Source organism: Brassica napus, chromosome C8 (genome assembly GCF_020379485.1).
Source record: "Brassica napus cultivar Da-Ae chromosome C8, Da-Ae, whole genome shotgun sequence".
NCBI lineage: Eukaryota > Viridiplantae > Streptophyta > Magnoliopsida > Brassicales > Brassicaceae > Brassica > Brassica napus.
In genome coordinates, this window is record NC_063451.1 from 29,851 (window position 1) to 173,638 (window position 143,788).

General features: G+C 37.0%; 13 protein-coding genes, 2 long non-coding RNA genes and 4 pseudogenes across 24 annotated transcripts; 9 read left to right on the forward strand and 10 right to left on the reverse strand.

Annotated features, from left to right (window-relative positions):
- Positions 1-11,640: 11,640 nt before the first annotated feature.
- On the reverse strand, positions 11,641-19,923 carry LOC125591756 (protein CHUP1, chloroplastic-like). Of its 2 annotated transcripts, XR_007327869.1 has the most exons (3): positions 19,297-19,923; positions 18,889-19,191; positions 11,641-11,923 (listed from the first exon to the last, which is right to left on the reverse strand). XR_007327869.1 is itself a non-coding variant. In XM_048766583.1 (2 exons), exons 1-2 carry the CDS (start codon positions 19,831-19,833, stop codon positions 19,063-19,065), a joined length of 666 nt encoding a protein of 221 aa, XP_048622540.1. In that variant the 5' UTR covers positions 19,834-19,923; the 3' UTR covers positions 12,601-19,062. The 2 variants fall into 2 exon arrangements, 1 of the variants encoding a protein (XP_048622540.1); XM_048766583.1 differs by lacking the exon at positions 11,641-11,923 and having other exon boundaries at positions 12,601-19,191.
- Positions 19,924-22,306: 2,383 nt separating this feature from the next.
- LOC125591495 (CST complex subunit STN1-like) lies at positions 22,307-22,630 on the forward strand. The gene has a single exon (XM_048765843.1). The coding sequence runs from the start codon at positions 22,307-22,309 to the stop codon at positions 22,628-22,630; it is 324 nt and encodes a 107-aa protein (XP_048621800.1).
- A 7,457-nt stretch (positions 22,631-30,087) lies between these two features.
- Positions 30,088-31,837, reverse strand: LOC111199873. Its single transcript, XM_022690473.2, has one exon. It carries the CDS (start codon positions 30,652-30,654, stop codon positions 30,190-30,192), a length of 465 nt encoding a protein of 154 aa, XP_022546194.2. The 5' UTR covers positions 30,655-31,837; the 3' UTR covers positions 30,088-30,189.
- Positions 31,838-40,512: 8,675 nt separating this feature from the next.
- Positions 40,513-52,561, reverse strand: LOC111210397 (annotated as a pseudogene).
- Positions 40,919-43,214, forward strand: LOC125591496. Its single transcript, XM_048765844.1, has 9 exons — positions 40,919-41,074; positions 41,161-41,422; positions 41,506-41,559; positions 41,905-41,989; positions 42,073-42,205; positions 42,285-42,469; positions 42,543-42,666; positions 42,745-42,960; positions 43,053-43,214. Exons 1-9 carry the CDS (start codon positions 40,919-40,921, stop codon positions 43,212-43,214), a joined length of 1,377 nt encoding a protein of 458 aa, XP_048621801.1.
- Positions 45,554-49,920, forward strand: LOC111206909. Its single transcript, XM_048765845.1, has 8 exons — positions 45,554-45,756; positions 45,850-46,365; positions 46,462-46,796; positions 46,933-47,641; positions 47,853-48,358; positions 48,553-49,020; positions 49,126-49,629; positions 49,712-49,920. Exons 1-8 carry the CDS (start codon positions 45,554-45,556, stop codon positions 49,918-49,920), a joined length of 3,450 nt encoding a protein of 1,149 aa, XP_048621802.1.
- Positions 52,562-56,900: 4,339 nt separating the features above from the next.
- LOC125591499 lies at positions 56,901-57,824 on the forward strand. The gene is made up of 2 exons (XM_048765862.1): positions 56,901-57,325; positions 57,434-57,824. The coding sequence occupies exons 1-2, from the start codon at positions 56,901-56,903 to the stop codon at positions 57,822-57,824; spliced, it is 816 nt and encodes a 271-aa protein (XP_048621819.1).
- Positions 57,825-62,156: 4,332 nt separating this feature from the next.
- LOC125591762 lies at positions 62,157-64,934 on the forward strand. Of its 2 annotated transcripts, none has more exons than XR_007327874.1 (5): positions 62,157-63,609; positions 63,858-64,151; positions 64,242-64,385; positions 64,455-64,560; positions 64,703-64,934. It is a non-coding gene; the product is annotated as an uncharacterized LOC125591762 (long non-coding RNA). The 2 variants fall into 2 exon arrangements; XR_007327873.1 differs by having other exon boundaries at positions 64,242-64,379.
- Positions 64,935-79,534: 14,600 nt separating this feature from the next.
- Positions 79,535-87,714, reverse strand: LOC111208655 (protein CHUP1, chloroplastic-like). Of its 2 annotated transcripts, XR_007327872.1 has the most exons (3): positions 87,178-87,714; positions 86,770-87,072; positions 79,535-79,817 (listed from the first exon to the last, which is right to left on the reverse strand). XR_007327872.1 is itself a non-coding variant. In XM_022707924.2 (2 exons), exons 1-2 carry the CDS (start codon positions 87,712-87,714, stop codon positions 86,944-86,946), a joined length of 666 nt encoding a protein of 221 aa, XP_022563645.2. In that variant the 3' UTR covers positions 86,606-86,943. The 2 variants fall into 2 exon arrangements, 1 of the variants encoding a protein (XP_022563645.2); XM_022707924.2 differs by lacking the exon at positions 79,535-79,817 and having other exon boundaries at positions 86,606-87,072.
- LOC125591763 lies at positions 87,185-87,853 on the forward strand. Its single transcript, XR_007327875.1, has 2 exons — positions 87,185-87,423; positions 87,592-87,853. It is a non-coding gene; the product is annotated as an uncharacterized LOC125591763 (long non-coding RNA).
- A 432-nt stretch (positions 87,854-88,285) lies between these two features.
- LOC125591500 (CST complex subunit STN1-like) lies at positions 88,286-90,217 on the forward strand. Its single transcript, XM_048765863.1, has 2 exons — positions 88,286-88,347; positions 89,607-90,217. Exons 1-2 carry the CDS (start codon positions 88,286-88,288, stop codon positions 90,082-90,084), a joined length of 540 nt encoding a protein of 179 aa, XP_048621820.1. The 3' UTR covers positions 90,085-90,217.
- An 8,845-nt stretch (positions 90,218-99,062) lies between these two features.
- Positions 99,063-100,892, reverse strand: LOC125591760 (annotated as a pseudogene).
- Positions 100,893-101,516: 624 nt separating this feature from the next.
- Positions 101,517-103,324, reverse strand: LOC106362228 (ran-binding protein 1 homolog a-like). The gene is made up of 4 exons (XM_048766584.1): positions 103,090-103,324; positions 102,849-103,000; positions 102,619-102,744; positions 101,517-102,059 (listed from the first exon to the last, which is right to left on the reverse strand). Exons 1-4 carry the CDS (start codon positions 103,293-103,295, stop codon positions 101,818-101,820), a joined length of 726 nt encoding a protein of 241 aa, XP_048622541.1. The 5' UTR covers positions 103,296-103,324; the 3' UTR covers positions 101,517-101,817.
- Positions 103,313-106,156, forward strand: LOC125591761 (CST complex subunit STN1-like). Of its 7 annotated transcripts, none has more exons than XM_048766588.1 (5): positions 103,313-103,491; positions 103,629-103,682; positions 104,060-104,099; positions 105,252-105,328; positions 105,528-106,156. In XM_048766588.1, the coding sequence occupies exon 5, from the start codon at positions 105,530-105,532 to the stop codon at positions 106,004-106,006; it is 477 nt and encodes a 158-aa protein (XP_048622545.1). In that variant the 5' UTR covers positions 103,313-103,491; positions 103,629-103,682; positions 104,060-104,099; positions 105,252-105,328; positions 105,528-105,529; the 3' UTR covers positions 106,007-106,156. The 7 variants fall into 7 exon arrangements, with proteins under 7 accessions (XP_048622545.1, XP_048622548.1, XP_048622547.1 ...); XM_048766591.1 differs by having other exon boundaries at positions 105,252-105,311; XM_048766590.1 differs by having other exon boundaries at positions 105,252-105,285.
- A 10,427-nt stretch (positions 106,157-116,583) lies between these two features.
- LOC106362232 (glycine-rich protein 23-like) lies at positions 116,584-117,502 on the reverse strand. Its single transcript, XM_013802083.3, has one exon. It carries the CDS (start codon positions 117,329-117,331, stop codon positions 116,843-116,845), a length of 489 nt encoding a protein of 162 aa, XP_013657537.2. The 5' UTR covers positions 117,332-117,502; the 3' UTR covers positions 116,584-116,842.
- A 4,778-nt stretch (positions 117,503-122,280) lies between these two features.
- LOC125591765 lies at positions 122,281-124,020 on the reverse strand (annotated as a pseudogene).
- Positions 124,021-133,824: 9,804 nt separating this feature from the next.
- LOC125591501 lies at positions 133,825-134,157 on the reverse strand. The gene has a single exon (XM_048765864.1). The coding sequence runs from the start codon at positions 134,155-134,157 to the stop codon at positions 133,825-133,827; it is 333 nt and encodes a 110-aa protein (XP_048621821.1).
- Positions 134,158-136,871: 2,714 nt separating this feature from the next.
- On the forward strand, positions 136,872-137,705 carry LOC125591502. Its single transcript, XM_048765865.1, has one exon. The coding sequence runs from the start codon at positions 136,872-136,874 to the stop codon at positions 137,703-137,705; it is 834 nt and encodes a 277-aa protein (XP_048621822.1).
- Positions 137,706-142,368: 4,663 nt separating this feature from the next.
- The window catches only part of LOC125591503, a 9,389-nt pseudogene continuing 7,969 nt past the window's right edge, over positions 142,369-143,788 (reverse strand).

Consider the following 143,788-nt stretch of genomic DNA (forward strand, 5'->3'; position numbering starts at 1 on the left):
AGCATTGCGATTATTACAAGAGAATACAAGGGCTTTGGCTGCAGGGGCCGTCAGCGAGTTACCTAGTTCTAGCAACATAAAACCCTAATCCTAGTTGAGTCGCAGCTCGATAACAAAAGACGACAAAGATATCTAAAAGGCTTTGATTGATTTCGGACTGAACCTTATGAAAGGCTGCCCACGTACCCTTTTCGAGGATCAATCCGAACGTAGTTCAATTGGTAGAGCTGGACAAGAGATCGAACTGCCTAGGCGAGTTCGTCTAGCGATTGAGTGCCAGTCATAGAAACCGAACTTGTCGAGAAATAAGCCTAAGTTTCTAAGTGCAGAGAGTTCTGAGTCTAAAAGAGTTCCCCCTCATGCCTCTCGCCTAGGACCCCTTATATACTGGCTCCAAGGTCGGTTTACGCCTTTCCTCTTCTGGCCTTAAGCCGCCATAGCATAAAAATGGAGATATTCCATTTTTCCGATCTTCGTAATTATCTTCAAAATTTCGTATTTATCTGCGAAAACTTGACATTTATCTTTCCTTGCGGACCAAGCGTAAACCGACATGCGGTTTACGGGCTGTTGGTTAAGAAATCGTAAGTTGGGCCTCGAGTCGTGTCTTAGGTCCCTTTGGGCCGTCTTTCGACTCGAAGCGTTTATTACGGCTTCTTTCGATAAAGAATGAACTTTCCACGGTTTTTAAGGTAAAGTTTGATTGATAACCTAGAAATGGCGGGGAACGTGAGATGGGTTCGCTAAGGTATTCGGGAGATAGCATCGAAGGGTAGACGAGAATGCATGGACTGATGTCGTATCGACGTTTCGGAAGAGCTCGGTCACTACGTAGCGACCGAGCTTTGGCTCGAGCTCGGTCGCTACGTAGTGACCGAGCTTTGGCTCGAGCTCGGTCGCTACGTAACGACCGAGCTTTGGCTCGAGCTCGGTCGCTACGTAGCGACTGAGCTCCGGCTCGAGATCGGTCGCTACGTAGCGACCGAGCACGCTACGTAGCGACCGAGCACGCTACGTAGCGACCGAGCACGCTACGTAGCGACCGAGCACGCTACGTAGCGACCGAGCACGCTACGTAGCGACCGAGCACGCTACATAGCGACCGAGCTTTGGTGAGAGCTTGGTCGCTACGTAGCGACCAGCTTTTGCGCTGGTTGCTACGCGGCAACCTTGTTCGCGTCTTTCTCCGATTTTTCGTAAATGTGTTTTCTCCGCTAGATTCTTAAAATAGATCTTTTTCTAAGATTTATTTTTCGTAAAAACGTTCATGCCGATTTTTACGGATTTTCAGACATTGATTCCGTCGTGACCGATTTTGACCCCAACAGTTAGCCCCCCAGCTCGTTAGAACGATGAGCTTCTAGCGTGAGGTTTTAGCGAGTGGCTTGGCAAGTTAGGTGAGTTAGGCGGAATTAATGGTCGAAAAGGTTCGTGGTAAGTGGTCTTCTCGCTCTTCTAAGAGTAGAACGCGATAAGATTGGGTCTGCGCCTTATGACGGCTACCTACGTACCCTTGTTGAAGGGATAAAGCCTTTCGTAGTTCGTCTTGGAGTTAAGGTTCTTATGACTTGTTTTCCAGCGAGACCTTTACGGTCTAGTTTTTATGTAGCGGTTACCAGGCGTGTTGCTGCCGATGGCATTTTATATGGGTGTAGAAGGAAGATTACGAGTTGTCATCTCATAATCTAACTTTGTGTGAACTGTTATATCCGTGATCTGTTTCGAGAGTTTTCCGCAGTGTGTAAACTTGCGGGATTTCTGAAGACGCTCGAATATTGTCAAAGAGACAAATTTTGGGATCTCGTATCAAGGTTTTTGATACTATGCCTAGAGATGTTAGAGACCAGTGCGCTGGGTTTAGGGCAAGACCTAGGTTTACTCTTGGTTTTAGAGGGTGCGATGACTAATTCGACTTACGTATCCCGTTTCAGTTTCATCCTGATTCCATACCAATTTAAAGTCCGCGATAGGTTCTCGGCATATACGACTTGTATGGTTGGAACCGAGCATCTCTCCAAGGACAATTTTTAAGCCTCCTGGAAGTGCTGACCAAAAATTTTGGGTTTCTTTTATAGCGCTATTATCCTTGTATCGGATGTACGAGAGTCATCTCTACGAGATGGCTAAGTCTGTTTAGGATGTTAAGAGTTTGTTGTGATCAGCAACAAACTTAACGGTTAAAATTACCGTTTCGAGTCTTCCCGAAGGATATGTTTTGAGAAGATGTTAGTGCGTATGACTGCCAGGTCTTCCAAGAAAGTGTTTTTATCGAGGAAGGAAATTTCGTCGAAGAACGAATCTTCAGGCGTCTGCCACGTCTCGCGATGCTGAAGATTTGTTATTCTTTTGTATGCCGCGTTTCGCGCTTGAAATGTTCGCGGGATTGAAGATGTTTCGCGATGTTGCAAGGGATTAGTCTTATCCCTGCGTTTGGGAAACATTCTGGTTTGACTACGGATGTTTGCAGCCAGAATTGTTGTTCCTGTTTGGATTTGATTTGTGATCGAGGAGTTAGGACCAAGGGGGTCACGTAAATTTGTCCCTAGAAAGAGGCATCCTCCGATACCGTGCTTTGTGTGGTGTTGGCCTTCCGAGATTTCTTTCGTGTCTATTTGAGGATGTTCCGTATAGCTATAGGAGCTCTGTTACGAGTTTTCCTTACATGCCGCATTTTATGAGTAAAACACAGCGGGCTTAAAGTGAATCGTAGTATATGGAACTTGGTCGATTTTTGACAAGTGGAACCTTTCCACTAACTGTTTGGTTGTTTCCAGGTTGAAGACTTGGAATATGTCGGTTCCGAGAGAATTGCCAGAAACGAATCGAATTTAAGATGATGTTCATGTCTCTCGTTTTTTCTCTCCTTAGGAAGCGAGCTTGATATGCGTGGCGATCGTTTCTCGATTTTCGGAGAGTTTAGATCGGTTTGCAAGATCTGGACGAACAGTTATGGGACAATATATCGAGACAGGAAAAATCACCTAAGACTTAGTTCGCTAGACTATCCACCTAGGTTTTACGTTCCCTAAAGTTCTTAGTTCTCTCGAAGATGCAATTTTGTCTCTTCTCAGTTTTGCTAGCTCATTTGCCCTTCTCTTTTTGTGTCTGTCTGCCCACTTCGAATAGCAAGAATATTAACTTTTCATGCACTTCTATGCTTTCCTGGCCGCGTTTTGGCTGCTGCCAATATTGCGGTTTTCGTGATCCATGTTTCAATCATAGTATCATTGGATTTACGAAAATGAATAGGCATCTCGTCGAAAACTTTTTAGCGTTTAGGAATAGCCAGGGACGATCGAGAGATGAAAAGGATGATCAGTAAGACTTGTCAGGTGATGAAGTTTTGGCCACATATCAAGGCGCGAGAGGACGGATGGTGAGACCATGGAGACAGGCGGTTGGGCAAATTTTGTTTTTTGGATTTCGCTCCATCTCTTCCCTTATTCGATATTCTTTTTCTACGATCGTTTTTAGATTTTCGAAGGTTGTCATATGTTGCGAAAGTTTTTCTGAAAAAATAATAACGATCGACTCGTTCGCGGGTCGGTTGCAACATAGCGACCAACCGAGTGGCTAGGTCGCTCAATACGTAGCGACCGACTGAGTAGCTTGGTTGCTCAATACTTAGCGACCGGCCAAGTGGCTTGATCGCGCAATACGTAGCGACCGACCGAGTGGCTAGGTCGCTCAATTCGTAGCGACCGACCGAGTGGCTTGGTCGCTCCATTCGTAGCGATCGACCGGTGTCTTGGTCGCTCAATACGTAGCGACCGACCGAGTGGCTTGGTCGCTCAATACATAGCGACCGACCGAGTGGCTTGGTCGCTCAATACGTAGCGACCGACCGAGTGGCTTGGTCGCTCAATACGTAGCGACCGACCGAGTAGCTAGGTCGCTCAATACGTAGCGACCGACCGAGTGGCTTGGTCGCTCAATACGTAGCGACCGACCGAGTGTCTTGGTCGCTCAATACGTAGCGACCGACGGGTGGCTTGGTCGCTCAATACGTAGCGACCGACCGAGTGGCTAGGTCGCTCAATACGTAGCGACCTACCAAGTGTCTTGGTCGCTCAATACGTAGCGACCGATGAGTGGCTTGGTCGCTCAATACGTAGCGACCGGCCGAGGGGCTAGGTCGCTCAATACGTAGCGAACGACCGACCGAGTGTCTTGGTCGCTCAATACGTAGCGACCGACGAGTGGCTTGGTCGCTCAATAAGTAGCGACCGGCCGAGTGCCTAGGTCGCTCAATACGTAGCGACCGACTGAGTAGCTAGGTCTCTCAATACGTAGCGACCGACCGAGTGTCTTGGTCGCTCAATACGCAGCGACCGACGGAGTAGCTAGGTCGCTCAATACGTAGCGACCGACCGAGTGTCTTGGTCGCTCAATACGTAGCGACCGACGAGTGGCTTGGTCGCTCAATACGTAGCGACCGACTGGGTTGCTAGGTCGCTCAATGCGTGGCGACCGACCGAGTGTCTTGGTCGCTCAATACGTAGCGACCGACGAGTGGCTTGGTCGCTCAATACGTAGCGACCGACGAGTGGCTTGGTCGCTCAATACGTAGCGACCGACCGAGTTGCTTGGTCGCTCAATACGTAACGACCGACCGAGTGGCTAGGTCGCTCAATACGTAGCGACCGACCGAGTGGCTAGGTCGCTCAATACGTAGCGACCGACCGAGTGTCTTGGTCGCTCAATATGTAGCGACCGACGGGTGGCTTGGTCGCTCAAAACGTAGCGACCGACCGAGTGTCTTGGTCGCTCAATATGTAGCGACCGACGAGTGGCTTGGTCCCTCAATACGTAGCGACCGGCCGAGTGGCTAAGTCGCTCAATACGTAGCGACCGACCGAGTAGCTTGGTCGCTCAATACGTAGCGACCGACCGAGTGTCTTGGTCGCTCAATACGTAGCGACCGACGGAGTAGCTAGGTCACTCAATACGTAGCGACTGACCGAGTGTCTTGGTCGCTCAATACGTAGCGACCGACGAGTGGCTTGGTCGCTCAATACGTAGCGACCGACCGAGTAGCTAGGTCGCTCAATCTTTTGGAAAAAAGTACAGCGGCGAGCTATGTACCCGATTCGATGTGCTTCCTTTTTCCGCGATTAACCAAAGGTTTTTCTGCTGTTTAGGGGAGAGCAAGTTTTACTTTTCCGAAAAGCTTTTGGAAAACATTTTTTGGTAAAACCCTTATGCCTTGAGACTTCTTTAGTTCGGTAATGAGCCAAACTTACGGGGTTTGATAAAATTTATCGTTTCTCTTTACGTTTAGATAGAGAAATCGCGAGCTCGTTTCGTTACACTTCCTGTAATGAAGAGTCGCGGCTAGGTTTTCGATTTTCTCAAGAACCGTGGCTTTTGCCTAAGTGTTCGCCGTAGGCGCAGTGGCGGCTGGAGTTGTCTTACCAGCGTTATTGTAAACTGCTATTTTGTCTTTCGTATTTCCAGACATTGTTTTGATCAAGCGTTTTGCGGCTATGAGTTAGAGTAATCCGTACCCCCCCTCTTTCTAGCGCCAAACTGTGGGAACCGAAATTCACACTGTCGATTTCTGTAAAATAAGGAAACTTAGGAAAACCCTAATTTTCCAAAAGACCCGGATCTCTGCGAGAGCCAACGACAAGTAACCAAATAAATGCGGAAAATATGAGAAAACATGATAAAACGAATTTACAAAGAAAGTAGATCTTATTTCGAATTCGCGTAAGAGCATTGCGATCATTACAAGAGAATACAAAGGCTTTGGCCGCAGGGGCCGTCAGCGAGTTACCTAGTTCTAGCAACATAAAATCCTAATCCTAGTTGAGTCGCAGCTCGATAACAAAAGACGACAAAGATATCTAAAAGGCTTTGATTGATTTCGGACTGAACCTTATGAAAGGCGGCCTACGTACCCCTTTCGAGGATCAAGCCGAACGTAGTTCAATTGGTAGAGCTGGACAAGAGATCGAACTGCCTAGGCGAGTTCGTCTAGTGATTGATTGCCAGTCATAGAAACCGAACTTGTCGAGAAATAAGCCTAAGTTTCTAAGTGCAGAGAGTTCTGAGTCTAAAAGAGTTCCCCCTCATGCCTCTCGCCTAGGACCCCTTATATACTGGCTCCAAGGTTGGTTTACGCCTTTCCTCTTCTGCCCTTAAGCGACCGAGCACGCTACGTAGCGACCGAGCACGCTACGTAGCGACCGAGCACGCTACGTAGCGACCGAGCACGCTACGTAGCGACCGAGCTAGCTACGTAGCGACCGAGCACGCTACGTAGCGACCGAGCACGCTACGTAGTGACCATGCTTTGGTGAGAGCTCGGTCGCTACGTAGCGACCAGCTTTTGCGCTGGTTGCTACGCGGCAACCTTGTTCGCGTCTTTCTCCTATTTTTCGTAAATGTGTTTTTTCCGCATGATTCTTTGTAAAAATAGATCTTTTTCTACGATTTATTTTTCGTAAAAACGTTCATGCCGATTTTTACGGATTTTCAGACATTGATTCCGTCGTGACCAATTTTGACCCCAACAGTCGAGTAAACAAGACGCTCATAGCGCACACACCTATATTCTACTCAATTGCGAGGATCCATTGATGCGTTATTTTGAAAGGTAACATATATGGACACTTCGAAACACATATAAGTATAATTAATTAGATATTTGCGAGCGATTCATTCCTATAAAATGTGATTTTACAGCCTATTTGTTTCTCAAGTCGAAGAAACATTTCCTGGTATATCCACAAGTGACGTAGACAAAAGGAAAGATCAACACTTCATTAAGTGGTTGCGGAATCAAATATTAACTCAAACTCTTTTTTCATACATGATCTGTATTTCATTAACAATCTCTTTATTTTTGCAGGTTGATTATGACGACGACGATGCAGATTATCCTAAGTGGTTACACGAAGTAATTCAATCTCCACTTGTAAAGGTCACCACATCACAGATGTATTTCACACGAGGCTATACTTTTCACACATATGAGTATGGTAGACAGCGAGCGACCAGTAACTATGGAATATGTGTGAAAGGGGAAACAGATTTCTACGAGATCTTGACGGAGATTATTGAAGTCGAATTTCCAGGGATACTGAAGCTGAAATGCGTCTTCTTCGAATGTGAATGGTTCGACCCCGTCGTCAACAGAGGTGTTCGGTCTAACAAATTCGATGTAGTTGATGTCAACGGTGGACGAAGGTACAACAAATTCGAGCCTTTCATCTTAGCTTCACAAGCAGACCAAGTTAGCTTCCTTCCATACCCTCGGATGAGAGATTCATGTATAAATTGGTTAGCAGTGATCAGAGTTACACCTCGAGGACGAATCATCAGTGGAGAAGAACAGAAAAATGAAGTCGAGGAACCTGAACAAGAAATTGATGACATCCTTCTCATTGATCCGCATAATCACGAGTACGAAGATCTTACCGATGATGCCACAGACGAAGCTGTTGAAGACGAGTTTAATGAAAACGATGATGTTTCTAGTGATGACGAGAATGTCGATGTATCCGATTGATGTATTTGATTTTGTGTAGTGTGTTTTATGAATAAGATGTGAGAGTTTGTTTTATGAATAAGGTAATGTGGGGTTTGTTTTATGAATAAGGTAATGTGGGAGTTTGTTTTATGAATAAGAAAATGTGGGAATTGTGGTTTGGAATGGAAATAAAGATGGGGTTTGGAATATATGAAGTAGAAAATAAGGAATATGGGGTTTGGGGTTTCGGATCTTAGGGATTTAAACATAACACTCGTTAATTCCACGTAAGCAAAAATCGTCGTAAAGGACTTGTAAGCCAACGAGGAAATAACGATGAAATATAAAAATAAAGAACGCGGGACTCGTTAATTCCACGTAAGCGCAAATCGTCGTAAACACCACGTAGGATGAAATCGTCGTAAATACCACGTATGTGAAATCGTCGTAAACACCACGTAAGCCAACGAGGAAATAACGAAAATTTTAAAAATAAAGATGGGGTTTGGAATTTATGAAGTAGAAAATAAGGAATATGGGGTTTGGGGTTTGGGGTTTCGGATTTTAGGGATTTAAACATAACACTCGTTAATTTCACGTATGCAGAAATCGTCATAAACACCACGTAAAAGGAATCGTCGTAAACACCACGTAAAAGGATTTAAACATAACACTCGTTAATTCCACGTAAGCAGAAATCGTCGTAAACACCACGTAAGCAGAAATCGTTGTAAATACCTCGTAGTGTAAAAACTAGAAAAAAAGGAAAAGGAGAAAGATACCAGATTAACATGTGGCAAGACTTCCAGCAATTATAATACGTAAGTCTCGCCCACATGAATTCTAATATCTTCTCCTTTTCCTTTTTTTTTCAAATATTTATAATTTGAATAGGATTTTGCTGAGGAATATGATTTGAGATGGGTGTGATTTGGGAGTTTGTGTGTGGTTTGAGAATGAGAGTTGTGGGTATATTTATAGGAAAGTGCGGCTCGTTAATTCCACGTAAGCAAAATCGTCGTTAATACCTCGTACAAAAAAACACGGGCCTTTGTAACTGCTCGCTATTTCGTCGTAACCTTACGAGGAATTTGCGACGATATGTAATCTTATATATACCCCAGAGCGCTCACACTTTTTTTCCTCTCTACTTCCTCTCTACTTCCTCTCCATTTCGTAGCAATGGTAAGCCTCTCTAATTCCTCTATAATTTGGTTAGTTTAGGATATATTAGGTGGTTAGTATAGGGAATTTAGATAGGTTTACGGATTTTATGTTATTTAGTGTTGATTAGGTGGATAATATTGGGAAATATACTGTTGATATTAATTTTAAAAATTAAATTTTTTTCCCAGGTTCGAAATGGAAGACTTACTACCCATTACAGAGAGATGTTCGGTGAGCCGGGTAGTCGTTTAGACCCGACCTCTTCTTCAGCTCCCGGTTCTTCGGGTCAGGAGACTGTCCCCGAGACTCAGTACACTCAGAGAGTCTTTGGGTCTACTTCTTCTAGTGCACCATCGGCTCCTCATGTGCCTTCTCCGATGGCTCATCCGACGATGCCTCCTCCTGTGCCTCCTCCGATGGCACCTCCGATGGCCGCCGATATTCATCCTGATTTGATGGTGCCTCCGAGTTCTCCTTACTCGCAGTACACTGTAGAGGACATTCTCCGTCTGCCAGGCAGAGAAGGTTTACCAGTCATCGACCCCGACCGACCGGACGGAGCTTTGTGGTATGTTGCATTAAATTTTTTTTTTAATTCGTTTAAAATTCTTTTATAACACTAAAAATAATTTATATTTTAAATTTGTATTGTCCAGGTGGGGGATTGACGGATGTCTTGCATCGGACGTAACCGACACGATCAAAGGTTACTTCTCCATGGCACATCCGAACTGGAGTAAGACACCTCACTACGTCAGAAAGACGTGGTTCAAAATTTACGCTGTAAGTTTCTATTAATTAATTATATATACTCTAATTTTTTCATGATTTAAATATATACTTTCTAAAAAACTAATTGTTAATTTATTTTTTTCAACAGCAAAAATATAATTGGGCCTTGGGGATCACTGAGAGGGTGAGGAAGAGTTTAACGCGAAGGCGAAAGTTCGCTTGTTGGACACGGTCTCCAACTGGAAGGATGACTGGATCGTGAAGGGGTATGAGCGTGGCAAACCCGCTGAGCTCACCACGGATGTGTGGGATGGCCTCATCCGTTATTGGCGTCTTCCTGATTCCATTAGAATCATCCAGTCTTGCTCTAACTCCCGTAACACGGTCGATGAGCACGGAAACGGGCCGATGCTTCACACTACGGGCCAAAACCCCACGCCGGTGTCCGTTTGGAAATGGTAATTAAATATTTTATTAAATAAAATTTTTAATATATATATTTTTATTCTAACTTTCTTAAATGTTTTTTAGGCCAAAGAGACGGAACATCTCCCGTCTCTTATGGAACTTTACGAGAGGACCCACAAGAACAAGGCGGGCGTATTTGTAGATGGCAAGTCCGAGCAAATCTACAACGGCGTGGTTGCTCGGGTTGAAGACCGCCAGACCCAGCTGACCCAGCAGCCTACCGACGGATTACCCGTCACCTTATCCACACTTGAAGTGGATAAGATTTACGAGGAGGTAAATTTTCTAAAATTTTAATTTTTTATTATTCATTTAATTTAACTTTAAATTTTTACTAACAATATTTATTTTTTGTTTTTAAGGTTGTCCCTAAAAAAAAGGGACGGACGTTGGGGATTGGTTCCGTCAACGATTTTCCGAGAGCGACATCGTCTTAAGGTCAGCGACGGGATGATGAAGTCACTGAGCTGCGTAACGAGTTAGCCGCGACAAAATCTCGTATGGGTGGAGTCGAGGGCTTCTTGGACGTTATACGGCCACAAATCCAGAATGGGAGTCCATGTTGAGAAACATGCGACAACAACATCCCATTCGAGGCGAATCATCCGACAGACATAATGAGGCGGATGTTGCGAGGAGGAGTGATGAATTCTACCAGGCGATGAACGACCCTTAGTTCTTTTTTTTTCCGGTTGTTGTATTATAAATTCAAAACTTATTTATATATAAAATATTTTCGTATTGATTTATTTTTATTTTAAATTATAATTTTATTAATAAATTAAATAATTTTAATTATTTTTTAATTATATTTTTAAATTCTGTAAAATAATAAAAACGAAGTAAATTTGTAGCTAATGTACGACCTATTTACGTGGAAACCTTACGAGGAAATGATGAGAAAAAATAAACGAGTATTTTACGAGAAAACATTTATGAGGAAATGACGAGGAAAGATAAACGAGTATTTTACGAGGAAATACTTTCGTGGTAGTTACGTGTATTTTGCGAGGAAACACTTTCAAGGTATTTACGTGTAGTTTACGAGGAACTCGTTTTGAGGTATTTACGAGGAATTATAGCGACCTCCTTACGTGGAATATTTACGTGGTCTTTACGACGAAATGATGTACTTCGTCTTTACGACGAAATATTTTCCTCGCTAAGTTACGACGAACTGGCGAGGAAATATGTGTTACGACGGATGAGTAACGAGCAAACGTGTTTCCTCGCTAATTCGTCATAAAGCCTCTTTTACGACGAACTCACGAGGAAAACCGCTCTTGTTAAGATTATGTTTTCTTGTAGTGTTAAAACACAACAACATGAACAAGCAAACGGAAACTAGGTTGATGATTAGCACTTCGTTTATTAGTCTTCAAATGATTTTCTCAAAAATATTTAAGATACTCTTTCAATTCCACATGCTTTATATTTGTAGTTTTAGTTTAAATTGTCGTTATGTTTTCATTAGTCAATTTTTTCAGAAAAAAAGTTTCATTAATCAAATATTAGACACTGTTGCTCTGTTTTTAGGGACTATACATCACCTTGGATCAATATACTTTATGTTGACAACATATATATCTTAGTGTGACTCTTCATTTCATGTAGACTACATATTTCTTTGATTGTTTTTCCAATTTTGTTGATTAGAACGACGAATACACAAATGCTTATACAGTTGTAATTTTTGCTTGATTTTGTGTCAGCTAATTAGAGATGCACGTGAATATTTTCTCTTTTGATGCTGTAGAAATTTGACTTAGCTAATTGTTCTTTTCCTTGGCTCTCAATTACACCAATCGCAAAAGAATCATATGAAAAATTGGTATGAATCAAAGATGAACACAATCCCTTAAATTTAGAAATAAACTTAAAAAATATAATTGACAAAATATCATATTCCGCCCATAGCGGGCTTCCACTAGTGTTATCATAATTGATACTCACTCTCAATGGAAGCAAACCGGATGCAGAAAAGCTCATCCTTGAGTTCCCCGTCAGCAAAGTCACGAGCGTGCCATACACAAGACTTTTCATTTCCCACGTGTTCTTGAACACTCATGCCCTGTTTAACTGCAACAGTTCCAAGAGTAACTTAAATACCGATCGAGCCAACTTCTCTATTGACCCCACTTGTGGTAGAGCCAATCTCATATGGGCCTCTCAAATCTCCTATACCCCTATTGCTTTAATGAAACATGAATATCCGATTTTGCCCTTTTGCATTTTCGAAATTATTAATTTAAATCATAAAAAATTCGAAATTCAAATTTCAAATTTTCAAATTTTTAAATTTTCAAATTTTCAAACTTTCAAAATTTTCAAATTTTCAAATTTTCAAATTTTCAAATTTTCAAATTTTCAAAATTTTCAAATTTCGGATACTACATTATACTGTATAGTTTTACTTAGTTGTACTGGGTTATACTTCGTTCTACTGGGTAATATTGATGTTAAGTTATACTTGAGTTATACTGAGTACTACTGAATGTAGTTATACCGAGTTATACTTAGTATTACTGAGTGTAGTTATACCAGATTATAATTAGTTATACTGAGTACTACCGAGTGTAGTTATACCGAGTTATACCGATTGTACTGAGTACTACTAAGTACTACTAGTACTACTACTAAGTTAGTTATACCGAGTTCGACTAAGTTCTACTGGTTATACTGCATAATACTAAGTACTACTGAGTTAGTTATACCAAATTCGACTGAGTTAGTAATACCGAGTTACACTGGATCCAGATCTGAAGAAAATAAATAAAAAAACACGAAACATACTTTGCAAAGGGGCAATAAGAACAATAAAATTCCAAAATCATAAAACAAAACCCAGATCTATAGAGAACAATAAGAACCCTAATCATACAAAACCCAGAATCTTAATTTACAACCCTAAATCGAAAACATGAGGACAATAAAAACGCTAAATCGTGAGGCACCGCGGATCTGTTTTCATTTTTGTCCCCTTCAACGTCGCCACATCGAGGCACCACAAATCTGTTTCTTCTTCAGGTTTTAAGATCTAATCTCAGATTTCACAGAGAACACTCTTCGCTATCGGATTTGATGTTGAAGAAAAAAGAAGAAAAAACAAGAAAAAGAGAAGTTGCAGAGAGGAAGAGAGAAACCGTCGGGATAGAGAGAAAGAAAAGAAAAAAAATGAGAGAGTAAATAAAAATGAATCTGGTTTTTGTTGTGAATTTACAAAGTAAAAGAGAAGTATTTATATTTTTATTGATGGAGTGGTGGTCTTACGTGAACATAAGAAGAGTAAACATGATCATTCTTATTCATTCAATTTGATCTCACGTCTATATATAGTGTCGAGAAATAAGATATTTATTTCTCTAGTAAACCATATGTAGACAAGTGTTAAGGTGGTGAAGATACACTATTGTTATCTCTGAAACAAGTGTCCATTAGGTGGACAATGGATAATCATTATCTTTAACACTCCCCATTGATTATCCATTTTTATATTACGTAGTGCCTCGTTAAAAACCTAGTCATGGAAAAACCCATTGGGACAAAAACCATGACAAGGGAAAAAGAGTACACTGCCGTAATCTCCCCCTGAAAATAGTGGACCTAACTTTCTTATCACAGGTTACGCAAATACTGCATTCCGATACCATAAACGTGTTTTCGGAATGTTGTAGTCGGAAAAGCTTTTGTGAACAACTCAGCCGGATGACCGTACATACTCGATGTCCACTTCTTTATTTTTCTCGAGTTTTCGTATGTATGAGAAAAATCTTGGAGATATATGCTTTGGTTTGTCGCTTTTGAAGTAGCATTCTTTGAGTTGAGCGACACAAGCCGAATTTTCTTCAAATACTTTCGTTGGCTCTTTCTCATTGACTATTCCGCTTGATTTTTGTATGTGGTGACTCATTAACCGAAGCCACACACATTCTCGACATGCTTTGTGAAGCACAATAGTTTCTGCTTGATTCGAAGATGTCGCAACCAGAGTTTGTTTCTGGGACCGCCAAGAGATCGCGGTTCCACCAATTGTAAAAACATAGCCGGTTTGTGTTCGACTTTATAAATATCATGTATCTGCAAAACCATACCAAACTCGGGGTTTCTAGGATAAATCAATCCTAAATCAATACGTACCTTGGAGAGAACGGATATGTTCTCGACGCCGTTCTAATTTCCATAAATAGGAAATGAGCTATATCTCGCAAAGACATTAGTGTCTAAAACTATATTTTATCAAATACAACTTGCAAGACATATAAGCTCACATATGCTTTATTACCATTAGCATCTCCAAAGTACTTATTTATATAAGATGTTACCAGGATCTTTTAAAATAACATCTCTTTTAACATCGAGAGATCTATTTACCATTGGAGTATTCAAAGGAGTCGCTTTATTCATACAAAAGCGTTTCAATTACCTTTTTGTATAGTTTGATTGATGCACAAATATTCCTTCTCGGAAATGCTCTATCTAGAGCCCAAGACAAAACTTTGTCTTGCCGAGATCTTTCATTTCGAACTCCTCTTTCATATGAGTTCGAGCATCATCAACCTCCTTTTGAGTTCCAATTACGTTCAGGTCATCTACCTATACAGCAATGATCACAAAGCCAGATGACGATTTCTTTATAAAAATGCATGGACATATCGCATTATTCACATAGCCTTTACTCAAAAGATATTCACTTAAGCGATTGTACCACATGCGTCCGGATTGCTTTAATCCGTAAAGTGATCGCTGTAACTTGACCGAACAAATCTCCCTGGATTTTTTTAATCCCCCTGGCATTTTCAATCCCTCAGGGAGTTTCATATATATATTGTTATCCAACGATCCATACAAATACGCAGTCACAACGTCCATGAGATGCATTTTAAGATTTTTAGAAGCCGTTAGGCTCATCAAAATCTAAAAGTAATTGCATCCATTACCGGAAAATATGTTTCCTCAAAATCAATTCCCGGTCTCTGAGAAAAACCTTGGGCAACTAATCAGGTTTTATATCGTGTTACTTTTCTCACGAATACCCACTTATACCCAACAAGATTTATATTCTCAGGCGTTATGACTATCGGTCCAAAGACATTCCTTTTATTTAGGGAGAATAATTCAATTCGAATGGCATTCTGCCACTCCTCCCAATCATGTCATTTAACATTCCTAAATGGACCTTGGATCGGGATCATTATTTTCATGATCGATATCTTTGGACAGAAAATGAGAACATTCCATCAACATCTTTTATCTTATAACTTTTCATCAAGGTGTAGTTGATGGAAATCATACTTTTATGTTCCCTTTTCGTCATCTGGATCCATATCTTTATTTGGTTCTTCTTGAACCTTTTAATCTATGCCTTCTTTCAGACATTTTCAGTATCGGGTTCTTTTGGAACCTTTCCACCTATGCCTTCTTTCAGACATCTTTCAATATCAGGTTTTTCTGGAACCTTTCCACCTATGTCTTCTTTCAGACATCTTTCAATATCAGGTTCTTTTCGAACCTTTCTGCTTTGCTCAACAATTTTTTTTCAGGGATTTTTATTTTTAGAACCCGCTAGTCTCCCCCTCTTTAACTGAACCCTAGGCTCATTCATTTTGTTACCATCAGTTTGTTCTTTAGGAACATCAACTCTTGATGGAACATTTTCAGCGGGTATATCATGTCGTATCTGTGAACACATTTGGTAACTGGTTTGCCAAATTATGCAAATGCACAATTTTCTGAATTTCCAGCTCTCATTAATTCATAGGGGAGTCAAGGTGTAACAACGACTATGTTCACCATGTAATCTCTTTGGGAATTTTTTCTAATTCCTCCCCCTAATGCTAGAAACTCATCCTCATCAAATGGAAATCGACAAATAGTGCCGTAAATATATCACCAGTTACTGGTTCAAGATACCTTATATACGGCTTGTTCTAACTCTTCTAGAGTTTTATACATTCCCGAGAGCATCTTTAACTTTCCAGGGACTACTAAATATCAAGATGCAACTCAAGTCATTTATGTCCTGCCAGACAATTTAATATACTGCATCTATTTTTAAATATTCTCCAGTGACCTTGGAACAAACCATTTTTCATACCGCAAGGTCATCTTTTATTTAATTCTCTGGAGAAATATATACCTTGGATTTTTGATCCAAAAATCTCTTGTTTTTTCCAACGAACTTTATATCGAATTGATGGCCAATTAATTCACTCTACCCTCATACATAGAGGTAGATTCATAATCCTTATTTATATAGCGCTTTTTCATTTTATTGTCGGCAATCTATTTTCTCTTTGGTTCCATCTTTTTACCTGTACTGATATGGTTAATCGAGATCTCTTTATCATCGATGATTTACTCAGGTACCTGACTATTATATTAACCATATCAACGGTCTCATCATGAGATTCATCCTCTATTCATATATTTGCTCCTTTTCGAGGACTCTTTGGAACCAAAGTGGTCTATCACGTCTCTAGCGTGCCATAGACTCATATATCGTCCGTTTAGGACACATTTTATCATTGGAGCATTTTCAGCTGGAATATGAGATTTCATTATTTCATCAAAATGTCTGGCAGACATTTTGTAAATGAATTATCCTACTTTTCATTGTAATCCATTTCACATATCTCATTCCATCAGCTTATCATATGCTTCTAGCAAACTTGCGAGCATATTTTTAATTATCCATATACTTTATCCCTCTGGATTGTATATGTTTTTATTACATGCACAACTACATTACACCCGATTATGGGGATCATCTTACTTGAATTTACTTTATCAAGTTCTTTTTCAAGTGTGAACATAATTTTTCAATGTTCCACTCACTAGGATTCTTTAATTCTCCCCCTCGAGATGATGACACTCCATGTCTAAAATCTCGTACTGAATCCCACTCTAGAACCAATAACATATTAAGTTTTCCCATTTGGGATGAATTATGTTTCAAATCATTTAGAGTGAGATCTTAATTTGGGGCCTGCTTAAAGAAATCACACATTGTGAACTTGTTTGATGATTCATCACCCATGATGGTTTCCTTTATTTTCTTGACATGCTATATGTGAAAAACTTCTGGTTTTTCAACATTTCACAATAATGTCGATAACATTATTGGAGATGGCTATATATCAGTAAACTTCAGGTTTACCACTCATTTATAATTTTTTCATATTTTTCTTATGCATGTCTTTTCATCATAAGCCCTTCTAGAACCAATAATATGTTTATATTACTAGATACTATACTTATATAATTTGAGAGAGGAAAGATATTTGTTACCTTTAGTAGTCATGACGATGGCTCAATACCTGTCAGGTATATTTATCTCCATCCTGAATCTCAAAATCTTATTCAGGAAGATAATTCTCATATCACATCGATATTTTATTTTCATTTTCTGGACCAACCAAAAAATCTGAATCATCAAGATGAGTATTCAAGCTATGAAAAATGGTTCGGGCTCATAAGAGACGAATTTTAATATACTTCTTTTCTCTTTTTCTTTTTGATTCTCGATATAGATCGGCTAAATATTTGGCGTACGACAACAACGTACTCAATTTTCTTTCTGGCCGTATCTATAGCAAACCTTTTCTGTTTGCCTTTTATCATCCGACCACTTTCATTTTTCGTGGAAGTTCTAATTATTTCATATGGACGGAATCTTCTTCCTCGTCCTCTTCCACGACCATGATAGCGGCTTCTACCGCATCCAATTCCTCGTCCTTTTCTAGTAGGACCGACTTGATGGTTTAGTATCATGATTTCATTTTTTTCCAGTTTTCGCGGAGGATTTATATCAACTCCGACTATTTAGTGAATTCTTTCTTTCAAGGATTTATTTATCAAAGATCTTTTAGATCTTTTCTCATGATACACCTCATCTTATAAACCATAATTGAATTGGTGTAAATACCATGGCTTTATCTTTTTCTCATCCGATATAGTTTATATCGATGATTTCTAAAAGCTCATTTTCTTTCAGGTGCATCTTGCACCCACTGCTCAAGTCTTATAATTATTTCTCGTAATATCAAGGGCATTTATTTTGAGCTTTGTCAAATTTAACATGATAACCGTATCCATAGAATAATAATATATAAAGATGGTAATTTAAATGCATAAATTAAATTGCAGAAATTTAAAGAGAAATAATTAAAATTGGAGGTTTAGCCTACCACATGATCCGAAGAGTCTTAGACTACCATATTGATCATTTTTCAAAGTCCGAGGAGACATGGTCTACCATTTTGACTTTTACTTATTTCAAGGTCCGAGGAGACTTAGTCTGCCATTTTTGACCTTTATTTTTATTTTTTATTCACGGAGGCAATACATACCACGTGTTTCTCTGATCGTGAAGGCATAGCCTACCATAACGATCAGTCGGGGAAGGCAACGCCTATCATCCCGAAAATAAACGGAGAATGCGTAGCCTCTCACTCCGGAACAATAATAAGATTTAAATAAATTAAGTATATTGAAACACATAAATTTAAACATTACCTCGACTGGTTTAAGAATTTTTCGGATTGATAAACCTCAATTGGTCAGAGCTTTCATGCTGATAACGTGTTGTGAATTTATAAAGTAAAAGAGAAGTATTTATATTTTTATTGATGGAGTGGTGGTCTTACTTGAACATAAGAAGAGTAAACATGATCAATCTTATTCATTTAATTTGATCTTACGTATATATATAGTGTCGAGAAATAAGATATTTATTTCTCTAGTAAACCATATGTAGACAAGTGTTAAGGTGATGAGGATACACTATTGTTATCTCTGAAATAAGTGTCCATTAAGTGGATAATGGATAATCATTATCTTTAACAGTTTTTAATATTTAGAGTTAGTAACGAAGGGTAAAAATATAATCAGTCAGTTTTTTGAATTAAAAATAATTCATAAAAAAAATAATTTTTAGGAAAGTTCTTGAGAGATTGGATTTTTGGACAGGGGTAACAGAGGAGATGATTCATACCGATCCAAAGGAAACTTAAACCACATAAAGTAAATTCTAAACGGAGATTTACCGAAGTGATTAGCACAGATCTTGAGAGTTTTCGATTGCCTCATGACGAGACGAATCTTGCCAGCGCTCTTATGCTTCAAGAGCTTCACAGTACCAGCACCTCTCTCCTTCCACTGATTCGCCTCCTTATCGAACCGATACAGCTTCGATTTCCTTAGATTCACACAAACAATTCTCAAGATAGTTCGTCGTCTATCCATTTCACAAACGTCTCCACTTCTGATATGTCTGTAAATGTTGCAGCATCCACCTTACTGATTAGGAAATGGATATGTTCTCTGTGTCTGTCAGTGTCTGATTTGATCTGCAAGTTCCCAAACACCACATTGTTTGTAATGATTTAGATAAGAATTAAATCCTAGACAATGATGCACAATAAAATACATATGTGGTTTTGTCTTGTACTTACATCTGAAAGATATTTGGAGCGGTTCTCAATCTCACCAATCATGTTTGCGTTGTACGCAGGAGACAAAACTCCGTTCTGATTGATCTTGTTACCCATATGAGACTCTCTCTTCGTGAGGGCACGATACAACTCTACAACTTCTGGAGCACGACGCACGGACCTTTTTCCAAGTGTTGTTTTTGATGGAAGTGGTGGAGGCGGAGGCGGCTTTATTGCTGTAGATTGTTCTTTGACCATTGGCTTCAGGTTTGGATTCTTTACCTCATGTCCCTTTATGTTGGGTTTGGCACTCTCTGGCGCTTTCAGATTAGATGCGTCTGTGTTGCCACCATCATATGAGCTCTGCAACTTCTTCCATAACATTGATTTCCTCTCATTGTCATGTGCTTTAAGATTGCTTACTTGTGCTCGTAGGCGAGCCACTTCTTGACGCAGCTCGTGATTTTCTTTCTCCAGCTTATCGTTCTTCATTAGAGAAGCTTGAAGCTCCTTCACCAGACGCATAAGATCCGAATCATCCTCCCCATTTGGTAACATATCTACCTACCCCTGTTTTCCCTAGTAGATGTGGGATTGGGTTAGTTTTTCTTTAGGGGAATTTTTCTCCTTTATATCACTTGCTTTTCTGTTACGTCTCAAGGAAGTTATATATATTCACCTAATCCTTTGATGTTCACTTTTGCGTGTGGTTAATTGCAAATTACAAGTACAGTCACAGAATAAGAGTATGCTCATGTGTGACCCTTTCTTTTCTAGTGAGCCGTATTAAAATTTGGACCTACATACACACTGTCTTTTCCTTTTGCATTAGTTGTCCATTAAGTTAGTGACTAAGGTCATCACTTGAATGATTATGTTCAGGAATAGCTATGCTTTGATGCGCATCGGATGTCTAATTTATTATACTAATTTTGTCTAATTTCTTATATTAATTTTACTCGTTTTCTAAATTGCAGACTAAGTTAAAAGATCCTCTGGCCCGCAAATAAGTTAGAGGTAAGCAAATACTTTACTTAGCCTTCCTAATCACATAAGAAGTAAAGATAATTTATTATACTGAAGCTTCATTAACTTTAAGTTAGTAAGGATTGAACCATTAGGTACGATAATGGCTTGCGTCTCAAGTCATAGTCATCCCTCACCCACTCTAAATCCACCTCGTACGTCCACGTATGAGTGTGGCTGGAATCCCTTTCTCTGTAAAATAGTTTTCGCTCTAAATCCTCTAACTTTATAAACTGATTTCACTCGTTTATTTATTTCACATTTTCATAACAAAATTATAAATTGGAGTCACAAGATGGTGTACTGAAGTATTAAACATGAGTTCACGAAAAATAAACACACACGAAGAAAACATGAATCACCTCTAAAGGCATTTATTGTGGCTTTGTGAATTTTTGAGATTCTCTGCCTCTGAAGCAAAGGTAAAGTTGAAAATGACATGGTACCATTTAGTAGTTTTCTCCTGCTTTTAGTGTCTTGCTTTCTTCATTTATTCATCTCCACTCTACTATTCATAGATAGTACTTGAATCAACTAAAATGTATATTCCATTTCTTTATTCAAATCTACAGAAATGTATGTCCTGGAAGGGGGTAGCTAAAAATAAACAGTGTCAGTGGAGTTTTGTTTGATCAGTGACTCCACACACTATTGTTTATGATGATCTCTATAAGTAACATAAAAAATGGTGGAATAACAAAGTTTATTTAGATTAAAATGATAACATCTAACCCAGGGTGATGTAGCTATTACACGAGAACTAGTTGCTCAAGTAGGTGACTGTCAAGATCATTTGTTTTTGTCTGGAAAAAGAAAAGTTAATGGAGTTTTAGCTTTAATAATTCATGAAATTCTAGAAGTTTGTCATATCAAAAACGAGTTATGCAGTCTTTATAGACTTTTAGATCTTTTGTAATGTAGAATTGTAAACGTGTCTAATTCTTTGGAAATCTTACTGGGTGCCGGTCTGCATCATGTAGTAAGATTTCAAAATCGTAACTTTCATGGGATAGTTTCTTCTCAACACTATACTACTTTTTAATTCTTAATAAGGAAGAGTAAATTACACAATAATTTCATTCAAACAACTATGCTAAACTTCAGATCTCTGAGACTGCAGGACAATTAAGTAACAGAAAAACGTTCTTTAATCACATTAAAAATAACAATAGTAATCTCATCCGAATAAACTACTTGTCAAAACTAGGACGACATATATTTATTTTTACAGATAATTGTTGTAGAATTATTTTCAGTTCAAATATTCTTTTTTGAAAATCGTTTTAACGGTTTCCCGCACTAATCTTCATTGTTATGGTCTGTGTCCAGCCATGGATCCATCCCAACAGAACACACACGCGAAACTCATGACACGTGACATCCACCGCCTGAGACCATCACCGACAGAAGCCAACTGTTTCTCACTGGGGGCTATCTCGTGGGTCTCACGCTTAGATGTTGGATATGGGTCTAGCCCCCCTCCAAAAGGCCCACAAGACAATTATCCAAACACATGATCACAACAAAGAAAGTCGGTTCGTCGACTTGCGAGCCGGTGATCGACTCGGCTTTAAACTGCTTTTGATCGGCGAGACGACCAACCGAAAGTCGTCGGCTCGATGACTCGAGTCAGCGGCCCGACACCTCGGCCTAACCACTCGAGGAGGCCCGTCAGGACATGGCACATTAGGTTAACGAGCATGTGTCTATAAAAAGAGGAGAAAAGACAACAAGGAGGGGATCCGCAAACTACTACACTCACTTTCGGCTAGATTTAGGGTTTCATATCTTACTTCTCGCCGACTTGTACGGTCCGACGAACCAGCTTTCGCCGGACTAATTCCTTTGTACTCTCCCCCTTTTGTAACACTGTTTCGACTCATTGATCTAATAAAACACGTCTTTGTCTTGACCGACCGACAAGAATTCGTCCTTTCTCTTTACTAGTTTATCGACAGTCTCGGTTCAAACAGTAGAGACAGTGGGCACGATCGTCTCTCGCGACATGGCCGAGAAGTTTCTCAAGTTCAGCATTGATGATGGCATTGGCTGCGTCACGTGCATCATGTGGCTCAACCAACTCACCTCTTCTTACTTCAGCCGGTTCGACTCATCGACGATTCTGCTGCACTCAAGAATCGCTCGTAGACAAGCAAGAGACATCAGAATCGGAGCCGTAGCTCGCGTTCGTGGCCGCGTCGGCTTGTACAGAGGAGTTATGCAGATCACGGCGACTAATGTGGTAATCGAGAGAGATCCTAACGCTGAGATCTTGCACTGGTTGGAGTGTGTTAGGCTTGGTCGAAGCTGTTATCGAATTCAAAGTTAATTATGAAATTAAGTGAAGATGATTTCAACTGTAACTCATGGATCGACCAACTTAAAGTTCTTTTTAAAGTCTTCTATCATCCATCTCTGATATCTAGTTTATTCGTCTATGTTAAAATTTTGAAACTCGAAATGATAATCCTTATTTAAGTTTTAATTTTTGAACAATATTATTTTATATAGTCTATACTAAACATAAAACCAAAAAATTACGAGAACATACCATAGATCACAAATTGAAATCCATGTATGATGATTAGTTACATGACTCTAACTGGTAACCATTAACTGGTCTTGAGTTCGACTCTCAACGAGAGCATCATTTCTTTATCATCATTTTCTTTTCAAGGATGACACGCATAAATCGAGAAATGGTCCAAATTTTTTCAAGAAGTATTAGATTTTTTGAGGAAACGCACCGTTTAGCAAAAGGCAAAAAAAAAGGAGATTTGGCGATCGAAACTTTCGGAGATGGATGCGGCGGATCCGCCGGGGTTAACTGAATCTACGACGGAGGAAATGGCAAATCAGATACAGCAGAGAGAGACTGTTGGGTTGGGAAACGTATTGGAAGGATCAGAGGTTTTATCGAAGGTTTTGGAGGTTGGGGAGCAGAGTAAAACTGAAGAGATGGTGGCAAGAGAGCAGAAACAAGCGGAGGAAAAGAGATTAAATAATCGGACGGAAGGTACGGGGGTAGAGGAAGGAAATCAAACGGGAGGTAAGGGATTGGAGAACCTATCAAGGGGAACTGAAAATGGAGGTTCATGGGCTGAGATTGCGCAAGAGAAAAAGGTGTTGAAGAAGTATGAGGTTAAGATCACGGAAAAGGAAGGTGAGAAGATGGTTGAGATACCGGATGATGTCATTGAGAAGGAAAATCTACTATGGGAAGACTATTTGATTGGGAAGTTCCTTGATACAGCTCCACATGTGGCTCGTGTTCATGCTATCGTAAACAAAAACTGGACTCAGAGAGAGCAGAAGCAGATCGATGTGCATATTGTAGACAATACAACAATGAAGTTTAGAGTTTCGAATCCAGTAATGCGAGCTCGAATCCTTCGAAGAGGTATGTGGAACATCGGAAACGTGCCACTGGTTGTAACAAAATGGACACCTGATGAGCTGAAAGAGAAGCCAGAGATAAAGTCGATTCCAATGTGGGTTTATCTCAAGAATGTGCTGATGAATATGTTCTCATGGCAGGGACTTAGTTTCATCACGAGCGCTGCAGGGGTTCCAGTTAGGCTCCATCCAGAGACAGCTTCCTGCTCGAATTTCAAACTAGCAAAGATCTTCGTAAATGTTGATCTATCAAAGGAGTTACCAGACAAAATAAATTTCACCAAAAATGGCAAATCTTCTTTGGTGGAGTTCATTTACCCATGGTTACCTCTAAGATGTCACACTTGTGGAAAATGGGGGCACATAGCTAGAGTCTGTGTCATGAATAAGAAAGATGGAACAGAGAAATCAGTCAAACAAATAATATCAGAGAGAGAAGATACGCAAAGTGATGGTGTTAGGAGAGAAAATGAAGAAGAAAGAAAAAAAGAATGAGGGTAAGGATGTTATTATTGAATCTAATGAGGAAGTTCTGGGAGAACAAAAGACTAATGTAGAGGAGGATATTGAGGAAGGGGAAATGGTAGAAAGCTGGTCAGATGTAACGCCAGAGAAAGCGAGCAAAAGTTCCAGCTCACTGAAGTTCAGTCAGGAGAAGCTATTGACTCCATCAAGATTTTCAGCTTTACTTGAAGTAGATGAGAATGGAGATAAGATAAAACCAATCGAAATGGAGAACGTTTTGAGTATTGAAGAATGTAATGGGGGGAAGAATGTAACTGAGGAAGTTGGAATTGAGGAGCAAACAGGGGGGATGAATGGGAATAAAGAAGTGAGAGAAGAGAATCAAAAGAGAGACATAGCTGGGTTGGATTCTAAGGAGCACTGGCCTGATCTTGCAAGCGCAACTAAAATCAGACTTTCACTCCCGAGAAGATCAAAAACTTTACACAAAGTCATTCCAGAGAAACCCGGGCAGCTGGGAAAAAGGAACCCCACAAATCTTTCTCAATGACAGGGTTTTTTTGGAATGTAAGAGGATTTACTAAAAGCTCAAAACATAGAGTAGTAAGGGAATGGATTCAAAATAAAGGTCTACAGTTTGGAGGGTTGCTGGAAACAAGGGTTAAGGAAAGTAAGGCTGGTCGAATAGCTTCATCAGTATTTCAAGGCTGGTCTTGCATTAATAACTATGAGTTCAATAGGAAGGGGAGAATTTGGGTGCTCTGGAATTCTCAGGTCAGATTGACTCCGGTTTTTAAATCTGATCAGATAATTACAGTATCGATTCTATTGGAGGGAGAGAAGGAGGAATTCTTCTGCTCATTTGTCTACGGAGAAAATATGGCAGAAAAAAGAAAAGAGTTATGGAGGGATTTGAAAGATCATCAAGATGCTGGAATGTTCAGGAATAAAGAGTGGGTTATTATGGGAGATTTTAATGAGGTGTTGGATGGAGAAGAGCACTCAAGTTACCAGGATTCAGGTCTTGTTACTTCGGGTATGAGAGATTTCGAAAGTGTGATTCAGTATTGCAGTTTCACGGATATGGGTATCAAGGACCGCGTTTCACATGGTGTAACAAGAGAGATGAAGGAACTATTAGTAAGAAGTTGGATCGTATTTTGGTGAATGAGAAATGGTTAAATAATCGCACTCAAGCTTATGGAGTGTTTGAAGCAGGAGGAGTTTCAGATCATCTAAGAGGGAGGTTTCATATGACTGCGGAAGCTGTTGGGAAACGTAAACCGTTCAAGTTTACAAATGTAGTTGCAGAAACTTCAGAATTTATGGAGGTAATTGGTAACTATTGGAAGGACATGCAACCATTGTTCCAATCAACTTCAGCTCTATACAGATTTTCAAAGTATCTTAAAGGGTTGAAGCCTCATCTGCGTACTCTGAGTAAGAGTAAGCTAGGATCACTCACAAAGAAGGTAAAGGAAGCGTATAGTGATCTTTGTGTGAAGAAAGAACAAATGATGAGAATGCCCACACCAGAAAATGTGTATGCAGAACGAGAGGCTTTTGCAAGATGGCAGCGAGTGTCAGATATAGAAGAGAAGGTGTCAAAGCAGAGGTCGAAGGTACACTGGTTACAAGTGGGCGATAAAAATAATAAGGCATTTTACAATGCAGCTAAGATCAGAGAAAGCAGGAATGCGATACGGGAAATTAAGTGTGCAGATGGAAGTTGTGTTACTACTCAGGATGATATAAAGAAAGAAGCTGAGAGATTCTTCAACGAGTTTCTTACCTTTGAGCCGAGAGATGTAGAGACTGCATCTGTGGAGGAGCTAAAGGAAACAATCCCATATCGCTGCACTGAGGAAGAAAGAACAAAACTGACAAGAGTAGTCACAGAGGAGGAAATAAAAGAAGTGGTCTTCAAGATGCCAAGTAACAAGTCACCAGGGCCAGATGGTTACACGACTGAATTCTTTAAAGCTTCCTGGAGTATAATTGGTAAAGACTTCACTGCTGCTGTTCAGTCATTTTTCAGTAAAGGGTTTCTGCCTAAAGGGTTAAATTCAACTATATTAGCTCTTATACCTAAGAAGGAGAGTGCACAAGAGATGAGAGACTACAGGCCGATCTCATGTTGCAATGTCCTGTACAAAGTAATATCCAAGATCATAGCCAACCAGTTAAAGGGTACTCTTCCTCAATGCATATCGTACAACCAGTCTGCTTTTGTCAAGGATAGACTTCTTGTGGAGAACCTACTGTTGGCTACAGAAATAGTCAAAGACTATCACAAGGAGGATGTCTCCCCACGCTGTGCGATGAAGATTGATATTGCAAAAGCGTTCGATTCAGTGCACTGGCCGTTCCTCTTGAATACGCTGAGAGCTTTGAATATGTCTGAGGAGTTCATACATTGGATTGAGCTTTGTGTCTGTACGGCTTCCTTTTCAGTTCAGGTGAACGGAGAATTAGCCGGCTTCTTCCAAAGCAAGAGAGGTTTACGGCAAGGCTGTGCTTTATCCCCCTATCTATTTGAGATATGCATGAATGTGCTGTCTGGTATGTTGGATAAGGCAGTGGAAAGGAAGCAGGTTGGATATCATCCTAAATGCAAAAACATCATGCTATCGCATTTGTGTTTTGCGGACGATCTACTTGTATTCACGGATGGAACCAAGAGATCAGTAGAAGGGATACTCACGGTTTTCAAAAATTTTGCAAGCATCTCGGGTCTTAAGATTAGCTTGGAGAAATCTACCCTTTATACAGCAGGCATTCAAGATAACACAAGAGAAGATATTCTTCGGGAGTTTCCTTTTGCATCAGGGCAGTTGCCAGTGCGCTATCTTGGATTGCCTCTACTTACAAAACGTATGACAGTAAGTGACTACCTACCGCTTGTAGAAAAAGTCAGAAAGAGAATGAGCTCTTGGACAGGTCGGTTCCTATCTCATGCTGGTCGTCTGCAGTTAATAAAGTCAGTCATCACTAGTCTGGCTAATTTTTGGATGGCTGCATTTAGATTGCCTGGAAGTTGCTTAAAGGAAATTGAGAGGTTGTGTTCTGCATTTCTTTGGTCAGGTCCTGAGCTCAAAACAACCAAAGCGAAAGTCAGTTGGAGAGAGGTCTGCTTTCCCAAAAATGAAGGAGGGTTAGAGATGAGACCTTTGAAAGAAATCAATAAAGTATACGGTTTGAAGCTTATTTGGAGATTGATGGCAGATTCATCATTGTGGGTCAGATGGATTCAGTGTTATTTGATCAGGAAGAACTCGTTCTGGTCGATCAAAGAGAACACAAGTTCTGGATCTTGGGTATGTAAAAAATTACTAAAGTTAAGGGGTCTTGCACAACAGTTTCTCAGGAAGGAAATCAGAAATGGGGAGTGTACTTCTTTCTGGTATGAGAGTTGGTCTCGATTTGGTCCATTAATAGAGATACTCGGAGAGAGAGGTCCACTTGATTTGGGGATTCCTAACAGTTTCTCTGTTGCGGAGGTTAAGAGAATGAGAAGAAGAAGAAATCGCAGAGTGGATATTCTTAATCAAGTTGAAGAGGAGATACGTAAACTTGGGAATCAACAAGATGAAGATATTACTCTTTGGAAGCATGCTGAAGGGAAGTATATGACTAAGTTTACAACAAGTAACACTTGGGACCAGATTCGAGATACTAAACCGATTTGTGATTGGAGTAAGGGTGTATGGTTCTCTCATTCTACTCCGAAATACTCGTTCATGATGTGGGTTGCATTGAAGGGGAGGTTGCAGACAACTGATAGAATGATGAGATGGAATAATTCTATAAATACAGAATGTGTCCTGTGCAATGAGGAATCTGAATCATGTGCACACCTCTTATTTGGATTTCGGTTTTCAGAGAACGTTTGGAGGAACTTGGCTGGAGGTCTTATGCAAGACATGTTCACTACTGATTGGAGTAACCTGATAAGGATTGTCTCGAAGCCTTGGCTAACGCCTATCAAGACTTTCCTCCTCAGATACACTCTATAGGCTGCGATGCACACAGTTTGGTGGGAGAGGAATGCTCGTAGGCATGGGGAAGATCCTAAAACCATGGCTACTCTGACACAGCTTGTAGATAAAAATATAAGACTAAAGCTACTTAAGGGAAGGGAAATTACTTAGAAGAAGGGTTGATTACTTGGTTTGAGACAAGATTAGATTTATGAAGAAGTAGATTCTATTTTTTTTGGAGTAGGGAAGTTTATATTTCATAAAAACAAAGAAGCACTTGATGTAATACTGTTTTTGTTTGAATAAATTTTACATTCATTCAAAAAAAAAAAATATAAGGAATAGAAAAAAAAAACGAAAAGGAATAAAACAAGAGGAAAATCTATTTCTCTCCTAATTTGATAAAAAATAATTGTAGTCTATTATTTCTTAAATTTGAAAGAATGTTAAGGAACCATATGAAATAAATATTTTTTGTAAATTGCATAAATTGTAAGGAATGATAATGAATTCATTATTTCCACTCATTCCTTTGATCACCTTTTAGAGCCTATAGTTTTATTTAAACGAAACGTTTAGACTGATTTATTTGCTTAACTATTGTGGAACTTTAAAGCGAATGGAGGTTAAATCAATTTGTACATAGGAGTATTATAACTTTGTTGATCAAAAACTTGTGCAAGGATAGAGAGATAACATGAAGCTTTGTGTTACTTAACTGCAACGAAAGCTAGAAATACAAGAGAGATAGCATGAAACTTTGTTCAAAGAATTTTTTTTTTTTTGAAAAAAGGTTTTCATTAATAATTTTTTGTTTTTTGTTTTACAACAGAAATTAAATAAAGCCCAACCAATCCCAAATGAGCCCAATTAGACAAAACCTAGAAGAGTAACAAGCCCAAAAGAGCCAAGAAGCTTGCGAAAACCCTAGCTCCGAGCCTCACCCTCTTACGATGAAGCCGCCACGCCGGAGATCAGGAGACCGCTGACGCCAAGACCAGAAACCGACCTCCGCCGTAAGTGCTACTGCCTGGATAGAGAAGAACCTCACCGGAAGGAGGTTGAATCGATGGCTTTGTGGTCAGGAGAGAGAAGAGAGGTTTTTTTTTTCTGGAACGATTGTCCCCCAAAACACTCATTGTTCAAAGAAATTTTAAAATTGTATACCTATTTATAGTATACAAACTGATAGTGACCTCTTTGGTCTTGCCTAAGCACTTTCGTAGCCTTATTATCTGCGTGTTATAAATGGCGGGTTGAAATAATTAATACTGCTCACTATACAGGATTGCATAATCGACATATATTTATTAGTTCAGAAAAAAAAGAGCATGAGTTTGTTTGGTCCCTAAACTGTGAAATCTAAAAGCACGAAGCTATCATGATATTGGTTAATTACATCTACATCAAATACTTAATAAACAATACTTATGTAAATCCATTACTCTTATTTTCCTATCTATTCTTTATATAGAAACTTAAAATGATCAGAATCATAAATCATATTTTCACAAATACATTGGGAGCATGTGACCCTGATCCATATCCTCCAACGCTGCATGCGCCACTGGCATGTCTTGAATAAACTTTAAAGTGTGGTGTCTGTTTTGCCTAAAATGTTATAATGGGTACTGGTCATTTCTTGAGTGTGTGTGTGGTTCATGTCTCATTTAGTATATTCCGATTGGCCATAGTTGTTCAGTCTTTTGGTGGAACTTGAGTCTTGTCTTTATCTCGAGTCTTGGCATCACTCATCATCACATGGTCCACGGATAAAGTTAATCCACCAGTCGGGTCATGACTTTTCATATTTTGATATAGATTCCAAGGAGCTAAGCGATGATGTTTTTGCAATGGCTTATGAGATTATGCTTGTCTATATATCTTAGTAATTATAAACCAAATGGAATTAAAACAAACAAAAATTCCAACTAAATGGTATATAAAAAAAAATAGTGGACGATGCTATCATAGGAACGTTTGCTTTACAAATTTAAATAAATATGTATTGTTCTTGTGGGGTGAGCAACTGGTGAAAACACTTTTTCTAAGTGAATATGAACGACACTTTACATACGCCATAGTTCCATCTAGACCTACGTACATATATCAAGTTCAGAATCAAGAATAAACCGGCTAACACCGATGAACACAACCAGCCGACCGCACACACTCCCCCTCGAAGGTTCATGCTACCGCTTGAACGATGAAAATGCGATCTGGCCGGATAAATCACACCTGCCCCGCCACGTGATCGGCTTCGACCTCCACCTCCTCCACCCCTGCTGCCACTCCCCCCGCCACGTCCTCCACCAATTGCTTTTTTGATAACGACAGCTAGCTCACGAGTCTTTCCTTCAAACCCAACAACATCCGTCTCTGAGGGATTAAAAGGAAGAGTCTCGTGGTTCGTATCTACTGAGGGAGGTCGTGAGCTCACGGAAAGCAAATTGTGTTGAAGATAAAAGATGAAGAGAATATACAAAACCGAAGATGTTCTTCTGAAAGCCATTTTTTGTTAGTGTTGTTTGGTTACTGTGTCTTCTAGAATTTTCCCTTTTGCTTTCTATTTATATAAATTGGCTTCCATTCCTAACTCTATGTACTATTACAAAAACAAGAAAGTAGGACGCGTGAGAAGTGGTTGCCGTTTCGTCGTAGTTTCAGTGTCTCATTAAGAAGCTGCTCCTAAACTTCTAATATATTTCTCCAGTCCATATACGTATAAACCACTTTTGATTTTTAAATACTGATGGATTGTAAACCATAGTATAAACACAAGAATAGAAAGTGGCGTTATTTAAAAAAAAAAGGGTTAAATTGTGGGTGTAATATTTTGTCTGTCGACTGCATATAAAATTTAGATAGGAGAGAGGAAAAATGAGATGAGAAAAGTTTGACTCTTTGGCACGACAGTGTTTATATATATTTGCAGTATATTAGGACAAAAATTGTCATAGTGTATAGTTTGATTAATAACATTATACATCACGTGTGTAGTCAAATCCCACCTTAGAACATCTTGGGTGCTCTCCAATGTAAAACTCTTTTTTTTTCTTTAAAATAGAGTAAAAGTGAATATGAAATAAAAAATACTCTAATTCCACACCATTTTCTACTCTATAATAGAGTGATGAACAAACAAAAAATAGATTACTCCATTTATAGAGTAAATTTCATTATGGAACGAGAAATGAAGTTGGGTCGGAGCATTCCTTACTCCATATTCACTTTTACTCCATTTTAGAAAAAAAAACGGAGTGGAGATGGAGATGCCCTTACAAGACTTTTCATATCACTTACCTTTGTTTGATATATTTTCCTTTTTATTCTTTACATAGAAACTTAAATGATCCTTATCTTAAAAACATTTTTTACAAATACATTGGAAATCTATAAACATGTGACATGTACTGTGGAAATTTTAATTAATATATAATCGCAAACTAAAGGAAAATAAAAATGGGAGAGAGGATAGTTATATTTACTATGGTTTGAGATATAGTAAATTTGTGTATGTATCTCTATAATATTATTTGAGAAGTCAGTTTCCTATGTGTCGTTCTCACGTTAATTCTCACGATGGTTGATTACACTATTACCTTTAATGAATTAAAAATATTACATTTAAAGTACTGTTACTTTTTTATATTTAGTTTCCTTTTTAAATTTTTCCAAAAAATATATACATATAATAAAAAAGGAAAACTTAAAAAAAAAACAATTGAAAAAGAAAATATATGTATATACAATGTGATTTCATAAAAAAGGAAAAGTTCACAAAATAGTAATATTACATTAAAAAATATTTTAAATAACATAAAATATACTTTTGAAGTAGTAAAATACTTTCTTTATATCTATATTTTTTAGATGAAAAATATAAATTTGTATATAATCAAAATATCAAAACAAATCTGAATTCTCATTAAAATAAATTTCAGTTTTCATTCAATAAATCAAAGCCATAAAGTTATTTAAAATTTATAAAATATTTTAATTATTGAAAATGTTGATAAGTGTTCATGAGCTTCCAAAAATGAATCAGCTACTTATGCATGTATTTTCCTATTGATCATCGTTTTATTTTCTAATTTTTTTTTAAAACATCAACATATAACTTAATAAATATTATGAAAATACATGCACATTTAAAAAATAAATAAAATTGATTTGATTAGAATTAATTATAATAAAATAAATATACTTCATTTTGAATTTGAAAGAATATATGTAACTCAATATACTCACAACATGAGTGACTCGACTAATCCAACTTATATCTAAAATCATAGATTTAACTACGATAATAATATATAATTTTATAATAATAGTAATTTATTTTCACTACAAGAAAACGTGCCCATAACAACGAACATTTACGACGAAAATATTTCGTCGTAAATTTACATGGTCTTTACAACGAAATTACGAGGAATCTAACTTTCGTCGTAAACGCCATGTAAATTTACGACGAACTGATTTCGTCGTAAACTCCATGTAAGTTTACGACGAATGTACGTGGAATGAGAAATACGTCGTAATCATTACATCGACATTACAACGAAGCATGTTACCGTTATATTTAGGTGAAAACGTGTATTCAATGGGCTTTAACTTACCTAATTTCGTCGTAAAGTCGTTGTAAATAATATGTTAAAACCATGTAAAATATTCCTTGTAAAATCGTTGTTATATTTCAACTACCCAACTCGAAAATTTCTCTATATATATGTCATTTCCCACAACTCTCTTCCTCACAACACACAAACGGGAGAAAAAAAATCCAAAAAAAAAATCAGAAAAAAAAAGATTTCAAAAAAAAATCTAAGAAAAAATGGTCGGTGGCGGTAGTATTTACGAGTTACGGAGTTGGATGTATTTGCACAAAGATTCCGACGGGAGGGTGACGAACGCATTTCTGAGCGGGCTAGAGACATTCATGCACCAGGCGGGCTGTACACCGATCACACAGGAAAGCGGTAAGATGTTCTGCCCCTGTCGGAAATGCAAGAATTCAAAATTTGCACGTAGTGAAACTGTATGGAAGCATTTAGTAAACAGAGGATTTACACCACAGTACTACATTTGGTATCAACATGGAGAGGGTTATGGGGGAAATGAAGCTAGTAGTAGTAATAATAATTTTGAGGATGGTCATCATAGTGAAGAACCGAATCATTTGCATAATGAATATAATTATCATCAAGATCATGAGCAGATGGTAGATCATGATAGGGTTCAAGATATGATTAGTGATGCATTTTTAGAAACAACTACAACAATAGCTGATGGAACTGGAAATGTAGAAGAACCTAATTTGGATGCAAAAAGGTTTTATGAAATGCTAGATGCTGCAAATCAACCAATCTACACTGGTTGTAGAGAAGGTCTCTCTAAATTGTCTCTAGCAGCTAGGATGATGAATATTAAAACGGATCATAATTTACCTGAGAATTGCATGGATGCATGGGCGGAGTTGTTTAAAGAGTATTTGCCAGAAGACAACGTGTCTGCTGAATCTTATTATGAGATTCAGAAATTGGTTTATAGTCTTGGGTTGCCTTCGGAGATGATTGATGTTTGCATCGACAACTGCATGATCTACTGGAAAGAAGATGACAAGTTAGAAGAGTGTCGATTCTGCAAAAAACCACGATTCAAACCGCAAGGCCGTGGGAGGAATAGGGTACCGTACCAAAGGATGTGGTACCTACCAATTACAGACAGATTGAAAAGATTATATCAATCTGAGAGGACTGCTGCATCGATGAGGTGGCATGCGGAACATGTCCAGAGAGATGGTGAGGTTGCACATCCATCAGACGCAAGAGCGTGGAAACATTTCAACAAGGTACACGCAGATTTTGCTACAAATATTCGGAATGTCTATCTTGGGTTATGCACCGATGGATTTAGTCCATTTGGAATGTCTGGTAGACAATATTCTTTGTGGCCAGTCATTCTTACGCCGTACAATTTACCGCCGGATATGTGCATGGAACAAGAATTTCTATTTTTGACCATATTAATCCCTGGGCCGAAGCATCCAAAACGGTCTCTTGATGTTTTTCTTCAACCGTTGATAGAAGAGCTAAAGCAATTGTGGTCAGAAGGGGTGAGGACGTACGATTGTTCCTTGAAAAACAATTTTACGATGCGAGCAGTTCTGCTGTGGACGGTAAGTGATTTCCCTGCTTATGGGATGTTGTCTGGCTGGACAACACATGGAAGATTATCTTGTCCATATTGTCTTGGATCGACAAATGCTTTTCAACTGAAGAATGGTAGGAAGAGTTGTTGGTTTGACTGTCATCGTCGCTTTCTTCCACTTGCCCATCCGTACAGAAGAAATAAGACATTGTTTCGGCACAAAAAAATTGTCAGAGACGGTCCTCCTCCATATCTCACCGGCCAGAATTGATTATTACGGAGCTCAGGAAACAGTTAAAGTTGGAGGAAATTGGCATGTTCCTGGAAATATGCCTGATGGATATGGTGTGTCTCACAATTGGCATAAGAAGAGTATATTTTGGGAGCTACCCTATTGGAAGGATCTTCTCTTACGCCACAATCTGGATGTCATGCATATTGAGAAGAACTTTTTTGAGAACATCATGAATACATTACTTAACGTCCCTGGGAAGACAAAAGATAACAAAAAGTCAAGGATGGACTTACCTGATATTTGCTCAAGAAGTGAGTTACATATCAAGAGCAATGGAAACGTTCCTGTTCCCATCTTCCGGTTGTCATCAGAAGCCAAAACAACCTTGTTTGACTGGGTTGCATCAGAAGTTAAGTTTCCTGATGGTTATGTTTCAAATCTGTCAAGATGTGTTGAACGAGGTCAAAACATTTGAAGGGGAAAGCAAGAAATCTTGCAAAGGTGGAAGGTTCAATAGTTGCGGGAAGTTTGACAGCCGAAACATCTAACTTCACATCATACTACTTTGCTCCAACTGTTCGTACGAGGAAAAGAGTTCCTAGAAGATATGATGATGGTGGAGTACCGACATCATATCCAATTGATGGTGTTCCTGACATTTTCTGCGAAATTGCACGGTTTGGTGGTAAAACGAAAGAAGTATGGTGGTCATGTGAAGAGGATAAACATAGTGCCCACACTTATATTCTGCTCAACTGCGAGGATGCTGTGACCCGTTACTTTGAAAGGTAAATATTTTTGTGAATGTTAATTATATGAATTGCAGTTAATTATGTATGACTTGATTATTTGTTTAATTTGCAGCATGTTTGTATCTCAAGTTGAAGAAGCAATACCAGGAATATCTGCAACTGATGTGGACACACGTAAAGATAAGCACTTTGTCAAGTGGTTAAAATCACAGGTACGTAATATATCTCATACATTGATTAATTAAGTAAGTGTTTTGATACTTCAATATTAATTAAGAATAACTGCTTTTGGCAGGTTGATTATGACGATCCTTATTATCCCGTATGGTTTCACGAATTGGTTCAAGGTCCAGTTGCAAAGGTCACCACATCACCTATGTATTTCACACGAGGATTTACCTTTCACACATACGAGTATGGGAGACATCGGGCAACGAGTAACTACGGAATATGTGTGAAAGGTGAAACGGACTTTTACGGGATCTTGCAGGAGATTATTGAAGTGGAATTTCCGGGGTTATTGAAGCTAAAATGCGTCCTCTTCAAATGTGAATGGTTCGATCCTGTTGTGAACAGAGGGATTCGGTATAACAAATTTGGTGTTGTGGATGTCAATTTTGGGAGAAGATACAACAAATTTGAGCCTTTCATCTTAGCTTCACAAGCCGAGCAAGTAAGCTTCCTTCCTTATCCTCGGCTTCGAACTTCCGGGATAAACTGGTTAGCTGCTATCAAAATTACACCTCGTGGACGCATTGTCGCTGGAGAAGAACCGCCCTTGCAAGAAGAAGACGCTATCAATGAAGTTGAGGTACCAGAACAACCAACTGATGAAATCCTTTTGATCGACCTGCAAAACTTTCAATATGAAGATATTCCCGAAGATGCGACAGATGAAGCACGTGAAGACGAGTTCGAGAGAAGCGACGATGATGATTGTAATGATAGTGATGAGAACGAAAACGATTTAGAGTGATGTAATATTGATGAGAACGAAAACGATTTAGAGTGATGTAATATATGTCTCTGATGTTGTATTTCTCTATTGTAACGTATGTTTAAAGAAATATTGTTTTTTTACCATCCTAATGTATGTGTAACAAATGTTGTTTTATATAATATGTATTTGTGTTAATTTTAAAAAAATTATTTGGAGTTTTAGGGTTTTAGAGTTTAAGTTGGAGAAAGAGCACAAAGTAGTAGAGAAGAAGAGACTTTGGGGTTTAGGGATTTCATTCTCGGTGTTTAGGGTTAAGCGTTGTAAAATCGTCGTAAACCGATGTTTCCACGTAATTTCGTCGTAAATGGAAAAACGCGGGCCTGGTAACTTCGTCGTAAACGTGGGCCTTGTAAATTCGTCGTAAACCGATGTTTCGACGTAATTTCGTCGTAAATCGAAAAACGCGGGCCTGGTAACTTCGTCGTAAATGAAAAAACGCGGGCCTGGTAACTTCGTCGTAATGTTACGTCGCGTTTACGACGAAACATTTTTTATATATTGGGACGCCGAGACGAGGCTGCCTCGTCCATTCCTCCTAAACTCCTCTCCTCTCCCTAAGGTACATTCTCTTCCCTCCTTTTTTTTTTTTTTTTTTTAAGTTAGTTTAGGTTATTAATTAGTTAGGTAATTAGTTTAGGTGATTATTTAGATAATTAGTTTAGGTGATTAGTTAGATGACGGAATCCTATAGTTTAGGTGATTAGTTAGGTAACGGAATAATTTTTTAATTATGTCGTCATAATTGATTAAATTTAAATTTTTTTTAGATGGCTCCTAGACGGAAACCAGCAGTACCTACTTATGCCCAGTTGTTTGGCGATGGCTCCGGTACATCTTCTTCCGGTCCATCGTCTTCCGATGCAGTTCCAGACTCTCAGACTTCTCAGAGAGTTTTTTCGAGTCCTCCTCTTCCACCGCAGATGCCTCCACCTCCTCCTCCAGCGGCTGCACCTGAGCCTGTCCCAGAAGGTGCAGTTCATCCGGATTTGCGTGTGCCTTCATATGCTCCCTTCGCGAGATATACGGTGGAGGATTTGCTTGCCCAGCCTGGACGGGAGGGTTTGGATGTTCTAGACCCCGATAGACCCCGAGGAACTTATTGGTAAGTTATTAATTTTTATTACTTTAAAATTTAATTAATTTTTATTTTGTAACGGTTAAATTGTTTTTTTCAGGTTTGGGGCTAACAACTGTGTTAGCCGGAGCGTTTCGGCGACGATTAAGGGTTACTACGACGGGGCATACCCGAACTGGAGCAAGACACCAAATCACGTTAAGATCACGTGGTTTAAATGTTTTGCGGTAAGATTTTTAAATTTAATTAAATTTTCACTTTTAAATATATATATATATTTTTAATATTTATTATTAATTGTAATTTTTTCAAAATTTTTATGTTTCAACAAAAGTGGCATTGGTCTTTGGGAATCACCGAGAGGGTGAAGGCGGAATTTGTTGCAAAGGCAAAGATACGCCTCTGCAACACAGTCTCTGATTGGAAGGACAAGTGGGAGATCTACGGGTATGAGGGAAAGCCCACTGAGCTCACGACGGATGTGTGGGATGGCCTCATCGCCTATTGGGAGCACCCCTCTTCGATCAGAAAGGCCAATTCGTGCTCGGCTTCTCGAAGGACGAAGGATAAAGATGGTCATTTGCCCATGCTTCACAGAACCGGACAAAAACCTCATGCAGGAGTCCGTCTAGAAGCTGTAAGTTTTGTTTTAAATATATATTTTAAAATATTCAATTAATATAATTTATAATATTTAATTTAATTTTTTTTTGTAGTTCGAGAAGACGGGAGTCTTACCTTCTCTGTCTGACCTATTCAAGATGACTCACGCCACATCCGACGGAGTTTTTGTGGATCCTGCATCTGAGAAACTCTTCCGAACAGTGGCTGGTCGGATTGAAGAACGGGAGACGCAACTAACCCAGGAGTCTCCCGATGGATTACCAGTCACATTGTCCACCCAAGAGGTCGACAGAATCTTCGAAGAGGTAACTTAAAATTTTAGTTTACATTATTTTAAATATTTTAACATAATTAACTATATTAATATATGTTTTGATTTTATAGGTGGCTCCTAAAAAGAAGGGACGGATAGTCGGTATAGGCTCTGTTAACGAAGTTGCAAGGGCAACTTCGTCATACACTTCGAGACGGGATGAAGAGACTGCTCAGATGAAGGCTCAAATGGATAGCCAGAAGGCTCAAATGGATAGCCAGCAGGTTCGTTTAGACTCTCTTGAGGATTTACTAGACGTGATGGCCGTGGGAAACCCGGTTATGCAGAGAATGTTGAGTGAGAGACGAGCCGCTCTTGGAATGCCACCACGAGATCCCCAAGAGTCCGATCCAACCCGTCAACAGCCGAGCAACCCCACCAACTACTTCGACAATATGTAGTTTATTTTTTTCTGTTTGTATTATGAATTTAAATATTATTGTATGACTTTTTAAAAATATGTTTTCCAATTTCATATTTTGTTTTAAAATTTAAATTATTTTAAATTCTTAATATTAAATATAAATTAAAATCTATTATATATTAATTAATAATAATATAATAAGAAACGATGTAAACTCCTCGTAAACATTACATGGAGTTTACATCGAATGTTTACGAGTGATTAACATCGAAATATCGAGGATTTTACATCGAAATATTTACGAGTGATTTACAACGAAAGTATTTACGTGTGCTTTACATTGAAACAATTACGTGGGCTTTACGACGAAGTCTTACGTGGCGTTTACGACGAATCCTTTCCCTGCGCTTTACGAGGAATATATTTCGTCGTAAATGTAACGAGTCGTTTACGACGAAACCTCCGTTACGACGGACGTTTAACAACGAAACGTCTTTCGACGTTAATTCGTCGTAACACCCCGTTTACGACGAATTTACAACGAATACTGCCCTAGTAAAAAATATGTTTTCTTGTAGTGTTTACAAATATAAATCACAGGACAACTCAAAACATATTAAAAATAAAAATAAAATATTAACAAACTGTTACAATTTAGTTCTTTTGTAAAATTTAAATATATACATGAGACTTCAGAATATTATCGTTATATTAATTTATGTAATTTGGAATCAGACACTTTAGTTTATTTTTTTATTTCATTCTAAGCACAATATATCTTAAGTTATACACAATCTTCATAAAATATATTTACATATCTAAGACAACAACCACCTAAATGCAAATAAGAAATTAATCAAAATTTTAATATATAGAATAAAAAATATTACAGTTGAATTCAGAGATGCAATCCAATTTACCCATATGATAAATAAATTGACTGTAAAAACAACAAAACCGATTAGATATAACATATTTAAAATCATATGTATAATTAAAATAATATAATATTATTAATATAAATGATGCATACAAGTTATAAATTAATTCAAAATTAAAAGTAAAAAGCAATAAATTATTATAGTATATTTAGTTTAGAAATATTTATACACGTGCATGAGCATGAAAAAATCACCTAGTTTTACTTTATTTGACCAGTAACTAAAGGAAATCGAAGAAAATTAAAATTTCCGGTAAATAATATGAATTAATTTTTCTCCTTGATTATTTACTCTAAATGTGACATATGATATAGTCAAAGCCTTAGTGTTCAGAATGTTTAATTTCAGCTTTACGAAATTTCACAAATATACTAACTGAATATAATCTAATCTATCAAAACAGAGTCCTATTTAATATCTACCATTTACAAGTTGTGACTTAAATTTGGACTACCTTTAGAATAGCAAGTGTTTGGACATGTAAATGTGTTTGGTTCCTTGAATATATCAGTTTAACTTACAACTTAATTTAAACCAACATAGAAATACACATCTAATCGGTTATCTTTCATACCCAACTTAGACAAAACCAACATTAAAAATTTATTTAAATTTGGTTATCATACTCTGCACCTGCAATACCTACCATTCCAGTTTTAATAATTACATTAGACAAATATACATTTTAAATGTACCCAAATCGTAATACATACCATTCCAGTTTTTATACCAACAAATTGTAATACATACTTTGATCATTATTCACCATATCAAACATTCCCAGTTATACAGAATTCTATTATGAGCATAATATTATCTGAATATAAGTTTACATCATAGAAATTGTAAAATTTCATCATTGTTATCTAATTACATTACATATGAATTTTTTTATCTATTGAAGCCAACTATATGATTCAGGACTTACGTTCATTTAAATTTTGTATCTGTCTCCCATCGTTAAATATCTTTGATTATCAAAATCAAGTACAAAAGAATATTCTAACCAAAAGAATAAATGTACTCAAATCTATCCTCTAAAGATTAGATATTCTTTTCCCAAGATATTCGTCCATATATTTCGGACGCCATATTTATCAGCTTAACAATTACATTCTTATGTGTTCCATATCTTAACCGAATATAACAACTCCTACAAAATAGAGTAACCAGAATTTGTTTTCGATTTCATAAAATATGCAAATCAAAATATCCTAACGATACTCCTTCAATCTAATCTTTAGAAACATATCACTATAAAACATCTTCCCATTGCCTAACACTTTCTACAACTCACTATTAAAAAAACAGATAAGCTAATGGCAATGGTTACATCAGACCGAATAACTTTGTTGAACGATGTCAAACCATTTAAATCAACTTGGAAGGTTGAAGTAAAGGTTCTACATTCATGGACACAGCGCTCTAACTACCCCGGTGGAGACTCTTTGCAGTTCATACTCGCAGATAAGACAGTAAGGGTTTCCATGACATAACTTTTATGTTTCTCAAAGGTTGTATTGCAGTCTGCTAAACTATATTATATCAAATGTTATTGTAGGGTGTTAAGATTCATTGTACCTGCAAGAGACTCTTCTTGGCTCGTGTTAAGAAACTTCAGGTGGGACAATGGAGGTTCATTGAGAATGTGTCCGTAACTCCTGCAGCTGGAAAGTACCGACCGACCAGTCATGCGTACAAGCTGACCATCATAAGTAACTCTAATGTCACCAATTCCTCCGTGAAAAATGATGATGAATTTTTGTCATTGACCACTTTCCCAGAAATCATGAATGGAAGTCTTGATTCAAATGTTCTAATTGGTAACTCATAATATAATTCCTTATATATCTATATTCTTCTGCTTATCTAAATTAATAATCCAAATTTCTTTGTATGTTTGTAGATGTTATTGGTCAAGCAATAGATATTGGAGATATGCAGGTTGTGCCAGTTCAAGGTAAAGAAACAAAGAAGCTGGAACTTACTTTGACTGATACAGAGTAAGTTATGAACATTACATTAGACAAATATACATTTTAAATGTACCCAAATCGTGTTTTTAATAATTTATATTTTTTCCTCTATTATCAGGGACCACCAAATAGCATGTTGTCTTTGGGGTCGTTATGCTGAACAACTTTTATATACATACAAAGTTGGTCAAGTGAATAAAATTTCCTCTGTTTACTGAGATTTGCCAAAATCAATGTTTACAAGGGTAATATATCTACTAAACTATTAATTAGCATATATTTAGATTTGTATTTTAATTTATTTCAATTATTTACTTTGTTTGTTGTAGGACAAGTCCAGATAACAAATGCATTTGATACTTCAACCTTGGAGATAAATCCACCTGGATTTGATGTGCAAGATTATATCAGACTGTACGTTATACGATCATATCATAATACTTTTTAGATATATCTACATAGATTCCTTCTTGTGTAAAAGTTTAATTGCTATATAGGATGCCAAATAATGAGCTTGCTCTCATTACTGATGGTCGTGAGGTTGTGAAACCCAAAGGAAACAAACGCCAACCAGATCAGTGGTCAATTTACCCAGAGAGAACGATTTTGGATATCATAATGGCGACTGAGGTTCGTTTTATATATTTATCTTAGCTTTTTTAAAATAAAAACATGTGGAAAGTTAATAAAGCTAATGTTACTTGTACAGATTGAGAAATGCATTGTTACAGCAACAGTTGATGCAATAGACACAGATTGGGCATGGTATTATTTTGGTTGTGCTAAGTGCCACTATAAGAAGGTTACTGACATTACTAATAGGGATGTGGTGCCTGTGAAACATTTGTGGTATTGTGATACATGCCATCAGTCAGTCACCAATGTTGCACCTAGGTATGTCTTTTTAACTTGAAACTAAAATGTTTCACAATCTATATGTTGTAACTAATTTATAAATTTCGTACAGGTTCAAAATACACCTATTACTAAAGGATGACACTGGTGAAACTAAGGTGATGTTGCTTGATACTGTTGCTGAACCTATTTTGGGAGTAAGTGCTGAAGTACTCTTAAATGGTTCTCTAGAAGAGGTATATACAAGTTGTAATTTCACTTTTATATTATGGGTTGCATTTGTCGTTTTTAATGTTGTGTTTATTTCTATTTAGGTTGAGGATCCTGAAGACTTGCCTGACCAAGTTACTGCTCTGATTGGGAAAACTTTCAAATTTGGAGTCTATGTGAACAAAGATAATGTTGATTATGGATCCCATATATTTAATGTTGGGAAGACTTGGTCTGCTGATACAATAATAACTCGTGCGGACGATGAGGACACCGGAGATACATCGACCATAGTTTCCTCTGATCGTTCATCAGGACAGGTTTGTAAAATTTGTGATGTTTTTATATTGTATAATAAGCATATTTGTTATGGTTGCCTATTTAATATTTTGAATCTATTTTTTTGTATTAGGTGTCTTTTGTCAGCATTGAATCTGAAGACAACACATGTTTATCTTCAACTCCACTGTCAAAACGAAAAGGAAGCAGTAATGAAATTGATGACCTTTCTTCTACTTCAAAGAAACAATGCTCTAAGATAATCAAGGTGGAAAAGAACACTGTGGAGAAGTGAAAGGTGTTGCTGTTACGGACTTTGTTGCATTTTAGCAAATCAAATAAATGCTTTTTTATTTTATTTTTCTAGGATAGTGGTTTTTTTCAGTTTCTACGTATTATGTTGGTTTTTTCCTATCAATAAGGATGAGTTTTAATAAAATGAGTTTTAATAAACTAATAAGTTTCATTGTTATGCTTTCATTAAACATATATTCAAGTAGTGGAAAATATCCTATTTGTTATTATAGATGTTTAACCTACTGCAAAATGAATGTTAAGTTATCGCTTACTTGGCATATGTTGTAGTTGGAATACCTTTTGTTAACTCTATGACCATATGTCGCTTCAAGTTAGACACATAAACTGTCCTGAAAAACATCAAATAACGTAGAAGAATGTTAGTCATTTCTATTATTTTATTAATAGAAATGTTCAAATTTGATAGTAATAAACAAAATTAAAGAATAAAACACAGATACTAAAGAAATCGGTTGAGATATATGTTAAAACTGTTATATTGTATCTAAATATAAAAATTGTTGTGATCTATTTAGATATTATACTACCTATTATGCAAAAAATCTTAACTAAAGCAATTTTCATTTTAATTTTTCATAAGTCCCGCCCTTAAATTCGTCTTCAAAATTTAGATAAGCAGAATGTACTGAGATTAACTTTTCATTATAGAAACAGATTTATCAGCAGTCTCTGAACAATTATATTTCTTTCACCATCGTTGTTCAGGTGATTCTAACATTTCTCTTAATCGTTAGCTAACTTTATTTTATTATATATATAATACAAAGAATATATATACAAAGAGTTTTCTGCACACGTTAATGTTTATATTCACAGGATGAAACGAAAGCATCCTGTTTCCTTTGGAGCAGATGCTCATCGGAAACGTGCGCAATCTGCATCTAAACAAATAACTGAATCTTCCCAAACCAAAGATGTCCCCTTGACTGCAGTTTTTGCAAGAATATTGAATGATGTTACAAATAAGAACATTGCAGAAAGTTGTCACCCAAGAGTTTCAGTTACAGTGTCGAAACCTAATAACAAACGAGGTGGTGAATATTATATACTATTCCTATTTTGATATACAAAGTGTTTTGTACCATTCAATTCACACATATTTGTAACTCTTGGTGTAGTTTATTCTGAAAAAGAAAACAACGATTGTTCTCATCACAAGAACATGAGTCATCAAATCAAAGGTATATAGATAGTTACTGCCAGAGTTGTAATAGTTGTAACTTTAGAGTCTGCAATTATTTTTAAGACATTTTTACAGTCATTAACTAATTTCTTTTACTATGTATGCATCTCAGCTATCTACACTGGATCATATCCAAGTCAGCTCACATTTCAAAGAAAATATTCACCAATTCCTAAAATGCCTAACACAAAGACCACAGAAACCGCAAGAGCGTCACGAATATCCACATTTGGTAGACAACATAAAGGTATGCCAAGCCGATTAACAGAGTGATGAAAGCTCGAACAAAAGAGTTTGCGTTTAAAAACTAAACATTTTAACTTTTATTATCTAATTCGTTTTGTTATGCAGGCATCTCAACTACTTTTACTGGACCATGTCCAAATCATCTCCCATCTTTAAGACAACACAAATCAATTCCTAGAATACCAAACACACAGACCAGAGAAACGACAAGAGATTCAAGAATGTAAAAAAATGCTGGAGCTGAACATAATTTTTCGAAATCTGATCCACTGAATGAAGGTAACTTCTATAAACTGTTGCTATCAAGTTATATTAGTGTCTGATCTGTTGTGTATGTTTTAAATGGATAACTATTTTGCAGATTTACTAAGCAACATGGATGGTTATTATGACCTAGAATTCGACAGTAGTAGTCAAGAAAGTTTTGATTCTGATACTTCAGATCACAAACAATCTATTTTGCTAGAACCAGAAATAAACAACCAATCAGAACGAGTGATGAAACTGGCGGTAATGTTTAAAAAAACCTTCTCTGAAGTGAAGAAAAAAGTCAAACCAATATCTCCTAAAGAGGATGGTTAGTTTAATTACTCAATTAAATATTTGTTCGTGGAAAATGTTCTCCTAACCTACCTTCTTATAATTTACCAGATTATGTTGATGAGGGTGACCCAGAACACAAATGTGTACATTGTGGAGCTATTATGTGGTATGGGGAACGCATAAACAAGAACAAATATAGACGAAAACCTATATTTACATTGTGTTGCATGCAAGGACAGGTTCAGTTGCCATACCTAAAGAAGCCCCCTGATCTTCTAATGAACCTTCTAACAGGAACTGATAAGCTTAGCAAACATTTTCAAAGGAATACGAGATCATATAATATGGTTTTCTCTTTCACTTCACTTGGTGGGAAGATAGATAAATCTCTGAAAAAGGGACGAGGACCACAGATGATTCAGCTTCATGGTGAAAACTATCATTTGATGGGAAGTTTAACACCACCTGAAGGAGACCATGCCAAGTTTGGACAACTATACATTGTTGATACAGAGAATGAAGTTGAAAACAGATTTAATGCTCTGAGGTAACTAATATCTATATGCCCATAGCTAAGTTTTCGTTTTGTAAGAGTTTTATATTTAATAGCTAAATGTGTACGTGTTTTTGTTTGTGTTAGAAGCAAATCCAAAAATTTCTCACCTGGTAGTAAGCAAGACGGTTTGAAGAAGGAAGTTATTCAACCTACTATCAAGATGTTGAATGCTGTTAATCCATATGTTGTGCAGTTTCGATCAGCTAGAGAGAGATTTCAATTGAATCCTGCAAAAACCTTCCATATGCGAATTGTCAGTAGAAGTGACAAAGATGGTAGGACATATAATATGCCAACAGCAGCTGAGGTGGCTGCATTGATTCCTTGTGATTTTAATTTAGGAATGGATAAGCGGGATATTGTGCTTCAGCATAAATCTGGAAAACTAACCAGGATCGATGAGATTCATATCTCTTATCTAGCACTACAATATCCTCTAATATTTGTCTATGGTGAGGATGGTTTCAGGGTTGGTATTAAGAAAGGCGTTACAGAAGCGTCAAAGAAACTCAAAAATCCTTCAATCAGTATGAGGCAGTTTTTTGCTTTCAGGCTTCAAGAGCGAGATAATGAGTCTCATGTTCTGCTCTATTCAAGAAGGTTATTTCAACAGTTCATAGTGGACGCCTATACTACAATAGAATCTAATAGACTGAGGTATTTGAAGCTTAACCAGACATGCTAGCGTTCAGACAGTTACGACTCTATCAGAGAATCAGAAAATGCTGGCAACTCAGATATGAATGAACAAGGTCAGCAATTTCTTCTACCAGCTACTTTTACAGGGAGTCCAAGATACATGAAGAATATGTACTTAGACGCTATGGCCATTTGTAGACATTTTGGTTTTCCAGACCTTTTCATCACATTCACATGCAATCCAAAATGGCCAGAACTTACAAGATTTCTTGAGAAAAGAGGCTTGAAATCAGATGACAGGCCTGAGATTATTTGTCGGATCTTTAAGTTGAAACTCGATTCTTTGATGAATGATTTGACAAAGAAGAATATTCTGGGAAAGACATCTTCATGTAAGTTTTGCTCGAACATCGTTATTATTTTATCTTTTTACTATTTTATATATGTTATAATTCTCGGAACTGTTTATATTGATTGGATCTTGAGTTTATAATATTTTTTGACCCGTTAAGTTTTTTCCTATTGCAGCTATGTATACTGTTGAGTTTCAAAAGAGAGGCCTGCCACATGCTCACATTCTGCTTTTTATGCACCCTTCCTCCAAGTTTCCCAAAACAGAAGACATTGATAAAATCATATCAGCTGAGATCCCAGATAAATCATCTGATCCAGATCTTTACAATGTTGTTAAGGATTGTATGATTCATGGTCCCTGTGGAGCTGCTAATATGAATTCACCATGTATGGAGAATGGACAGTGTTCGAAAATGTTTCCTAAGCAATTCGCAGAGAATACTCGGGTGAAAAAAGATGGATTTCCACTCTATAGAAGACGCCAGTCTGACTGTTATATTGAGAAGAATGGCTTAAAATGTGATAACAGATGGGTCATCCCTTACAACAGGAAACTCTCTCTTCGTTATCGAGCTCACATTAATGTAGAGTGGTGCAATCAAGTTGGTTCTATTAAGTATTTATTTAAATACATTAATAAAGGAGCGGATCGTGTAACTGTAGTTGTCGAACCACCAGGGCCAGAAGTTAGGAGCGAAACACTAGCTACCTCAGCTCCAGCGAACTCAGCAGCACCAAGCTCATCTGCAGCCCACTCAGCTACAGCAACCTCAGGTTGTGCGACCTCAGCTCCAGCTAACTCAGCGACAGACACTGGTGGTAATGTTTTGAAACAAAACGTTGAGATTAAGAAGAATGAAATAAATGTTTTCTTTGATTGCAGGTATATTATTATTTGATGCAGTTTTCTTTATATTTTTACTGATTATTATGCTTTTAATCTGATATTCTAATAGGAAATTTATATATATTTGTAGATATGTTTCTACTTGTGAAGGAGCGTGGAGGATTTTTAAATATCCCATACATTATAGATCAACATCCGTTGAGATCCTCTCATTTCATCTACCAGGAAAACAAAACATTATCTTCAGAGGGAATGACAAACTGAAAGATGTTGTTGGTCGTAAGCTTATCGAGAACACAATGTTTCTGGCTTGGTTTAAGCTTAATGAAGTTGATGCTTTCGCTCGGACTCTTACTTATATTCAGATTCCCAACTACTACACATATTCAAAGAGTCAGAAGAAGTGGACTAGAAGGAAGCAAGGGTTCAGTGTTGGAAGAATTAATTATGCCCCACGTAAGCAAGAAAGTGCTTATTTTTTTAGAGTGTTATTGAACTACGTCAAAGGTCCTACCATCTTTGACGATATTAAAACCTACAATGGTGTAGTTTACGAGGGGTATAAAGAGGCATGTTATGCTCGAGGAATATTGGATGATGACCAGGAGTATATAGATGACTTAGTGAGGCGCAGTTATGATAGCTCTGCAGCTGTTGTTCGTGATCTTTTTGTTCTAATGCTTCTATCCGATAGTTTGTGTCAACCAGAGGTTGTTGGGATAAAACTTGGAAACTGTTGTCTGAGGATATCGAGTATAATCGCGGAATTCATTTCAATAGGCCAGGTACACTACCAATCTCTTCTAATAAAGTACGACAGTCATGAGATTATTTTGTTTTAAATTAAACGTTAGTGATATTTTTACCATTAGTTGATATATTTGTAATTTTAATTTGGTATTTATATTGATGGTACTAAGTGGAAATGTTGTCCATATTATTGGCAGGGCTTATACTAAGTGATAGTGACAAGAAACTATATGCTCTTATAGAGATTGAGAAGCTTATGAGAAGGAATGGGAGTTCACTTTCAGTCTATGAATCTATGCCTAAACTGCCTACTGAATTCAAACCGATCGAAAATGTTTTGATCTTGGATGAATTAAATTACGACCTGCATGAGTTGCAAGCCACTCATGACAGAGATATTCTGAAGATGACTGATGAACAAAAAAAGATATACGATGAGATCATTGGTGCTGTTGTTGAAGATAGAGGTGGAATGTTCTTTGTTTATGGGTTCGGTGGCACTGGAAAAACCTTTCTTTGGCAAATTCTATCAGCTGCTGTTAGGTGTAGGGGAGATATAGTTCTTAATACTGCATCTAGCGGAATTGCTTCTTTGTTGTTACAAGGTGGTAGGACTGCTCATTCCCGTTTTAGCATACCAATCAATCCAGATGAGTTTACTACATGTTCATTGACTCATGCATCAGATAAAGCTAAGTTGATAAAGGAAGCATCTCTAATTATTTAGGATGAAGCACCAATGATGAGCAAACATTGCTTTGAATCTTTAGACAGAAGTTTAAAGGATCTGATGGGGAATCACGACAATAAGCCTTTTGGTGGGAAGGTTATTGTTTTTGGAGGTGACTTTCGGCAAGTACTTCATGTGATTACTGGAGGTAGCAAGGCTGAGATAGTGTTGGCTGCCATGAATTCTTCTTATCTCTGGGAACATTGCAAGGTTCTGAAACTTACTAAGAATATGAGATTATCTTCGAACAATCTTTTTGAGGATGAGGCAAAAGATCTGAAAGAATTTTCTGAATGGATTTTGGCTGTTGGGGATGGGAGAATAGCAGAGCCTAATGATGGGGAGGTACTAATTGATATTCCAGAACAGTTTTTAATTATGGACCAAGAGTATCCGATAGAAACTATAAGTCATGCCATCTATGGAGATGCAGATTCATTAAGAAGAATTCAAGATCCTAAGTTTTTCCAACAGAGAGCAATCTTATGTCCAACAAATGAGGATGTTAATATGATTAACGATCATATGTTTTCTAAACTTGATGGTAAGAGTTTTATTTATTACATGTATTGTCATTATACTGTGTAGACACTAACTTATTTTTGAAATTTGGTTCTTTCTTTCAGGTGAAGAAATGGTTTTTATTTCATCTGATAGTATTGATCCTTCTGATACTGGTTCAGTCAACAATGATGCTCTCAGCACCGACTTCCTAAACAGCATTAAAGTTTCTGGTCTACCAAACCATAGTCTAAGATTGAAGATTGGTTGTCCTGTTATGTTGCTTAGGAATATTAATCCTAATGAGGGTTTAATGAATGGAACAAGATTGTAAATCACTCAGCTTATGGATTTTATGGTGGAAGCTAGAATCTTAACTGGTGCTAAGGTTGGTGAAATCGCTTATATTCCAAGATTGTTGATCACTCAACAGATAAAAGACTTCCTTTCAAGATGCGTAGAAGACAATTGCCTTTAGCAGTGGCTTTTGCAATAACCATCAACAAAAGCCAAGGACAACCACTGTCTGAAGTTGGATTATTTCTTCCTAGACCAGTTTTTTCTCACGGACAGATATATGTTGCCATATCAAGGTTACATCGAAGAAAGGTTTGAAAGTTTTGATCGTGGATAAAGAGGGGAAGCCACAAAGTAAAACTACAAATGTTGTTTTCAAAGAGGTTTTCAATAATCTTGAAAACAGAGAAGAGTGATGGAAGTGTCTAAACGAAAGATTGTTTTTTGTGTTAGACTGCAACGTGAAACTGGTGTTTTGTGTTTTGTTTTTTTTTCTGATCTACATTTGAGTTGAAGTTTTTAAAGTCATATCTGACTTTGAACTAAATAAATTCAGTTTTTTTTTCATTTACCAGACACAATGTACTCTGCTCTTCACTATTTTCTCATTAAAGAGGTTTGAATTGAAACAAAACATGAATATAATCATCATGTTTTGTACCAAAAGAAATACAGTTTGTTATCCAGTCAAACCAATCCAAAATCAAATAAATTTCAACAATACACAGAACAATAATCATCCAAACTAACACCAAGTATACAACGATCACTATTCTGAAAATTTCCCAGTGCAGTCAATCTAATCTATTACTATAAAGTCTAGCCGTGCATCCTAAACAGTCTATCCTTATAAAGATTCTACTGGTTTAGTTCATGGTTCCTCAATTTATATACGAGGTAGATAGTACTAACCTTTATTTCTGAAATTGGTTTTGTGGACTGTTCCAATTAGTAATTTGTAGTTTCTCTTTTCTCCAGTCCTCACCAATAACCTAACGAATATATAAACTATGAGTTTGATCTGTTAACGTAAATAAACCAGAACAAATAAATTTATTAAAAAAAGAGTAGGAAGAAGATCAGGAGAATAAATAAGAAGGCAATTTATATAAATGTAATGTGTATAAAGCGTTTGAAACGTACACTTCACTTTTTTATAAGCTATATCAGGTTTGCCTTCTACTCTTCTTATGTCCTTTTAAGAAAAAACTTTTGTTACCTGTACAAAAACGTATCAATAATCAATTATTCATTAACATAATTGGATTTCTAAATCCTGTTTATACAGCAAAAATAAATTTTTATAATTTAAAAATAAAACTTATCTGTGAGTCTAAAGCTTGGTGATGGTTGACCCGGAACTAAAGCAGATCTTGAAATCGAACATTGTGATGGGAGATCTAGAACTCTAGGTGAGAGATCTATGAACGTTTAAAAAAATTCCAACTGATTAACCAAGTTCAAACCCTGATTGCTTAATATAAGTGTTTACAAACAAAAATCAAAAGAGTCTAACCTTAAAACACAAGATCGATTGACTTGAATGATTTTTGAACGATTTGATTATGGATTTGAAGGGAATGATTCAAGTGATTTCGATCGATTACAGAACCACCGTCGAAGAAGAAGAAAAAATAAAGTTGTTGATTTTTTTAGAAGGACACGTTGAAGTAGTTGATCTTCCCGGAAAAAAAAAACTCTAGGCTTCCTTTAATTTTTTATCAAACTATATTGTTTTTATAAATGGGCCAAATCAAAATACTTAAACTGTACTTACGTTACAAATTAATGGATCACAAACATTTATCAAGTATTATTATATGGGCCAAATTTGTTTAAATTTTGGGTTTTAACAAACAAACGTGTGTTTGATGTATGTACTAAACAAGCAAACATTATATATACTTCAAAAAACAAAACAAAATTAAATTATAAGGAAGACATCATATTATAAACATATAACTTAAATTATATAATCTAAACTCAAAAATAATTAGAGTAATTTGTCCAAATAATATCCGCGCATACCGTATCTAGTTTACACTTTACAAACCGTGCATACACATAGTAAACAACCGAAACACAACAACTGACCATTAGCCCCAATCAATCTCGGACCAAACCAGACCGGACTTCAACACATATGCACCCCAAATTAAAATGGTGAACCAATACATAAATCTTTCTAAGCCAATATTAAACTGACTAAAATTGATAAACCCAACCAACCGGCCGCACATACTGCCCTTCGAATATTCTGGCTGCCGCTTGAACGATGCGATCCACGAGTACCGTTACGACCAGCATAACTCGAACCAAAACGTCCTCCGCCGTTTGACCAGCTTTGACCGCTTACACCTCCTCCTCCCACGCTGCTATGGCCGCCACCACCTCCTCCACTCGTGCTGCTACCACTGCTGCCCCCATCTCCTCCACTCGTGCTGCTACCGCCGCCTCCACCAGCTCCTCCACTGCCTCTTCTTTTGATAACGAAAGCTAACTCTCGAGCCTTTCCTTCAAACACATCAACAACTGGTTTTGACTCATTTAGATGAAGACTCTCTTTGTTCGTATCAAGTGAGGAAGAGCGTGAGCTAACGGAAGTGAAATCGTGATGAAGATGAAAGATGAAAGATGAAGAGAATGTATAAAACCAACGGTGTTCTTCTCAAGCCCATCATCGTGTTTTTTGTTTTGTTTTATGTGTCGTACTCACTTTTTCGTTTGCTATGCATATAAATAGGCCAGGACATTTTAACCTGGACCCGAAAATCCGACTCGGAACCGACCTGAAAATACCTGATCCGAAACCGAGCCAAAAATTTAAAAGTATTTTTTGGGTCTAAATTTCTTTTACCCGAAAGAACCGGAACCGAAAAGAACCGACCCGAATAGACCCGGACCCGAAAAGAACCGACTCGAATAGACCTGGCCCAATAAAAACCGATTTCTACCCGACTTAAAAATATGTTTATTCAAACTATGATTTTTTGTGTTCTATATATATATATATATATATTATTTTATCATCTAGTTGAAATATCTTTTGTTGACAACATTTGTTATTATTTTGTAACATTTTTTAAGTAATATGAAGTTTTAAAATATAAAAATTAGAGTTTAAAAATGTTTTGTTTTAATTATTAATAGTTTCATTTAAGTTATTTGTAAAATTTTAGACGTATATGATAAATATCAACTAAATTTGATGGAGTTGGTATGTCATGCCCTTTTGAGTTCCTGACTACCCGAATCCGATATGGACCCAAAAAATTACGGATATTTTATGGATATTTTAATTATAGACCCGAAACGACCCGAACCCGAAAAGAACCGACCCGAACCGAAAATTTCTAAGTACCTATTGGATCCAAATTTTTAGGACCCGAAAGACCCAGACTCGTAAGGAACCGACCCGAACCCGACCCGAAGACCCGAGCGCCTAGGCCAACAAATAAATTCGATACAAATCTATATATATAAAGTAGACTTTGTTCTCTTCTCATGACATGTGGAAGAGGAGTTTGTTGACATGTGTCCACATGTTTTTTTTTTTTGTATTTTAGATCCTTTTTCTTTTAGATTATTACAATTTGTCCCATCACTTTCTAATTGTGCATTATCTAATCATTCTCACATTAAGTATCATTATAGTTTGAGAATCTATGTTATTGGTCACTAAAATTTAAAAAATAAGTAAAATAATATAAATATATTTTAAATATTTAATTTATTTACAACTAAAAATAACATAAACTTTCATCATTTTATTATTTTTACTATTTTCTATTATTTCTTTTATAAATTATATATTTATTTTACTATTAAAGTTATAAAATAACCAAACTAAAAATAAAAAAACTAGAGCACAACACAAAATTTAAACCTAAAACCTCCATTATCACTGGGAAAACAAAATGGCATAGTAACACTAATTTAATAGATGTCAAGAGCTGAAAGAAGATTAAGAACGAAGACTAACTTACCTCATTGTACAATAAAGTGTCTTGGCCAGAACAAGTAAAAATGAAAAAAAGGATAGAAAGATAAAATCTAAAACAAAGCAATCCTCCGAACAAAAATAAGTGCGATCAAGCACCTACGCAAATAACCAAGGATCAGAGGGAGAATAATAACCGGAAGGCCAAAGATACATGCCTAAAGTACTAGAAGCACAACCACTAGCAAAAAGGTAAAAAAAAAACACCTCACAGACTAAACAAGAACAGACAAGGCGCTCATGCAAGTGAAGAAACACAAAGCTCTGGATAAAAGGGGCCAAAGCTCCAAGAAACTAACTCCGCATACCTATACCAAAAGGAAACATAGGAAGAAGAGAAACAACATGAAGAATGGATAATAGAAACCAACCACCGCGAAATCAGAGAATAAGCTTGAAACCAGAAATAACATTTAGCTCACATAGCATACACACGAACGAAAACATTATCCAAACCTGGAGTGGTAAGCATGGTGAAAGGGAGAGCTACAAGAGATGCGAGCAGCGATGAAAGCTGCAATGAGATGAGAAAAACATAGAGGGAAAGGGAGACAAAACAAAATCAGCAAACTGTGAAGTTGTCCTCGAGTTATGAAAGAGAGCATAGAAGTCAGATCCCCAAAAACTAGATTTTGAAAACCAAGACGAGCAAGGACTATTGACGGTAAGCCAACGACGAGGAAGACAACATCAAACACGACTAAAATCTGACCCAACCCAAGGAGATGCAATTCCTAACATCAGCCAAAATCTAAGGAAGAAGAGGAGCAACCAATATTAACTGGAAAAGACTACAACGTTGTGAGAAACAACCACACAACTGGAAACTCATAAAGTCGATTTACAACAAATTCCGTATAATCTCACCGACGAAGAAGGCGAGGGAGAACAAGAGCAGGAGGTGAGTCTTTTTCCAGTGATGGTGAGAAGCACCGCACACTAAAAAGGTAAACGAAAACAGAGATGGTGACGATTCATAGTCAAAATATAGGGAGAGGAAAAAAACATCTTAAAAGTTATAAGGTTCAAAAATATGAAAAAAAAAATAAAATACAATTTTGACGTTGAAACCATTACTCTTAAAATTGACAAATGCCTAAATGTAAAGTTATTGAAATTCAATATGCTTTTACATTATATGCTCAATTCACTACTAACAAGTATTATGCACGCAACAACACATTACTGAAAAAAACACAAAATACATTAACCTATCACCTACTACTAGATAACACACTAAAAACACTAAATGATATTCTTAACAAATAAAAACGACCATAAAATTACATTATCCAAAATGTCATACTCTTAATAACAATAAAATAAAATAATTGTGGACTATCTAATCTTTTTCGCACTAACTATTATTACATGAAGTTTGATAATTTATTCTATTGTTCACTAAAGTTCAAGATGAATAAAGAAATAAATAAAATAATAGAAATATATTTTAAATATTTAATTTATTCACAACTAATGATAACATAAATTTTTATTATTTTATTATTTTTACTATTTTATATTATTTTATTTACAAATTATATATTTATTTTATTCTAGAGTGAATTTATTTAGTAAACTTATTGACATAAAATAGAAAACATAGGTATTGTGATATTGTAACTAATAATTGCTACGTTTTGGACGAAACAAATACTAAAAAACCATATTGATATATCATATTATATTATTAACCATCCATTATTCGGTTTGCATTATATTTATATCTGACTTATTTTTAAAAATAATATTATTTAAATATGATTTAAATCTAATAATATCAACTTTACAAAACGACCAATTTAGTGAATTCCTAATTGTAGCATTTATTGATAGTGTACTATACCACCTTTAATAAAAATGACATTAAAATGGTACACATAAAAATAAAATAAAAACATTTTTCAAGTAAAATAATTATCAGCTATTTCGGGCGTCGCACCCCCCCTAGTTCTTAATATAAAAGGGGTTTGAGGAATAAACGCGGCACAAGTGGTTGACTATTTGACTTGAAAAAGTCTAATAGATATTTATACTTGAGTACTAAACGCCATAAATAAATAACTCAAGTGATGATGTGTTAACCACTTTAACTAATGTTTGTTATAAATAGATGATTATTCATGAGACACTTGTCTCATTCTTATAATGTTGTGTATTAGTCATCATCCAGATGTCAGTTTAATGTTTTTGTCTTTTTTTCCTCTTGTTGCCGACTTTGTTGGCTATAAAAGCCTTCTCCCCCTTTCACTTTGTAACATATATGAATAATAAACATCACTCTTTATTTTCTCTCTCTCACGTCCAACTTCTTCTTTTACCAAACACAAAACAATAGAATAATAATATATAATAAATAAATCAGTTATACTTCCTTGCTTATATTATAACACGTTATCAGCACGAGACTCTGACCAACTGAGGCTTATCAATCCGAAAGTTCTTAAACCAGCCGAGGTAATGTTTAAATTTATGTATTTCAATATACTTAATTTATTTAAATTTTATTATTATTTCGGAGTGAGAGGCTGGACCTTCTCTGTTTATTTTTCGGGATGATAGGCGCTGCCTTCCCCAACTGATCGTTATGGTAGGCTATGCCTTCACGATCAGAGAAACACGTGGTAGGCTTTGCCTCCGTGAATAGAAGAAGAGGTCAAAAATGGTAGACTAAGTCTCCTCGGACCTTGAAATAAGTAAAAGTCAAAATGGTAGACAATGTCTCCTCGGACTTTGAAAAATTATCAATATGGTAGTCTATGACTCCTCGGATCATGTGGTAGGCTAAGCCTCCCAATTTTATTTATGCTATTTAAATTTCTACAATTTAAATTTATGCAATTTAAGTTTATGCTTTTATTTTATGCCTTTAATTTTTGCATTTAACTTATGCATTTAAATTCTCATCTTTACTATATTTATTGAATAGAATTATCATGTCGAATTTGACAAAGCTCGAAATTAATGCCCTGGATATTACGGAAAATAATTATATGACCTGGGCAGTGGGTGCAAAGATGCACCTGAGAGGAAACGGGCTTTTGGAAACCATCGATAGTTCGAAAACGGTGTCGGATGAGAAAAAGGCTAAAGCCATGATATTTTTACGACACCACATCCATGATGGTTTAAAGGATGAATATATTACGAAAGACGATCCTTGTGACCTCTTGAAATCTTTAAAAGAGAGGTTCGATCACCAGAAATATGTGATCTTACCGAAAGCTAAACACGAGTGGATCCATCTCCGGTTCCAGGATTACAAAAGTGTTAGTGAGTTTAATTCCGCGATGTTCGGAATTACTTCGAGGATGATGTTATGTGGAGAGAAAATAAGTGATTATGATATGATCGAGAAAACTCTCTCCACGTTCCATCTTGAAAATGTAATCATGCAGCAACAGTACCGGGTGAATGGATATACTCGTTACTCAGAGTTGATGTAAGTCCTCCTTGTAGCGGAGCAGAATAATCAACTCGTGACTTTAACCCATCAAGCTCGTCCCACTGGATCTGCTCCATTTCCTGAAGCGAATTTTGCATCATCCAGTTATGATAATAGAAAAGGACAAGGTCGTGGACGTGGTGGAAACCGTTATCATGGTCGTGGAAGAGGACGAGGAAGAAGATTACGTCCCTATGATGAAAGAGATAACAAGAACTTCCACGAAAATGAAAGGAATGAAAAGGACCGGGATGATAAAAAGCAAACGGGAAAGGTTTGCTACAGATGCGGCATGAAAGGTCATTGGGTACGTAGTTTCCGTACACCAAAACATTTAGCCGATCTGTATAGAGAATCCCAAAAGGGAAAAGAAAAAGGAAGAGGTGAAACAAACTTCATCTCTGATGAACCCGGGCCATTCTTTCATGGTTTAAACGATGATACTCATCTCGACATATCAGATTTTCTGGTTGAGCCAGAGAGTATCGATGAGTGATATAAATCGATGTGATATAAGTAGACTGTATTATAGTATCTATATCTTTTGTTGTAAGATTTAATGTTATGTTTCATGTTTAATGTTTAATAATATATGTTTTATATTCAGAAAATGCCAAACTTTGAGACTATGGATGGAGATTTGTGTTTGGCAGATAGTGCGTCAACGCACACAATAATTAAAGATAAGAAATATTTCTCCAGTCTCAAAATAAAAGATTACGCTGGAAGCGTAAGTACAATATCTTGTAATGCAAAGATTATTATGGGCTCTGGAGAACAATATTTGAAATAAGTGATGCATTGTATTCCCCCGAGTCTCATAGAAACTTGTTAAGTTTTAAGGATATCCGAAGAAATGGATATCATATTGAGACTATGAGTAAAGATGGCATTGAATTTCTTTGCATTAAGTCCGAGAGGAAACATATATTGGAAGAGTTAAGAATGTTATCCTCTGGACTATATCGTACGAAAATTACCATGACTGAGTCCTATGCCGTGGTAAACATGAAGTTTACTGATACATTTAAAATTTGGCATGAGAGGCTAGGACATCCTGGTTCAGTCATGATGAGAAAGATAGTGCAAAATTCGAATGGCCATCCGTTGAAAAACGGAAAAATTTTGCAAACGGGCGAGTTTACATGTAATGCATGTTCTCAAGGAAAACTTATAACTCGGCCATCACCAGCAAAAGTAAGCAATGAATCACCAATGTTTTGGAAAGAATGCATGGTGATATATGTGGGCCGATCCACCCACTGTGCGGGCTGTTTAAGTATTTCATGGTATTGATTGACGCATCTAGTAGATGGTCAAGTGTGTCTCTTTTGACGACACGAAATACGGCTTTCGCAAAGTTCATTGCCCAGATTATAAAGTTGAGAACGCAGTTCTCAGAGTATGCCATTAAGAAAGTAAGGCTTGATAATGCTGGTGAATTTACATCGCAAGCCTTTGATGATTATTGTATGTCAATGGGGATTGATGTGGAACATCCAGTTTCCCATGTGCATACACAAAATGGCATGGCCGAGTCATTGATAAAACGGTTGCAGTTGATTGCAAGACCATTAGTCTTGAGAACAAAGCTCCCAATTTCTGTATGGGGTCATGCTATATTGCATGCAGCTGCACTGGTTCGATTAAGACCGAGTGCATATCATAAGTACTCCCCATTACAATTGACATTTGGGCAAGAGCCAGATGTATCCCATCTCCGTGTTTTTGGGTGTGCGGTCTATGTTCCGATAGCACCGCCACAAAGAAAAAAAATGGGCCCACAAAGGAGATTGGGAATATATGTGGGTTATACGTCACCAAGTATAATAAGATATCTGGAACCGGTAACTGGTGATATGTTTACGGCACGATTTGCCGATTGCCATTTTAATGAGGATGAATTTCCAGCGTTAGGGGGAGGAATTAGTAGAATTTCCGGTAATGGATGCAATTACGTTTAGATTTTTGATGAGCCTAACGGCATCTAAAAATCTTGAAATGCATATTTGTATAGATCGTTGGATAACGATATATATATGAAACTCCGTGAGAGATTGAAAATGCCAGGGGCATTAAAAGAAAAATCCAGGGAGATTTGTTCGGTCAAGTTACAGCGTTCACTTTACGGATTAAAGCAATCCGGACGCATGTGGTACAATCGCTTAAGTGAATATCTTTTGAGTAAAGGATATGTGAATAATGCGATATGTCCATGCGTTTTTATAAAGAAATCGTCATCTGGCTTTGTGATCATTGCTGTATATGTAGACGACCTGAACATAATTGGAACTCAAAAGGAGGTTGATGATGCTCGAACTCATATGAAAGAGGAGTTCGAAATGAAAGATCTCGGCAAGACAAAGTTTTGTCTTGGGCTCCAGATAGAGCATCTCCGAGAATGAATATTTGTGCATCAATCAAATTATACGAAAAGGTTATTGAAACGCTTTTATATGGATAAAGCGACTCCTTTGAGTACTCCAATGGTTGGTAGAACTCTCGATGTTGAGAGAGATCCTTTTAGGCCCTGCGAAGATAGCGAGAAGATATTAGGTCCTGAAGTACCTTATATGAGTGCTATCGGTGGGTTTTTGTATCTTACAAACTGTACTAGGTCTGATATTGCCTTTCCTACTAATCTACTAGCAAGATATAGTTCTGCTCCTACTCGCAGGCACTGGGACGGAATAAAGCATGTATTTCGTTACCTCTAAGGTACAGTTGATTTAGGGTTAATTTATTTTAGAAAACCCGAGTTTGGTATGGTTGGTTTTGCAGATGCAGGATACTTATCAGATCCTCACAAGGCTCGATCACAAACCGGCTATATTTTTATGATTGGTGGAACTGCAATCTCTTGGCGGTCCCAGAAACAAACTCTGGTTGCGACATCTTCAAATCATGCAGAAACTATTGCGCTTCATGAAGCATGTCGAGAATGTGTGTGGCTTCGATCAATGAGTCAACACATACAAGAAGCAAGCGGAATAGTCAATGAGAAAGAGCCGACGAAAATATTTGAAGACAATTCGGCGTGTGTTGCTCAACTTAAAGAAGACTATATCAAGAGCGACATAACAAAGCACATCCCTCCAAGATTTTTCTTGTACATAAGGGAGCTCGAGAAAAATAAAGAAGTGGACATCGAATATGTACGATCATGCAACAATCCAGCTGACTTGTTCACCAAAGCTCTTCCGACTACAACATTCCGAAAATACATCTACGGTATCGGAATGCGGCATTTGCGTGACATGTAACGACGAAGCTAGGTCCACTATTTTCAGGAGGAGATTACGACAATGTACTCTTTTTTCCTTGTTATGGTTTTTGTCCCAATGGATTTTTCCATGACCAGGTTTTTAACGAGGCACTACGTAATACAAGATGAATAATCAAGGGGGAGTGTTATAAATAGATGATTATTCATGAGACACTTGTCTCATTCTTATAATGTTGTGTATTAGTCATCATCCAGATGTCAGTTTAATGTTTTTGTCTTTTTTCCCTCTTGTTGCCGACTTTGTTGGCTATAAAAGCCTTCTCCCCCTTTCACTTTGTAACATATATGAATAATAAACATCACTCTTTATTCTCTCTCACGTCCAACTTCTTCTTTTACCAAACACAAAACAATAGAATAATAATATATAATAAATAAATCAGTTATACTTCCTTGCTTATATTATAACAGTGTTGACATATCTTAGCCCATCTAATTCGTTTTTGGTATTTTGTATCATAGCCAAAATGTATGTGCTGATTCACCAAACCCAATTTAGTACATGGTGGTTGTTGTCTTGTTGATTCTATGTAAACAGTTTGAGTGACCCTTTTGGGTATAGAGCATAATAAAGCATGTAGCTTTGATATCGTTACTTTTAATTCGATTTCTGAATGGAATTTTACTTGTCATAAAAAAAAACATATTAGAAAACTTGGTTTGTGAACGAATATCATCTCTACCCCCATCATATAATAAGACCATGCAAAAAAAACGATCCATAAAAACCTTAAAACAATAAATCCAATGTACTTATAAATAAACCTCTCCCCTGAATCTCTCATATCATTCGACCGACACTTTCAGACTCAAAAACTAAAGACCCAAAAACGACACTGCAAAACCCGACCACAAGCGATATGACTCGACAAAACATGTGTAGATAGATAGTGCCCAGACAATGGTAGACTCGAGAGAGATGCATCTAACACTTAAAGGCTATAATGTCTCGCCAAGATCTGGGGAGCGTAAACTTTGATGCAGCTTAAGTTGAGGGACTAGCCTCTTCGGTTTTCTTTTCTTCGTCAGCTTTCTCTGGCTCGCCCTTTTTCTTTTCATCTGCTTCCACTTCAGTCTTCTCCTTCTCCACAGGTTTCTCCTCTGTTTTTGTCTCTTCGACGGTTAGCTTCTCTAGAAGACCAGCGGTGTCAGAGGCATCTTTGCTCACTTCTTTCTCTACTTCAGATTCAGCAACTTCGTTGAACTTCTGCATAAATGCTTTGCAGTCTGACAAGTAGGCCTGGGCGTTCGGGTACCCGTTGGCGTTCGGGTCGGGTTTTTTGGATTTCAGTTCTTTTTGATAACACCTCCTAGGTCTCATTCTAGTAAATTTGCAAGTACGGGTCGGGTTCGGATATAACAAATCGGGTTCGGGTCGGTTTTGTATCACATCATAGAACCCATAAAGTAACCATATATCATTCGGATTCGGGTTATATCGGATCGGTTCGGATATACCCGAAATAAAATCTAAAATTTAAAAGCAAAACATAAGAAATATATACTTATTTATATATAATTAAGTATTTAAAGTAATTATTTAAATTTTAAATACTTATTGTTAGATAACATATAAAAATAAATATGAAATTGAATATTTGAAGTATATATTCATGTTTCATATAATTACATTGTATATTAGTTTGGACATTCGGACCGGTTTCTTCGGATATCTTTTCGGATTTTTTGTTTTTTTTTCGGGTTTTCGGGTTACCCGTTCGAGTTCGGTTAATAACACTTTGGGTTCGGATATGTTTTGTACCACCTTACGAGATCCATTCGGGTATTTTTTACATTTCGGACCGGGTACGGATCGGGTTTTTTGGTTCGGGTTCGGTTCGGATTTCGGATTATGGATTTTATGCCCAGGCCTACTGACAAAGATAACAAGACTTTATTACAAAAACTTCTCGGTTCATGGCATTATCAAGCACACAAACAATTGAAAATATACACCCCCAATATATAAAAAAGTATACCACTGCCTAAACTTTTCAGTTTATAGCATATCAAACTAGTTGCAGCAGAAACACATGCCTAACTACCTCAAAATTTTTGACTCTTCTAATGTAACGTAAGCATAATCTAGCAGCCATAGAAAACTCTGTAACTACCAAGGTTAAATACACAGTGAGAAGAGTGTAATACTTTGTGGAAAGGAAAAAAAAACAAAGCAATAGAGCTCTAAACCAGCCCTATAATGAAAATTTTGAGTTGGGATCTTCCAAAAACATGCAGCCACAAAGCTAAATTCAAAGTTTTTACCAATTATATACTGAGAATATATAAGCCAAAGCAAAACCAACATGCATAAAGGGCAATGAAACAAGTGGTAATCAGAAAGTTGAGATCAGCCAATAGCTATATTCACAAGAAACAATACAATAAGTGGAATCTTATTATATAAAGAAGACTTTTCTCTCTTCCTCCTTGCGCTACGTCATCAAATAGGTGAACCACAGTTTGCCACGTGTCCTCCTCACACTACAAAAACTCAATCTTCGTTTTGGTTGCGGAAGGGCTTTTACACAAGTGAGCTATCTTAGTATTGGGCCGGAAAATCATCAGAAACCTAGGCCCATTAGGCGCCTTCGCTTTCTCGACGTGAAGCGGACTTTTGTTTCTAAGGTTCATCGTCGTCTCAGAAAGCTGATTAGGTATAACATTAATGGAGATTCTCAAAATTTGAGAGAGACGAGTCTTCTTCATTAATCGCTGTGTCTATCTCGGTTCGTGTTGTATTGTTTCGTTTTCGATTCATCTCCTTACTGGCGTTACAAGTTCCATTGATTCAGTGTCATTAATGAGATCTTAACTCTTCCGAGCCACTGCAACCACGACCATTCAATTAATGATTATTATACCTTTCCAAGCGGTGGGTCTCTACCTATAAAAAGGTAAGACGTCATCCCTTGAGAATCATCCTCACAACTCCAATAACATTTGAAGATGACCAGCATGGAGATTGGCTTCTCCTCTTTCCTTCCCTCAACAGGTTTTGTTTCACTATTCATCCTTTGGAATCTCTTTTTTTTCTTCTGTAATCTGATCTTTTAAAGCGTTCATGTAGTGACTCTCACGTCCTGAATTTTTCTCACTCATATATCAGAGTTGTTCCTTTGGATTTAAATAATCGGAAGTGTTGATCTGTGTCGTGTTAAGTTGTTAGTTCAATCCAACTCAACAAACTTTTATTATCTTTAAATGTTTTTTAAGCAATTTGATTGTTTTTGTTTCTTGCAGGTTATATCAGTCAGTGGAAAATTCTGAGTCCATGTAATTAAAGCTACCGCAAACTACAATGTTGATGCTAGCGTATTCAATTGTTTGGAAGAGCCTCTTCTATTCACTTAGTGATCATCTTTAAGGATGTTTTAGCTTCTTTAGTTCTCTGTTTTAGTACTGCAGATTTCTAGGCTTATTGTGATTACTGACATTGTGTCTTTTTGGTCCAGACACAATCCATAACCAGGATCGTATTTATATCCCTTATACCAATACTTGAAAGGCTGTTAACTCATCATTCTACTAAACTCGGTAAAACAAAGCTCTATTCTTTTTTTTTATATCATCTTAATCCAGTTCTTTTTCATGATTTTAACACCTTCTTAAATTACTCACTGTTAGTATCATCTAAAGATCTCAACATCAGAAGTAGAGAGCTTCCACAAGAACAATATATATGATGAAGCAGAGGATGCTGTAAGGATTGATTTAGCAGGCAGATTTGCTATACAATATTTCTCGACAGAGAAGCTACTTAAGGTGAATGTGAGTGGGTGATCATATTTTGAAAATGGTTTTTTGTTTTTTGGTTTTCTAAAGGTGAAACTTTTGCAGATACATACCGGAGGAGATTGATACAGAGCTCGACTTGGTTCTTCCATATCAAATAAATTTTATGTCTAGGCAGCTCTTCGGCAACGGTTTCCAACTTTTAAAGCAGGTTGTATTCTGTTTGTTTAATTTCATAAAAATCTCATTCTCAGCTGCTAAATGAATCAAGCTGCTTTTGTGATGATGTGGTATTTCACTTGAATTTATTATAAAGGAAAAATATGATCTAATTTGTTGTCTGATCTAAATAGGAAGGATTTGAAAATACAAAACTAAAATTCATTAGAAGCTTTGTGGTTTCGGAAAGCTCGAGGAGGCAGACAAGCTTTTGGCTAACGTTCTGAGGACAGCATTGGGATCTGATGTTTTTTTTATCAATTTTTTTTTTATCAAATGGGATCTGATGCTAATACGTGTAATATACTTATGAATGATATCTTAGTAAAGTTGTACCTTTGTAAGGATATAGAGTGGCTTCTCTCATGTTTAACCGCAATTTCATTCCTGAGAAGGTTAGCATATCAGCTAAAAGGAAAATTTGAGGAGGCAGATGAGTTTGGTTGAGCGTTGTCATATTTCACCCCCTTTTACAACTCAGAAGATGGACTCATAGATACATGTCTGGATTTACTTTATTTTGTAACCACAAACTTTCTGATATATTACAGATTGTTTGAGGCTTCAAGCAAAGAGATTGTGATTGAATATTACCCAGTTATTCTATGAACTTGCTTCTGAACTCATGATTGTGAAAATAAGTGATATCTCACAATCAATAAGTGATAGGACTGTCCCATAAATTTCACTTTGATAAAGGTCTGGATTGTTTCTTTGCGTTTGTATTTCAATGTCATATTGATTACACTACAAAAAAACACATGCTTAACGAGGAAATTTAACGAGGAAAAACAATCCTCGTAAATTTATGTCGATTTTACGAGAAACTTACGTGGAAAACTAATGTCATCGTTATTTCCTCATAAAGTAACGACAAAAGCGTTTCGTCGTAAAGTGGATGTAGTATTTGACGAGTATTTTACGAGGAAATATTATTTCCTCGTAAATACGACTTAAACTTTGCGTGTTATTTACGAGGAAATAATTTACGTGTATTTAGCGAGGAAATTTTGAATCCACCAACTTTGTAGGTGTTACACGTTTTTTTTTGCCCCCTAATTAATTTTCGTCGTAAATTCATAGGAAAATTACAACTACCAGATTCGAAATTTCCTATAAATATGGATGTTTGAACATCATTTTAAACACACCAACAACAAAAAACGCGAAAGAAAAAAAATGGCTGGCTCCGGGACTATTTACGAGTTGCGGAAGTGGATGTATATGCATAGAGATGCTAACGGGAGAGTGACAAAAGAATACATTGCGGGCCTGGAGACATTTATGCATCAAGCAGATTCAACACCACTCGCCCAAGAAAGTGGTAAGATGTTCTGTCCTTGTCGAAAATGCAACAATTCGAAACTGGCAAACCGTGAAAATGTTTGGAAGCATTTAATAAATAGAGGTTTCACGCCAAATTATTATATCTGGTTTCAACATGGAGAAGGTTTTAATTATGATCAGAATGAAGCTAGTAGTAGTAATAGCAATTTTCAGGAAAAAGAACCGGTTGATCATCATTTGCATAATGAACATAGTTACCATCAGGAGGAGATGGTAGATTATGATAGGGTTCATGATATGGTAGCTGATGCATTTGTAGCTCATGATGAAGATGAAGAACCTAATATAGATGTAAAAAAGTTTTACGAAATGTTAAACGCGGCGAATCAACCACTTTACAGTGGTTGTAGAGAAGGTCTCTCTAAATTGTCGTTAGCTGCTAGAATGATGAATATTAAAACTGATCACAATCTACCTGAAAGTTGCATGAACGAATGGGCGAACTTGTTTGAAGAGTATTTGTCGGAAGACAATGTGTCTGCTGATTCTTATTATGAGATTCAGAAACTGGTTTATAGTCTTGGGTTACCTTCGGAGATGATAGATGTTTGCATCGACAACTGCATGATCTATTGGGGAGATGATGAGAAGCTAGAAGAATGTCGATTCTGCAAGAAGCCATGATTCAAGCCGCAAGGACGGGGACGTAATAGGGTACCGTACCAAAGGATGTGGTACCTACTAATTACAGACAAATTGAAAAGATTATATCAATCAGAGCAGACTGCTGGAAAGATGAGATGGCATGCCGAGCATACTCAGACGGATGGTGAGATGACTCATCCATCAGATGCAAGAGCCTGGAAACATTTCAACAAAGTACATCCGGATTTCGCTAGCAATAGCCGGAATGTGTATCTCGGACTATGCACAGATGGATTTAGTCCGTTCGGAATGTCAGGGAGACAATATTCATTGTGGCCAGTCTTTCTTACACCATACAACCTGCCACCGGAGATGTGCATGCAACGGGAGTTGCTATTCTTGACTAAATTAATACCAGGTCCGAACCATCCAAAAAGGTCCCTGGATGTTTTCCTACAACCACTGATAAAAGAGTTGAAGGATTTGTGGTCAACAGGGGTGAGGACGTATGACTGTTCAACGAAGATGAATTTTACGATGCAAGCGATGCTTTTGTGGACCATAAGTGATTTTCCTGCCTATGGGATGTTGTCTGGATGGACTACACATGGGAGATTAGCTTGTCCATATTGTAATAGAACGACAGATGCGTTTCAACTGAAGAATGGTAGGAAGACAATTTGGTTTGATTGTCACCGTAGATTTCTTCCCATTGGCCATCCTTACCGAAGAAACAAGAATTTGTTTAGGCACAAAAGGGTTGTGAGAGACACTCCTCCTCCATATCTATCTGGAGAACAAATTGAATCGCAAATCGACTACTACGGATCTAACGAAACAGTTCGTTGGGGTGGTAATTGGCATGTCCCTTGTAATATGCCTGATTCTTGCGGTGTTCATCACAACTGGCACAAGAAGAGTATATTTTGGGAGTTGCCATATTGGAAGGATCTTCTTCTTCGCCACAACCTCGATGTGATGCATATAGAGAAGAATTTCTTTGAGAACATCATGAATACAATATTGAATGTCCCAGGGAAGACAAAAGATAACATAAAATCGAGGTTAGACTTGCCGGATATTTGCTCAAGAAGCGAGTTACATATTAAAAGCAATGGACAATTTCCCGTTCCGATATTCAGATTATCTTCAGAAAAAAAGTCGGTGTTGTTCAACTGGGTGGCATCAGAAGTGAAGTTACCCGATGGGTATGTTTCGAATCTCTCTAGATGTGTTGAAAAGGATCAAAAGTTCTCCGGGATGAAGAGTCATGATTGTCATGTCTTTATGCAATGACTACTGCCCTTTGCATTTGCGGAGCTACTTCCAACAAACGTACATGAAACACTTGCAGGTACGTAGTGTATTATATCACAATAATTTTATAACGGTCTAATTTGCAAAATAATATATGACTAACAATGTGTTTAATTTTTTTTGGAATATAAAAGGCATTAGAGCATTTTTCAGGGATCTGAGCACACGCACTCTTAAAGAAGAAGTTGTGGAACAGCTTCAGGAGAACATTCCCATCTTATTGTGCAACTTGGAGAAGATATTTTCTCCCGGATTTTTTAACGTCATGGAGCATCTAGCTGTCCACCTCCCATATGAGGCATTGCTTCGTGGACCTGTACATTACGGATGGATGTATCAGTATGAGCGAGCCATGAAATATTTGAAGGGAAAAGCAAAGAACCTCGCCAAAGTTGAAGGTTCTATAATTGCTAGAAGTTTGACGAAAGAAGTTTCTCACTTCACATCGTACTACTTTGCGTCAAAAGTAAGTACCCGGAGAAGAGCTCCAAGAAGATATGATGATGGTGGTGTTGCGCCAACATATGCAGTTGGTGGTGTTCCAAACATCTTTTGCCAGATTGGGCGACTCGGTGGGAAGTCTAAAGAGGTTTGGTGGTCGATGTGGGAACCGAAATTCACACTGTCGATTTTCGTAAAATGAGGAAACTTAGGAAAACCCTAATTTTCCAGAGGACCCGGATCTCTGCGAGAGCCAACGACAAGTAACCAAATAAATGCGGAAAATATGAGAAAACATGATAAAACGAATTTACAAAGAAAGTAGATCTTATTTCGAATTCGCGTAAGAGCATTGCGATTATTACAAGAGAATACAAGGGCTTTGGCTGCAGGGGCCGTCAGCGAGTTACCTAGTTCTAGCAACATAAAACCCTAATCCTAGTTGAGTCGCAGCTCGATAACAAAAGACGACAAAGATATCTAAAAGGCTTTGATTGATTTCGGACTGAACCTTATGAAAGGCTGCCCACGTACCCTTTTCGAGGATCAATCCGAACGTAGTTCAATTGGTAGAGCTGGACAAGAGATCGAACTGCCTAGGCGAGTTTGTCTAGCGATTGAGTGCCAGTCATAGAAACCGAACTTGTCGAGAAATAAGCCTAAGTTTCTAAGTGCAGAGAGTTCTGAGTCTAAAAGAGTTCCCCCTCATGCCTCTCGCCTAGGACCCCTTATATACTGGCTCCAAGGTCGGTTTACGCCTTTCCTCTTCTGCCCTTAAGCCGCCATAGCATAAAAATGGAGATATTCAATTTTTCCGATCTTCGTAATTATCTTCAAAATTTCGTATTTATCTGCGAAAACTTGACATTTATCTTTCCTTGCGGACCAAGCGTAAACCGACATGCGGTTTACGGGCTGTTGGTTAAGAAATCGTAAGTTGGGCCTCGAGTCATGTCTTAGGTCCCTTTGGGCCGTCTTTCGACTCGAAGCGTTTATTACGGCTTCTTTCGATAAAGAATGAACTTTCCACGGTTTTTAAGGTAAAGTTTGATTGATAACCTAGAAATGGCGGGGAACGTGAGATGGGTTCGCTAAGGTATTCGGGAGATAGCATCGAAGGGTAGACGAGAATGCATGGACTGATGTCGTATCGACGTTTCGGAAGAGCTCGGTCACTACGTAGTGACCGAGCTTTGGCTCGAGCTCGGTCGCTACGTAGCGACCGAGCTTTGGCTCGAGCTCGGTCGCTACGTAACGACCGAGCTTTGGCTCGAGCTCGGTCGCTACGTAGCGACTGAGCTCCGGCTCGAGATCGGTCGCTACGTAGCGACCGAGCACGCTACGTAGCGACCGAGCACGCTACGTAGCGACCGAGCACGCTACGTAGCGACCGAGCACGCTACGTAGCGACCGAGCACGCTACGTAGCGACCGAGCACGCTACGTAGCGACCGAGCACGCTACGTAGCGACCGAGCACGCTACGTAGCGACCGAGCACGCTACGTAGGGACCGAGCTTTGGTGAGAGCTTGGTCGCTACGTAGCGACCAGCTTTTGCGCTGGTTGCTACGCGGCAACCTTGTTCGCGTCTTTCTCCGATTTTTCGTAAATGTGTTTTCTCCGCTAGATTCTTAAAATAGATCTTTTTCTAAGATTTATTTTTCGTAAAAACGTTCATGCCGATTTTTACGGATTTTCAGACATTGATTCCGTCGTGACCGATTTTGACCCCAACAGTTAGCCCCCCAGCTCGTTAGAACGATGAGCTTCTAGCGTGAGGTTTTAGCGAGTGGCTTGGCAAGTTAGTTGAGTTAGACGGAATTAATGGTCGAAAAGGTTCGTGGTAAGTGGTCTTCTCGCTCTTCTAAGAGTAGAACGCGATAAGATTGGGTCTGCGCCTTATGACGGCTGCCTACGTACCCTTGTTGAAGGGTTAAAGCTTTTCGTAGTTCGTCTTGGAGTTAAGGTTCTTATGACTTGTTTTCCAGCGAGACCTTTACGGTCTAGTTTTTATGTAGCGGTTACCAGGCGTGTTGCTGCCGATGGCATTTTATATGGGTGTAGAAGGAAGATTACGAGTTGTCATCTCATAATCTAACTTTGTGTGAACTGTTATATCCGTGATCTGTTTCGAGAGTTTTCCGCAGTGTGTAAACTTGCGGGATTTCTGAAGACGCTCGAATATTGTCAAAGAGACAAATTTTGGGATCTCGTATCAAGGTTTTTGATACTATGCCTAGAGATGTTAGAGACCAGTGCGCTGGGTTTAGGGCAAGACCTAGGTTTACTCTTGGTTTTAGAGGGTGCGATGACTAAATCGACTTACGTATCCCGTTTCAGTTTCATCCTGATTCCATACCAATTTAAAGTCCGCGATAGGTTCTCGGCATATACGACTTGTATGGTTGGAACCGAGCATCTCTCCAAGGACAATTTTTAAGCCTCCTTGAAGTGCTGACCAAAAATTTTGGGTTTATTTTATAGCGCTATTATCCTTGTATCGGATGTACGAGAGTCATCTCTACGAGATGGCTAAGTCTGTTTAGGATGTTAAGAGTTTGTTGTGATCAGCAACAAACTTAACGGTTAAAATTACCGTTTCGAGTCTTCGCGAAGGATATGTTTTGAGAAGATGTTAGTGCGTATGACTGCCAGGTCTTCCAAGAAAGTGTTTTTATCGAGGAAGGAAATTTCGTCGAAGAATGAATCTTCAGGCGTCTGCCACGTCTCGCGATGCTGAAGATTTGTTATTCTTTTGTATGCCGCGTTTCGCGCTTGAAATGTTCGCGGGATTGAAGATGTTTTGCGATGTTGCAAGGGATTAGTCTTATCCCTGCGTTTGGGAAACATTCTGGTTTGACTACGGATGTTTGCAGCCAGAATTGTTGTTCCTGTTTGGATTTGATTTGTGATCGAGGAGTTAGGACCAAGGGGGTCACGTAAATTTGTCCCTAGAAAGAGGCATCCTCCGATACCGTGCTTTGTGTGGTGTTGGCCTTCCGAGATTTCTTTCGTGTCTATTTGAGGATGTTCCGTATAGCTATAGGAGCTCTGTTACGAGTTTTCCTTACATGCCGCATTTTATGAGTAAAACACAGCGGGCTTAAAGTGAATCGTAGTATATGGAACTTGGTCGATTTTTGACAAGTGGAACCTTTCCACTAACTGTTTGGTTGTTTCCAGGTTGAAGACTTGGAATATGTCGGTTCCGAGAGAATTGCCAGAAACGAATCGAATTTAAGATGATGTTCATGTCTCTAGTTTTTTCTCTCCTTAGGAAGCGAGCTTGATATGCGTGGCGATCGTTTCTCGATTTTCGGAGAGTTTAGATCGGTTTGCAAGATCTGGACGAACAATTATGGGACAATATATCGAGACAGGAAAAATCACCTAAGACTTAGTTCGCTAGACTATCCACCAAGGTTTTACGTTCCCTAAAGTTCTTAGTTCTCTCGAAGATGCAATTTTGTCTCTTCTTAGTTTTGCTAGCTCATTTGCTCTTCTCTTTTTGTGTCTGTCTGCCCACTTCGAATAGCAAGAATATTAACTTTTCATGCACTTCTATGCTTTCCTGGCCGCGTTTTGGCTGCTGCCAATATTGCAGTTTTCGTGATCCATGTTTCAATCATAGTATCATTGGATTTACGAAAATGAATAGGCATCTCGTCGAAAACTTTTTAGCGTTTAGGAATAGCCAGGGACGATCGAGAGATGAAAAGGATGATCAGTAAGACTCGTCAGGTGATGAAGTTTTGGCCACATATCAAGGCGCGAGAGGACGGATGGTGAGACCATGGAGACAGGCGGTTGGGCGAATTTTGTTTTTCGGATTTCGCTCCATCTCTTCCCTTATTCGATATTCTTTTTCTACGATCGTTTTTAGATTTTCGAAGGTTGTCATATGTTGCGAAAGTTTTTCTGAAAAAATAATAACGATCAACTCGTTCGCGGGTCGGTTGCAACATAGCGACCAACCGAGTGGCTAGGTCGCTCAATACGTAGCGACCGACTGAGTAGCTTGGTTGCTCAATACTTAGCGACCGGCCAAGTGGCTTGATCGCACAATACGTAGCGACCGACCGAGTGGCTAGGTCGCTCAATTCGTAGCGACCGACCGAGTGGCTTGGTCGCTCCATTCGTAGCGATCGACCGGTGTCTTGGTCGCTCAATACGTAGCGACCGACCGAGTGGCTTGGTCGCTCAATACATAGCGACCGACCGAGTGGCTTGGTCGCTCAATACGTAGCGACCGACCGAGTGGCTTGGTCGCTCAATACGTAGCGACCGACCGAGTAGCTAGGTCGCTCAATACGTAGCGACCGACCGAGTGGCTTGGTCGCTCAATACGTAGCGACCGACCGAGTGTCTTGGTCGCTCAATACGTAGCGACCGACGGGTGGCTTGGTCGCTCAATACGTAGCGACCGACCGAGTGGCTAGGTCGCTCAATACGTAGCGACCTACCAAGTGTCTTGGTCGCTCAATACGTAGCGACCGATGAGTGGCTTGGTCGCTCAATACGTAGCGACCGGCCGAGGGGCTAGGTCGCTCAATACGTAGCGAACGACCGACCGAGTGTCTTGGTCGCTCAATACGTAGCGACCGACGAGTGGCTTGGTCGCTCAATAAGTAGCGACCGGCCGAGTGCCTAGGTCGCTCAATACGTAGCGACCGACTGAGTAGCTAGGTCTCTCAATACGTAGAGACCGACCGAGTGTCTTGGTCGCTCAATACGCAGCGACCGACGGAGTAGCTAGGTCGCTCAATACGTAGCGACCGACCGAGTGTCTTGGTCGCTCAATATGTAGCGACCGACGAGTGGCTTGGTCGCTCAATACGTAGAGACCGACTGAGTTTCTAGGTCGCTCAATGCGTGGTAACCGACCGAGTGTCTTGGTCGCTCAATACGTAGCGACCGACGAGTGGCTTGGTCGCTCAATACGTAGCGACCGATGAGTGGCTTGGTCGCTCAATACGTAGCGACCGACCGAGTTGCTTGGTCGCTCAATACGTAACGACCGACCGAGTGGCTAGGTCGCTCAATACGTAGCGACCGACCGAGTGGCTAGGTCGCTCAATACGTAGCGACCGACCGAGTGTCTTGGTCGCTCAATATGTAGCGACCGACGGGTGGCTTGGTCGCTCAAAACGTAGCGACCGACCGAGTGTCTTGGTCGCTCAATATGTAGCGACCGACGAGTGGCTTGGTCACTCGATACGTAGCGACCGGCCGAGTGGCTAAGTCGCTCAATACGTAGCGACCGACCGAGTAGCTTGGTCGCTCAATACGTAGCGACCGACCGAGTGTCTTGGTCGCTCAATACGTAGCGACCGACCGAGTAGCTAGGTCGCTCAATACGTAGCGACCGACCGAGTGTCTTGGTCGCTCAATACGTAGCGACCGACGAGTGGCTTGGTCGCTCAATACGTAGCGACGGACCGAGTAGCTAGGTCGCTCAATCTTTTGGAAAAAAGTACAGCGGCGAGCTATGTACCCGATTTGATGTGCTTCCTTTTTCCGCGATTAACCAAAGGTTTTTCTGCGGTTTAGGGGAGAGCAAGTTTTACTTTTCCGAAAAGCTTTTGGAAAACATTTTTCGGTAAAACCCTTATGCGTTGAGACTTCTTTAGTTCGGTAATGAGCCAAACTTACGGGGTTTGATAAAATTTATCGTTTCTCTTTACGTTTAGATAGAGAAATCGCGAGCTCGTTTCGTTACACTTCCTGTAATGAAGAGTCGCGGCTAGGTTTTCGATTTTCTCAAGAACCGTGGCTTTTGCCTAAGTGTTCGCCATAGGCGCAGTGGCGGCTGGAGTTGTCTTACCAGCGTTATTGTAAACTGCTATTTTGTCTTTCGTATTTCCAGACATTGTTTTGATCAAGCGTTTTGCGGCTATGAGTTAGAGTAATCCGTACCCCCCCTCTTTCTAGCGCCAAACTGTGGGAACCGAAATTCACACTGTCGATTTCGGTAAAATAAGGAAACTTAGGAAAACCCTAATTTTCCAAAGGACCCGGATCTCTGCGAGAGCCAACGACAAGTAACCAAATAAATGGGGAAAATATGAGAAAACATGATAAAACGAATTTACAAAGAAAGTAGATCTTATTTCGAATTCGCGTAAGAGCATTGCGATCATTACAAGAGAATACAAAGGCTTTGGCCGCAGGGGCCGTCAGCGAGTTACCTAGTTCTAGCAACATAAAACCCTAATCCTAGTTGAGTCGCAGCTCGATAACAAAAGACGACAAAGATATCTAAAAGGCTTTGATTGATTTCGGACTGAACCTTATGAAAGGTGGCCTACGTACCCCTTTCGAGGATCAAGCCGAACGTAGTTCAATTGGTAGAGCTGGACAAGAGATCGAACTGCCTAGGCGAGTTCGTCTAGTGATTGATTGCCAGTCATAGAAACCGAACTTGTCGAGAAATAAGCCTAAGTTTCTAAGTGCAGAGAGTTCTGAGTCTAAAAGAGTTCCCCCTCATGCCTCTCGCCTAGGACCCCTTATATACTGGCTCCAAGGTCGGTTTACGCCTTTCCTCTTCTGCCCTTAAGCGACCGAGCACGCTACGTAGCGACCGAGCACGCTACGTAGCGACCGAGCACGCTACGTAGCAACCGAGCACGCTACGTAGCGACCGAGCACGCTACGTAGCGACCGAGCACGCTACGTAGCGACCGAGCACGCTACGTAGCGACCGAGCACGCTACGTAGCGACCGAGCACGCTACGTAGTGACCGTGCTTTGGTGAGAGCTCGGTCACTACGTAGCGACCAGCTTTTGCGCTGGTTGCTACGCGGCAACCTTGTTCGCGTCTTTCTCCGATTTTTCGTAAATGTGTTTTTTCCGCAAGATTCTTTGTAAAAATAGATCTTTTTCTACGATTTATTTTTCGTAAAAACGTTCATGCCGATTTTTACGGATTTTCAGACATTGATTCCGTCGTGACCGATTTTGACCCCAACAGTCGAGTAAACAAGACGCTCATAGCGCACACACCTATATTCTACTCAATTGCGAGGATCCATTGATGCGTTATTTTGAAAGGTAACATATATGGACACTTCGAAACACATATAAGTATAATTAATTATATATTTGCGAGCGATTCATTCCTATAAAATGTGATTTTACAGCCTATTTGTTTCTCAAGTCGAAGAAACATTTCCTGGTATATCCACAAGTGACGTAGACAAAAGGAAAGATCAACACTTCATTAAGTGGTTGCGGAATCAAATATTAACTCAAACTCTTTTTTCATACATGATCTGTATTTCATTAACAATCTCTTTATTTTTGCAGGTTGATTATGACGACGACGATGCAGATTATCCTAAGTGGTTACACGAAGTAATTCAATCTCCACTTGTAAAGGTCACCACATCACAGATGTATTTCACACGAGGCTATACTTTTCACACATATGAGTATGGTAGACAGCGAGCGACCAGTAACTATGGAATATGTGTGAAAGGGGAAACAGATTTCTACGGGATCTTGACGGAGATTATTGAAGTCGAATTTCCAGGGATACTGAAGCTGAAATGCGTCCTCTTCGAATGTGAATGGTTCGACCCCGTCGTCAACAGAGGTGTTCGGTCTAACAAATTCGATGTAGTTGATGTCAACGGTGGACGAAGGTACAACAAATTCGAGCTTTTCATCTTAGCTTCACAAGCAGACCAAGTTAGCTTCCTAAATACCAACAAATACGTTAATTTCACGTATGCAGAAATCGTCATAAACACCACGTAAAAGGAATCGTCGTAAACACCACGTAAAAGGATTTAAACATAACACTCGTTAATTCCACGTAAGCAGAAATCGTCGTAAACACCACGTAAGCAGAAATCGTTGTAAATACCTCGTAGTGTAAAAACTAGAAAAAAAGGAAAAGGAGAAAGATACCAGATTAACATGTGGCAAGACTTCCAGCAATTATAATACGTAAGTCTCGCCCACATGAATTCTAATATCTTCTCCTTTTCTTTTTTTTTCAAATATTTATAATTTGAATAGGATTTTGCTGAGGAATATGATTTGAGATAGGGTGTGATTTGGGAGTTTGTGTGTGGTTTGAGAATGAGAGTTGTGGGTATATTTATAGGAAAGTGCGGCTCGTTAATTCCACGTAAGCAAAATCGTCGTTAAAACCTCGTACAAAAAAAACACGGGTCTTTGTAACTGCTCACTATTTCGTCGTAACCTTACGAGGAATTTGCGACGATATGTAATCTTATATATACCCCAGAGCGCTCACTCTTTTTTTCCTCTCTACTTCCTCTCTACTTCCTCTCCATTTCGTAGCAATGGTAAGCCTCTCTAATTCCTCTATAATTTGGTTAGTTTAGGATATATTAGGTGGTTAGTATAGGGAATTTAGATAGGTTTACGGATTTTATGTTATTTAGTGTTGATTAGGTGGATAATATTGGGAAATATACTGTTGATATTAATTTTAAAAATAAAATTTTTTTCCCAGGTTCGAAATGGAAGACTTACTACCCATTACAGAGAGATGTTCGGTGAGCCGGGTAGTCGTTTAGACCCGACCTCTTCTTCAGCTCCCGGTTCTTCGGGTCAGGAGACTGTCCCCGAGACTCAGTACACTCAGAGAGTCTTTGGGTCTACTTCTTCTAGTGCACCATCGGCTCCTCATGTGCCTTCTCCGATGGCTCATCCGACGATGCCTCCTCCTGTGCCTCCTCCGATGGCACCTCCGATGGCCGCCGATATTCATCCTGATTTGATGGTGCCTCCGAGTTCTCCTTACTCGCAGTACACTGTAGAGGACATTCTCCGTCTGCCAGGCAGAGAAGGTTTACCAGTCATCGACCCCGACCGACCGGACGGAGCTTTGTGGTATGTTGCATTAATTTTTTTTTTTAATTCGTTTAAAATTCTTTTATAACACTAAAAAATAATTTATATTTTAAATTTGTATTTTCCAGGTGGGGGATTGACGGATGTCTTGCATCGGACGTAACCGACACGATCAAAGGTTACTTCTCCATGGCACATCCGAACTGGAGTAAGACACCTCACTACGTCAGAAAGACGTGGTTCAAAATTTACGCTGTAAGTTTCTATTAATTAATTATATATACTCTAATTTTTTCATGATTTAAATATATACTTTTTAAAAAACTAATTGTTAATTTATTTTTTTCAACAGCAAAAATATAATTGGGCCTTGGGGATCACTGAGAGGGTGAGGAAGAGTTTAACGCGAAGGCGAAAGTTCGCTTGTTGGACACGGTCTCCAACTGGAAGGGTGACTGGATCGTGAAGGGGTATGGCGTGGCAAACCCGCTGAGCTCACCACGGATGTGTGGGATGGCCTCATCCGTTATTGGCGTCTTCCTGATTCCATTAGAATCATCCAGTCTTGCTCTAACTCCCGTAACACGGTCGATGAGCACGGAAACGGGCCGATGCTTCACACTACGGGCCAAAACCCCACGCCGGTGTCCGTTTGGAAATGGTAATTAAATATTTTATTAAATAAAATTTTTAATATATATATTTTTATTCTAACTTTCTTAAATGTTTTTTAGGCCAAAGAGACGGAACATCTCCCGTCTCTTATGGAACTTTACGAGAGGACCCACAAGAACAAGGCGGGCGTATTTGTAGATGGCAAGTCCGAGCAAATCTACAACGGCGTGGTTGCTCGGGTTGAAGACCGCCAGACCCAGCTGACCCAGCAGCCTACCGACGGATTACCCGTCACCTTATCCACACTTGAAGTGGATAAGATTTACGAGAAGGTAATTTTCTAAAATTTTAATTTTTTATTATTCATTTAATTTATCTTTAAATTTTTACTAACAATATTTATTTTTTGTTTTTAAGGTTGTCCCTAAAAAAAGGGACGGACGTTGGGGATTGGTTCCGTCAACGATTTTCCGAGAGCGACATCGTCTTAAGGTCAGCGACGGGATGATGAAGTCACTGAGCTGCGTAACGAGTTAGCCGCGACAAAATCTCGTATGGGTGGAGTCGAGGGCTTCTTGGACGTTATACGGCCACAAATCCAGAATGGGAGTCCATGTTGAGAAACATGCGACAACAACATCCCATTCGAGGCGAATCATCCGACATACATAATGAGGCGGATGTTGCGAGGAGGAGTGATGAATTCTACCAGGCGATGAACGACCCTTAGTTCTTTTTTTTCCGGTTGTTGTATTATAAATTCAAAACTTATTTATATATAAAATATTTTCGTATTGATTTATTTTTATTTTAAATTATAATTTTATTAATAAATTAAATAATTTTAATTATTTTTTTAATTATATTTTTAAATTCTGTAAAATAATAAAAACGAAGTAAATTTGTAGCTAATGTACGACCTATTTACGTGGAAACCTTACGAGGAAATGACGAGAAAAAATAAACGAGTATTTTACGAGAAAACATTTATGAGGAAATGACGAGGAAAGATAAACGAGTATTTTACGAGGAAATAGTTTCGTGGTAGTTACGTGTATTTTGCGAGGAAACACTTTCAGGGTATTTACGTGTAGTTTACGAGGAACTCGTTTTGAGGTATTTACGAGGAATTATAGCGACCTCCTTACGTGGAATATTTACGTGGTCTTTACGACGAAATGATGTACTTCGTCTTTACGACGAAATATTTTCTTCGCTAAGTTACGACGAACTGGCGAGGAAATATGTGTTACGACGGATGAGTAACGAGCAAACGTGTTTCCGCGCTAATTCGTCATAAAGCCTCTTTTACGACGAACTCGCGAGGAAAACCGCTCTTGTTAAGATTATGTTTTCTTGTAGTGTTAAAACACAACAACATGAACAAGCAAACGGAAACTAGGTTGATGATTAGCACTTCGTTTATTAGTCTTCAAATGATTTTCTCAAAAATATTTAAGATACTCTTTCAATTCCACATGCTTTATATTTGTAGTTTTAGTTTAAATTGTCGTTATGTTTTCATTAGTCAATTTTTTCAGAAAAAAAGTTTCATTAATCAAATATTAGACACTGTTGCTCTGTTTTTAGGGACTATACATCACCTTGGATCAATATACTTTATGTTGACAATATATATATCTTAGTGGGACTCTTCATTTCATGTAGACTACATATTTCTTTGATTGTTTTTCCAATTTTGTTGATTAGAACCACGAATACACAAATGCTTATACAGTTGTAATTTTTGCTTGATTTTGTGTCACACGTGAATATTTTCTCTTTTGATGCTGTAGAAATTTGACTTAGCTAATTGTTCTTTTCCTTGGCTCTCAATTACACCAATCGCAAAAGAATCATATGAAAAATTGGTATGAATCAAAGATGAACACAATCCCTTAAATTTAGAAATAAACTTAAAAAATATAATTGACAAAATATCATATTCCGCCCATAGCGGGCTTCCACTAGTGTTATCATAATTGATACTCACTCTCAATGGAAGCAAACCGGATGCAGAAAAGCTCATCCTTGAGTTCCCCGTCAGCAAAGTCACGAGCGTGCCATACACAAGACTTTTCATTTCCCACGTGTTCTTGAACACTCATGCCATGTTTAACTGCAACAGTTCCAAGAGTAACTTAAATACCGATCGAGCCAACTTCTCTATTGACCCCACTTGTGGTAGAGCCAATCTCATATGGGCCTCTCAAATCTCCTATACCCCTATTGCTTTAATGAAACATGAATATCCGATTTTGCCCTTTTGCATTTTCGAAATTATTAATTTAAATCATAAAAAATTCGAAATTCAAATTTCAAATTTTCAAATTTTTAAATTTTCAAATTTTCAAATTTTCAAACTTTCAAAATTTTCAAATTTTTAAATTTTCAAATTTTCAAATTTTCAAAATTTTCAAATTTCGGATACTACATTATACTGTATAGTTTTACTTAGTTGTACTGGGTTATACTTCGTTCTACTGGGTAATATTGATGTTAAGTTATACTTGAGTTATACTGAGTACTACTGAATGTAGTTATACCGAGTTATACTTAGTACTACTGAGTGTAGTTATACCAGATTATAATTAGTTATACTGAGTACAACCGAGTGTAGTTATACCGAGTTATACCGATTGTACTGAGTACTACTAAGTTCTACTAGTACTACTACTAAGTTAGTTATACCGAGTTCGACTAAGTTCTACTGGTTATACTGCATAATACTAAGTACTACTGAGTTAGTTATACCAAATTCGACTGAGTTAGTAATACCGAGTTACACTGGATCCAGATCTGAAGAAAATAAATAAAAAAACACGAAACATACTTTTCAAAGGGGCAATAAGAACAATAAAATTCCAAAATCATAAAACAAAACCCAGATCTATAGAGAACAATAAGAACCCTAATCATACAAAACCCAGAATCTTAATTTACAACCCTAAATCGAAAACATGAGGACAATAAAAACGCTAAATCGTGAGGCACCGCGGATCTGTTTCCATTTTTGTCCCCTTCAACGTCGCCACATCGAGGCACCACAAATCTGTTTCTTCTTCAGGTTTTAAGATCTAATCTCAGATTTCACAGAGAACACTCTTCGCTATCGGATTTGATGTTGAAGAAAAAAGAAGAAAAAACAAGAAAAAGAGAAGTTGCAGAGAGGAAGAGAGAAACCGTCGGGATAGAGAGAAAGAAAAGAAAAAAAATGAGAGAGTAAATAAAAATGAATCTGGTTTTTGTTGTGAATTTACAAAGTAAAAGAGAAGTATTTATATTTTTATTGATGGAGTGGTGGTCTTACGTGAACATAAGAAGAGTAAACATGATCATTCTTATTCATTCAATTTGATCTCACGTCTATATATAGTGTCGAGAAATAAGATATTTATTTCTCTAGTAAACCATATGTAGACAAGTGTTAAGGTGGTGAGGATACACTATTGTTATCTCTGAAACAAGTGTCCATTAGGTGGACAATGGATAATCATTATCTTTAACACTCCCCATTGATTATCCATTTTTATATTACGTAGTGCCTCGTTAAAAACCTAGTCATGGAAAAATCCATTGGGACAAAAACCATGACAAGGGAAAAAGAGTACACTGCCGTAATCTCCCCCTGAAAATAGTGGACCTAACTTTCTTATCACAGGTTACGCAAATACTGCATTCCGATACCATAAACGTGTTTTCGGAATGTTGTAGTCGGAAAAGCTTTTGTGAACAACTCAGCCGGATGACCGTACATACTCGATGTCCACTTCTTTATTTTTCTCGAGTTTTCGTATGTATGAGAAAAATCTTGGAGAGATATGCTTTGGTTTGTCGCTTTTGAAGTAGCATTCTTTGAGTTGAGCGACACAAGCCGAATTTTCTTCAAATACTTTCGTTGGCTCTTTCTCATTGACTATTCCGCTTGATTTTTGTATGTGGTGACTCATTAACCGAAGCCACACACATTCTCGACATGCTTTGTGAAGCACAATAGTTTCTGCTTGATTCGAAGATGTCGCAACCAGAGTTTGTTTCTGGGACCGCCAAGAGATCGCGGTTCCACCAATTGTAAAAACATAGCCGGTTTGTGTTCGACTTTATAAATATCATGTATCTGCAAAACCATACCAAACTCGGGGTTTCTAGGATAAATCAATCCTAAATCAATACGTACCTTGGAGAGAACGGATATGTTCTCGACGCCGTTCTAATTTCCATAAATAGGAAATGAGCTATATCTCGCAAAGACATTAGTGTCTAAAACTATATTTTATCAAATACAACTTGCAAGAAATATAAGCTCACATATGCTTTATTACCATTAGCATCTCCAAAGTACTTATTTATATAAGATGTTACCAGGATCTTTTAAAATAACATCTCTTTTAACATCGAGAGATCTATTTACCATTGGAGTATTCAAAGGAGTCGCTTTATTCATACAAAAGCGTTTCAATTACCTTTTTGTATAGTTTGATTGATGCACAAATATTCCTTCTCGGAAATGCTCTATCTAGAGCCCAAGACAAAACTTTGTCTTGCCGAGATCTTTCATTTCGAACTCCTCTTTCATATGAGTTCGAGCATCATCAACCTCCTTTTGAGTTCCAATTACGTTCAGGTCATCTACCTATACAGCAATGATCACAAAGCCAGATGACGATTTCTTTATAAAAATGCATGGACATATCGCATTATTCACATAGCCTTTACTCAAAAGATATTCACTTAAGCGATTGTACCACATGCGTCCGGATTGCTTTAATCCGTAAAGTGATCGCTGTAACTTGACCGAACAAATCTCCCTGGATTTTTTTAATGCCCCTGGCATTTTCAATCCCTCAGGGAGTTTCATATATATATTGTTATCCAACGATCCATACAAATACGCAGTCACAACGTCCATGAGATGCATTTTAAGATTTTTAGAAGCCGTTAGGCTCATCAAAATCTAAAAGTAATTGCATCCATTACCGGAAAATATGTTTCCTCAAAATCAATTCCCGGTCTCTGAGAAAAACCTTGGGCAACTAATCAGGTTTTATATCGTGTTACTTTTCTCACGAATACCCACTTATACCCAACAAGATTTATATTCTCAGGCATTATGACTATCGGTCCAAAGACATTCCTTTTATTTAGGGAGAATAATTCAATTCGAATGGCATTCTGCCACTCCTCCCAATCATGTCATTTAACATTCCTAAATGGACCTTGGATCGGGATCATTATTTTCATGATCGATATCTTTGGACAGAAAATGAGAACATTCCATCAACATCTTTTATCTTATAACTTTTCATCAAGGTGTAGTTGATGGAAATCATACTTTTATGTTCCCTTTTCGTCATCTGGATCCATATCTTTATTTGGTTCTTCTTGAACCTTTTAATCTATGCCTTCTTTCAGACATTTTCAGTATCAGGTTCTTTTGGAACCTTTCCACCTATGCCTTCTTTCAGACATCTTTCAATATCAGGTTTTTCTGGAACCTTTCCACCTATGTCTTCTTTCAGACATCTTTCAATATCAGGTTCTTTTCAAACCTTTCTGCTTTGCTCAACAATTTTTTTTCAGGGATTTTTATTTTTAGAACCCGCTAGTCTCCCCCTCTTTAACTGAACCCTAGGCTCATTCATTTTGTTACCATCAGTTTGTTCTTTAGGAACATCAACTCTTGATGGAACATTTTCAGCGGGTATATCATGTCGTATCTGTGAACACATTTGGTAACTGGTTTGCCAAATTATGCAAATGCACAATTTTCTGAATTTCCAGCTCTCATTAATTCATAGGGGAGTCAAGGTGTAACAACGACTATGTTCACCATGTAATCTCTTTGGGAATTTTTTCTAATTCCTCCCCCTAATGCTAGAAACTCATCCTCATCAAATGGAAATCGACAAATAGTGCCGTAAATATATCACCAGTTACTGGTTCAAGATACCTTATATACGGCTTGTTCTAACTCTTCTAGAGTTTTATACATTCCCGAGAGCATCTTTAACTCTCCAGGGACTACTAAATATCAAGATGCAACTCAAGTCATTTATGTCCTGCCAGACATTTTAATATACTGCATCTATTTTTAAATATTCTCCAGTGACCTTGGAACAAACCATTTTTCATACCGCAAGGTCATCTTTTATTTAATTCTCTGGAGAAATATATACCTTGGATTTTTGATCCAAAAATCTCTTGTTTTTTCCAACGAACTTTATATCGAATTGATGGCCAATTAATTCACTCTACCCTCATACATAGAGGTAGATTCATAATCCTTATTTATATAGCGCTTTTTCATTTTATTGTCGGCAATCTATTTTCTCTTTGGTTCCATCTTTTTACCTGTACTGATATGGTTAATCGAGATCTCTTTATCATCGATGATTTACTCAGGTACCTGACTATTATATTAACCATATCAACGGTCTCATCATGAGATTCATCCTCTATTCATATATTTGCTCCTTTTCGAGGACTCTTTGGAACCAAAGTGGTCTATCACGTCTCTAGCGTGCCATAGACTCATATATCGTCCGTTTAGGACACATTTTATCATTGGAGCATTTTCAGCTGGAATATGAGATTTCATTATTTCATCAAAATGTCTGGCAGGCATTTTGTAAATGAATTATCCTACTTTTCATTGTAATCCATTTCACATATCTCATTCCATCAGCTTATCATATGCTTCTAGCAAACTTGCGAGCATATTTTTAATTATCCATATACTTTATCCCTCTGGATTGTATATGTTTTTATTACATGCACAACTACATTACACCCGATTATGGGGATCATCTTACTTGAATTTACTTTATCAAGTTCTTTTTCAAGTGTGAACATAATTTTTCAATGTTCCACTCACTAGGATTCTTTAATTCTCCCCCTCGAGATGATGACACTCCATGTCTAAAATCTCGTACTGAATCCCACTCTAGAACCAATAACATATTAAGTTTTCTCATTTGGGATGAATTATGTTTCAAATCATTTAGAGTGAGATCTTAATTTGGGGCCTGCTTAAAGATATCACACATTGTGAACTTGTTTGATGATTCATCACCCATGATGGTTTCCTTTATTTTCTTGACATGCTATATGTGAAAAACTTCTGGTTTTTCAACATTTCACAATAATGTCGATAACATTATTGGAGATGGCTATATATCAGTAAACTTCAGGTTTACCACTCATTTATAATTTTTTCATATTTTTCTTATGCATGTCTTTTCATCATAAGCCCTTCTAGAACCAATAATATGTTTATATTACTAGATACTATACTTATATAATTTGAGAGAGGAAAGATATTTGTTACCTTTAGTAGTCATGACGATGGCTCAATACCTGTCAGGTATATTTATCTCCATCCTGAATCTCAAAATCTTATTCAGGAAGATAATTCTCATATCACATCGATATTTTATTTTCATTTTCTGGACCAACCAAAAAATCTGAATCATCAAGATGAGTATTCAAGCTATGAAAAATGGTTCGGGCTCATAAGAGACGAATTTTAATATACTTCTTTTCTCTTTTTCTTTTTGATTCTCGATATAGATCGGCTAAATATTTGGCGTACGACAACAACGTACTCAATTTTCTTTCTGGCCGTATCTATAGCAAACCTTTTCTGTTTGCCTTTTATCACCCGACCACTTTCATTTTTCGTGGAAGTTCTAATTATTTCATATGGACGGAATCTTCTTCCTCGTCCTCTTCCACGACCATGATAGCGGCTTCTACCGCATCCAATTCCTCGTCCTTTTCTAGTAGGACCGACTTGATGGTTTAGTATCATGATTTCATTTTTTTCCAGTTTTCGCGGAGGATTTATATCAACTCCGACTATTTAGTGAATTTTTTCTTTCAAGGATTTATTTATCAAAGATCTTTTAGATCTTTTCTCATGATACACCTCATCTTATAAACCATAATTGAATGTGTGTAAATACCATGGCTTTATCTTTTTCTCATCCGATATAGTTTATATCGATGATTTCTAAAAGCTCATTTTCTTTCAGGTGCATCTTGCACCCACTGCTCAAGTCTTATAATTATTTCTCGTAATATCAAGGGCATTTATTTTGAGCTTTGTCAAATTTAACATGATAACCGTATCCATAGAATAATAATATATAAAGATGGTAATTTAAATGCATAAATTAAATTGCAGAAATTTAAAGAGAAATAATTAAAATTGGAGGTTTAGCCTACCACATGATCCGAAGAGTCTTAGACTACCATATTGATCATTTTTCAAAGTCCGCAGAGACTTAGTCTACCATTTTGACTTTTACTTATTTCAAGGTCCGAGGAGACTTAGTCTGCCATTTTTGACTTAGACTTAGTCTACCATTTTTATTCACGTGTTTCTCTGATCGTGAAGGCATAGCCTACCATAACGATCAGTCGGGGAAGGCAACGCCTATCATCCCGAAAATAAACGGAGAATGCGTAGCCTCTCACTCCGGAACAATAATAAGATTTAAATAAATTAAGTATATTGAAACACATAAATTTAAACATTACCTCGACTGGTTTAAGAATTTTTCGGATTGATAAACCTCAATTGGTCAGAGCTTTCATGCTGATAACGTGTTGTGAATTTATAAAATAAAAGAGAAGTATTTATATTTTTATTGATGGAGTGGTGGTCTTACGTGAACATAAGAAGAGTAAACATGATCAATCTTATTCATTTAATTTGATCTTACGTATATATATAGTGTCGAGAAATAAGATATTTATTTCTCTAGTAAACCATATGTAGACAAGTGTTAAGGTGATGAGGATACACTATTGTTATCTCTGAAATAAGTGTCCATTAAGTGGATAATGGATAATCATTATCTTTAACAGTTTTTAATATTTAGAGTTAGTAACGAAAGGTAAAAATATAATCAGTCAGTTTTTTGAATTAAAAATAATTCATAAAAAAAATAATTTTTAGGAAAGTTCTTGAGAGATTGGATTTTTGGACAGGGGTAACAGAGGAGATGATTCATACCGATCCAAAGGAAACTTAAACCACATAAAGTAAATTCTAAACGGAGATTTACCGAAGTGATTAGCACAGATCTTGAGAGTTTTCGATTGCCTCATGACGAGACGAATCTTGCCAGCGCTCTTATGCTTCAAGAGCTTCACAGTACCAGCACCTCTCTCCTTCCACTGATTCGCCTCCTTATCGAACCGATACAGCTTCGATTTCCTTAGATTCACACAAACAATTCTCAAGATAGTTCGTCGTCTATCCATTTCACAAACGTCTCCACTTCTGATATGTCTGTAAATGTTGCAGCATCCACCTTACTGATTAGGAAATGGATATGTTCTCTGTGTCTGTCAGTGTCTGATTTGATCTGCAAGTTCCCAAACACCACATTGTTTGTAATGATTTAGATAAGAATTAAATCCTAGACAATGATGCACAATAAAATACATATGTGGTTTTGTCTTGTACTTACATCTGAAAGATATTTGGAGCGGTTCTCAATCTCACCAATCATGTTTGCGTTGTACGCAGGAGACAAAACTCCGTTCTGATTGATCTTGTTGCCCATATGAGACTCTCTCTTCGTGAGGGCACGATACAACTCTACAACTTCTGGAGCACGACGCACGGACCTTTTTCCAAGTGTTGTTTTTGATGGAAGTGGTGGAGGCGGCGGCGGCTTTATTGCTATAGATTGTTCTTTGACCATTGGCTTCAGGTTTGGATTCTTTACCTCATGTCCCTTTATGTTGGGTTTGGCACTCTCTGGCGCTTTCAGATTAGATGCGTCTGTGTTGCCACCATCATATGAGCTCTGCAACTTCTTCCATAACATTGATTTCCTCTCATTGTCATGTGCTTTAAGATTGCTTACTTGTGCTCGTAGGCGAGCCACTTCTTGACGCAGCTCGTGATTTTCTTTCTCCAGCTTATCGTTCTTCATTAGAGAAGCTTGAAGCTCCTTCACCAGACGCATAAGATCCGAATCATCCTCCCCATTTGGTAACATATCTACCTACCCCTGTTTTCCCTAGTAGATGTGGGATTGGGTTAGTTTTTCTTTAGGGGAATTTTTCTCCTTTATATCACTTGCTTTTCTGTTACGTCTCAAGGAAGTTATATATATTCACCTAATCCTTTGATGTTCACTTTTGCGTGTGGTTAATTGCAAATTACAAGTACAGTCACAGAATAAGAGTATGCTCATGTGTGACCCTTTCTTTTCTAGTGAGCCGTATTAAAATTTGGACCTACATACACACTGTCTTTTCCTTTTGCATTAGTTGTCCATTAAGTTAGTGACTAAGGTCATCACTTGAATGATTATGTTCAGGAATAGCTATGCTTTGATGCGCATCGGATGTCTAATTTATTATACTAATTTTGTCTAATTTCTTATATTAATTTTACTCGTTTTCTAAATTGCAGACTAAGTTAAAAGATCCTCTGGCCCGCAAATAAGTTAGAGGTAAGCAAATACTTTACTTAGCCTTCCTAATCACATAAGAAGTAAAGATAATTTATTATACTGAAGCTTCATTAACTTTAAGTTAGTAAGGATTGAACCATTAGGTACGATAATGGCTTGCGTCTCAAGTCATAGTCATCCCTCACCCACTCTAAATCCACCTCGTACGTCCACGTATGAGTGTGGCTGGAATCCCTTTCTCTGTAAAATAGTTTTCGCTCTAAATCCTCTAACTTTATAAACTGATTTCACTCGTTTATTTATTTCACATTTTCATAACAAAATTATAAATTGGAGTCACAAGATGGTGTACTGAAGTATTAAACATGAGTTCACGAAAAATAAACACACACGAAGAAAACATGAATCACCTCTAAAGGCATTTATTGTGGCTTTGTGAATTTTTGAGATTCTCTGCCTCTGAAGCAAAGGTAAAGTTGAAAATGACATGGTACCATTTAGTAGTTTTCTCCTGCTTTTAGTGTCTTGCTTTCTTCATTTATTCATCTCCACTCTACTATTCATAGATAGTACTTGAATCAACTAAAATGTATATTCCATTTCTTTATTCAAATCTACAGAAATGTATGTCCTGGAAGGGGGTAGCTAAAAATAAACAGTGTCAGTGGAGTTTTGTTTGATCAGTGACTCCACACACTATTGTTTATGATGATCTCTATAAGTAACATAAAAAATGGTGGAATAACAAAGTTTATTTAGATTAAAATGATAACATCTAACCCAGGGTGATGTAGCTATTACACGAGAACTAGTTGCTCAAGTAGGTGACTGTCAAGATCATTTGTTTTTGTCTGGAAAAAGAAAAGTTAATGGAGTTTTAGCTTTAATAATTCATGAAATTCTAGAAGTTGTCATTAAAAAAAAAACTAGTTATGCAGTCTTTATAGACTTTTGTAAAGTTGTAAACATGTCTAATTCTTTGGAAATCTTACTGGGTGCCGGTCTGCATCATGTAGTAAGATTTCAAAATCGTCATCTTCCATGAGATAGTTTCTTCTCAACACTATACTTTAGTACTTTTTAATTCTTAATAAAGTAGAGTAAATTACACAATAATTTATTTCAAACAACTATGCTAAACTTCAGATCTCTTGAGTATGCAGCACAATATATATATATATTTTTTTTGACAACAGAGGAAACTACTCTAAGAGGAAACCATCGGTTCAAGTAGCCAAACCGGTGGTGTTGAATCAGTATGCAAAACAATTAGGTAACAGAAAAACTTTCTTTAATCACATTAAAAATAAAAATAGTAATGTCATCTGAATAAACTACTTATCAAAACTAGGACATATATTTATTTCCACACATAATTGCTACTTGTAGAAGTATTTTCAGTTAAATTTTTTTTTTTGAATATTGTTTAACGTTTTCCCGCACTAATCTTCATTGTTATGGTCTCTGGCCAGCCATGGATCGATCCAGCAAAACACACACGCGAAACTCATGACACGTGACATCCACCGCCTGACACCATCACCGACAGAAGCCAACTGTTTCTCCCTGGGGGCTATCTCGTGGGTCTCACGCGTAGAGACAGTGGGCACGATCGTCTCTCGCGACATGGCCGAGAAGTTCCTCAAGTTCAGCGTTGACGATGGCACTGGCTGCGTCACGTGCATCATGTGGCTCAACCAACTCACTTCTCCTTACTTCCACCGGTTCGACTCATCGACGATTCTTCTGCACTCAAGGGTCGCTCGTAGACAAGCAAGAGACATCAGAATCGGAGCCGTAGCTCGCGTTCGTGGCCGCGTCGGCTTGTACAGAGGAGGTATGCAGATCACCGCGACTAATGTGGTAATCGAGAGAGACCCTAACGCTGAGATCTTGCACTGGTTGGAGTGTGTTAGGCTTAGTCGAAGCTGTTATCGAATTCAAAGTTAATTATGTAAAATGATTTCAACTGTAACTCGTGGTTTAAGTCTTATCATTCATCTGAGAATGTCTAGTTTCTTCGCCTGTGTTGAAATTGAAACTCGAACTGATAACCCCTTACTTAAGTTATAACTTTTGAACATTAGTATTTTCTATAGTCTAACTAAACATAAAAAACAAAAACTTACGAAAACATACCATTAGTCACAAATTGAAATCTTATTAATTACTTGGTGTTATTGAAAAGAAGCTTAGATTGATTAATTTGCTTAACTATTGTGGAATTGTAAATCGAATGAAGGTTGAATCAAATATGTACACAGGACTATGGGAGTGTTATAACTGCAAGGATAGAGAGATAACATGAAGCTTTGTGTTAATTGCAACGAAAGCTAGAAATACAGGAGAGATAGCATGAAACTTTGTTCAAACAAATTTTAAAACTGTATACCTATTTATAGTATACGAACTGATAGTGACCTCTATGGTCTTGCCTAAGCACTTTCGTAGCCTTATTATCTGCGTATCATCAATGGCGGGTGTTGAAATAATTAACACTGCTATACATGATTGCATAATCAACATATATTTATTAGTTAGAAAAAAAAGGATGAGTTTGTTTGGTCCCTAAACTTTGAAGTCTAATAGCACGAAGCTATCATGATATAGGTTAATTACATCCTACATCAAATATGCAATCAACTCACAATTTAATACTTGTGTAAATCTATTACTCTTATTTTCCTATCTATTCTTTATATAGAAACTTAAAATGATCAGAATCATAAAACATATTTTCACAAATACATTGGGAGCATGTGACCCTGATCCATATCCTCCAACGCTGCATGCGCCACTGGCATGTCTTGAATAAACTTTAAAGTATGGTGTCTGTTTTGCTTTTTTTTTTTTGTCACTAATAATACTTCATTAAAATAAAAGTGGAGAATGAGCCCATAAGGCCCAGGCCCAATACGTTTGTTACAGTGAAAACGATAAACGAAGGATCTCTTTTGCTAGGGCATCAGCCTCAGCGTTTTGAGATCGAGAGAAATGCGAAAAAGATACTGATGCAAGCTCAGTAGATATCGATCGGATATCTTTCACAATCCCGATGATTTCCTTAGCCTGAGTGATGCCGGAGATTGCTCGTATGAGCGTTAAGTTATCGGAGAACACATCGAGAGAGGTGATCTCCAAAGTGATCGCCATGCAGAGGGCTGATCTGATTGCGGAGGCTTCTGCGATTAGTGGTAATCCGATCGAGAGTTCAATCATCGATCCTTTGATTGGAGACTCGAGTCTTTGTCCGGAGAAGATCCAAGCCAGTCCCGCCACCAGTTTGTCCTTATTCCACGCCGCATCCGTCTTGCAAGTCACGCGATTGCTATCTGCAGCTCCTGGAGGTGGTTCTGGCGATCAGTTGTGGTGATTTTGAGGTAAGTTGCTTCCTTTGTTGACTTGTGCTTGCGACGTTGACCATTCTCTTGCTAACTTGATTCCCCTCAGCGCTGTTTCCTCAGGAGTTTTGTGTCGACCTTCGAAGATCAAGGTGTTCCTTGACTTCCAGATAGACCAAACTATTCAAGGAAGGATGTTGAGAGTGATACCTGAGGGTGGGAGGCAAATTACTTTCCTGAATTGGACTATCGTATCTGAGAAGTTGGTGTCTGCAGCTAGGTGAACTGCTCTGTGAAGGGGCATGGGTTCCCATACTTTCTGCGCGTACTGGCAGGTGAAAAAACAATGCATTTCAGTCTCTGTTTCTTGGCACCTTACACATCCCGTTGCTGACGTTAAACCTCTCCTTTGCAGGTTCGATCCAAGGGAGATAGCTTTATGGAGAATGGACCAGAGGAAAGTTTTCATCTTTGGGGAGAATTTCCCTGTCCAAACATCTCTGATCCAACTGAATCCCCCTTCTGATCTTGCTAAATTTGTTTGTTGTAGGGACATATTTGCAGCAAAGTACCCAGATTTAGTAGTGTAAAGACCCGATGAAGTCTGATGCCAAATAAATGAGTCTTCCGCTCCTGTTGAGCTTGGTTTGATACATTGAATCTGTGTACATAGATCGGGTAAGAGTTCCTCGATTCTCTGCTTGTTCCATTTTAGCTCAGAAGTTAGTTGGTCTGCCACTGTGAGGTCTAGGGCTGCCTCCTTGATAGGTCCCATAGGTTTTAGGATTTTATCCACTGAGATCCAAGAGTCCTTCCAGAGCCTGGTCGTTTGTCCATTTCCTATAGATTTTTCCAAATTCTCTCTTAAGAGATCTCGTCCATGGAGAATGCTTCTCCACCCATGGGAACAGCTCTGTGATGGTTCAACCTCTAGGAAACTCTTAGCTTTACAGTATTTTCCCACAACAATACGTGCAAAAAGGCTCTCTGGTACAGTGATGATTCGCCAAGCTAATTTTGCGAGTAGAGCTTGATTGAACCGTTGGATATCTCTGAGCCTCAATCCTCCCAGTGCTTTAGGCTTCGTTAGTTGATCCCACGCAACCCAGCAGATTTTCTTTTCTCCTTCTACCTCATCCCACCAGAACCTGGTGAGCACTGACTGGATCCTTTTACATAGGCTTACAGGTAGTTGGAAGCATGACATGGAGTACGTCGGTACTGCGCTGAGGACTGCCTTCAATATTGTGAGCTTGCCTGCTTTGGATAGTCTCTTTGTGGACCAGCTGACTACTCTTTGTAGGATCCTGTCCACTATGGAGGTAAACAAATCTTTCTTTCTTTTTCCAAAATGCTCTGGTAATCCAAGATACTTGCCTAGCCCTCCCTCCTTTGAAATTCCCAAAATTGATTTGGTATTCTCTTTGACTGCAGGGGGAGTTTTACTCGAGAACGGTATAGAAGACTTGTTCTTCTGCTCCGAAGCTTTTTCATAGTCTTGGAGTATCAGCAGAAGAGATTCACAACTTGTTTGAGATGCGAGGCAGAAGAACATTGTATCATCTGCGAAAAGCAGATGGTTTATCCTTGGGCAGCCTCGGGCCACTTGTATCCCTTGGAGTAGTCCCTTTCTCCCTGCCTCTCTACACAGCCCTGACAGAACTTCGCTGCAGAGGATGAACACGTAAAGAGATAAAGGGTCACCTTGCCTGATGCCTCTGAGAGGTAATACATTTCCATACACTGCCTCATTGATAAGATAGGAGTAGGAGACTGTAGTTATACATTGCATGATCCAATTTATCCAAATTGCATGAAAGCCTAGTTGGTATAAGACATCTGAGATGAATTTCCATTCAATCCTATCGTAGGCTTTTGACAGGCTTACTTAATATTAAATGGCAAAAGACCTAAAATGTTTACAGGGCCTAGCCCAGTTTAGAATCACATAAGAACCAAATTGAAAATGCCTAACCTAAGTTAAAAACTCAGTTTAATGAATAGGCCCAGTAGAGAAGAGTACGGAGGTAACAAAGTGTTTCGTTTCGTTAATGACGAGGAGAAACGGTGGTGAGGAAGATGGTCGAGAGGGATCAAGAGAGAAGAATCCAGGCCTGCATCATTCTAGAGGATCTTCTAGGGTTCGTTTGTCTGAAGCTTTGTACCTTGTTTATCAGTTGCCAATCAAGCAGTTTGAAAACAGAATCGACGGAACGAAAAGAGCTGGTGTGAAGTCTCGCATTCCGTTCATTCCATATCCAGTATAGTGTAGCTTGCCAAGCTGTTAAGACAAGGAGACGGAGCGGTTTTGGAACCTGAAGTGCAGTCATCTGATCTAACGTGTCCTCCCAGATCACTTGCGGTTGTAGCTGCAGTCTTGTGGCGACTTTACTCCATAGTTCAAAGTTATAAGCGCAAGAGAAGAAAAGATGGTTTCTTGATTTCGGGTTCGAGTTACAGAGGAGGCATGTAGCATCAACATTGATGCCCCATCTGATCAGTCTGTCCCTAGTGGGGAGCCTATCAAGGACTACTAACCAAGTATGAAATCTGCGTCGTGGGATTCCTCTTGAGAACCAGATCGCCTTAGACCATTGAACATCGATCCTCTCCCCTCTGAGGTACGTATATAACTCACCCGTTTGGAACCACTCTGAAACTTGACCATTGATCTCCCATTCATAGAAGTCTTGATCTTCAGTTAGTGTGACTGTTGTTAGATAAACTTGAAGTTGAACTTGAGTCTCTGTTCTTGCAGGTGGAAGTTGCCAGCAACCATTCCTGAAGAGAGAGGCGACAGTCGCGTGTAATGGTATGCCGAGGCGAGAGGAAGAGTGTGATAGGTGAGCCGAGAGGCTACCAAAAGGCGTCCAGTTGTCAAACCAGAACCTAGCAGATTTGCCATTTTGGATCTTTAATCTGATGAGAGGAAAGATCGTTTCTTTTAGCTTGAGGAGTTTATTGACAAACCAGGAGAAGGATTGCTTAGGTTGGGTTGACCAGAAGTTATGTATTGATCCTTTGAGGATGATCTCTTTGAACCACTGAACCCAGACAGAGTCCGGCCTGAAGAATAACATCCAAATGAGACGTAGACATCATGCTTTGTTCCAGGTTAGAAGGTCTCTAACTCCTAGGCCACCTTGTCTTGTTGTTAGTACCACTGTTTCCCATGACACCCTTGCTGTGTTATGTCCGTCTAGGTTTCCTTTCCATAAGAACATGCTGCAGAGGGAGTTGATGCGCTTGATACAGGCCTTAGGCAGTATGAAGGCTGAACACCAGAATGTAGTGATGCCCGCTATGACTGTCTTAATGAGTAGGAGCCTTCCAGCGAAGGAAAGCGATTTTACAGACCACGAGGAGAGCCAGGATTTTACTTGTTGAAGCAGAGGCGCGCAGTTTGATAATGTCAGCTTTCTCTAGTTTAGAGGAACTCCAAGGTACCGAAACGGTAGAGATCCCAGAGTCATGCCTGTAGAAGCTTGTATCGAGTCTAATTCTGGCTCAGTCAAACCAGAAGCAAAGAAGCTCGTCTTTTGTACACTGATCGCAATACCCGATCACTGCTCAAACTCCTTTAGTACTTGGAGAACATGTTGAACTGAGCTAATGGACCCATCTATAAATATCAACAAATCATCTGCAAATGAAAGGTGAGTCAATTTTGTGGATTTGCATTGAGAGTGATATTTGAAACCATTCTGCCTTGCTGCCCTGTTCAACATGTGAGATAGAATACTCATGACCATCACAAAAAGATAGGGTGAGAGGGGATCTCCCTGTCTGAGGCTTCTCTTTCCTTTGAAATAACCATTGACTGATCCATTGTATCCCACCATGAAACTTGATGTGCAGATACATGATTTGAGCCAGTCAATGAATTGATGAGGAAGTTGAAGTCCATAGAGGCAAGAGAACAGAAACTCCCACGATAGTGTGTCAAAAGCTTTGGCAATGTCAACCTTAATGGTAATTCGTCTAGCTCCCTTCTTCTTTTGATACCCATTAATTAGTTCACCAGCAAGTGTAGTGTTTTCAACCAGTAAGCGCCCCTTAATGAAAGTCGTTTGACTCTGTAGGATCAGAGTAGGCAGGATAGGTTTTAGACGCTTGACCATGAGCCTTGAGATTACTTTGTAAATTGTGTTGAGACACGATATAGGCCTGAAGTCTCTTATCCTACTTGCACCAGGGAATTTAGGTATCAATGACAAGATAGTTGCGTTAGCTGTAGCCGACAAGAACTTTGTGGCAAAAAAGTTTTTTATCGCTGACACCACTTCTGCACCCACAGTATCCCAAGAAGCTTTAAAGAATGCTGAGGTGAGTCCATCCGGCCCCGGAGCCTTGTTAGGATTTAGCTTGAACATACATGACTTTATTTCCTCTGATGTTGGGATTGATATCATCTGCTGCAGGAACTCAACCGGAAAGGAAAAATCAGTCATCTCAACAAACCATGCCGGCGAAGAGTAGAGAGGAGGCGGGTAGTAGGCGACGGGTGCAAGCACTGACTGGAAGTGATCGACAGCATGAGCACTCATTTGCATCGGGTCAGTGATCCATGTGTCTGAGCCGGTGAGGAAAGCTCTAATGGCGTTGTAGCTGGCTCTTGTTTGACATATGCGCATGAAGTAAGTTGTGTTCAGGTCTCCTTCTCTTAACCAAGTGATTCTTGACTTCTGCTTGAAGAACAACTCTTCTATTTCTCGTAAAAATTTCCATTTCTGATGTAGGTCTTTCTCCGCTTGAAAGGAGACTGGAGAGGGATCTTGAAAAGCCTGCACCTGCGCAAATTGCAACAAACTGTAAATTTCACTCACTCTCTCTTGTATTTTTGAGTAGTTCTCACTGTTTAGTCTCTTTAGATCTCTCTTTATGAACTTTAGTTTCAAACACAGCTGAGCAAGAGTTTGGCACTTGTTTCCGGCTTGAATCCAAGCATCATGTATTAGCTGAGCAAACATAGGGTGTTTGGTTAAGTAGTTTTGGAATTTAAAGGGTTTGGTACCGGTTTTTGGGAGGGAGAAGGCTATATCAATGATACAAGGTGAATGGTCAGAGAAGATAGGTGGTAGGAAGGAGGCTAAGGTGTGGGGGAAAGATATGATGGTTTTAGTGTTAACAAGCAATCTGTCAAGCTTTTTTGCAATAGGTGTATCTGGCTGATTGTTTGTCCACGTATGACAGGGGCCAATGTACCGAAGATCAAACACACCCATTTGCAAGAAGCAGTCTTGGAGCTGATACATTAAGCCGTCTGAGACAACAACATGAGGGCTGGAATGCTCGCAGGGATGAATAATCTGGTTTAGATCTCCCCCTATAATCCAATTGTGGTTATCCAAATCGAGGTCACTATGCAGTTGTATCAGCTCTGCCCAAAGATCAACGCGCTCAGCACTGAGGTTAGAAGCATAGATAGTAGAGTGGATGACAGGAGGTTGGTGAGGAAAGTCTAGTTTGCACGTAATGCATTGTCGATATTGGTTTAGCACTTGAACTTTTATACTATCTCGCCATATTAGGATGATGCGTCCATCTTCATCAGAGAGGTGATTAGAGGAATAACACCAGCCCGTGCAGAGATTAGAGATAATAGGACTCAAAAAAGGTTTTTTTTATATGTGATTCTAGGATTGCACCGAAAACAGGTTTATTTTGATGAAGCCATAATATAAAAGGTCTATGCTTATCCGGGTCATTTAGGCCACAGACATTCCAAAAAAAGAGCTTAACACTCATTGGGGTGTAGGATGAGGATCCTCCAAAAGAGTGGAAGAACCTCGGGTATCAAAAGAAATAGTAGGGTTAGAGGACAAAATAGGGTAAAGGAGCATAAAAGAATTTGAGAGGGGTAATGAAAGAACAATGGAAAAAGGGTTAGTGTTTGAAGCTAAGGGTTAGTGTTTGAAGCTGAAGATGGGGGTAAGGAACGGAAACGTTTTAGTGGAGGTCTGCGAGAGAAATGAGAGGTAACAAAAGGGTTGATTGAAGCTTCAGGGAAGGAAAAGGAAGGGCTAAAATGGTTTTTAATATATGTTCATTTTTATTCTTTACATAGAAACTTAAATGATCCTTATCTTAAAGTATTTTTCACAAATACATTGGAAATCTGTACGTAAACATGTGACATGTATGGTGGAAATTTTAATTAATATATAATCGCAAACTAAAGGAAAATAAGAATGGGAGAAATGATAATTATATTTACTATTGTTTGAGATATAGTAAATTTATGTATGTATTTTACTTTATTTGACCAGTAACTAAAGGAAATAAAAGAAAATTAAAATTTTCAGTAAATAATACTCCCTCCGTTCCAGAATATAAGATGTTTAGAAGAAATTTTATGTTTCAATATGTAAGATGTTTTTGTATTTCTAGATAGCTTTAACTTTATCAAAATCTGTATAACCAATCAAATTTAATAGTTCTATTTTGTAATTGGTTGAATAGTTTTAATAATACTTTTTAGATAAAAAGTAATTTTTTTAATAAGCTGGTTTTATTTAGAACATCTTATATTTAAGAACGGAGGGAGTATGAATTAATTTTTCTCCTTGATTATTTACTTTAAATGTGACATATGATATAGTCAAAGCCTTGGTGTTGAGAATGTTTAATTTCAGCTTTACGAAATTTCACAAATATACTAATTGAATATAATCTTATATATTAAATCTTATATATTAAATCTTATATATTAAAACAGAAGTCATGACTTTGTTCATGTGTGATTTTTTTTTTTTGGACCTTTCTCTATAAAGTTTATCAAGTTTTACATAACTTAATCATCATATCTTTTAATATCTTTATCTTTTATTTAAAATACAAATAAATATTGTTTAAGATAATTCTAAGAAAATATTTTCAGAACCAGGATACAATTTATTTTCAAAAATTAATTAACTTTAATTTTATTTATTATAAAATATAATTAGAATTTCAAATTAAATTTATTTTGATTGATGAACAAAAATTAAATCATATAAATATTTTAATTTTATTCTCATGATAATAACAATTTAAATTGATTAATTTTCAAAATACATCTGATAAAGATTTTTAAAAGATTTTGTTAGAAAGAGATATCTTTTCTGTTTCAAATAAAAATATTTACTACAAAATTAGTTTGTACGTACAAATATTATAGTTTCTCTTTTAAAAATACTTTTTTTTTGTTCTTAACAGTATCTTCAAATATTTCTTCTCTATTATGTAGGTCCAATTTAATTTAACTTCCATATATAAATTTCAAATTTAGAAATAAAACCAGAAATTATGTTGGTAAGTTCCATATATTCACTAAAGCTAATAATATAAAATCTTTGTAACTACTTTAATAATGATATAGTTTAATTTTAAATAGAATATTATTATATTGAACTAAATATGATAAATTCTATTTTATTTTTATATATTTTATAATAATAATAAATCATGTTAAAATAAACTATTATATTGAACTAAATATGATAAATTATATTAAATTCATAAATTTATTTTCATAAATATAAATATTTATGTTAAAAATATAATATGATGACATAACAGCTTAATATTCGCAAACTATATAATACATGTATAAAAAAATTTACATATCTTAAAATTTTGTATATACAATAATATATTATCTAAATTGAATAAACGTAAAAAATATTGCTAAAAGAAAATTCAGCTTTGAAGGACGGTGAGTCAGAATTTAATATAAATTAAACACAAAACAATTTTCAGATATGTATTTTCATGCATATATTAAATTTTTCATTAACTAAATGCAAACACAATAAGATAAATATATAATAAGAAGCGAAAAATGCATGTAACGATCTTAAACAATTGATTAATTATAACATATAAACTATGAAATTATTGTATTTGAAATAGTTATATAAATATTTATATATATAATTAACGTTAAAAATGTATACCACCAATGATTTAAAATAAATATCTATGTATATAAATTGAAAAAATATCTGTGCGGTTGTAGTTGTCAAGATATAGTTAACACTTTACAAACCGTGCATACAGCATAGTAAACAACCGAAACACAACTGACCATTAGCCCCAATCGATGACAAACAAAAAAAGACCATTAGCTCCAATCGATGACAAGAAAAAAAAAAGACCATTAGCTTCAATCAATCTCAGACCAAACCAGACCGGACTTCAACACATATGCACCCCAAATTAAAATGGTGAACCAATACATAAATCTTTCTAAGCCAATATTAAACTGACTAAAATAGATAAACCCAACCAACCGGCCGCACATACTGCCCTTCGAATATTCTGGCTGCCGCTTGAACGATGCGATCCACGAGTACCGTTACGACCAGCATAACTCGAACCAAAACGTCCTCCGCCGTTTGACCAGCTTTGACAGCTTACACCTCCTCCTCCCACGCTGCTATGGCCGCCACCACCTCCTCCACTCGTGCTGCTACCACTGCTGCCCCCATCTCCTCCACTCGTGCTGCTACCGCCGCCTCCACCAGCTCCTCCACTGCCTCTTCGTTTGCAACGAAAGCTAACTCTCGAGCCTTTCCTTCAAACACATGAACAACTGGTTTTGACTCATTTAGATGAAGACTCTCTTTGTTCGTATCAAGTGAGGAAGAGCGTGAGCTAACGGAAGTGAAATCGTGATGAAGATGAAAGATGAAGAGAATGTATAAAACCAACGGTGTTCTTCTCAAGCCCATCATCGTGTTTTTTGTTTAGTTTTATGTGTAGTACTCACATTATTTTCCCGTTTGTTATGCATATAAATAAATTCGATATTTAAACTATTAAAACAGAATCTCTACTGTGATTCTACCTATAATTTTTAGAATTATTTACAATAGAATTTCATTATCTAACTTGAATTTCTTAATTAATTCGCTTACTATATTTATAACCTATTATTTTTAAAATATTTTTTATCCTTAATTAATTCGCTTGCCATATTTGTACCTAATCATATTTATAACTAATTCCGCACCATATTTATAACTGACCTTATTTATTATATAAGAACTTTATTTAAAAATAAAACAAATATGAAAGCGGTCTGAGGATTAAAAGCGGCACAAGTGGTTGACTGTTTGACTTGGAAAAGTCTAATAGATATTTATACTTTAACTAGTGTTGACATATCTTAGCCATCTAATTCGTTTTTGGTATTTTGTAGGGTTGGGCGTTCGGGTACCCGTTGGCGTTTTGGCGTTCGGGTACCCGTTGGCGTTCGGATCGGGTTTTCCAGATTTCGGTTCTTTTTTATAACACCTCTTAGGTCTCATTCTAGTTAATTTGCAAGTACGGATCGGGTTCGGATATAACACATCGGGTTCGACTCGGTTTTGTATCACATCATAGAACCCATAAAGTAATCATATATCATTCGGATTCGGGTTATATCGGATCGGTTCGGATAGACCCGAAATAAAATCTAAAATTTAAAAATAAAACATAAGAAATATATAATTAAGTATTTAAGGTAGTTATTTAAAATTTTAAATAATTATTGTTAGATAACATTTCAAAATAAATATGAAATTGAATATTTGAAGTATATATTCATGTTTTATATAATTATATTGTATATTATTTTGGACATTCAGATCGGTTTCTTCGGATATCTTTTCGGATTTTTCGATTTTTTCGGTTTTTCGGGTTACCCGTTCGGGTTCGGTTAATAACACTTCGGGTTCGGATATGTTTTGTACCACCTTACAAGATTTATTCAAATATTTTTTACATTTCGGACTGGATACGGATCAGGTTTTTCGGTTCGGGTTCAGTTCGGATTTCAGGTTACGGATATTATGCCCAGGCCTAGTATTTTGTATCATAGCCAAAATGTATGCTGATTCACCAAACCCAATTTAGTACATGGTGGTTTGTTGTCTTATTGATTCCGTGTGAACAGTTTGAGTAACCCTTTTGGGTATAGAGCATAATAAAGCATGTGGCTTTAATTCGATTTCTGAATGGAATTTTACTTGTCAGAAAAAAAACATATTAGAAAACTTGGTTTGTGAACGAATATCATCTCTATCCCCCATATAATAAGACCATGCAAAAAAAAATCATAAAACAATTAAATCCAATGTACTTATATAAGTAAACCTCTCCCCTGAATCTCTCATATCATTCGACCGACTCTTTCAGACTCAAAAACTAAAGACCCAAAAACGACACTGCAAAACCCGACCACAAGCGATATGACTGGACAAAACATGTGTAGATAGATAGTGCCCAGACAATGGTAGACTCGAGAGAGATGCATCTAACACTTATAGGCTATAATGTCTCGCCAAGATCTGGGGAGCGTAAACTTTGATGCAACTTAAGTTGAGGGACTAGCCTCCTCGGTTTTCTTTTCTTCACCCGCTTTCTCTGGCTCGTCTTTTTTCTTTTCATCTGCTTCCACTTCAGTCTTCTCCTTCTCCACAGGTTTCTCCTCTGTTTTTGTCTCTTCGACGGTTAGCTTCTCGAGAAGACCAGCGGTGTCAGAGGCATCTCTGCTCTCTTCTTTCTCTACTTCAGATTCAGCAACTTCGTTGAACTTCTGCATAAATGCTTTGCAGTCTGACAAGGATAACAAGACTTTATTACAAAAACTTCTCGGTTCATGGCATTATCAAGCACAGAAACAATTGAAAAGATACACCCCAATATATAAAAAAGTAGACCACTGCCTAAACTTTTCGGTTAATAGCATATCAAACTAGTTGCAGCAGAAACACATGCCTAACTCCCTCAAGTTCTTTGGCTCTTTCTAACGTAACGTAAACATAATCTAGCAGCAATAGACAACTCTTGAACACGATAACTCTGTTATTACCAAGGTTAAATACACAGTGAAGAGAGAGTAATACTTTTTGGAAAGGAAAAAAACAAAGCAATTGAGAGCTCAAAACCAGCCCAAAATGAAATCTTTGAGTTGAGATCTTCCAAAAACAAGTAGCCACAAAGAAAAGTTCAAGATCCATTAGTAATCTAAGACCCTAACTTAAGTGCAACCAGTTATCTACTGACAGTATATAAGCCAAAGCAAGATGAATAACGGGCATGGCATTGACACGAGTTGTAATCAGAAAGTGGAGACTAATATAAGATATGGCATGGCAGTTAATGTCAAACTCACTCTCAATAGAAGCAAATCGGATGCAGAAAAGCTCATCCTTGAGTTCACCATCAGCAAAGTCACGAGCGTGCCATACACAAGACTTTTCATTTCCAACGTGTTCTTGAACACTCATGCCCTGTGTAACTGCACAAGTTCCAAAGGTGTAGATACAATGAGTAAAGAGTAACTTAAATACCGATCCAAAGGAAACTTAAACCACATAAAGTAAAATCTAAACGGAGATTTACCGAAGTGATTAGCACAGATCTTGAGAGTTTTCGATTGCCTCATGACGAGACGAATCTTGCCAGTGCTCTTATGCTTCAAGAGCTTCACAGTACCAGCACCTCTCTCCTTCCACTGATTCGCCTCCTTATCGAACCGATACAGCTTCGATTTCCTTAGATTCACACAAACAATTTTTTTCAATCAACAAGTCTCAAGAGTCCCTAGGAAATTCGATTAGATCGCAAATCTCGTTAGACTTACAGATCGAGGACGGCGTCTTCGTCTTCCTCGCCGGTAGTGACGGCAACCTCCTCTAGCCTAACGATCGGAGCGACCTGAGCTCCGGTGTCCTCGTCCTCGTTAGCTCCAGCTTCTTCAACGTCTCTGTGCTCGTGCTCGGGTTCGTTGGTCGCCATAGTAATAAAATACACATATGATTTGGAGCGGCTCTCAATCTCACCAATCATGTTTGCGCTGAATGCAGGAGACGAGACTCCGTTCTGATTGATCTTGTTGCGACTCTCTCTTCGTGAGGGCACGATACAGCTCCACAACTTCTGGAGCACGACGCACGGACCTTTTGCCAAGTGTTGTCTTTGATGGAAGTGGCGGAGGCGGCGGCGGCTTTATTGCTGTAGATTGTTCTTTGACCGTTGGCTTCAGGTTTGGATTCTTTCCCTCATGACTCTTTATGTTGGATTTGATACTCTCTGGCGCTTTCAGATTAGATGCGTCTGTGTTGCCACCATCATATGAGCTCTGCAACTTTTTCCATAACATTGATTTCCTCTCATTGTCAGAAGCTTGAAGCTCCTTCACCAGACGCATAAGATCCGAATCATCCTCCCCATTTGGTAACATATCTACCCCTGTTTTCCCTAGTAGATGTGGGATTGGGTTAGTTTTTCTTTAGGGGAATTTTTCTCCTTTATATCACTTGCTTTTCTGTTACGTCTCAAGGAAGTTATATATATTCACCTAATCCTTTGATGTTCACTTTTGCGTGTGGTTAATTGCAAATTACAAGTACAGTCACAGAATAAGAGTAGGCTCATGTGTGACCCCTTCTTTTCTAGTGAGCCGTATTAAAATTTGGACCTACATACACACTGTCCATTAAGTTAGTGACTAAGGTCATCACTTGAATGATTATGTTCAGGAATAGCTATGCTTTGATGCGCATCGGATGTCTCATTTCTTATATTAATTTTACTCCTTTTCTAAATTGCAGACTAAGTTAAAAGATCCTCTGGCCCGCAAATAAGTTAGAGGTAAGCAAATACTTTACTTAGCCTTCCTAATCACATAAGAAGTAAAGATAATTTATTATACTGAAGCTTCATTAACTTTAAGTTAGTAAGGATTGAACCATTAGGTACGTTAATGGCTTGCCTCTCAAGTAATAGTCATCCCTCACCCACTCTAAATCCACCTCGTACGTCCACGTATGAGTGTGGCTGGAATCCCTTTCTCTGTAAAATAGTTTTCGCTCTAAATCCTCTAACTTTATAAACTGATTTCACTCGTTTATTTATTTCACATTTTCATAACAAAATTATAAATTGGAGTCACAAGATGGTGTACTGAAGTATTAAACATGAGTTCACGAAAAAAAAAACACACACACAAAGGAAACATGAATCACCTCTAAAGGCATTTATTGTGGCTTTGTGAATTTTTGAGATTCTCTGCCTCTGAAGCAAAGGTAAAGTTGAAAATAACATGGTACCATTTAGTAGTTTTCTCCTGCTTTTGTTTTCTTGCTTTCATCATTTATTCATCTCCACTCTATTCATAGATAGTACTTGAATCAAATAAAATGTATATTCCCTTTCTTTATTCAAATTTACAGAAATGTATGTCCTGGAAGGGGTAGTTAAAAATAAACAGTGTCAGTGGAGTTTTGTTTGATCAGCGACTCCACACACTATTGTTTATGATGATCTCTATAAGTAACATAAAAAATGGTGGAATAACAAAGTTTATTTAGATTTAAATGATAACATCTAACCCATGGTGATGTAGCTATTACACGAGAACTAGTTGCTCAAGTAGGTGACTGTCAAGATCATTTGTTTTTGTCTGGAAAAAGAAAAATTAATGGAGTTTAGCTTTAATAATTCATGAAATTCTAGAAGTTGTCATTAAAAAAAAACTAGTTATGCAGTCTTTTTAGACTTTTGTAAAGTTGTAAACATGTCTAATTCCTTGGAAATCTTACTGGGTGCCGGTCTGCATCATGTCGTAAGATTTCAAAATCGTCATCTTCCATGAGATAGTTTCTTCTCAACACTATACTTTAGTACTTTTTAATTCTTAATAAAGTAGAGTAAATTACGCAATAATTTATTTCAAACAACTACGCTAAACTTCAGATCTCTTGAGTACGCATAACAATTTTTTTTTTTTTTTTTTGACAACAGAGGAAACTACTCTAAGAGGAAACCATCGGTTCAGGTAGCCAAACCGGTGGTGTTGAATCAGTATGCAAAACAATTAAGTAACAGAAAAACTTTCTTTAATCACATTAAAAATAAAAATAGTAATGTCATCTGAATAAACTACTTATCAAAACTAGGACATATATTTATTTCCACACATAATTGCTACTTGTAGAAGTATTTTCAGTTAAATTTTTTTTTTTGAATATTGTTTAACGTTTTCCCGCACTAATCTTCATTGTTATGGTCTCTGTCCAGCCATGGATCGATCCCAGCAAAACACACACGCGAAACTCATGACACGTGACATCCACCGCCTGACACCATCACCGACAGAAGCCAACTGTTTCTCGCTGGGTGCTATCTCGTGGGTCTCACGCGTAGAGACAGTGGGCACGATCGTCTCTCGCGACATGGCCGAGAAGTTCCTCAAGTTCAGCGTTGACGATGGCACTGGCTGCGTCACGTGCATCATGTGGCTCAACCAACTCACTTCTCCTTACTTCCACCGGTTCGACTCATCGACGATTCTTCTGCACTCAAGGGTCGCTCGTAGACAAGCAAGAGACATCAGAATCGGAGCCGTAGCTCGCGTTCGTGGCCGCGTCGGCTTGTACAGAGGAGGTATGCAGATCACCGCGACTAATGTGGTAATCGAGAGAGACCCTAACGCTGAGATCTTGCACTGGTTGGAGTGTGTTAGGCTTAGTCGAAGCTGTTATCGAATTCAAAGTTAATTATGTAATTAAGAGAAAATGATTTCAACTGTAACTCGTGGTTTAAGTCTTATCATTCATCTCTGAGAATGTCTAGTTTCTTCGCCTGTGTTGAAATTGAAACTCGAACTGATAACCCCTTACTTAAGTTATAACTTTTGAACATTAGTATTTTCTATAGTCTATACTAAACATAAAAAACAAAAACTTACGAAAACATACCTTTAGTCACAAATTGAAATCTTATTAATTACTTGGTGTTATTGAAAAGAAGCTTAGATTGATTAATTTGCTTAACTATTGTGGAATTGTAAATCGAATGAAGGTTGAATCAAATATGTACACAGGACTATGGGAGTGTTATAACTGCAAGGATAGAGAGATAACATGAAGCTTTGTGTTAATTGCAACGAAAGCTAGAAATACAGGAGAGATAGCATGAAACTTTGTTCAAACAAATTTTAAAACTGTATACCTATTTATAGTATACGAACTGATAGTGACCTCTATGGTCTTGCCTAAGCACTTTCGTAGCCTTATTATCTGCGTATCATCAATGGCGGGTGTTGAAATAATTAACACTGCTATACATGATTGCAGAATCAACATATATTTATTAGTTAGAAAAAAAAGGATGAGTTTGTTTGGTCCCTAAACTTTGAAGTCTAATAGCACGAAGCTATCATGATATAGGTTAATTACATCCTACATCAAATATGCAATCAACTCACAATTTAATACTTATGTAAATCTATTACTCTTATTTTCCTATCTATTCTTTATATAGAAGCTTAAAATGATCAGAATCATAAAACATATTTTCACAAATACATTGGGAGCATGTGACCCTGACCCATATCCTCCAACGCTGCATGCGCCACTGGCATGTCTTGAATAAACTTTAAAGTATGGTGTCTGTTTTGCTTAAAATGTTATAAGTGGGTACTGGTCATTTCTTGAGTGTGTGTGGTGCATGTCTCATTTAGTATAGTTCCTAGTGGCCATAGTTGATCAGTTTTTTGGTGGAGATTGAGTCTTGTCTTTATCTCGAGTCTTCGCATCACTCATCATCACATGGTCCACGGATAAGGTTAATCCTCCAGTTGGGCCATGACTTTTCATATTTTGATATAGATTCCAAGGAGCTAAGCGATAATGTTTTTCTAATGGCTTATGAGTTATGAGATTATGCTTGTCTATATCTATATTTGTTATAAAAGTAATATAATAGTCTATCTTTATTTGTTATAAAAGTAATGGAAAAGTCTATCTTTATTCATAACATAGAAGTTTCTTATATAGGAGATTACACCGTTATAGATAAATAAAAAGATTACAAATCATAATCTTTTGGTTATGAGCCATCCACAATCTGGTTCATAACACTCCTCCTTGGATGCCATAACTATTTAGAGCTTGTAATGTACTTTAATGTTGCCTCATTAAAACCTTACCAGGAAAACCCAATTGGGATAAAACCATGGTGAAGGAAAAAAAGTACAACACACATTACTCTCCCTGATTTGGACATTACTGAAGGGACCTCTCCAATTTTCTGCAATCCGTGGGTGATGAAGATCTTGGGCAGAATATGCTTCGTCCTCGAACATGATAGTTGGTTCTTCTTTACCATCGGCCATGCCACAATCTGATCGAACATATTGAGTCATCGACCTCAAATACACACACACGAAATCTTGGATGATGTTGCTGTGATATGCGTGTACCACCATGTGTAAAACATAGCTTGTCTGAAAACAAATCAACAAAACCAAATAACCACTCTTTGGGCTGGTTAGTATAAAATAAACCAAAATCAAAGGCTTCTTCATCGTCATTCTTATAGACCAATCAGATCAGTGTCTAAAACAATACTTTTGCACTGTCCATCTCAGGACTAAATGAACTTCTTTATCATCCACCTTTGGACTGAATGGATCAGTGTCCAAAACAAGTGATCTCACACCCATGTACTAGATAATGGGTGAGACTGGTCCATATTAAATCTCTTGAGTACTCTTTTCTGTATATACTATTTGATGCACAAGGATTTCATTGTTAATGTACTCAAGCTGTAATCCCAAACAAAACTTTGTTTTCCAAGATCTTTCATCTCAAACTCTTTCTTGAGATATTCAACTGTTTGAGAAATTGTATCCAGAGGTTCCTAGGATATTCAGATCATATACTTTAATGATTATCAATATTGTTCTCGAGAACTTGCTGTACTTTCAGCTCAATACCATCTAGTACTTTCATTATCCAGTGGACCATATAAATATGCAGTCACTACATCAACTTGCTGCAAGTCTAATTTTCTCTCTTATATAGCCAAACTTATGAGAAATCTTAAAAGTAGTTGCATTTACCACATGAGAGTATATCTCCTCATAATCTATTACTGGTCTTTGTGAGAAGCCTTGTGCAACATTAGCTTTATATCTCACGATTTCTATTCCTCACAAGACCCATTTATATCCACTGGTTTTAACATCATATGGCGTCTTAATCATATGGCCAAATACACCTTTCTTCTTTAAACTAATTAACTCCACGTTTCCATTCAATTTGTTCTACGAGTGCACACTCTTATATTGACGTGGGTTCATGATCCTCGCTTATATTCATAAATTCAAGGGCTACCTTGTATCATCTTATGTCGACATTCCTTATGGTGTTCCATTATGTTCCAGACATTATATAATCGATTGAGATTCATTATTATCAGGACCTTTAATACTTTGCAGCTTGGCGTCCCAAGCTACATTGTTTGGTACCTGTACCTTAGAGACGGCCAGCCTTATCTCTATGTCTGGGATGGTTTCCTTGACCTCGGATTTGTTTTATCATTCTATGCACCTTTCTCTTTTGTTTCCGAGGATTCTTATCTTTTGGAACTTATTGGTCTATCTTGTATAAACTCTGTAGCAACTTGACTGTGTCTCTCTTGGACATCAATTTAGTTGGTGCTTTACAAGCTGGTTTATATATGACTTAGTCATTCTTTTTCGGGTCAGTAAATGTGTCTGGCATTTGATTAGCTAGCTTTGTAAATGTATAATCTTTGGACGTCTATTTCACATTCTTTAGTCTGAGGATCTTGCCAAGACAATGATGGTCGATGCCATTCTGTTTCTCTTACCAGCTTATTATTTTCTCCCCATAATGTTGGATAGTCGGATCCATTAAACTTTGCAATCCGTGTTCTTGGCCACTAAATAGATCACCCATATTTGGCTCAAGGTACTTCATTATTTGTGGGAGATTCATATCCAACATATCCCCATCCTCATCCTCTTCTAAGGATCCATCTTAGACGGCACATATATTTGTGGTGGCTTATCCAAATATCTCAAGATGTTATATGTCTGGCTCATGACCCGTAATAAATTTGAGATGAGAATATCTATGCTCACTTAATGGTCTGATGCTTATTAGTTAAGATGCAAGTTAATTCGTGTGTCCCCAAGCCTTGGACTGAGAGTTTGGACCTATGGGTAATGGCCAATACATATTTATAAAAGGATTCAGCCAAGCTATATATAGTATGGACATGTGTGGATTTGTCCTCACTGCCCCCTCATGGACATACTATAATCTTTAAGTGCTTTGGGACATCATGGCCTAATGAGTTTCCATTTTGTTCATGCTACACACGTGAGATTCTATGGGATAACTCTTTGTGCCCTGTCCAATATCAATTTCGCATCATGTTTTGGACCAGGATGGCCAATCTGGTCATACCATAAAGTGTATAATTTCGTGGGTAAACCATTCTGGTTACCATGACTATTGCCTCTATCATACTGATCTTGGCATAGTCTAGATCAATAGAGAATGCATGTATAGTTTTTTTTTTTTTTTTTTTTTTTTTATAGACAATCTGAAGTTTCATAATCCATAAGATCGTCCTTCTCATGATTGAAGTCGTTTTCATCATCTTGGTAAGTCATATGGGCTTCAGGATTCTTCCCTTTCAAGCTCTCTTAATAGAGGTCAACTAGATGCTTGGGAGTCCTACAAGTCTTAGCCCAATGATTGCTCATTCCACATCTATGGCACACGTATTTCTCTGATTTAGTCGAGTGTTGGGGTTTGAAAGAAGATCCACGGCCACGACCATGGCCTCGTCCAAATGAGCCACGGTCCTGTCCATGGTCTCGACCATTTCCTCGCCCGCGGCCAAAGGATCTTCGACTTCGGCCACGTCCGTTCGATTTATCTCGACCACGGCCATGCTGGCCGTTTCCTTGGACGTGGTTGGACTCTTTATTGTCCTCTGTAGCGTGTGCATCAGGTAGTGGAGCTGATCCAAGTGGTCTCATCTGACTGTTTCTCATTAGTAATTCATTGTTCTGCTCAGCGAGCAAGAGACAAGAAATAAGATTAGCATAGGTTTTAAAACCTTTCTCTCGGTACTGTTGTTGTAACAACACATTGCTTGCATGGAAAGTGGAAAATGTTTTCTCAAACATATCATGTTCCGTAATACTTTAACCACACAGTTTCATTTTAGAAACAATCTTAAACAGTACAGAGTTATATTCGTCCACAGAATTATAGTCTTGGATCCTCAGATTCGTCCAATCAAACCGAGCTTTTGGTAAGATCACCGTTCTCTGGTGATCATATCTCGATTTCAATTCATTCCAAAGATCTAGTGGATTCTCAATGGTTAGGTATTGATCCTTGAGACTCTCAGCTAGACGATGACGAATGATCAAGATGGCTCTATAACGATCCTTTTCATTGGCATTATTGTTCTCGGTGATACACTCACCGAGTCCCTTGTATTTCAGGATGATCTTAGCATCGAGCGCCCACTGAAGGTAATTGTCTCCAGATAGATTTAGGGCAGCGAAATCAAGGTTGTTGATTTTCGACATCTGAAGTTATAGATTAATATTTTTAGATCTTTTAGGAATAGTTTTTAATGTTTAAACGATTAGGGTTTTATGTTCAAACAATCAAACAAGCCTTCACAACCAAGATCTATGCCTCACGGCCAATGAGAAAGCCACACGGCCATGGATGCAAACTAGTTCGTTTTTATGCATTTAGTTTGTCATGTAATTTCAATCCTAACATGATTTGTTTCTATCAGTTCATGATGCAATCAAAACAAGCAAACCTATCGGCCAAGCAAAGATCAAGCCACACGGCTATTTGATTCAATTCAACACCATTCCTAGAATAAGTTCTAAGTGTAATTGCAATCAATCAATGTGATTAAGTTATGGTATAAATGCAACAAGGCCACACGGCCACGAGTATGATCAAGTCTAGAACAGTTTAACCTAATATGTAGTTTCAGATTTCGATTTTAAAAATAATCTAAACTAGGTCATTAGGGTTTTAGTTTAAACAAGCCAAACAATCAGATTCGAGTTTGAACAATCTTAACAATAGTTCTAGGTGATCAAATCAACCAATCAATGTTCAATTTCAAACAATCAAAATCGATTTTCAGAATTAGGGTTTTAGTGTTTTGATTTTATTAACAAGCAATTTCAATTTCAGGATGATCAAATTCAATCTCAATCAATCAATCAATCAATCAGTTTTAATTAATCAATAGTTTTCGAATTAGGGTTTAGGGATTTCCAAAATTTGATCTTAGATCAAAGGGAGTTGATTTGAGATTCAAAACCTTTAAGGTTCTGATTTTAATTGATCAATGGATCAATCTCGATTTTTAGGGTTTGGGGATCGAACTTATAGAGCTTCGATTTACTCACTTAGGGATTGATCTATTATCCTATGCCTTTCATCTTAGAGATTATATTTTAGGGTTTCATTCTTTACAATCAACCAAATTCGATTCATTATGTTCTTAGAATTTGAAATACCTTTAGTTTAGTTGTTTGTAGAAACCGGACCACCAAGAATGAACCTCGAGCTTAGACACGGTCGGGACGCGAGCTGGCTGGGACGCGAGCTGCTTCTATCGGATCGCGAGCGGCTCTGATACGAACGGGAGCTGTTGCTGTCGGATCGCGAGCTGTCCTTGATGTATGATGGAGCTGAGTTCGTCTAGGATCAGGAACGCCTTGGGGCTGGAGCTGATCAGGTGGACACGAGCTGGAACGGAGCCGCGAACGGATTAGGGTTCGTCGGTATTGTCGGGTTCGGATTAGGGTTCCAAAGCAAATCTGCGCCCACTGTATCTGTGCGTGAGGGCGCGTTGGTGGTCAGATCGACAAGCGGTTTGCACTGACTGATTCGTCTCGGCCAGGGATTCGATTTGATATCTTGATCGTTTTCTGGGTCCTCACGGTTTGGGAGAAAGGCCACTTCGAAGTTCCGAGGCAGATTCCTTTTCATTTAGGGTTTTAGGGTTTTAGCGATTTGGTTTTAGGCTCAGAGTGTTAGAGGCTATCGTGCTGATAACGTGTTGTAAAATTAAGGATTTAGAACTGTAAGTTTCTGTATATTATTAATGAATAAGTGTTCCCTTTATATAGGGGTTACAAGAGAGATAAATGGAAATACAATAATAGGAAATATTACAAATCATAAACATAAACGAATTAGAAAATAGGCAAGTTGTAGCCGCCTTTTTCTCCACTCCAAGTCTCGCGGCCGCCTCTCTCTCTCTAGGGTTGGGCCGCCTCTCTCTCTAAGTGTATGGTATGGACCGAGTCGGTTATAAACATCCACCAATTGATTTATAACAATACTATTATTTATGAAGTGATTTTGCTGATTTGTCACATTCTCCATGATTTTAGCTAATTTTGCTTATTTGTCATATTCTTATTAGTTTTTAGATTAAATCATCAATTTATTAATTTAGATAATATAAATATTTCAAACTTTCTAATTAATTTATTAATTTAAACAATATAAATATTTCGAAATTTCTAATTACAATTATGATTATAATTATTTTAACTTTCACAAGATTCTTATTAGTTTTAGGTTAAATTATTAATTTATTATTTTAAATAATATAACTATTTCAAACTCTCTAATTGAAATATTTCAAAATTTCTAATTAGAATTATGATTATAATTATTTTAACTTTCACAAGATTCTTATTAGTTTTATCTTAAATCATTAATTTATTATTTTAAATAATATAACTATTTCAAACTTTCTAATTGAAATTACAATAATAATTATTTTAAACAAGTTAGGACCAATTCTTATTTTCATATGATGTAAAATGTTTTAAACTCTATAGTTTAATTTTTCTCATTCATTCCAAGTTATCTCAATTATAGTTTTTGACATCTATATTTATGTACTTTTGATATTTGTTTTTTTTTTAGTTGGAGTTCTATATTTTTCTTCTTTCTTTGAGTTTGAAAGACTAGGAGCAAATCGGTTTTGTTACATGAAGTATATGATTATGAATTATGTATTTTGAATTACTTCGGTAGTTATTTCACGTGTATGTTTAATTACTGTTTAATCTATAAGAAAAAAATATTTTGATATTAATTTTATAGAGTTACCTATGTAATCATGTTATGAACATGTGTTTAATGGTTTAGTTTCTAAAACGGCTAAAGTAGATATATTTTTAATGAATTATTAGATTTATCATTATATAATTAACCATAAATTAACTTTAATAATAATACTATCATTATCTATTTTTTCTTTTATTAAAAGTAAACTTATGAAATATTAAGATAAGTCAATGTATATATTGATCAAGTAAACCAATGAAATATTGTCATTATCTCAATTCGTTTTTTTTTTAAGTTTTTTTTCTAGGTTATCATCGAACTTAGTTTTTATTTATTTTGTTCTCACTTGAATTTTGTTTGTTTAGTGTTTTTTGGTAATTTAGTACATGTTTCTTGTTCAAAAATACAAAGTAGATTAAGAGAGACCAAAAGTTTGTATTCTTACATTACTTTATTGTATGGAATATTTGATATGTAATTATGCTCGTATGGTCTCAAGTTTTATAGCTTTCCTTTGTGTTAAGGAGACGTAGACAGAAATAAAAATCAAAGAAAACTAAAATGATTAAGAATATAAAAAATAAGTTATCATGATGTTTAAATCATAATACATATATTAATAACTATTAGTAAAACGATTATGTCCGCATGTGCGGGCAGAATACCTAGTATCTTAGTAATTATTAATCAAATGGAATTAAAACAAATAAAAATTCTCACTAAATGGTATATAAAAAAATTGTGGACGATATCATAGGAACGTTTGCCTTACAGATTTTAAATAAATATGTATTGTTCTTGTGGGGTGAGCAACTGGTGAAAACACTTTTTCTAAGTGAATATGATCGACACTTTACATACGCCATAGTTCCATCTAGACCTACGTACATATATCAAGTTCAGACTAAATCAAGAATAAACCGGCTAACACCGATAAACACAACCAGCCGACCGCACACACTGCCCCTCGAAGGTTCATGCTACCGCTTGAACGATGAAAATGCGATCTGGCCGGATAAATCAAACCTGCCCCGCTACGTGATCGGCTTCGACCTCCACCTCCTCCTCCCCTGCTGCCACTGCCGCTGCCACGTCCTCCACCAAATGCTTTTTTGATAACGACAGCTAGCTCACGAGTCTTTCCTTCAAACCCAACAGCATCCGTCTCTGAGGGATTAAGAGGAATATTATCGTGGTTCGTATCAACTGAGGGAGGTCGTGAGCTCACGAAAAGCAAATTGTGTTGAAGATAAAAGTGTGACAACCCGTCCTGCGGACCCCAGATTTCACAGCGCTGCAGCGCACCGACCCTAATCCCTCCATTATGAGTTCTCTCTGACTTCATAATTAGGTTGTTGGTGAGTCTCGAACCTAGGACCTCACCCTTTAACAACACTCCTCCAGGATGAGTTGTCACCAATTGAGTCAATTGGTGACAACTTGTCTTGTGGAGAGTTGTTAAATGGTGAGGTCTTGGGTTCGAGTAACGCCAAGCATATCAATAATCTACCGGTGGATGTGGAGGCAGTTCCTCCCACGGTGAGGAGTTAGGGTCGGTGCGTTGCAGCGCTGTGAAATCTGGGGTCCGCAGGACGGGTTGTCACAAAAAAAAAGTCAAGTTGTCACCAATTGACCAGTTCAATTGGTGACAACTTGTCTTGTGGAGAGTTGTTAAAGGGTGATGTCTTGGGTTCGAGTAACGCCAAGCGCATCAATTACCTACAGGTGGATGTGGAGGCAGTTCCTCCCACGGTGAGGGGTTAGGATCGGTGCGCTACAGCGCTGTGAAATCTGGAGTCCGCAGGACGGATTGTCACAAAAAGACGAAGAGAATATACAAAACCGAAGATGTTCTTCTGAAAGCCATTTTTTGTTCGTGTTGTTTGGTTTCTGTGTCTTTTAGCATTTTCGCTTTTGCTTTCTATTTATATAAATTGGCTTCCATTTTTTACTCTATATACTATTACAAAAATAAGCAAGGAGGACGTGTGAGAAGTGGTTGCCGTTTCCTCGTAGTTTTAGTGTCAGAAGCTGCTCCTAAACTTATAATATACATTTAAATTTCTCAATATATTTATATATATATGAACCACTTTTGATTTTTAAATATTGATGGATTATAAACCATAGTATAAACACATGAATGGAAAGTGTATAGTTTGGCTCCTTGGCACGACAGTGTTTATATATTTTGAAGTATATTAGGACAAAAATTGTCATAGTGTATAGTTTGATTAATTACATTATACATCATGTGTGCAGTCAAATCCCACATTACAACACTCTCCATATCACTTACCTTTGTTTAATATATGTTCCTTTTTATTCTTTACATAGAAACTTAAATGATCCTTATCTTAAAACATTTTTTACAAATACATTGGAAATCTGTAAACATGTGACATGTATGTTGGAAATTTTAATTAATATATAATCGCAAACTAAAGGAAAATAAAAATGGGAGAGATGATAATTATATTTACTATTGTTTGAGATATAGTAAATTTCTGTATGTATTTTACTTTATTTGACCAGTAACTAAAGGAAATAAAAGAAAATTAAAATTTTCAGTAAATAATACTCCCTCCGTTCCAGAATGTAAGATGTTTAGAAAATTTTTTGGGTATGATTGGTGGACCAAAAGAATGACGAGGAATAATGCATTCTCTAATATTCCTATAAAAAATCACAATTCACAAGAAATAATAATTTCATCTCATTGCCTCTCATTCTTTTTTTTTGTAGAGAATTAAAGAACAAAATTATTCATTGTTAAATTTGAGAAGGAATAACCATTCATTTTCATTCCTGCTATTTTATTCCCGTATGTTCCTTTTATATTCGTTTCTCTTGTTTTCCGAATGGTCACCAGTCAAACCATTTATGTTTCAATATGTAATTATGTTTTCGTATTTCTAAATAGTTTTAACTTTATCAAAATCTGTATAACCAATCAAATTTAATAGTTCTATTTTGTCATTAGTTGAATAGTTTTAATTTATAGTTTTAATAATTCTTTTAGATAAAAAATAATTTTCTTAATAAACGTGTTTTACTTAGAACATCTTATATTTAAGAAGGAAGATAGTATGAATTAATTTTTCTCCTTGATTATTTACTCTAAATGTGACATAAGATATAGTCAAAGCCTTGGTGTTCAGAATGTTTAATTTTTCAGCTTTAAGAAATTTCACAAATATACTAACTGAATATAATTTACACTTTACAAACCGTGCATACGGCATAGTAAACAACCGAAACACAACAACTGACCATTAGCCCCAATCGATGACAAACAAAAAAAGACCATTAGCTCCAATCGATGACAAAAAAAAAAAAAAAAAGACCATTAGCCCCAATCAATCTCGGACCAAACCAGACCTGACTTCAACACATATGCACCCCAAATTAAAATGGTGAACCAATACATAAATCTTTCTAAGCCAATATTAAACCGACTAAAATTGATAAACCCAACCAACCGGCCGCACATACTGCCCTTCGAATATTCTGGCTGCCGCTTGAACGATGCGATCCACGAGTACCGTTACGACCAGCATAACTCGAACCAAAACGTCCTCCGCCGTTTGACCAGCTTCGACCGCTTACACCTCCTCCTCCCACGCTGCTATCGCCGCCACCACCTCCTCCACTCGTGCTGCTACCACTGCTGCCCCCATCTCCTCCACTCGTGCTGCTACCGCCGCCTCCACCAGCTCCTCCACTGCCTCTTCGTTTGATAACGAAAGCTAACTCTCGAGCCTTTCCTTCAAACACATCATCAACTGGTTTTGACTCATTTAGATGAAGACTCTCTTTGTTCGTATCAAGTGAGGAAGAGCGTGAGCTAACGGAAGTGAAATCGTGATGAAGATGAAAGATGAAGAGAATGTATAAAACCAACGGTGTTCTTCTCAAGCCCATCATCGTGTTTTTTGTTTTGTTTTATGTGTCGTACTCACATTTTCCCGTTTGATATGCATATAAATAAATTCGATATCTAAACTATTAAAACAGAATTCTTACTACGATTCTACCTATAATTTTAGAATTATTTACAAGAGAGTGTCATTACCTAACTTGAATTTTTTTAATTAATTCGCTTGCTATATTTTTAACCTATTATTTTTAAAATATTTTTTATCCATAATTAATTCGCTTGCCATATTTATATCTAATCATATTTATAATCAAAATATTTATAACTAATTCCGCACCGACCATATTTATTATATAAGATCTTTATTTAAAAAAACAAATATAAAAGCGGTTTGAGGATTAAACGCAGTACAAGTGGTTGACTGTTTGACTTGGAAAAGTCTAATAGATATTTATACTTGAGTACTACTAAACGCCATAAATAAATAATTCAAGTGATGATGTGTTAACCACTTTAACTAGTGTTGACATATGTTAGCCCATCTAATTCGTTTTTGGTATTTTGTATCATGGCCAAAATGTATGTGCTGATTCACCAAATCCAATTTAGTACATGGTGGTTGTTGTCTTGTTGATTCCTTGTGAACAGTTTGAGTGACCCTTTTGGGTATAGAGCATAATAAAGCATGTGGCTTTAATTCAATTTCTGAATGGAATTTACTTGTCACAAAAAAAAACATATTAGAAAACTTGGTTTGTGAACGAATATCATCTCTATCCCCCATATAATAAGACCATGCAAAAAAAAACGATCCATAAAAACCATAAAACAATTAAATCCAATGTACTTATAAATAAATCGCTCCCCTGAATCTCTCATATCATTCGACCGGCACTTTCAGACTCAAAAACTATAGACCCAAAAACGACACTGCAAAACCCGACCACAAGCGATATGACTCGACAAAATGTGTAAATAGATAGTGCCCAGACAATGATAGACTCGAGAGATGCATCTAACACTTAAAGGCTATAATGTCTCGCCAAGATCTGGGGAGCATAAACTTTGATGCAGCTTAAGTTGAGGGACTAGCCTCTTCGATTTTCTTTTCTTCGTCATCTTTCTCTGGCTCGCTTTTTTCTTCTCCTCTGCTTTCACTTCAGTCTTCTCCTTCTCCACAGGTTTCTCCTCTGTTTTAGTCTCTTCAACGGTCAACTTCTCAAGAAGGCCAGCTGTGTCAGAGGCATCTTTGCTCTCTTCTTTCTCTCCTTCAGATTCAGCAAATTCGTTGAACTTCTGCATAAATGCTTTGCAGTCTGACAAGGATAACAAGACTTTATTACAAAAACTTCTCGGTTCATGGCACTATCTACACATAAACAATTGAAAAGATACACCTCCAATAAAATTGCACAAACACAAAGATTATAAGAACTTCACTTCTTATTAGATTTAGAAACTCTCTCAAAACTAAACCTTTCAATGTGTTTCTCTTTTGATGGAACATCTCTCCATGAGAACTCTTTATATAGGAAGAAACTACATCTTTTCCTAAGGGCAAAGCTACATCTTTTCCTAATAATAATATGGAAACATTCCTAAGCTCGATATGTTTTCCTTTTTCCTTAACCCATCAAACTTCAATTTAATGAGTTAACTTGCTCCTCAAGTTAATTGGAATTATCCAACATTCTCCCCCTTAATTCCAACTTGAATCTTAGGTATGTTGATCTTCTTAACTCCGATGAACTTGCGTAGACCGTTAATAGGTGCATCGCATTTCTTCGATACGATGTTGCATCAGAACGTGAGTATAGATGCTTCACTGCTTCTCTATGACTCTCTCTTAAGCATCCTATGGTGCTTCGATACGATGTTACATCAATCTCAGGCTCCTCCTCTGACTTTGATACTTTCAAACTCGTGTGCATCAGAATGTGAGTATAGTTACATGACTCCATCTTCGTCTTGACAAGTATACCTTGCGCGTATCCTTCTTGTTTGATGTGAATGCCATCAGCTCCTTGCGTTTCTTCTATACCAAGATAGTATGTAAGCATCTCGAGGTCTGACATCTCAAATCTTCTTGACATATAATCTTTGAATTGCTTGATAACATTGAGCGAAGTCCCTGTTACAAACAAGTCATCGATGTATATAGCTATGATCAGAAGCTCCCCCTTCTGTTTCTTTTGATATACCGCAGGTTTCTTGGTGCACTTCGTGAACTCCATCTCCTTGAGAACACGGTCGAGTTTGATGTTCCAAGCTCTCAGCGAAACTGGTGCAAACACTTCGTTGAAGTCTATGCCTTGTTGTTGCACATAGCCTTTTGCAACTAGCTTTGCTTTGTATTTGATCACCGTTCCATCTACATTCCTCTTGATCTTATAAATCGATTTCACACCTGCCGGCTTCTTGACGAGCTTCCAGGTCTTGTTTTTGATGATAGATTCGATCTTTGCCTTCATTGCATTGATCCAAGCTTGTATCACTGCAGCTTCGATGTAACTTTCTGGTTCACCATCGATGCTCAGCAAGGGTCTGCCACCTTCAACTTCAGCAAGTAGGATGTAATCATCGAACGGCTTTGGTTTTCTGATGTTACGACCATATCTTGATGTTACATGCGGGTCTTGGTTTGCATCGTTGTTCTCTGCTACTTCATGGTGTTGGTGATCCTGATGCTCATCACCATCTCCTTCTTATGTAACATCAATATGATGAAGCTTTAATGATCCTGGTTCTTCGTCCACGTTTGTTGATAGTGTATACATGCGGTGAGATGTCTAGTTACATCGTTTTCTTCACAAAAATGAACGAACTCAGAGGATGTGAACTCTCCTCCTCTATCGGTGCGAAAAGTCTTGAGTTGTAGCTTCGTTTGATTCTCCACGTACTCCTTGAACTTTTTGAACCGATCGAACGCTTCACTCTTCTCTCTTAGCAGCATCGTCCACATATATCTTGAGTACTCATCAATTAAGACGAATACATATCTATTGTTTGCTGGTGTTGATGGTGATATCGGACCGCACAAGTCACCATGTACCAACTCCAATGCGTGTGATGCTCGATACTTTGCTTTAGGCGGGAAAGACTTCCGAGTTTGCTTCCCAACTAAGCAGGCGTTGCACACATCTTTCTCGTGTATCACCTGAGGCATCCCTACTACCATCTCTTTGTCTACCATATTCTTAATTACTCCAAAGTTCACATGTCCTAGCCGTGCATGCCACGTCCATGTAACATCAGTTTCTTGTATTTGAAGACAATTCGGATATTCAACCTCCATTGACGTCTTGTACAATCGGTTTGGTTGCCTTGCGACTTGTACTAATAGCCTTCCACGGGGATCTTTCAGCATCAGTAAGTCTTCTTTCATATTAACCTCACAACCCATCTCGGTTGCTTGTCCAAGACTTATGATATTGTGTTTAAGACTTGGGATGTAGTAGATATCTTTGAGTGCTCTTCTCTCCCCTGTTTTTCCAATGAACGTGATCGAACCTTTCCCAACAATCTCGATGTTTGATCCATCACCGAATTTGACTTTGCCTTTGATGCTATCATCTAGGTTTGAGAAGAACTCTCTCTTGCCTATCATATGGTTACTTGCACCATTGTCAAGGTACCATATACTCGTATTTCCATCGCATTCATCAAACCTCTTAGGAAACACTCTCTCTTCGTTGAGGAATATTACTTCATGCATATATAATGCATCTGCTTCTTGTGTTTCCGTTAGGTTAGCTTCTTCTCTTGGTCGTGTAGGACAATGTGACACGAAGTGCCCCATCTTGTCGCATCGCCAACATCTAACCTTAGAGTAGTCCTTCTTGGTCTTGTTCGAAGCTTCTCCTCCTTTGTCATGACCATCAGAACCATTAGACCTTCCTCGTCCTCTTCCTCTTCCACCATAACCTCTACCTCTGCCTCTTCCTCGCGAGTTGCTATGGCTTCCACGACCCTGTGCATCATTCTTTACAAATATTAGCTTCGTTTGATCTTCATCTTGGGTTTCTTCTTTGATGTGTTCTTCGAAAGCCTTCAATCTCCTAACAATGTCTTCGAATCCTGTTGAATTTAGATCCAACACTTGTTCTAACGAAGCTACGATGTGAATGAACTTCGTTCTTGGAAGTCCCTTCAGAAACTTCTTTACCAACTTTGATGCTTCCATTATCTCTCCTAACGCGGCTGCTCTCGATGCTAAGCCTGAAAGTTTTCCTGCGTAGTCATCCACCGTGTCTGTGTCTGTCATCTTCAGTTTGTCGAACTCAGACATCAAAGTTTGTAACCTTGCTTCTCTCACGCGATCATCACCTAGGTTACGGGATTTGATAGCTTCCCAAATCTTCTTCGATGTATCATGTTCTCCAATCTGAAGTATTAGCGCCTCCGGGACTGATTGAAAGATTAGAGCAATCGCCATATTGTTCTTCTTTGCATCGTTACTCCCTGGATCAATTGTATCCCAAACTTCGTATAAACGAAGCATCACTTTCATTCGCATCGACCATACGGTGTAGTTGGTCGATGTTAGCATCAGACATCGTATGTCCTTCTTCATCTCAAGACCTTTATCACGTGCTTGAGAATCGTCTCCCATGTTTTGATCAAAGTTACAACTCCTCTTGTAAACGACCTTCGAAACCTGGCTCTGATACCAATTAAAGTTGCACAAACACAAAGATTATAAGAATTTCTCTTCTTATTAGATTTAGAAACTCTCTCAAAACTAAACCTTTCAATGTGTTTCTCTTTTGATGGAACATCTCTCCATGAGAACTCTTTATATAGGAAGAAGCTACATCTTTTCCTAAGGGCAAAGCTACATCTTTTCATAATAATAATATGGAAACATTCCTAAGCTCGATATGTTTTCATTTTTTCTTAACCCATCAAACTTCAATTTAATGAGTTAACTTGCTTCTCAAGTTAATTGGAATTATCCAACACCAAGTAGACCACTGCCTAAACTTTACATATATCAAGTTCAGACTAAATCAAGAATAAACCGGCTAACACCGATAAACACAACCAGCCGACCGCACACACTGCCCCTCGAAGGTTCATGCTACCGCTTGAACGATGAAAATGCGCTCTGGCCGGATAAATCACCCTGCCCCGCCACGTGATCGGCTTCGACCTCCACCTCCTCCTCCCCTGCTGCCACTGCCGCTGCCATCCTCCACCAAATGCTTTTTTGATAACGACAGCTAGCTCACGAGTCTTTCCTTCAAACCCAACAGCATCCGTCTCTGAGGGATTAAGAGGAATATTCTCGTGGTTCGTATCAACTGAGGGAGGTCGTGAGCTCACGAAAAGCAAATTGTGTTGAAGATAAAAGATGAAGAGAATATACAAAACCGAAGATGTTCTTCTGAAAGCCATTTTTTGTTGGTGTTGTTTGGTTTCTGTGTCTTCTAGCATTTTTCCTTTTGCTTTCTATTTATATAAATTGCCGTTTCGTCGTAGTTTCAGTGTCAGAAGCTGCTCCTAAACTTCTAATATACATTTAAATTTTTCAATATATATATATATATATGAACCACTTTGATTTTTAAATATTGATGGATTATAAACCATAGTATAAATAAACACATGAATGGAAAGTGACGTTATTTTTTTAAATAAAGGTTAAATTTTTGGGTGTAATATTTTGTCTGTCGACTGCATATAAAATTTAGATAGGAGAGAAGAAAAATGAGATGAGAAAAGTTTGACTCCTTGGCACGACAGTGTTTATATATGGGTGAATTTGCCAAATAGCTAAGTTTGGGAAAATAATTAAGTGCAGGTAACCGATTTTGACATAATTAGGTAACTAACAATTGTGTCTCTTTTGATCCGGTTTTAACCATTTCTCGTACAAGTAACAGGTGAAAGGGAAGAAGGTGAACTTACGTAGACAAAGAAAAATATGGCTAGTATTATCTATATAAATAAAAGAGACTTTTTTCTCTTCTTGGGGCATTTACTTCCACGTGGCACACCTTCTTTAATTTTATAAGCGACTTTCCCATTAGATTTTTATCGTGGACTGCAACTTCTGAGCTACTAAATATTGTGACTTTTACGAGGCCTACATATTTTAGGGTTTGTTTTATTCTCGCTGGTGGCGCTTTAGACACAATTGTCGACGTTCGTATCTGATTCCGCCACGAGATTATATCCTCTCTAACTCTGTTTTGGTTGTATCCCCTGTTCCGAGAAAGATCTATCAAATCGAATTTGCTATCATGGCTACTGTTGCTTCATCTTCGTACGTATATGTTTATCGATCTCTTTGTTTTCTATTGTTTGTGTTATTGTATCTCGAATCGACCTTCGTTATCTCTCAGTGATGTAATTGGATTTGTTTAATATTGCGTAGATTTGTGTTTGAGAAAGTTCCCAAATGAAATTGAAACCTTTTTAAAGCAATGGACACAGTTGGTCGGAATTTGAAACTGTTGGAAGTAATGAACAAGTCTGATTAGGACCTTGGGTTATATAGTTTGGATTTGAAGCAGAGTATTCATCTCTCATTAAGTTGTTTGGTTGGCCAGGGTGATATACAGTCAAATGGGGTCACTTACATCAACGCATACCTGTAATGCTGGCAGTCTTCTCTCTTGCCTTCATTGTATAGTCAACGTAAGTAAATTATTTATCTTTTAAGTCGTACACATAATTGTATTGCTGTACTTTTGATTGAAATGGTGATTTTATAGGTCTTTAAACATTAGTGTGAGGAGTTAGAGGAAGAATCCCCAAGGTTTATTTTGTTGTAGTGGTATGTTACTTCTCTGCCACACCTCTTATACTATACTGTATTAAGAAAGTTTTTCTATTATTTGATGTTCAAATTTATTTATGGTGATGGCAATATGCATTACTTTATGGTGATCGCAGTATGCATTACTTGATGAGATGACTGATTTTGGGTACCTTCAGTATATGGAAGCAAGAAGCCTCAATGAATTCATCAAGACTGATGCATACGAATGGAAGTTACAAAGAGACCTCCTATGGCTGACACAAGTTCTTTCCTGAAGGAGAGAAGTGATATAGTATGAGAAGAACGAAGGATAAAAGAAAGAAGCAAGCAGAAATGAAAAAAAGAAGGGAATCACACGAGAAAAACGGTGTGTTTAGTGCCATGGTACTGAACGATGTCCAGTAGGGAAGATACTATACAGAAGAGATTGAAGAAGCTACTGACATATTAACGAGCAACAGAAAAGTAGGAAAAGACTGATACATGCCAGACTATAAAGGCACACTTGATCACGCCCCTCTTGCCATTAAAGTCTTAAGATCTGATGCTGCTCAAGAAAAGAAGCAATTTCAATACGAGGTGGAGGTTCTAAGTTTCATAAGACATCATCTTACGGTTCTTCGCCTTCGTGCATGTCCTTAATATAATATGGGTACTTGGTTTGTGAGTTAATGGAAAATGGGAGCTTAGAGGATAGACTATTTCTAAAAAAAACATTTACGTGACATACACAAAGCAACTACAGGTTTAGCTTATCCTGTCTCTTTTTTACTCATTTGGAGCGCAAGATTAGTCAATTGACTTATCATAGCTTTATGGTCATTGGATTCATTAATGGTTTTCTTTATTTTTGTCCGCATAAGATCTGAGAGTGTGTCAATGCTTCAGATTTTGACTTCTAATTATCCTTAATTCATTTGTTCAAAATCTCATAAGAAGTTAAAGAGGTATGTTCACTAAGGTTCAACAAATATGTTCTCAAGGTCTGGTTTATGATACAAAAAAAAATTGAACCAGTTATCCAAGAGTTCACAGAGAAGGTCAAACTGGCAAAAACTTTGTGGTTATATACATTTAGCTTATTGAAAAAGCAATCAATACGACATGAGTGAAGGCAAAGATTGTACAAGGAATGAAGTGGTGCTGAATTGAAATATTGCAAAGGTCTTGCATAAATTATTACATTTGCTTCTTGATCGTACCTATCAATGCGAATGGTTACATATGGTCACTTTTGACATCCTCTTTGTTTTTTTTTGTGAACCTGTTCGAAGGCATATACACACGTAAATATGTTTTCATTGTATATATGATCATACAAACATTTGTTATTTATTAAACTGATCAATGTTTTAACATCACAGGATCCACGTGCTCTGGGAGCATAATATCAGAGAATTAAGAAAATGCAAGTAGTATCAGTGCATGTCTCGACCTCCGTGCAAATGATAAAAATTAATCCAGAGCGAATGCTAGAGGTTTGTCTTTTACTCCGACTCAATCTTCTTGCGAAGAATATGAAAATATGAACACCACATTTTAGTGAATCTTTTTCTAAATTTTCTTATAATATTAATAGGATTAGATAACTTAATCCCATCTAATATACTATAGCTGAAAAAAAATCACGGTCAGTTCAATGAAAATCACAGTCTAACTAGGTGTTTTCCTGCACCATGTACAGTGAAATGTTTTTTAAATCTAACTTATATTTAAAAATAAATTTTATTAAATATTATAGATTTTACTATTTTCTTACTAATATTTAATATATATTTGATATATATTAAATCAATTTGTATAAAACTAATAAAATAATATAAAATTGTATAATTATCAAATATTTAACCTAAACAATATTATAAAATTTGTAGATATATAAGACTAATAATCTTACGATTAGATATTTAAATTTTAAAAAAATTGTAGAAATTTTTGAAAACTTTAGTAATACAAATTGTATAAGTATACAAAATAATAGTATTTCGAAATCTGAAATGTTATATATGAATATATTTATTTTATAGATGATGTATGAGCTATTACCATATTTTAAAAAAAGTTTACCAAAAATAAATATCAATATTTAATGTAATATATGAATTATTACCATATTCTAATAAGTTTGCCAAAATATAAATCAACATTAAATGAAATTATTCATGTCATATTTTTCCGGAAGCCATGTCATCAATTTCAGTAGTCATGTCATATTTGTTTTGTGAAATTGATTGTAGAAAAGACATGTGGCAAAATCACTTCGCAAATATAGTCTAGGGGATTTGTTTGTTACAATCTATTATGTAATTTATGAAAACCCCTTTTCAAAAAAAAACTATTATGTAATTTGATGTTTTTGGCCCATTTAAATATTTTTTATTTACGAAGTTCTTTAATTTACTATTTGTGACCTGTAAAAGTTGGAAAATGTGGAATGTAAAAATAGTCGGCGGATAAAATTATACTCCCTCTGTTTTATTATAAGTGTCGTTTTAGGTTTCGGCACACGGATTAAGGAAACATTAATTTTGTACATTTCCTATAAAAAAAATACTATTACCTATACACCTAACCATATTTCAACCAATAGAAAAATAAATTTTGCATAAAATTAATAAATTTTGCATTGAAAATCGAAAACGACACTTATTTTGTAACGAAAAAATTCTCTAAAACGACACTTAATATGAAACGGAGGGAGTATGTATTAACATCTATTTTTGTCATGTATTTTCTTTTTAAAAAGTTAAAACTCTTCAAAAATTAATTTCGTCGTGCTGTTATTCTCCTCTGAAAAACGAGAGTTAAGCAAACAATTTATATTTGAACAAAACAAAGCGAGAGCTGAGACCTGTTAGAAACATAGCAAAATAATGCTCCAACAAATCACAGTCTACAAAGCAAATCAAATTTCATAATAAGTCGTCATAACAACAGAACCCCTTAGCTAGCTGCCACGAGAAAGACCTAGACAACATAAACTGATATACATGCAGATTTGAAGATCTGTTGCTTTCATATAAAAATCTCTACAGACGTATTAACGTCGTACACATCAGTTTTCTTTAACACCTCTTTTAATAAAATTCATACCTCGAATAACTATTAGCTACAAACGCATCAAAATAATATATAGTGGATCCATAATTTTTTCGCACCTGGACATGAATCAAAATTCAATTACTGCTCATAACACTAACATATCTCCATAAAGTAAAAACACCAAACACAAGAACTCAACCTCTCTTGGAAACAAAAGCCCAAATCAAAGTATCCCAAACTAAAGTCAAAACGGGTGATCAACACATAGCTTGCTCCATTAACAATTAGAAACAACTGCCGTAACTGTTTCCAAAGAAAGAAAAATATAAAGTAGGAACAGACGCCAATATTCAAACCATATTGTTACCAACCAACTGACTATTCATTATATATTTCCGAGTAGAAGCAATTTATTCAAACAATAGCAGCAATTTATTCAAAAGTCATTTTGATCTCGAACAAAACATATGAACCCGGCGCGTAGCGTCGGAATACCACTAGTAACAAATAATATATGGTCAGGAGTGGAGAAAAAAGAAACATCCACGTTATATATTTATTGACCACATATGTATGTACTGAATGTTATATTCCATATCACACGAAGTAGTACAGAAGGACTAAAACCACATCCATAATCCTTAATACTAAACACTATCCCAACTAGTAAATATTGAATCATAAATCATAATCCAAATATAAACTATAATCAGGTGACTGAATGACACTAAAATGAATAGATAAAATATAAGACTTTTCAATAAAGAATGCATTCCATATTAAGCCAATACACAACTTTTAAATACTAAACACAAACCAAACTTTAAAATACTAAACCCAAATATAAACCTTAATTATCAACCCTAAACTCAATTATCAAAATATGAAAAGTATAATATTAAACTAAATCCAGGCCTAACTTTTAAATAGTGTAGGGCTCTAACCCAACACACAACTTCTAAACCCTAAACTGCTATCACTAAACCCAAACCTCAACTTATTTTTTTTCAAATACTAAACCCTAAATCCTAATTACTAAATCCTAAACCCAAATAGAATGGAACAAAATACATAGTATAATACATATTGGGGAACAAAATAGAACACTATTTATTAATCGAGAAATGAACGATAATGATAGGGTCACTAAACTCAAACCTCAACCCTACCTTCCAAATACTAAACCCTAAATCTTAATCATTAAACCCTAAACCCAAGTATAAACCCTAAACCCAAATAGAATGGAACAAAATACCATATTTCTCAAATGTTGATACGGCTATGCCTTCATGGAAGGTGGTAATGTTTGCTTCAATGTCAATCACAATCATACATAAACTAAACACAATCAACTAATCTTTAAACCCAATCAACTAATCACTAATCAATAAATAGAATAGTACAAACTGATGAAATGATGAAATGTTTATGATTGCATGTAAGAAGTTAATACTGATCTCAACCCAACTACCAACTACTAATACTAAACTTTAAACTCTAAATCCTAATTACTAAACCCTAAACCTAAAAAAATAGATTAAGTTAAACCCTAATCAAGGAAATATAAACCCAAATAGAATGTATATAATATGGTTTACTATACCCAAACCTTTACTTAGTAAATCTAAACCATAGGCCGGAACCTATAAACCCAAATACAATCTATAAATTGTTTTCCAATATTAAACACTTGAAAGCACATTTACTTGGTTAGCATGATGCATATCTTATATTCCATATAGTCTAAGTAGTATAGTAAACGAATGTTCCAAATAATCAAATTTGTCCAACACTCGAAAAAAGAATTTCATATTACAATCAATCACACAAAATGACAAAGAAGAGACCTGTCAAATTTAAAAACATGACATATTATTACATTTTAGGGAGTAGTATAGAAATATGTCTCAAATAGTATGGTAACCGTACATAGGTAGCTATACTTAAGAATATATACTATACTATTCATTTCACCGAATACAGTATAGACGGCGAGTTCATCTTCTTCAATTCTTATTTTTTAGACAGGCTGATACACATACATTTCGTTCACCGTCATTATTCTTCACCACCATATAGAGATCGTCTTCATCTCCTCTCTTTTTCACGACACGACGATGCTTTTACCGACTCGCCGTCGCTGTTCTTCACCACTGGGTCTGTAAAACAAAAAAAGAAACGAAAACAGAGTATGGAAAAAAAGCATGATTGTGAGAATCAATTGATTTAAGAAAAAAAATGGAAAAAAAAATGAAAGAGTTGTTATGTGCTCACCGTCTACGCTTTCATCGTTGTATGTTCTTCACCACTGGATCTGTAAAACAAAATTAGAAACAAAAACAGAGTATGAAAACAAAAGCATGATTGTGAGAATCAATTGATTTAAGAAAAAAATGAAAAGAAATGAAAGAGTTGTTGTGTGTGCTCACCGTCTATGACTTCATCGTTGTCTCTTCTTTTGAATAATTGATTGTTCTTTTGGTGAGAAGAAATTCAATTCAAAAAGATGTGTGAGTAATGAAAGACCACGTTTTACTTTTACAGTTACAAATTATTAGTTAAATTTTGTTTTCTTTGTGCAGGTTTCACCGGTTGTATACAAGGGTATAATGGCATTATTATACAAAAGACACAATACATATTTGCAAGCTAGGTCTTTTTGTCATATAATGAATTATAATTTGTTTGATGGTTATACAGCCTAATTCCCCTTTATATTTTGAAGTATATTAGGACAAAAATTGTCATAGTGTATAGTTTGATTAATTACATTATACATCATGTGTGCAGTGTGCAGTCAAATCCCACATTACAACACTCTTTTTTTTTTTTTTTTACGTCATCCCACATTACAACACTCTCCATATCACTTACCGTTTGTTTAAGAGAAATTGGAGCCTATAACAACGAAAAAAACGGTAATTGGCAGAGTAGCTATTTTACTTAATACACCAATACACCATGCATCTTTTATATAATAATACTAATGTGCCCTCTTACACAACCGGTAAAACGTGTAAACAAAAAACTAAAATAATAATACTTACCTAACACACATACATCGTGGCCTTTGGAGAATCACATACTGAGTTGTTTCTTCCCCATTTTTGATCCACGGTAACCACCAAAACCATTTTTGGAGTAGATTTGCCTAGGAGATGCCCATCTGCAATGACTTGCTTGGCTATTGACGGAAAGCTTTGCGCATCTGAAATCTATGGAGTCGCCGACAACGTAAACGGCACCGCCGCGAGGTTCGTCAACTCTTTCTTCAAATCGCCTTAATCTCTTCGGTTTACGAGGCGGTTACATGTACTATTCCCATGGATGTCGTCAGTTACACATATCTTTTTTGCTGTGAATGTTCTTGAATCGATCGGAGAAGATGAACAGTTTTTATAACTTTGTATTATATACTATTTTATGCGTATGGAATAGAAATGTAAAACAATATGTATTATGAATGTTTTTTCATGTTATGTAATGTGAAATAGTATGTTACTATACTTATTAATAAAAAAGTGTTTTTTGTTCACCAATATGTACTATACTATGTATTTTGTTCCATTCTATTTGGGTTTAGGGTTTATACTTGGGTTTAGGGTTTAGTGATTAAGATTTAGGGTTTAGTATTTGGAAGGTATGGTTGAGGTTTGATAGTGCCCCTATCGTGTATCGTTCCATTTGATGATTAACAAAGAAAGTGGTATTTTGTTCACCAATATGTACTATACTATGCATTTTGTTCTATTCTATTTGGGTTTAGGATTTATATTTGGGTTTAGGGTTTATATTTAGGTAAGAGTTTAGTGATTAGAGTTTAGAATTTAGTATTTATAAGATGAGAGAGTATGGTTAGGGTCAACATTAACTTTTTTGTGCAATCATAAACATTCCATAAATTCACTAATATGTGCTATGTTATTTTTTGTATTCCATTCTATATGGATGTTTGGTTTATATTTGAGTTTATGGTTTATATTTGGATTTATGGTAAACTGATTAGAATTTAGGGCTTAATGGACGTGGTAAGATTGAGATTTGGATATGTTTAGTATTAATGAGTTGTAGGTGGAATTTAATCTTATACTACTTCGTTGATATGGAATAAAACCTCACTCATGCATATGTATGTAGTCAACAAAAATATACGTGGATGGTTCCTCTTTCTTTTATTTAGAATAGTTTTAAAGTGTTCTTGACCTTATATTCTATTGGCCACGTTATTCACTCCAACACAATTACCTGATACCTACAAAGAAAAAAGACATAACCGAACCCTTTAAGGCATAAATGTCAAAATTATATTATGTCAAAATCAATGACATTCACCTAATTTGTATTAAAAACATGGCTAGTTCACAAATAAGCAATTTGTTTAATATATGTTCCTTTTTATTCTTTACGTAGAAACTTAAATGATCCTTATTTTAAAACATTTTTCACAAATACATTGGAAATCTGTACGTAAACATGTGACATGTATGGTTGAAATTTTAATTAATATATAATGGCAAACTAAATAAAAATGGAGAGATGATAATTATATTTACTATTGTTTGAGATATAGTAAATTTCTGTATGTATTTTACTTTATTTGACCAGTAACAAAAGGAAATAAAATAAAATTAAAATTTTCAGTAAATAATACTCCATCCGTTCCAGAATATAAGATGTTTAAAAGAAATTTTATGTTTCAATATGTAAGATATTTTTCGTATTTCTAGATAGCTTTAACTTTATCAAAATCTGTATACCCAATCAAATTTAATAGTTCTATTTTGTAATTGGTTGAATAGTTTTAATTTATAATTTTAATAATACTTTTTAGATAAAAAGTATTTTTTTAATAAACGTGTTTTACTTAGAACATCTTATATTTAAGAACGGAGGAAGTATGAATTAATTTTTCTCCTTAATTATTTACTCTAAATGTGACATATGGTACGTATAGTCAAAGCCTTGGTGTTCAGAATGTTTAATTTCAGCTTTACGAAATTTCACAAATATACTTACTGAATATAATCTTATATATTAAAACAGAAGTCATGATTTTGTTCATGTGTGATTTTTTTTTTTGTATGGACCCTTCTCTATAAATTTTATCAAGTTTTACATAACTTAATCATCATATCTTTTAATATCTTTATCTTTTATTTAAAATACAAATAAATATTGTTTAAGATAATTCTAAGAAAATATTTTCAGAATCAGGATACAATTTATTTTCGAAAATTAATTAACTTTAATTTTAATTATCATAAAATATAATTAGAATTTCAAATTAAATTTATTTTTGATTGATGAACAAAAATTAAATCATATAAATATTTTAATTTTATTCTAATGATAATAACAATTTAAATTGATTAATTTTCAAAATACATTTGATAAAGATTTTAAAAGATTTTGTTAGAAAGAAATATCTTTTCTGTTTCAAATAAAAATATTTACTACAAAATTAGTTTGTATGTACAATATATTATAGTTTCTCTTTTAAAATATTTTTTGTTGTTCTTAACAGTATCTCCAAACATTTCTTCTCTATTATGTAGGTCCAATTTAATTTAACTTCCATATATAAATTTCAATTTAGAAATAAACTAGAAATTATGTTGGTAAGTTCCATATATTCACTAAAGCTAATAATATAAAATCTTTGTAACTACTTTAATAATGATATAGTTTAATTTTAAATAGAATATTATTATATTGAACTAAATATGATCAATTCTATTTTACTTATAGTTATCGTTTATAAAATGAAAAATAAAAATTCTATTTTATTTTTATATTTTATAATAATAATAATAAATCATGTTAAAATAAACTTTTATATTGAACTAAAAATGATAAATTATATTAAATTCATAAATTTATTTTCATAAATATAAATATTTATGTTAAAATATAATATGATGACAGAACAGCTTAATATTCGCAAACTATATAATACATGTATAAAAAAATTTACATATCTTAAATTTTGTATATACAATAATATATTATCTAAAATGAATAAACGTAAAAAATATTGCTAAAAAAAAATTCAGCTTTGAAGGACGGTGGGTCAGAATTTAGTATAGATTAAACACAAAACAATTTTCAGATATATTTTTTTATGCATATATTAAATTTTTCAGTAACTAAATGCAAACACAATAAGATAAATATATAATAAGAAGTGAAAAATGCATGTAACGATCTTAAACAATTGATTAATTATAACATATAAACTATGAAATTATTTTATTTGAAATAGTTATATAAATATTTATATATATGATTAACGTTAAAAATGTATACCACCGATGATCTAAAATAAATATCTATGTATATAAATTGAAAAAATAGATCAAGATCTAGTTTACACTTTACAAACCGTGCATACAGCATAGTAAACAACCGAAACACAAACAACTGACCATTAGCCCCAATTGATGACAAACAAAAAAAGACCATTAGCTCCAATCGATGACAAAAAAAAAGACCATTAATCTCGGACCAAACCAGACCGGACTTCAACACATATCCAAATTAAAATGGTGAACCAATACATAAATCTTTCTAAGCCAATATTAAACTGACTAAAATTGATAAACCCACCAACCGGCCGCACATACTGCCCTTCGAATATTCTGGCTGCCGCTTGAACGATGCAATCCACGAGTACCGTTGCGACCAGCATAACTCGAACCAAACGTCCTCCGCCGTTTGACCAGCTTCGACCGCTTACACCTCCTCCTCCCACGCTGCTATCGCCGCCACCACCAGACCACCTCCTCCACTCGTGCTGCTACCACTGCTGCCCCCATCTCCTCCACTCGTGCTGCTACCGCTACCGCCGCCTCCACCAGCTTTTCCACTGCCTCTTCGTTTGATAACGAAAGCTAACTCTCGAGCCTTTCCTTCAAACACATCAACAACTGGTTTTGACTCATTTAGATGAAGACTCTCTTTGTTCGTATCAAGTGAGGAAGACCGTGAGCTAACGGAAGTGAAATCGTGATGAAGATGAAAGATGAAGAGAATGTATAAAACCAACGGTGTTCTTCTCAAGCCCATCATCGTGTTTTTTGTTTTGTTTTATGTGTCGTACTCACATTTTCCCGTTTGCTATGCATATAAATAAATTATATATCTAAACTATTAAAACTGAATCTCTACTATGATTCTACCTATAATTTATAGAATTATTTACAAGAGAATTTCATTATCTAACTTGAATTTTTTAATTAATTCGCTTACTATATTATAACCTATCATTTTTAAAATATTTTTTATCCGTAATTAATTCGCTTGCCATATTTATAACTAATCATATTTATAATCAAAATATTTATAACTAATTCCGCACCATATTTATAACTGACCATATTTATTATATAAGATCTTTATTTAAAAAAAATAACAAATATAAAAAAGGTTTGAGGATTAAACGCGGCACAAGTGGTTGACTGTTTGACTTGGAAAAGTCTAATAGATATTTATACTTGAGTGTTAAACGCCATAAATAAATAATTCAAGTGATGATGTGTTAACCACTTTTAACTAGTGTTGACATATCTTAGCCCATCTAATTCGTTTTTGGTATTTTGTAGGCCTAGGCGTTCGGGTACCCGTTGGCGTTTGGATCGGGTTTTTCGGATTTCGGTTCTCTTTATAACACCTCTTAGGTCTCATTCTAGTAAATTTGCAAGTACGGGTCGGGTTCAGATATAACACATCGGGTTCAGGTCGATTTTGTATCACATCATAGAACCCATAAAGTAATCATATATCATTCGGATTCGGGTTATATCGGATCGGTTCGGATAGACCCGAAATAAAATCTAAAATTTAAAAGTAAAACATAAGAAATATATATTTATTTATATATAATTAAGTATTTAATGTAGTTATTTAAATTTTAAATACTTATTGTTAGATAACATATCAAAATAAATATGAAATTGAACATTTGAAGTATATATTCATGTTTCATATAATTATATTGTATATTATTTTGGACATTCGGATCGGTTTCTTCGAATATCTTTTCGGATTTTTCGATTTTTTGTTTTTTCGGGTTACCCGTTCGGGTTCGGTTAATAACACTTCGGGTTCAGATATGTTTTGTACCACCTTACAAGATTTATTCGGATATTTTTTACATTTCGGACCGGATACGGATCAGGTATTTCGGTTCGGGTTCGGTTCGGATTTCAGGTTACGAATATTATGCCGAGGCTTAGCATTTTGTATCATAGCCAAAATGTATGTGCTGATTCACCAAACCCAATTTAGTACATGGTGGTTGTTGTCTTGTTGATTCCGTGTGAACAGTTTGAGTAACCCTTTTGGGTATAGAGCATAATAAAGCATGTGGCTTTAATTCGATTTCTGAATCGAATTTGTTATAAATCAAGTAATGAATGTCCATAACCGGCCCGGTCCATAAACCGGCCCATGCCAAGAGAGATAACCGAAACCCTAGAGAGAAGAGAGAGCAGCCGCATATCCTAGAGGAGACAGAGAGGCGGCCACAAGCTTAGAGAAAAAGAAATCATTTTCCTTTTCCTAGTAGATGTAATCTTTCCATTTATGTATTTAGTAGTTATCCTAAATCTAGTAAGATTATGATTTGTACTATTTCTATTTTTCTCTTCTTGTAATCCTTATATAAGGAACCTCATATTATGAAATAATCACAGAAATATTCAGTATTTAACCTTCCAATTACAACATGTTATCAGCACGATTGTTCTCTGCAATCTAAGCTAAAAACCTAAAATCCCTAAAATCCCTAACTCAGCCGGTGACCACCCTAAACCCTAAGGCGTTTCCTGTCCGTCTCAGACCTCGATGATCAGCTCAACTCCTTGGCGTTCCCTGCTCGTGTCCTGACGTCCTCAGCCAGCTCATGTTCGTGATTAACCAGCTCGCACCAGACGACAATCAGCTTCAGCTCGCAGACGAGTGCAGCCGGCGAACGTTCCCGGATGATCAGCGATCAGACAGCATCCGTCTTGCATCCGAGGTCCATCCGTTCTCCCTAGGGGGTCCGGCTCAACCCTACAAAGACTAAGGTATACCGTTAATCTGAGAACGTTATGATCAAACCCTAAAACCCTAATCCATTATTATGGAATTCTATGATCTTGATCAAACCCTAAAATCGGTATAACCTAAAAACAACAATCTCATAACTAGCAATTGAATCGATTCCAACTAGAACATGTTTGATTGTTTATTTGTTTCTAATCTAAAGTTATGAAACCCTAATATTAGAATCGAAACCCTAAACCCTAGAAACTTGAGTTTGATTTTAATGGTTCTTGTTTTGATTGTTTGATTGATGATCTGAGGTTATAGGATTGATAGATTGATTGTATAATCTGAATCTTGAATTTGAATCCTAAAGGCCTTGAAACCTTGATCACATATTGCTAAAATCAACTCCTAGCATTGTTTAAATCAAAACCCTAATTTCATAAATAAGAAATCGAATTGGCTAAGGTTGTTTGCATAAGTTATGAAACTGAATTTGAATTGCATTCGTCTTGTTTCTAAATATCGACCAGCATATAGATTTTACAAACTTGAATTGTTTGCATCACAAAATTGTATGGCCGTGTGGCCTGATCTATTTGTTACTATGTTTGATCCGCACCATGGTCGATTAGATTGATTGAAACATGATTGTAATAAGACTTGATTGTGGCCGATTTTATTTGATTGACTTGCGGCCACATGATCACATTGTGAAACCCTAAATTTCGAATGACAATGTGATTCAGATGTCGAAAATCTCAAACCTAGACTATGCTGCCCTTAATCTCTCCGGAGACAACTATTTGCAACGGGCACTTGACACAAAGATTAATTTGAGGTCAAAGGAACTAGTTGATACTATCATCAAGGGTAACAATGAGACTGATAAGAATCAGTACATGGCTATAAGTATTATACGCCACCATCTCATTGAGGGTCTAAAAGATCAGTACCTCACCATGGAGAATCCACTAGACATTTGGACCGCTTTACACCGTAGATATGATCACCAGAAAAAAGTGCTATTACCAAAGGCTAGACATGAGTGGAAGAATCTCAGATTCATGGACTATAAGTCTGTGGATGAATACAATTCAGTATTGTTTAAGATAGTCTCAATGATGAGATTATGTGGTGAGGAAGTAACCGAGAAAGAGTTGCTTGATAAAACATTCTCCACGTTCCATTCAACGAACGTGTTGCTGCAACAGCAGTATAGAGAGAGATGCTTCACCTCATACACTGATCTGATCTCGTGCCTGCTCCTGGCCGAGGCTAATAATGAACTCCTGATGAAAAACAGTGAGATGAGACCCATAGGAACATCATCATTACCAAAAACCAATGAGGCTGAAAAGAAAGATCCCAAAGAATGCAACCACGTCCATGATAATAAGAAGTCACACGGCAAAGGCCGTAGTAGATTCAAGGGACGTGGCCGTGACAGCTATGGCCGGGAAACCACAATAACAGTGGTCGTGGTTCCAGCCGTGGCCGAGGTAATTATGGCCGTGGTCGAGGTGGCATATCCAAACCGTCTAACTCGACCAAATCAGCTTGTCACAGATGCGGTATGGTAAACCATTGGGCAAAGAATTGTAGAACCCCTAAACATCTATGTGAGCTCTATCAAGAGAGCCTTAAGAACAAGAACCCGGAAGCCCATATGTTCATGATACCGGGTATGATGCTGATGATGATTCCGACCTTGAAAGGGACGACCTCTTGGATTTTGAGACTTCTGATTGTCTCAAAGACTAAAATCGACATCTTGTCTTATTGTTTTATGAATTGCTTTGATTTCATTGCTATTATATCTTGCCTGAGTTTGTTTGATAATGTGAATGATTTTATTGATACAAAGAATTGCCTGAATTGCATTATAGTACGGGTATAGTAGCCTAGTAAGAAACTATGGCCAAGGCATTGCCTTAAAAGGCATTATATACACCCAATAATATGTGACCCATTGTGTTATGATAATATGGTTTCTAAATAGAAACAATGGGCAAACAAAAGGAACAAGTTCCTTAAGATTTTGAAAGAAAAATCGCCTAAGACCTTATAATAAAGTGGTCAAGACTAAACATGTGTACTCTACTGATCAAAACTATGCTACAGATCAGTATGAATAAGAGGCAAGAGCCGTGGTGACTATACTCATATATATCCCACGAAATTTTATACACTATATGGCAAAGACCGGATTAGCCATCTTAGTCCACAACTGATGAAAAGGTTGAAATTTGAAAGGCACAAAGAGTTATTCCCATTAGAACTCACGTTGTGAAACATGTACACAAAGATCATTAAGGCTTTATTATCCTAAGCACCACGAAATTATAGTATGTTCATGAGGGGGAGAGAGGATAAAAAACCCTAAATCCATGATCACACTACAAATTCGTGAAACATGGTCTAGAACCATGATATAAACAGCTTGGCTGTGTTGTGCAGGCTTGGCCGCACAGTCCATTACCTATAAAGGTTCGGACATCCATACTAGAGCTTAGGGACATTACGGATTTACATGTATAAAAAGTTCAACTACATCAGGCCATATAAATGAGCATAGATATTTCCATCTCATATTGAATACGGGTCATAAACCAGACATACACCATCTTAAGAGATTTTGAATAAACCACCACATACATATGTGTGCCGTCTAAGATGGAATCTCATAAAAGGATTGGGAATATATGTTGGATAAGAGTATGACTTTCTCCACGAATTCAAAGAGACCGTGAGCCAAAAACATGGGTGATCAAATAGTGGCCAGGTACGGATTGCATGACCAAATGGATCCGGCTATCCACACTATGAAGAGAAAGTTATAAGCTGGTATAAAGAGCAAAGAAAGAATGATAAGAATTAATAGTATCAACCATCATGGTCTTGGCAAGATCCTCGGATTAGAACTGTAGACGTCCAAAGAAAAGGTTATAAAAGGCTAGCTAATCGAGATGCCAGACACTGACCCGAAAAGAACAGAATGACTAAGTCATAACCAACTTAGTACCAAACGAAATATGATGTCCTTGAAAGAAACACAGTCAAGTTGCTATAGAGTCTATGCAAGATAGACCAAGTGTTCCATAATAAGGAACCTCGGAAAAGAAGAATGGTGCATAGAATGACAATCCGAGGTTATAAGGAAACCACACTAGACATTGAGAAAAGGCTGCGCAGCTACACATCTAAGGTACCAAACCATGTAGCTTGGGACGCCAAGCTACTAGGTAACAAAGGTCCTGGATAATAAGATCTCAAATCTATTTGATCATGTCTGGAACATAATGGAACCACATACATATATAAGTGTCGACACACACATTAAAGATATTTGTATATAAATACATAAAGAGAATAACAATTGAGTTTAAAGATATAAGCGAGGATCATGAGCCCACGAAAGAGTACTCATAAAGATTAAAGAAAAGAAAAATGTCGGGTTTAAAGTATCTATAGAAGAGATAGGCATATTGGCCATAGAAACGCCATCTGATATAAACCAGTGAAATAGATCGGTCTTGTGAGGAAAAGAAACCGTGAGATATGATACATGATCACGAGGTTTAAAGGTGTTCATGTTTCCTACTAACAGCATTCGATCATAGCTTGTTACACAAGGATACTCACAGAGACCATGGAACAGATTATAAGGAGATAAACTCCTATGTGGTGGGTGCTGCTACAAATTTCGAAATTAACAATGGTCTAGTCATATGAAAGAATGAGATTCACATATAAAGATGTAGTAAGCAGCATATGGATCACTGGATGAAAGAACAGCATTGTTCCTAAGCTGTTCATGGACTGAAACATAAAGCAGCTGCATATATTATGAAAGGGAGTTCTCTAAGAACGATCAAATTCAGTCCATATGAGAATTTATAAAGAAATTCGAAATCCCTTGTGTTTATACTAAACCAACCTAAAGAGAGGTTTATACAGATTATCTATTAATCTGTAACCCTAGCATGAACCGACTAGATCATAGTACGGGCTAGTAGAAAGAAAGATCAGCCTAAAGAAAGGTGATTGCCTCAGCTTACTATCTCAATAGCATGATCTCCGGATTGACCAATCCGACATCAGATCCTTTAGTAAGGATCCAACATAGCAGAATAGTTTGCTACTGCTGTTACTCTCACGTGACATTGCCGTGAGGCCGAGGGAAGACGTTTAAATATATCCCTCTCGATCGGATACCAATAGGTTGCAGTCCATAAGAATGTACAATCGAGATCCATGACCTAATAGATATATACCAGTGCGTGGTATGGTCCAATGGAAAGATAGGTCATAGGACGCCATCAAGAGATGGATAAAGGACTGCAATGTCCGAGATATATATATATATATATATGGTATTGCCTAAAGCAAGAAAGATCGATGACCATATGTATGGGTCCATGAGTATATTCTGGCCAATAAGGCATAGTATGATAAAATTATAAAGCCATTGATATACATCCGTGTATAGAAGATACACCGAGACATAGGTTCATGATAACCATGTTTAGTATATTGTCCATAAGTACTTAGCTTGTCCGACCAAAGTAAAGAGCAGTTGACAGTAGACGATCACGTCTAGACCATGGACACATGCAAACACGATTTTCAAAGACCCAACAGTGATCTCCGAGGACAATGTGGTTCACATTGTTTAGCACACATGATTTACCGGGACACTCGATGTCAAAGGACATGAGAAACGACCTAAGAGGTCGAAGTGGTCTAGTTACGGTTTAGTAATGAAACTGGTCGAATTCCCCACCTGCATGTTCAGGACAGTTCGCGCATCAGATGCGTAGACTAAAGAACTTCCACTGAGGTTCACATCAGGGGGAGTAGTGCGTGTTGTAGTCTTTTTCTTTCATCATGGTTTTGTCCCACTGGGTTTTCCTGATAAGGTTTTAATGAGGCAACGTGAAGCGTATTACGAATCCTGTATGATTATGGCATCCAAGGAGGAGTGTTATAAATCAAGTAATGAATGTCCATAACCGGCCCGGTCCATAAACCGGCCCATACCAAGAGAGATAACCGAAACCCTAGAGAGAGGAGAGAGAGAGCCGCATGTCCTAAAGGAGAGAGAGAAGCGACCACAAGTTTAGAGAAAAAGAAACCCTTTTCATTTTCCTAGTAGATGTAATCTTTCCATTCATGTATTTAGTAGTTATCCTAAATCTAGTAAGATTAGGATTTGTACAATTTCTATTTATCTATTCTTGTAATACTTATATAAGTAACTTCATATTATGAAATAATAACACAGAAATATTTAGTCTTTAACCTTCCAATTACAACAGATTTTACTTGTCAGGAAAAAAAAACATATTAGAAAACTTGGTTTGTGAACGAATATCATCTCTATCCCCCATATAATAAGACCATGCAAAAAAAACGATCCATAAAAACCATCTATACTATTAAAGCAGGATCCTATTGTCATAATTACTTTAGGGGCATGTTTCCTTCACTAACATTGCATGTTTCATTAAGGGCAATTAAGTAATATTAATAACAAATCTATATTGGGTCATTATTTTTGGATCCAGCCCAAATCAAATCTCTCTTGGGCCATTTGAACCTATTAAAAATCAGATTCAATTCTCACCCTTTTTTTTTCCTTTGGACCATTGAGTCCAAGTTCAAATAATTTTTTTTCATCTATTCTTAATTATTATTTTTTTTCTTTCTTAATATAATTTAAGCATTCATAAAAATAATTGAATTTTTTTATTGAAAAGTATAAATCTTTATTAAAAGTATATAATTTTTTAATTAAATATTAACCCCATAATAAAATTAATTTATCAGAGTTATACCAACTTAATTCATTAAAAAATAAAGTTTAATTTTTTAACATAAATTGTCATTTAAAATGAAATACGATAAATAAAAATAAAATTTTTAAGTCTTTTATAAAATAAAACACAAATATATGAAAATGTGGCATTTACTAAATATTTGTCAATTGAAAAAAAAAACAAAAATAAACCCGCGGGTCAAAATCTAGTAAAACAATTAAATCCAATGTACTTATAAAAAACCTCTCCCTGAATCTCTCATATCATTCGACCGACACTTTCAGACTCAAAAACTAAAGACCCAAAAACGACACTGCAAAACCCGACCACAAGCGATATGACTGACTGGACAAACATGTGTAGATAGATAGTGCCCAGACAATGGTAGACTCGAGAGATATGCATCTAACACTTATAGGCTATAATGTCTCGCCAAGATCTGGGAGCGTAAACTTTGATGCAACTTAAGTTGAGGGACTAGCCTCCTCGGTTTTCTTTTCTTCACCCGCTTTCTCTGGCTCGTCTTTTTTCTTTTCATCTGCTTCCACTGTTGTCTTCTCCTTCTCCACAGGTTTCTCCTCTGTTTTTGTCTCTTCGACGGTTAGCTTCTCGAGAAGACCAGCGGTGTCAGAGGCCTCTTTGCTCTCTTCTTTCTCTACTTCAGATTCAGCAACTTCGTTGAACTTCTGCATAAATGCTTTGCAGTCTGACAAGGATAACAAGACTTTATTACAAAAACTTCTCGGTTCATGGCATTATCAAGCACAGAAACAATTGAAAAGATACACCCCAATATATAAAAAGTAGACCACTGCCTAAACTTTTCGGTTAATAGCATATCAAACTAGTTGCAGCAGAAACACATGCCTAACTCCCTCAAGTTCTTTGGCTCTTTCTAACGTAACGTAAACATAATCTAGCAGCAATAGACAACTCTTGAACACGATAACTCTGTTATTACCAAGGTTAAATACACAGTGAAGAGAGAGTAATACTTTTTGGAAAGGAAAAAAACAAAGCAATTGAGAGCTCAAAACCAGCCCAAAATGAAATCTTTGAGTTGAGATCTTCCAAAAACAAGTAGCCACAAAGAAAAGTTCAAGATCCATTAGTAATCTAAGACCCTAACTTAAGTGCAACCAGTTATCTACTGACAGTATATAAGCCAAAGCAAGATGAATAACGGGCATGGCATTGACACGAGTTGTAATCAGAAAGTGGAGACTAATATAAGATATGGCATGGCAGTTAATGTCAAACTCACTCTCAATAGAAGCAAATCGGATGCAGAAAAGCTCATCCTTGAGTTCACCATCAGCAAAGTCACGAGCGTGCCATACACAAGACTTTTCATTTCCAACGTGTTCTTGAACACTCATGCCCTGTGTAACTGCACAAGTTCCAAAGGTGTAGATACAATGAGTAAGAGTAACTTAAATACCGATCCAAAGGAAACTTAAACCACATAAAGTAAAATCTAAACGGAGATTTACCGAAGTGATTAGCACAGATCTTGAGAGTTTTTCGATTGCCTCATGACGAGACGAATCTTGCCAGTGCTCTTATGCTTCAAGAGCTTCACAGTACCAGCACCTCTCTCCTTCCACTGATTCGCCTCCTTATCGAACCGATACAGCTTCGATTTCCTTAGATTCACACAAAACAATTTTTTTCAATCAACAAGTCTCAAGAGTCCCTAGGAAATTCGATTAGATCGCAAATCTCGTTAGACTTACAGATCGAGGACGGCGTCTTCGTCTTCCTCGCCGGTAGTGACGGCAACCTCCTCTAGCCTAACGATCGGAGCGACCTGAGCTCCGGTGTCCTCGTCCTCGTTAGCTCCA

What these genes read in the sequence shown, in the direction of transcription:
- LOC125591756 (XM_048766583.1), bottom strand. Translation starts at nt 19,833, where the DNA reads ATGTTACCAAATGGGGAGGATGATTCGGATCTTATGCGTCTGGTGAAG. An exon ending in GCTCCAAATATCTTTCAGAT is followed by an intron (nt 19,192 to 19,296) that starts GTAAGTACAAGA and finishes GGGAACTTGCAG; the next exon opens with ATCAAATCAGACACTGACAG.
- LOC125591495 (XM_048765843.1), top strand. Translation starts at nt 22,307, where the DNA reads ATGGCCGAGAAGTTTCTCAAGTTCAGCATTGATGATGGCATTGGCTGC.
- LOC111199873 (XM_022690473.2), bottom strand. Translation starts at nt 30,654, where the DNA reads ATGGCTTTCAGAAGAACATCTTCGGTTTTGTATATTCTCTTCATCTTT.
- LOC125591496 (XM_048765844.1), top strand. Translation starts at nt 40,919, where the DNA reads ATGGCAATGGTTACATCAGACCGAATAACTTTGTTGAACGATGTCAAA. An exon ending in TCATACTCGCAGATAAGACA is followed by an intron (nt 41,075 to 41,160) that starts GTAAGGGTTTCC and finishes ATGTTATTGTAG; the next exon opens with GGTGTTAAGATTCATTGTAC. An exon ending in ATATCATAATGGCGACTGAG is followed by an intron (nt 42,206 to 42,284) that starts GTTCGTTTTATA and finishes TTACTTGTACAG; the next exon opens with ATTGAGAAATGCATTGTTAC.
- LOC111206909 (XM_048765845.1), top strand. Translation starts at nt 45,554, where the DNA reads ATGGTTTTCTCTTTCACTTCACTTGGTGGGAAGATAGATAAATCTCTG. An exon ending in AACAGATTTAATGCTCTGAG is followed by an intron (nt 45,757 to 45,849) that starts GTAACTAATATC and finishes TGTTTGTGTTAG; the next exon opens with AAGCAAATCCAAAAATTTCT. An exon ending in CTGTTGTCTGAGGATATCGA is followed by an intron (nt 48,359 to 48,552) that starts GTATAATCGCGG and finishes TATTATTGGCAG; the next exon opens with GGCTTATACTAAGTGATAGT.
- LOC125591499 (XM_048765862.1), top strand. Translation starts at nt 56,901, where the DNA reads ATGCACCTGAGAGGAAACGGGCTTTTGGAAACCATCGATAGTTCGAAA. An exon ending in ACTCGTTACTCAGAGTTGAT is followed by an intron (nt 57,326 to 57,433) that starts GTAAGTCCTCCT and finishes TGCATCATCCAG; the next exon opens with TTATGATAATAGAAAAGGAC.
- LOC111208655 (XM_022707924.2), bottom strand. Translation starts at nt 87,714, where the DNA reads ATGTTACCAAATGGGGAGGATGATTCGGATCTTATGCGTCTGGTGAAG. An exon ending in GCTCCAAATATCTTTCAGAT is followed by an intron (nt 87,073 to 87,177) that starts GTAAGTACAAGA and finishes GGGAACTTGCAG; the next exon opens with ATCAAATCAGACACTGACAG.
- LOC125591500 (XM_048765863.1), top strand. Translation starts at nt 88,286, where the DNA reads ATGGCTTGCGTCTCAAGTCATAGTCATCCCTCACCCACTCTAAATCCA. An exon ending in AATCCACCTCGTACGTCCAC is followed by an intron (nt 88,348 to 89,606) that starts GTATGAGTGTGG and finishes GTCTCTGGCCAG; the next exon opens with CCATGGATCGATCCAGCAAA.
- LOC106362228 (XM_048766584.1), bottom strand. Translation starts at nt 103,295, where the DNA reads ATGATTGGTGAGATTGAGAGCCGCTCCAAATCATATGTGTATTTTATT. An exon ending in GAAGACGCCGTCCTCGATCT is followed by an intron (nt 103,001 to 103,089) that starts GTAAGTCTAACG and finishes TGTGAATCTAAG; the next exon opens with GAAATCGAAGCTGTATCGGT. An exon ending in CCGATTTGCTTCTATTGAGA is followed by an intron (nt 102,060 to 102,618) that starts GTGAGTTTGACA and finishes TATCCTTGTCAG; the next exon opens with ACTGCAAAGCATTTATGCAG.
- LOC125591761 (XM_048766588.1), top strand. Translation starts at nt 105,530, where the DNA reads ATGGATCGATCCCAGCAAAACACACACGCGAAACTCATGACACGTGAC.
- LOC106362232 (XM_013802083.3), bottom strand. Translation starts at nt 117,331, where the DNA reads ATGATGGGCTTGAGAAGAACACCGTTGGTTTTATACATTCTCTTCATC.
- LOC125591501 (XM_048765864.1), bottom strand. Translation starts at nt 134,157, where the DNA reads ATGGGCTTGAGAAGAACACCGTTGGTTTTATACATTCTCTTCATCTTT.
- LOC125591502 (XM_048765865.1), top strand. Translation starts at nt 136,872, where the DNA reads ATGTCGAAAATCTCAAACCTAGACTATGCTGCCCTTAATCTCTCCGGA.